General features: G+C 39.3%; 1 protein-coding gene across 1 annotated transcript; it reads left to right on the top strand.

The window, feature by feature from the left end:
• Nucleotides 1–54,516: 54,516 nt before the first annotated feature.
• LOC128643820 (trafficking protein particle complex subunit 3) lies at nucleotides 54,517–122,782 on the top strand. The gene is made up of 5 exons (XM_053696639.1): nucleotides 54,517–54,688; nucleotides 64,421–64,518; nucleotides 89,628–89,727; nucleotides 93,476–93,658; nucleotides 121,349–122,782. Exons 1-5 carry the CDS (start codon nucleotides 54,647–54,649, stop codon nucleotides 121,466–121,468), a joined length of 543 nt encoding a protein of 180 aa, XP_053552614.1. The 5' UTR covers nucleotides 54,517–54,646; the 3' UTR covers nucleotides 121,469–122,782.
• Nucleotides 122,783–144,179: the final 21,397 nt, after the last annotated feature.

The following is a 144,179-nucleotide window of genomic DNA, read 5'->3' as shown; positions in this document are numbered from 1 at the left end:
AGAATACAAAAGACTTGAAGAACAGATTCAAATCCAAAATGAGCAATTAATACAATTTGAGAAATTGCCAGAATTTGAAACCATGTACAAAAAATATCAAAAAGAACTTGACAAGTATGAAAATGAAATTAAAATAACCAAAAATGGCAAGTTGCAGAGAGATATACAGGACGTTAGGCGTTGTTTTCAGGAGGGGGGTGTTAGTTCAGAACTGGGCATCGGGCACACCGTACCAACTGGAAATTAATACATTATTTGGCCTCTGATCACTTTAAGAACAGTATTTGTCCTCTTAGAGCGCTCCACCTTCCTCAGACACTTTGCTTTAATACAGTTCATTTGCAGTAGGGGTGCTTATCCAGTGTTCATGAGGTAGACAAGGCAACCAGTGGATCCCCATAGCAAGCAGACACTCTAGTCAGAAGGAGTCTGAGAAGGAAACAGAAACAGCACAAGATGAGTACGCACCCCAATACAATCACAATTATGTCCAAATAAAACTTCTTTCATCTTTTTTTAAGCATCACAATTCCTTTAGCTTAACTCATCCTATGTCATTTAAATTTAAAACCAAGAAAAAACATTGTTGATATATAATACAAACTAAATACTTGGATACTTTACAGAGAATAATTCATAGCTTCTCTATACAATTTAAATGATACTTCATGAATACTAAGCAAGTGAAAACTGCTAGACTTCATCAAGAGGCTAAATGGCTATGCTAAAACTTATGGTAAGGCCTGCCTTGTAGCAAAAATGAAAAAATAAAGCAGTCAATAAAAATATTTTCTTAAAAAAATGAATCCCTTTACACGGTTACTTGGAACTACTAAAAGTAAAAGAACCTAGTGTTGCTTTATTCTGCACAGCTACTATCTATAATGTTTATAATTCTCCAACTATGATCCTAATAGTCTACAATCTCATCTGATATAAACACTACTAGTTTACTAATTATTTTATGCAACCTAAATTCTCTCACACTCCTGTATGAGGAAAGAATGCAATCATAACATTATTTAAAACTACAAAATCTCTTAAAGGTAAACACATCTTTATGGTAAGATAAATCCTTTCTTTGACAAACATCTGGAATTACCAAATTCAAATTGCAGATACCATACCAATTAATAAAAGAGAAAATACATTTGCTTTCATAAACTATAATTATGCTGCTCCCTAAATAAATATTTCTTTGTATGATTAATATAAACTTCTAGCTGAGACATGTCCTCATTATGTTCCATAGGGTGAAGGGTCTAAAATATTCTGATATATTGCAGCATTTTCTTTAAACTATAAAGGTGCAAACATTTTTTATACTCAGTGGGCCATTCAATAGGTTACAATACTGCAAGGTTTAGAGTGACGCTTATCTAAAGGGTTACTTTGTTTAAGTGCATAAACTACAATGTGCACTAATACCAATAAGGCATGCTTTTCTGTAGACAAAACTATATGACTTCTTATAACTAATATGATCAACAGAAAATAACACCAATACAAGAGCATACAAAACAAGAAATATAAGTAAACGAGTTAAAACAATACTCCCCTAATTTAATTGGTTGACCCTGTAACAGCATAACAGGTCCTCAATATCAACCGGAAAGGCACAGTCCAGAGAAGGATAGTCTTTATGTTCTGACGACACACATCAGAGGAAACAGTCATGGATTAACCAGAGTCCAGTTCTGGGGCTGGTACCAGCATGCAAAGCAAAGAATGGATCCAAAGATAGTTCAGCACCTTTTACTGCAGTATGGTGATTAAAACAAGCTTGACAAAAGTTCTTTTATCTTCATTTTTTTCTCTTTAAAAGGTTTACTTGCATTCAATTTTCAATCTTTTGAAGAGCGCACTTATGGAATTTTATCTGTACAGATTTTACCTAAATATGGAAAACTCAAAAATAATTCAGTTAGTGTCTTTAATCTCTGGATACAGCTGCATGATCTCAGCCTGCAAATACAAATATTGTGTTAAGAACAAAATAGAAAAATAAAAACATTTTAGGTTCACTTTCTTACTTAAAATAATAATCACCCAACTCACATAAAGATACTCATCAATACTCATCAAGATTTCCCCCTTGTTTGCGTGAAACATCCCATGTGGCACGCAAACACAATATAACAATAAACTAAAAGACAAATCATGCACTCCACTCATGCATGCAGAATACTATTCTCAATAGCAAGCAAAATCAAATACACCTTACTACTCAACATGCCATTCATACAGCACGCTTCCACATGCAGTCACAAAAGAGAAAAACATAATCTCTTAGAAAACAGTTAAAACCACTTGTCCATTCCACACAACAAAACATTAACAGCCGACACAAACTTTAAACAACCACAATTAAGCTGAAATTTAACACATATACTGACATTCACTGAAACACAGCACTCGCAAAACACTACAAATAATTAAAATCCTAAAAGAACCATCTATACCCTGGTTTGCAAATTCTACTATGCACAATACTATAAGATCATACTAATGATGTAATCACTGCAGATGCTCAATAAACTTCAGTTGCATATTTACAAATAAAATCCCTAACCATAAATTAACAAAGGAACACTCAAACGCCTAAGTATCCTATTTTGGTAAAGATTAGATAATAATGGTACAGCCACTGTTCTATAAAGCTCCTGCTTGCATGCACCATGCAAATCCACTGTTAAATAAATCAGGTGTGGCACAAATAATTTGTGAAAAGCTCTAGAATCCAGTCTATACTTTTACATAACCAAAATTTTAATAACAACACAATTATTTGATTTAACTTTGTAATTTGATATTCACCATTCTGCAGCTCTCTAGCCAAATGTAACAAATGTATATAACAAAAAAAATAAGCTTTCTACTAAAGAATAATAATAACATTTTCCCTTTAAATTGTTCCCAATGATCCATTGGCCTTACTTATAATAAAAATGTATACTGACGTTCATTAAAGAGCCTAAGCAAACATAAAAACACACTCACAGTGGGATGCAGGCCAGTTAAAGGGACATTTTACCCAAATTAAAAAATTATCTTTAATTGTAACTGCTGACACAGTTAAATATACTAGTGTTAGGCTTACAGTAAACCTCATTGTCTTCTCTGTAAATATTTCCCTAAAATCCCAGATTTTATATCAGTTTGCCTGTATCCCTTTAAATATTTTATCTCCTCTTTTTTTTTTTTTTTTCCGCTAGTCTCACAGATCGCAACACCAAGATTGTAGACAACTTATTTGTTCAGCTTGCATTACAGAGAGAATTAAGTTACACTGCATAAATATCTGCTGTCTTTTTTTTTTTTTTAACATGTTTATTTATTTTTCCATCAGCGTCAAGAGAACTATAACAGACTTCATTTGCTCACATTGTGCACCACGCAGGGTAGAAAGTTTTCCCAATCATGTATATACAGAAAAAAGCAAATATGTAACATTTATGTCTACACAATAACTCTAAATCCATGTCCATTACCTTGTGGGCATCACATACTACATAGAAATTGTGAACGGCCCCAAAGGTGCCCAAGAGAAACAAACAAAGAGAAAAAAAAAACCCTGTTACTGTGTTGCGCGTAGCTATACTTGCTGCATATTCTTCTCATTGGCCTGATCAAAGAAAGAAAAGAAAAAAAAGGGGGACAGAAAAGAGAAAGAAAGGAATAAAGAGAGAAAGAAAAAAAAAAAAAAAAAAAAAAAGGGGGGGGAAATTCAATTCAACCTCCTCCAACCTCCTCCTCCTCCACCACCCTAAAAAAAGGGTATTTTATGATCCGATCTTTTTTCAAAGCCAGGATACTGGAAATACTTCTCTTAATATCAAACCTTCAAAATAGTTTGTTTTATGGAATGCCTTAGTAAGTATAAATTGTACAGGAAGCGGGTATGTCTGTATAATTTTTCCCCATTTATTAAAGAAACGTTGAGTTAATTTATTGTGTAAGCTTGAGGTATTATATTGTTCAAATATAATCTGTTGTCTCACTGCTTCTAGGAATATCTTGAAGGGTAGTGATCTCGTCTGTTTCCAATTCCTTAGGATTAGATTACGACCTATGAGTATAATAGTATTGATCAGATCGTAGTTCTGAGCTGTTATATTTAGGAAAAAGATATTTATAGGTTCTAGGACTAGATATTCAGAGCAAAATTTGTTTAGCCAAAAATTGACCTTCTGCCAAAATTGTCTTATTTTGGGGCACAACCAGAGGCAGTGCATCAGATCCGCCCTGGGCATTGAACATTTATAACATATTCCCGTGTTTTCCACAGACCATACTGCCAGTCTTTTTGGTGAAATATAGGCATTGTTAAGTAGTTTTAAAAACGATTCATGCCAGGAGGAACGGAGGGGGCTTCGATCAGCCATTTAATGCCCTTCTTAATGCGATCCCAGTTAAGTTCTGGAAAATATTTTGCCCAATAACCTATATATTGTTTGCTGTTTAATTGTCCTTGCTTTGCCAGTAAAATTTTGTATAACAATGATATTGAGTGTTTTCCTTGGTTATACATGTTAATATAATCTCCAATTTGTTCAAAACCTGCTGGCCAGTTCCCTAACTTGGCCTTCTTATTAGCAAAGTGACGTGCTTGTAGATATGCGAAAAAACTTTTCTTGGGGAGATCAAATTCTCTGGCAAGACTCTCGAAAGTCCTTAAATTAAACCTGTGGTCAAAAATTTGTATTAACTTATCAAATCCTTTATCCGCCCATTCTTTAAATACCTTATACTCGCATCCTGTTATAAACTCAGGATTCCCTCTAATCGGAAGGTATTGGGAGATATAGAAATTAATTTTCAGATATTTACATGACATTTGCCATGCTTTAACCACGTTGTACATACTAATAAACCTTTTAATGTTGTCTGGGAGTTCTATAAAAGTACAATGTAAAATTGCTTTACATGAAAATGGATATATTAAGCTCTCTTCCAAGCTTAAATTGGTTAGCACCTCAGCTGACAAAAGCCAATCCACCCCATTCCGTGCCAAAATGGCCATGTTATATAACTTAATATCTGGGAAAGCTAGCCCCCCATGGTCCCTTAGTTGTGCCAGTTTTTTAATAGCTATCATATGTCGTGACTTGCTCCAGAGAAATTTAGCACGATTGGTTAAATATTTTAATATCTTTTGCCTTAATAAACAGCGGTAGGTTATTCATAATGTAAATTATCTGTGGTAATAAGATAGATTTGATCATTGCGATTTTAGCTGACAGAGAAATGGGAAGTAGTACCCATCTTTGTAGCTTGTTCTTAAGTCGAGAAAAGAAGGGCGTAAAATTAAGTCTATACCAACACTTGGGATCTTTATGTAATGTAATTCCCAAGTATTTTATACTCGTAACCTCCCTTAAATTATATTGTGTCATACTATCTATATTTTTGTATATCCATAGAATCTCTGATTTAAGCGTATTTACTTTATAACCAGAAATACTACTAAATAACTCTAGTGCCTTAAACGCAATTGGGATATTTCTATGTGTTTGTTGGAAATAAAGGAGTAAGTCATCGGCATATAAGGCAAGCACAAACTTCTGAGATCCAATCTTTATTCCCTCTAATTCTTGTCTCAGATAAATTGCTAATGGTTCAATAGCCACGTTGAATAGAAGGGGCGATAGAGGGCACCCCTGACGCGTTCCCTTCTCTAATTTAAAAAACGAAGATTGGGTATTGTTAACCAGTATCGAGGAGATGGGGTAGTTATATATAGTTTTAATAAATTTGATCAGATTACCTGAGAAGCCGAACTTTTCAAGGGAAGTATACAAATGTTCCCATATTATAGAGTCGAATGCCTTCTCCGCGTCGACCACAACCATAGCAAGATCATGCTGCATGGATTTTTCCTTATGTACTTTATTCCAAAAATATTCTATTAACATATACGTTTTACGGATGTTTTTTGTTGGTGACCTATCACACATAAAACCAGCCTGATCTTGATGTATAATTTTATGTAATATTTCCTTCAGGCGCTTTGCAATTATTGCAGTTAATAATTTATAGTCTGTGTTCAACAGAGAAATAGGCCTGTATGACCCAGGGTCTGATAAAATCTTGTCTTTTTTTGGAATAAGGGTTATGGTCGACGCGGAGAAGAATCGAGACATTGTTTTCCCATCCATGAAATATTCATTGAATAAACAAGTTAATATGGGAGCTATATCTGTCTTCAACAATCTGTAAAACTCCGCTGGGATTTGATCAGGCCCGGGCGCTTTCCCAAGTTTAGAGTCTTCAATTGCTTTAATAACTTCGACTAACGATATGGGGGCATTTATTGACTTGACTTGCTCTAGGGTAATCTGTGGACACTTAATCCTATCCCAAAACATCTTATTCGCCTCTATATCTATGGCTTTAGCAGCATATATGTTCTTGTAGTAGTCTAGGAAGACCTTACTGATATCATTCGTTTGAGTGTAATTCTGACCTTCCCAGCTAATACTCCCTATTACATTCTTCTGATTCCTAGTTTTATCTAACCTAGCCAAGTATTTAACAGATCTCCCATATCGTCCGCCATATATGGCGTTCATTCTAGCTTCTTGTTGTATCATTTTGGAAGACACAAATAGGTCTCTTTCTTGACGTGCGCTGTGGTACTTGTCCCAGTATTTTTTTAATGGGCTGTTTATAAAGTTTTGATATGCCTTCAAAACTGTTTTTATCAATTGGTTTTCCCGAGCTCTGATCTTTTTTTTTTTATTAACCATATATAATTTGATCTCCCCCCTTAAGAAGGCCTTTGCTGTCTCCCAAAACACCTCATATTTATTCGCGTATTCTTGATTATTTATACAATATTCACGCCACTTGCTCTTTATCCACATTTGGAATGCTCTATCATTTATCATATATTTCGGAAAATAAAAATTATTTCCATTAATTCCCTAACGTCCTCTGGCTCCTACTGATAACGTTAATATAGCATGATCCGATAGAATGATTTCACCTATTTCTGCACTCACAATATCTGCTGTCTAAACGGCAGATTTAAAAAGAATCATACAAGGAACGGTCTCAAAAAAAAATATATTTTGCAAACTGCTAATACAGTGCTATTGCTGCTCATGAGCTCCTTTCACATGAGTGAACTGATCCTTTAAATAATAAAATGACAATTTCCCATTGTTCTGTCTAAGCCCTAAGCTTCGGTTTTACAGACAAATATAACACAAAAAAATATACTTATTACCTGAAATTCAACCCATTGCAATAACTGTGTCTTGAAAGCACAAAACTAGCTACTTAATCTACACAAACAAACTCATAAATACTATTCAGCTTGTATAACAAGACATTGACTATACCTTAATATCAAAACTATGTTACAGTGTATTGTTCCTTTAAGGACTAACCATTTATCACGTAACACCCATGTATATTAAAACTTCTACTGAATTAATTTACTTGCAACAGAAACAGGCCCACATACTTTTAGATAAATTTAATGATATACAGCCTATAACCATATTTTATCTTTTCCACTACCGCCGTGCGCAGATCTTACAAATACAAAGTTAATCTTTTTCATTTACCCGAACATGACCAAAGGTCACTCAATCATCCGCACATTCACAAATCCCTTAATTAGTTCCCTTGCAAGAAACAATATATTTATATACCGCAACAGGTGGACAGTTTTTTTTTTTTTTCTTTGCATACAATTATCACTTAAAACTAAAACTGCTATTAATAACACAAATACTTAAAACATGCTGTTGACTTTAAAATACAGTAATAAAGCTATAACAATCAAACTTCAAATACCTCATTACAACGTCTGATTTCTTAGCTAATAAACTAGCTTAAATAATTATCATGCAGAAAGCAATACACATTCCTGACAACATCAATGCTAATAAAGTATATAAGTGGAAACATAGATCTAACATTACGAATACTAGATCCCAAAGAAGGATTAACCTTGTAGAAACTGATGTCTCAGACACTGATAATGATGACATAGAGAACAATGATACAGAAACAACTACTGAACCTTCTACCTCCTATAATTCAAGTATAGTGGAAAACAGAAAGAGAAAGTCTTTTTTAGAGGAGGATACAAGTACAGATTCCGAACCACCAGGAGAGGTGGGTGGAAAAAACAAAAGACAAACCAGAAACAAAAAGAACCAAAAAGACAAATCGCAAGTGACCAAACCTTACAAAAGAAATCCAAGCCCATTCTCCCAAATAAGGATGAAAAAATCATTAATTTTTCTGATAGAACTCTAACAAAACAACATAATAGTGTTCTGTCCAAAGGTCTGTCGTTTTGTCCCAACACCTCATTAGACAAATTTGAAATAATAAAGGACGTACAACTGTTCCTCCGAAAATTACTCCTAAAAAAACATTTCTCAAATAAAGAATTAGAGAACCCATTAGGAAATTGGTCAGAAGACGAACTAGAATCACTACAAACATTGGAAGATCTTGCCTTAGAACAAGAAAATTGGGACGGGTTAAATTAGCGTAAGACGCTAAAAACAAAATCTAAATATATCCCTCCCAACAACAGCTGTTCCAATATAGATGTTTTCAACCAAGTTGTATGCAACAGCTTCAATAAACTTGATTCAAACTTTAAATCTCAAAATCTATCAAAAGAAGAAAGAAAGGCATTATCTGACATGGAATCATGGGACAATGTCATCATTCGAAACGCCGACAAAGGCGTTAATATCGTAATATGGCCTCAAGAGATGTATCTTAGAGAAGCTAATATACAACTAAAGAATAAAGTTTGCTACAAGGAACATTGGAGAAATCCAACTGTAGAATTCCACTCTCAATATAACAAACTGATTGATTCAGCAAGCAAAAATGGTATTATCCACACCAAAGAAAAGAAATTTCTGAATGTAACACATCCTAAAACTGCAACATTTTATCTAATCCCTAAGGTGCACAAAAACAGTAAACAACCTCCTGGCAGACCAATTGTGTCCGGCATCAAAAATCTAACCAAAAGAGCCAGTCAATATGTGGACCAACGGTTAAGACCATTCTTAACCCAATTATCTTCATATGTCAAGGACACAATGGAAGTGTTGCAGATTATTAAAGATATCAACATCTCAGATAATACTTGGTTAGTTACATCCGATGTGGAATCTCTATACACCAGCACTGACCATAACCTGGGATTACAAGCAGTTAAATACTTTCTAAATATGTCATCAGATGAAAGCCCAGAACACAATCAATTCATACTGGATTTACTTAAGTTTGTTTTGACCAAAAACTATTTCTTATTTAACAACAAGTTCTATTTACAAACCCAAGGCACTGCCATGGGCATGGCATGTGCACCAACATACGCCAATTTATTCTTAGGGTGGTGGGAGCAAACTGTTGTGTTTACTGATATAAATAACCAATATACCAACAAGATCCCCTTGTGGATCAGATATATAGATGGCATCCTGTTTTTATGGGAGGGCACAGAAAAAGATCTGGATGATTTTCTATTAAAACTAAGTCTCAATAATCTGAACATCAGATTGATTTATCTCAAGAGCCAAACAAATATCTCTTTCCTTGATTTACTAATTTGCAAAGAAAGTGATGGCTCTTTAAGTACTGATTTGTTCATAAAAGAAACAGCCACAAATAATGTTCTCTTTGCCAACAGTGCCCATGCACCAAACACTGCCAAATCTCTACCTATTGGAGAATTTCTAAGATTGAGGAGGAATTGCTCGCATGACAAAGTATTTAAAGAGAGAGCTCGTGAATTGGAGAATCGGTTACTCCAAAGAGGCTAAAGTAAGAGATCTGTCCTTAAAGCGAAAACGAGAGCATTAAAAACCAAAAGGTCAGAACTGTTAAAGGTCAAAAGCCAAAAGCATGACAATAAAACTAGATTGGTGTTAACATAAAACTAATACACACCACAAATTGTCGACATAATTCAAAAGAACTAGCATATACTCCAAGCTGACCCCCACCTAAAAGATCTAATTGGAGAAAGAGTACAGCTAAGCTATAGAAGGAGAAGAAATGTAAAAGATATCCTTAGCCCGAGTCATTATGTTCATAAAACAACCAAAACCAGATCCGTGGAACAAGGATTTTTCTCCTGTGGCAACTGCTCCTCATGTAGCAATATGATTAAGAAAAAATCTATCACAGATAGATTTGGCAAACACCAACAAATCAAAAGCTACATCAGCTGTAATACAACTGGTGTAATATATGCTCTCCAATGCAAATGTCCTTGTACCTACATTGGTATGACTACAAGAAAACTACATACCAGACTAATGGAGCATATGCGCAATATCCAAAATGCCCCTAAAGATCTGTCTGAAGATAAGAAAATTACGTCTGTAGCTTCACATTTTCTTAGACATCACAAATCCAAGCCCTCTGAATTAAAATGCTATGGAATTCAAAAAATATATCTGGGTTTAAGAGAAGGTGATCTTGAAAAAGCGCTACTGAAAGCTGAGACCAGATGGATATACCTAATGGACTGTCATCCCCCACTTAGATGGCTTGGAGGCTGTTAGCTCCATGGCCACGGGAAACCCAGACTATAGGGGTCCTCCATTAGAGTTCCTTTTGGAACTTATGGAACATTGCTTAACTAAAAATTATTTCTCTTTTGAAAGTAATTTTTATTTGCAGATAGCAGGGACAGCCATGGGCTCGAACATGGCCCCTGTCTATGCCAATATCTTTATGCTCTGGTATGAGCATCATATTATGCAACCCTACACACATCCCAACATCTTGATGTACACTAGATACATAGATGACTTGTTTTTGATTTGGCGTGGCAGTGAACAGGACTTGATACTATGGGTAGAACATCTGAATCAGATCAAAGGCCCTATTAGGTTCAAAATGGAATGTGATCATGAACAAATACACTTTTTGGATTTAAATATTTTTAAAGTCAGAACTGAACAACACATTAGATTTGGTACATCTTTATACACTAAGAGCACTGACAGAAACTCGCTGCTGCTGGCTTCTAGCTATCACCCACGACACCAAAAGTTAGGCATTATCTCCTCTCAACTCACGCGAGTAATCAGGAATAATTCTGAACCAGAAATCTGCAGTGAACAATTGGATGCTATGTGTAAGAAATTGGAGGAAAGGCTATATGACATTAAGGATATTAATATGGCGAGACAGAAACTCCACATGTGTAACCAAGATTCGCTCCTAAAACATAAAGAAAGAAAAAACACGACTGAAGAAAAGTTAAACTTCATTACCACATTCTCTCCATCACATGAGACCATAAGGGATTCCATTCACAATAGATGGGACTTACTTGAGACCGACAGGAGCCTGGCATCCTGGAAAACTAACACTCCAAGAGTGGTTTACAGACGGGCGAGGAGTATCAGGGACCTACTGGTAAAAAATGATCCCAAAAGTTCCCATCAAGGTGATACATGGTTAAAATCTCGAAAAAGTGGTTGCTACAAATGCGGTGATTGTGTTAACTGTAATTCCATGCAAGTTTGAGACCCCTCACCAACCTGTGTGAAACATACGGCATTGTTGTGCCAGAAGCAGTTCATAAGTCACTGGCCAATATCCCTTTGTTTGGGGAAGTTTCACTCACAGCAGAGACAAGTGGGCGTGTATGATGACGCCTGAAAACATCGCAAGATCATTGGACACTACTCTGGTGCAGATCACTCCCACATATGCCAATTAGCCATGCAGTTGCTCAACTAACAGCGCAATGAAGTATAAAGCTTGTGGGTGGGAACGGAACCAGCTGATCAGATTTGTAAGTGATTATCCACAGCAGAACACAGCCTTGATGTCAGCTATGACTTGTATAAATGTAACACATTCAGCCAGTAGTTTTATGCTCTCATGGGGAACACCACATAGCTGGTGTGACCACTTTGGATTTACCTTTTGAGACATTTGAAAAAGATGCCAGTTAGGCATTGAAACGTCATGTTTTTCCCAAGATTTTAACTTCTTGTATTATTAAAAGCTACATTTTTCTTACAAATGACCAGTGAGTGCTGCCTTTTTTGCATAGTACCTAATGGACTGTGTATATCCAAAAGACCTCAATGAACAGAATACTTATTCAATGTTTTTATAAAAAGTAAATCAGATAATATTTAAATATGAACTCCACTAGAAATAAAACACAAGAGTATTATACAGTGAATCTTTATACACAATGCCAACCTTTTGGTTGAAATTTATCTATAATCCTTAACATTATTTGTCAGCCATTTTTAGCTATACTAGCCAATTGAACCCCTACTATTCACATCACAGGAGTAACCTATCCCTAAATTGTGTTGTCATTTTTTTCACCAGGATATTACCCTCCCTTTAACACGATTCACTATTATTATTATTTTTATCACACACAATTTAAGGCTAATTTTATTTTATTATATTATTGCCCAAATTCACTTGTATTTTCACCAATACCATTCCCCCTCTTTTTAATCACGTTGTTTTATTTATTTATTTTTTTCTTCCCCTATTTTCACCTTTGTTACACTAGAAATCTCATTTAAATAATAATTATTATTAAATATGGCTTACCCTTTCACCTTCAGCAACACACCACCACTACTAGTTGAAACTTCATTTAATATTTTTTCTCTATCACCATCGATTTTAATTATTGTTTTTATCCATTTCTTCATAGGCACAAAGTAATAACACACAGTAGTAACATCATTCCATTTACACATCTATCACGCAGACACTGCACAACTCCTATAGAGAGCTGTTCACTATACTATACTATATGAAAAATTCACTTAAATACTTAAATTATGCCTTCTTGATAGGTGTATCTCCAAAAAATTATGTGAATAATAATTTTTATATCTCTTGTCATGATAAGTTTGAACCACCAATTATTTATTACAAACTCTGAATTAATATCAATAAACACAATTATGTTCATTATTTGTTATATAGATGGATATCTCTTTAAACAAAAAATACACGCTTATACACTTTCATCTTATTTTATTCATGGACAAACGGTCCGTACTAGCTAACAATTCAGTTGTGATTCATATTATTATACAAATATAGTTTTGAGGTATAACATGATGTTACATTTATTTGTATTATAAAATAATGCAGTAGTATCTACTACAAATTTCTAATGTAACCGCTAGACCCGCCTCACCTTGCTATGTCACTTGCAAATGTGACACACCTCAATCCAGAGGGTTTCCGATTGGCTGAAACAATCCAATGGGCGGTGTCATTTACATAAATACCCACCGGCGCGCCTCACCTTTGAGAAAGCCAAAACTCTATCGGCGAAACATGTCAGGGCAGGGTATTGTCTAAATACCCAGTTTGTTGTTTTTTTAAAAGCATACTAACTTGTTTAGCATACAAATAAAAGTAATCTCAAGAGCTTTGCTAACATGGGGGTTATTTAATATATACAATACCAAATGCTACAATTGCAAATCTTACAACTTACTTAACTTAATACATATGTGGGTTACGGTATCGCAGTAGGTTGGAATAATGATTATACCTATGCCAAAATAAGGCTCCTTTGTATTGTACTAACCGCAGCACGCAGTGCAATTATAATGATCGCATTTATGCCAAAATAACGCTCCCTCGTTGTATACCAACCGCAATATACACTATAATTACTTAGTATCCAAAACAAGATTCAGTAACCAGGTGGTGGAGTGTTACAATCTAGTATTATATACTTGAGGATAGAGTTATTTGAGCACTTTATATGAAATTTAACTCAGTAATGCCAATACTAAGGCTTTTAGTGCTTTAACAACACGTTTATTAAACAAATATGCAAGTTACATGTGAACGAGTACTAAACTCTACTAGAGGGGGATGGAACAGTGTTCTATTATTTATATTGCAGCACAATTTGCAGCGACTTGGTACTCAACAAAAGATTAATTATCTTATTGGTGAAAAGTTATATTCCATCCAAACAATATAAACACGTGTGAATGCAATGACCTAAGCACATTAAAAGATGCATATTTACGCAAAACAGTGTTCCTTAAGCTCCTAACAAACATAGCACAAGTTGTGAAATCAAGCACAAAAATACCTATGCTTGATTCGAATAATCACAAACTTTATGAGTGAATAAAGCAACTGTGCTGTACTTTTCGATACAATATATTTATTTTTATGTTTATACTGTAACTGAAGAGCTAAAATCCAGTCAGTTATTTATAAACTAGTTTGCAAAGGGTGTGCAATATCTGAGAAACTCATGATAATAATTCTAACAAAGAGCTCATAATGCTCAAATAGTAACAGCACACGCTATTGTGCGTACCATACAAATACTGTATAAAATCTAAGATGAATAAATTATCCTATTATTATAGATTGCTGTGCAACAGTACACTACTAGATTTAAAGGGGCAGTACTTTCAGCATTACATCACACAGTAGCAAATGGCGCCCGATTTGTAAAAACATAATATAGCTACTATAAAATAGAGATCACCCTTATACTGACATATCCTGTGTTATAATAACACATATACTTCAGTACACAAATATTCACGTGAAATTCAAATATTTTCAAGTCTCATCAGGGAATGAAGTAATCATACGTCCTCATCCTATACAGCAAATTTATGTGTATATTACTTGCTGTGGATTTATAATTTATTCAGTGACCTATATATATATATATATATATATATATATATATATGGGAAAAGTGAGCATAGTATCCCCGAAAAGACTTAATATAATAACGTTGATTACAGGATTACAGTGCTTTTATAATGACAGCACACGTTATGTGTTTCATATCAATATTTATGTCAAACCTGAGCTGATTGAAAGCTCCAATAGAATAGTGAAGGAACACTGTCTTATTTTTAGACATAGTTGTGAATTGAATTACACTCCCTTTAGCAATGTCAACGCTACTTGTTAATAATACTAATGCAAATTCGGGTTTCTATGTGTTTTTAAACCACACACACTTACACTGTGATTTTATACAATTTTTTTGTATTAATAAAAGTTATGTTTTAATTCAAGAACCCAACCTATTGGTTCGTTTTCGTTTAGTTTGATGTCTAATATTTCAGGGGTATTAGAAGTGCTATATAAGTGCAATCTTTGAGTCCTAATCCTCTTCGTGATTTTGACAACTCTTGCAACGTGATCTGTCATTATATCAACAATAAATAAATACACCAGACACTGATTATGGGAAAACTAATAGCCACAGCTTTATTGACAAGTAAAATAACATATAAAAAATTATGCTCTCTGCGGTCCGGAAGTAACATAAACGCAAAGACAATACTTTAAATGAGTCTCTGTATCTGGAAGCAATACCGTTTGCAACTGCTCTAGCAGTATAAACGATCAATCAATAACGTAGCCTTCTTCTACTATGTAGTCCTGCTCACTGTCAAGTCCTCAGTATTAAGTTGCAACAAAAGACATAAAAACAAGAAAACATCAAAAACATATAACAATTAATAAAAATGAGCTTAAACAATAGTGGGACTTGTGGATGCTGGAATTTTTTTCTATATATAATTTTTCCTATTACAGTATAGTTGTTAACAAGTAAATATGTTTTTTCTCACCCATATGCCCAGTACTTGCCTTGGCATGCAATCTTCTACCTCTGTTTAAAACATGTTTGACTCTCTCCAGATTCTGTACCAGTTTGGCAGTGTAGTGATTGCAAAAGTGTCATGGCAATGCACAGCAAAAGAAAGTGCTATTTAAATTATCTGCTCCAAAGAGTTTCCTTTCCTGAAAAGTGCTGGAAAGGGATCTTCTGTTTTATGCACAATATGTCATTCTGTGTTTACGATTTCAAGTGGAGGAAGGGCATCAATCAAAGAACCTGAAGATGCAAGCAAACGCAAAGTCGCTCTAACTGCCCGTGCAGGTTCAACTTCTGTGACATAATTTTTTCGCAAAGTTGAACCCTCACAGAGTGAATATGACCTTGCTTTACAAGACAGAGTTTTTTCATATCACACCATTGCCAATAACCATAGTTTAAGATCACTGGAATGCACTTCAGGATTAAATAGGATGTTCTACAATCTTACATTTTGATGTACACGGACAAAGTGTGATGCAATTGTCACAAATATATTTGCTCCTTAGTCAACAGATGAGCTCAAACATAACCTTGAGAATGTTGATTTTGTAGCACTTTCGGTAGATACTTCAAATCATGGTCCTGTGAAGTTGATGCCTATTGTGGTTCGCTACTTCAAGGTACAAGAGGAGAGCACTTCTGTGGAGACAAAACTGCTTGATTTTGTTGCACTGAAAGCTGAATTTATTCCAGGTGACCTTAAAGAAATGATAAAAACATAAACTTTGGTGGACTACAGAGGCAAGGGAGAGAAAATGTGCACACAAAAGCTAGAGAAGCCTTCCAACAAGAAGTTATAGGTCTTGGATGTACAGCTCATATTGTCCATAATTGAGCATAAACGGACTTAGATACAAACCCAGTGGATGTTGAATATATTCTTAACAAGCTTTCTGGATATTTTCATATACTTACTGTTCGTGTTGAAAGACTGAAAAGTTTGTGGGGCAAGAATATAAAAATATCCTTGGGCACAGCAATGTCAGGTGCCTCTCAATGTTACCAGCTTTAGAAAGAATACTTATGCTCTATGAGCCACTGAAGTTATTTTTTCTGTCTGAAGAAAAGTGTCCAGTTGAAGACCCTACAACTGAACTGTGGCTCACTTTCATCCACAGTACTGTGACACTTTTCCAATAACATTACTGGAGGGGCAAGATCGCTGCGCCGTGGAATCAGCTGGGATCCTCAACACCCTTGAAAAGAAGCTGTCTGCTAGACATGAGGGAGACTTTGTGCCAGTAATGGTAAGAAAACAAATCAAGGTGCTAGAAAGAGCTGGGGTTTTAACACAAGCTTCCTACTTTAAAGTTGCTTACTCTTTTTTTTAAGCTTTAGTCCAATATTTACATGCTAGGGGAAAATATATAGATGACCTTGAAGACCTTCAATGCTTGCTGCTGAAAAGAGTGCCTGCAAGGTATGATATTGAGAAGGCAGTTGAACTTCTGAACACAAAATGCCCAAAAGTAATCGTAGATCAAGATGCTTTGTTTGATGAACTGACTTTTCTTAATGCATTTCTAAAAGAGAAAATATCTGAATGGAATGCACCAGCAGTGTCTATAGCCAGCAATTGGAATGCAGTTATGACCCATTTTACGAGAGTGGAGGTACCCCACGCTAACCATAAAAAATTAGCTGAAGTAGTCCTCTGTTTGCCAGGCAGCAATGCTCCAGTGGAAAGAGTTTTCTCACTCGTGAAAGATATATGGACTGCTGATAAATCAAGATTTGTGTGGAAACTATAAAAGCGATTCTCATTGTGAAAAATAACATCAAATTGTCCTGTTTAGAATTTGTGGAGAAAATGAACAAAAATATTCTCAGACAGATTCATTCCTCTGAGAAATATGCAAGTTAATCCAAATGTCTGAACAAAGGCTGGGATACGCATGAGATATGTATTGTTAAAAGAAAACTGTTTTTTGGTGGGGGGGACCACAATATTGTTTTTCAAGACCATTTTGCTTTAAAAAAATTTTTAACCTGGTTACAGGTACAGTTGCTTTTTGAGATGTGCAAATCAACACCTGAGAAATCCTTAGAGTATTTTTTTTATATTGCATGCAAAATGCTGTAAAACTCCACCAGTATTTTATGTTGTATCAACATTTTGTGGCCAGCCATACTAATTTGTTTAATTTGTTTATCATTTTACAAGGATTCAACGTGTTTTTTTAAGTGTTGATTATGACATGAGTGTCTAAACACTAAGCAGTATATTTACCATAGCAAAACTAAAGCAGTTCTGTGGCAAAGTGCTGAGTTTGGAGCAATTAGAAGAAACATTACTATGGCTTCTATAACAATAGCTCTAAATTTAGTACTTTGCCTCCATATTGCTCCAGTTTTAGTTTGATAAATGTGGCCAATTGAGGATATGTATTAAGAGAACTTCTGATGCAAAACACTTTGCCCCTGAACTGCTCTTTATGAATATGGCCCATTGTGTATAACGACACTGCTCCACTCTAAGTTCTCTATGTATAAATCCTAAGCTCTAATCACAAATAGATTTCAGCTTTTAGCTCTATTAACATTCATAGTCTTATAACAGTTAGAGATTCATAATTCATTATATATGTTCGAAGGTATCCTTTGTGTTGTTACCATGCAATATTTTACTGTTCTGAAATGTTAATTTATATTGTTATTGTTGAACCAGCATTCTTTGGTAAGAATGAAATACAAAATATGCATTGAAACTTTTTTTTTCTATCATAACATTAACATCTTGGTAGTGATATCCCAAAAAAATCGAAGAAGTATTTTTTTTTATCTCATGGACGAAATGTGAGAAATAACGTATATATTATACAGTCACTCCATAAACACATACCAAATACACTGCATATATAATTTGATGAAAATATGCTAATAAAATTGTTTTTTACCATTTGCCAATAAAAAAAATATCACCGTATTTCATTTTAAAAATCTAGTCACCTTACTTTAACTGTTTTGCAAAACAAAAAAGTGTGACAAAACACATAAAAATACATTACAAAGTAGTTACACTCATAATAACACCTATTTTTTAAAAAAAACTGAACAAAAAAGGGCTCAAAGATATGAGGTCTCAGCTGTTGAAAAAAAGAGGCAGGCAAAGAGCTTTAAACAACTTACTGTTCATACCCAGAATTCTTTTAAACCTCTTGAAAATGAATTTGATGAAGAGGTTTTTTTAGAGGGAAGAAAAGGAAAACGAGATCAGATTAAGCCACTCCAAGAAAAAGGTTGAACAGTGAAAAACAAAATAAGGAAGGGGGAATTCAAAGAAGGAAATAAAGACAGGTGTTTTTAATTTTGGTTCCTTAAAATAAACTGATGAGCAAAATGCAGTTTGGCTTGAATAAATTTATTAGAGATTTAACGTTAAAAAAGTATATTTTAAACAACCCTATCACTAAAAAAAAGTAGTGGAATAAGTAGTCTAGATGTGGATTTTAAACATATTAATGTTAGTAATAAATCTAAATTTTATCCAACCAACCTTAGGTTTAGTCTAATTGACTTATTTTTAGAATTAGTAGATAGACATATTAAACAAATTTAAAAAGATTGTAGAACAAATTTAAATAACAATGAAAAGAAAGCTTAGAAAGAACTCCAAGACAACACCTTCCTAGTGATAAACTCTGTGGATAAGGGCAGAGGGGCAGAGGTTTAGTAATTCTGGATAGGTCAGATTTTGACAGAGAGTGTTTAAGACAATTGAAAAATAAAAACACATACCAGAAACTAAAAAGCATTCCACTAGTAATGTTTAAATATAGACTTAAAGAGTTCACATCTAATGGTTTTAAGAAAGGTATATTAAATAAAAAAGAACATGATTTTATAAATATACAATATACAATTTTTGTTCTACCAAAAATTCATATAAAAGATTAGAATAACCTCCAGGGAGGATTCAGAAGTGGGATCTTTAACCATTAACTTGTCTATGTGCATAGACAAGTTCTTACAACCATATGTGACTAACACGAAGCCTATCTTAAGTATACATTAAATATTATATAAATCTGGAATAGAAAGATTCATATTGGCAGATGTTACATAACTGTACACCAACATTTAAAAAAGATAAAGGCTTAAAAGCAATTGAATATATGCTTAATAATGATGAAGAATTTAGGATTGAGCAAAATGATTTTATTTTAGAAAGTATTAAATAGATTTTAGACACCAACTTTTCTGGTATCATAATGATTTTTATCTACTAACTAGGGGAACTGCGCCCAGTTTTGTGAATTTGTATATGGTCGCATGGGAGGACAATTTTGTCTTTAATTGGCATGACTGGTGTACAAGCCTGGTGACCCATCACTGATTTATAGATGTTTTATCTGGTCTTGTTCCAAGGAAGCGTTGAATAATTATATGGAGTGTTAAATTAGCAGATTAAATTAACATGGGAATGTAGCAATAGAGAAATCTCCTTCTTGGATTTATGTATTTACATTGAAAATGCAAATAGTAAAACAAAAAAATCTTTAAATCAGTGGATGCAAATACATTTAGAGAAACTAACAGTTGCAACTTAGATAAATTGTTAAAGAATATACTGTACCTAAGGGACCATTTAATAGGTTACACAGTATTTGTACAGCTAGAGATCTATGTAGAGCATTCTAATATTTTGAAAAGAAGATTCAAGGAGAAAAACTATGATAAGAACTTTATAGAAGGAATAATACAAGAAATTGAAGAGAACGATACAAAAAAACAGAAAAGACTCTAAATTACAGGTATTCTTAAGAGATAGTAGATTGATAGACTTGATCCAAGAACTTTGTTTTTAAGAAAGCTCGAAATATAAAGGACAGAATAACTAAAAGTTTTTAAAAAGTAAGTAGTTTTACTGGTTGGATGAGGATAAAAAAATTTTTTATAGATGTGGTCTATGTACGGGGTGTCAATCATTTCATAAACATAAAAGGAGATTGGATACTTCTTATTCATGTACAAATAATAAAATGTTTGAAATTAATCAAGTCTTGACATGTAGTAGCAGGAACATAATATATTTGAAAGAATGTTCCTGCAACCTACAATATACCGGGCGCACCTCTAGACCTCCTAGTGATAGATTAGGGGAACATGTTAATAACATTAAAAAAGGTTTTATGAAACCATCTTTATCCTATCATTTTAATTATGTCACACTCAAGACCCTAAACACAATATCAAATGAATGGCCATAAGGAAGAGTTCTAATCATTGGAGAAGAGGTAACCTCCCTAATGCTTTAAGGAGAGAGGAAATTAAATGGATCTACCTCATTGATAGTTTAATCATTGGTGGCCATAATAAGGATTTTGAAATGTGTCATTTGTTATTAGTTTTAAAAGGGATATTTATTTAATATTAAATGAATAATTATGTCAGTTTTTATGAAATATACTGTACAACCATCTATCTAGTTTTATGAGATAGGAAAGATGCATTTTTAATAAAATTCTTAGGATTTATATGTTGTACGACAAATATATTACAATTTAATGTACAGAGTAGGGGAAAAATAGGTAAGTGGTTAAGCAAATGATCTTAGAACTAGGAGAACCATTTAGGAAAGAAATAATATTTTAAAAATAATTTAAGGATTTTATTAATAATTTGTTTTAATCTTTTATTTTTTTTAATGTTTTTAATCAATTTTTCAAATGTTTTATATAATTGATAAACAGAATTAATTTATTGTTTTTGTAATGATATAAAAAAAAATTCTTGGAAAACATTTACCAATCCTAAGAGAATTTTCTGCTTCTCTAAAAAAAATGATGTAAGATTTCATGTGTATTTGTAATGTCGTTATACTTAGCCACCTTGTTTCTATACAATTGCTTATTCCCCTCTCTCAAATTTAGATAAAAAAGACTATTATATTTTTTTTTACTTTATGTGGACCAATAGAAGGACACAGTGAACTTTATAAACACTTTGTCAAACAGGACTCTACATCCTTCAAAAAGCCAAGTGACATGGTGAAACGTACGTAGGAGGAAAGACACAACTCACCAGGAAGGGCAGAGAGTCGGCCACAGATAGAGCAGTGTTTAGGAGCAGGTTCGAACAAATCAAAGAAGTGAAAACAAACTGGTTAACATTTTCACTAACCAGACATAACTGTTCTATATTGCAAGCTGCCAGACTTTAGCCCAGAGTGACTTGTGGTGCATATAAATGTTTTTAATTGCATTCTATTGATGTCATTAAATTTTGAATAAATGTTTATGAAGAGTTCCTGTTTGTACCAGTGGCATTGTATTGAGCGCTAATCTTGTAGCTAGTGTAGCACCATGTTTGTGAGCACCACTTACCAGTTTTGGAATAAATTTAGTATTTTAATATTAAACTACTTTTCTTTTTTCTTGTTTCCTTTTGAGGAATTAACTATCAAGAGCATTCCCTGGGGCTTTATGAACTTCTTGTTGAAATTAAGTATCCATATTGGAGTGCTACACTTTTGATAATTGAAATATCACTTTTAAACACATTTTTTTTATATACTTTTATTTTTCACTTTGTCGTGCCGTCCTATTCATCACTTCCTGATCTTCACGGCTTGCTCAGCCTCCCCTATTGGATGCGCACCAGTTTCGTTTGTGACAGAGCACGTTTGCGCCACGCTGTATTCTGTTTGGAAGGTGTTGGGCTGGTGGAAGTTTACCTAGCTTTTTGATTATCCTGGAGCTTGAAGCGGCGTCCTACCCCTTCTGACACCGACAACATCCTTTTACAATATATGATGCAACTTAAGACTTGTGAATAACAATAGTGTGAAACGTGGAGTGATACTTTCAACACTTGCAGTAAACGCCTAAATCAAAACCCACAAATTGTATTACAGTTTAAAATCTATGACCTGTGACTTTGATCATAAATGAGCGATGGATAATACCACAACAATAGAGAAGATACATTCCTCTAATTGTGTGAAGTGTGAATTGTATATACCAAGCAGGTGTTGAAATACACAGGAAAGTCTGTATAAGCTACAACATTGCCTGCTGCATTGGAAATGACATATGATTAGCATCAACCTTTTTAACATTTTGGGATCGCTTAAGTTCAGTATATGGATAGTGACAATTTGGTAATTGATTTTGAATTGTGCTTTTGTAAATCACATATATGAAGGGTTGGAATAATATTTATTTTTTGTATGATCTGACATAAAGTCTGTTGCATGAGAAATACTGTGTGACTTGACATCAATACTTTGAATTACCTATTGACAAGGTCCAATTTAGCATATGGACTGTAAACAAGTCACCAATTGATGTTGAGATGGTGTTTAAATCTTCTTTGGTATCGATTAAATATGTAACACCAGGTCCATTATCACATCTAATAAAAAAATAAGTTGCGGTATACTAAAAGGATTCTGCTCCTGGGGTCAAAGAACTCTGCTTAAAAAGACAGAACTCATATGTCCATGAACTTTTGCTATTGTAACAGAGGCATGGTCTCAGCCTAACACTCATTATATAGACAAAAACCAAACTTGTGGGATTATTAACACACTCAGAAAAAAAGCACGGAGGAGGAGGTGATTAGCCTTAACAAATCAAACAGAAAATTAATTTATAGACAAAGATGTCAAGAGTTTGTTTAACCATCTTGAGAGGATGTTACTTACTGATTTGCGCCTCATGTTGGATGTGGTGGCATTGAAGCATTATATTGTTTTTAAGAGAGTCCCAAGGGGACTAAGGATCAAAAAATTCCCCTCGTATGATCTAGAAAATGAACAACTTATACAAGAATGGAAGGATGCTTTAACCGTATGCTCATTGACCATAATGGACATTCTGGTCAGGAGCAAAAATATGAAAAGAGAATCCCTTAAGGGACAGATAAGTTCTATAAAATCTGATCTCAAGAATTACAAAACAGATGAAAACTATGTTGGCTTAAAGTCAGCCATGAAAGCAAAGATCAGAAGAATTGATGAGGAAATAGCATTTCTGAAGGCGCGCAAGTTCTCTAGGGATCAAGATGATTATACAAAGAATAAGATACAGATAGCCCTCAGTTTACACCGGGGTTAGGCTCCAGATGGAATGGTTGTAAATCGAAACCATTGTAAATTGAAACCCCGTTTATAACGTAATGCCAATGGGAAGTGAGGGAGTTAGGTTCCAGGCCCCTCTCAAAATTGACATAAGTAACACCTAATACATTATTTTTAAAGCTTTGAAATGAAGACTTTAAATGCTAAACAGCGTTATAAACCTAATTAAATAATCACACAACAGACTGTACCATCAAACTAAGTTTAATGAACAAAAACATTTGCTAATAATTACACAACAGTCTGTATCATCAAACTAAGTTTAATGAACAAAAACGTTTTTTTACTTGCATTTTTCTGCAAACTGTTCTCTGCATTGTTAGCATATTAGATAATATTGGGTCTGCACCTATTCTATGCATTTCAATCCGGAGTGATTAATAGGCAGTTAGGCACCCTCACCTCAAGCAGCTGGACAGGAAAATAATAGGGAAGTGGCTGCTAGATCTTGTTGCTCGATAGCTAATGTCTGTTCTGTGTGCACAGATTAATTTCAGACCTGTTAAAAAAAAGGTTGTTATTCTGAAACAGTGCAAATTGAATCGGTGTAAACCGAGGGCCACCTGTATATGATTGGTCAAGGTTTGCAAGGAAACCAAGAAGATTCCAAAGCCATTATCAACAAAGGAGGGACACCAATGACAGCATTGATGGCAATGAGAATATAAGTAATGGGCAAAGACAAGACAAGCACTATAAAAATAAGAACAACCAACATAAGCACAAAGGAAATGGAGTAAAAACAACTCCCAAGTCTGAGCCCAAGTCCATCTTAAAAAAGAAAGACATGAGAGTAACCTTCTCGTCAACGGAGCTGGACACATCAGATCAAGATTCTGATGATAGTGATACCGGCACAGCATCATCTTCCTCCTCACTCTCCCCCCACCCTTCTTTTTCATTGCAGGGTCCCCCAAGTGGCCATTCAGATGAGGGTGAGCATGTTGCACGCCCAAAAGAAAAGAATAAGGATATCCCTTTAGGCAAAGGAAAAGGAGGGCGGAAGAAGAAAAAGAGGAAAGAAGGGTATCAAAGCGAAGATACAAGAAGAATTAGGACTGACTGTCATAATTGTATCAGATTTTAATCTTACTTCTGATCACATTTCTGTCCTTTCCAAGGGTTTAGGATTTGCACCCACATATTCTTTTTCAACTTTCAAAACCCTATTGGATTTTAATTAATTTGTCTGCAAATTGGCTCTGAAAAGGCACTTCAGTGGCCCTCAGGCCAACAAAGAATGTGGCAATGCCATCAGGTTACATACTGAGAGAGTCTGTGCCTTACCCCATGATCATGGTGCTAGTTTTTTAGATCCAAGTCTGAATTTTTCGGACATTTGTACTTTAGAACAATTGAAAGACCTTGACCAGGGGGAAGGCAAAACAACTGACCTAGATATACCAAAACCAAAGAGATTACTATCCCATCCAATCTAGGGGCACACATTTGAACCTTGGGAGATTCCATTAATCGAAAAGATTTAAATAGTAACTTGTCCCATAAACAGAGATCAGCCATTGAAGAACTAAAAAAAGAATAATGACATCGTTATTAGGGCAAAACAGAAAGAGAAGCAGTCTGCCAAGAACGAACAGCAGCATTAATAGCTTGTTCTATGGCCCGGTTACCATCTGGAAGTAGCTACTTTCTGCCCAATTGTGCTTTTCACAGAGGAAAACTTTCCTGTAGTATATCAGTCTGATCCCGCCAACAAGGGCAGTCCAGCCCCGAAATACCAGGCAATTCTCCTCTAAACAAGGAAAAGGCAACCCCAGATGATCGTTTCGACCTTCTGTGGGCCTCGTCAGTGAGGTGAAGCCATATTCCTCTAAGCACATTGGGCAAGGAGTCCCCGTCTGGTTTCCCCCATCACCCATAGGGAAACTATCCCGAGGGTCATATTTACATATGCAAAACAGAAAGAGAAGCAGTCTGCCAGGAACGAACAGCAGCATCAATAGCTTGTTCTATGGCCCGGTTACCACCTGGAAGTAGCTTCTTTCTGTCCAATTGTGCTTTTCACAGAGGAAAACGTTCCTGTAGTATATCAGTCTGATCCCGCCAACAAGGTCAGTCCAGCCCTGAAATACTAGGCAATTCTCCTCTGAACAAGGAAAAGGCAACCCCAGACGATCGTTTCGGCCTTCTGTGGGCCTCGTCAGTGAGGTGCAGCCATATTCCTCTAAGCACATTGGGCAAGGAGTCCACATCTGGTTTCCCCCATCACCCATAGGGAGACTATCCGCAGGGTCATATTTACATATGCAAAACAGAAAGAGAAGCAGTCTGCCAGGAATGAACAGCAACATCAATAGTTTGTTCTATGGCCCGGTTACCACCTGGAAGTAGCTTCTTTCTGTCCAATTGTGCTTTTCACAAAGGAAAACTTTCCTGTAGTATATCAGTCTGATCCCGCCAACAAGGTCAGTCCAGCCCTGAAATACCAGGCAATTCTCCTCTGAACAAGGAAAAGGCAACCCCAGACGATCGACCGGCCGAAACGATCGTCTGGGGTTGTTGTTTCTCTTGTTCAGAGAAGAATTGCCTGGTATTTCGGTGCTGGACTGTCATTGGGCAGGGTCAGACTGATATGCTACAAGATACTTTTTCTCTGTGAAGGGGCATAGTGTGCTAAAAGAGTATGCACCCTGAGTGGCACCCTAAAATGAACAGGCACAGAAGTTTTTCTAGCTTTTGTTCTGTCTCAGCTGAGTGCATCTCTCTCTCTTTTTCTATATTTATGCAAATTGCTCTTGGGTCTCCCTAAGAGTGAAAGGGGAAACCAGACGTGGACACCTTGCACACATGCCCTTAGAGAGATGCGACTGCACCTCACTGACGAGGCCCACAGAAGGCCGAAACGATCGTCTGGGGTTGTTGTTTCTCTTGTTCAGAGAAGAATTGCCTGGTATTTTGGTGCTGGACTGTCATTGGGCAGGGTCAGACTGATATGCTACAGGATATTATTTCTCTGTGAAGGAGCATAGTGTGCTAAAAGAGTATGCACCCTGAGTGGCACCCTAAAATGAACAGGCACAGAAGTTTTTCTAGCTTTTGTTCTGTCTCAGCTGAGTGCATCTCTCTCTCTCTTTTTATATTTATGCAAATTGCTCTTGGGTCTCCCTAAGAGTAAAAGGGGAAACCAGACGTGGACTCCTTGCACACATGCCCTTAGAGAGATGCGACTGTACCTCACTGACGAGGCCCACAGAAGGCAAAAACGATCGTCTGGGGTTGTTGTTTCTCTTGTTCAGAGAAGAATTGCCTGGTATTTCGGTGCTGGACTGTCATTGGGCAGGGTCAGACTGATATGCTACAGGATATTTTTTCTCTGTGAAGGGGCATAGTGTGCTAAAAGAGTATGCACCCTGAGTGGCACCCTAAAATGAACAGGTACGGAAGTTTTTCTAGCTTTTGTTCTGTCTCAGCTGAGTGCATCTCTCTTTTTATATTTATGCAAATTGCTCTTGGGTCTCCCTAAGAGTAAAAGGGGAAACCAGACGTGGACTCCTTGCACACATGCCCTTAGAGAGATGCGACTGCACCTCACTGACGAGGCCCACAGAAGGCCGAAACGATCGTCTGGGGTTGTTGTCTCTCTTGTTCAGAGAAGAATTGCCTGGTATTTTGGTGCTGGACTGTCATTGGGCAGGGTCAGATTGATATGCTACAGGATATTTTTTCTCTGTGAAGGGGCATAGTGTGCTAAAAGAGTATGCACCCTGAGTGGCACCCTAAAATGAACAGGCACGGAAGTTTTTCTAGCTTTTGTTCTGTCTCAGCTGAGTGCATCTCTCTCTCTTTTTATCGTTATTAGGGCCTCAGATAAAGAGGGCAATGTTGTAGTCCTCAATAAGACCAATTATTTATTAGAAGCCACCAGACAGTTGAACGATGGTAAAACTTATAGAAAACAGACCCAAAATCCAGAGAGATTTTAAGAAGAAATTAAACAACCTTATAGATGAAGCCATAACACTTGGCATTTTGACCATGGATGAAGCCTTGGCACTTGTACCTCCTCAGCCGCTCACACCGGTCTTCCACCACCTACCCAAGACCCATAAGGATACGGTCAACCCACCAGGACGACCCATTATTTCTGGGATTGGTTCCTTGTTTGAGCCCTTATCGGAGTGGGTTGACTCTATCCTTCAACCATTAGTACAGAGTCTGAGTAGTTATCTAAGAGACTCAGGACATTTAATTTCTGTTCTTCAGAATATGACCTGGCACACGGACTCTAGGTGGGTGGTGATAGACGCGGTGTCCTTGTATTCAAGTATTCCCCATCACTTGGGAATTAGGGCCCTGTCTTTTTTCCTCTACCAATATACAAATTGTTCCAGAGAAGTCAAGCTTTTCTGGTGTGAGGTTGTTGGGTTCCTGCTATCCCACAATTATTTTATGTTTGATGGTGACTACTATTTACAGATTTGTGGAACAGCAATGGGGGCAAAATTTGCCCCCTCATTCGCAAATCTATTTGTGGGATGGTGGGAGCTCAACACCCAGTACTCTCAGGCAAACCCCTTTCTTGACAACATTTGCCTATACATGAGATTCATAGATGATTTAATCTTTGTTGTCAGGGGTCCCTTTAACTTTGGTGAATTTTTAGGTTATGTTAACAATAATGACATTGGCCTGAGATTTGCAGGGGAAATCCAGGACACTAAAACTCAGTTTCTTGACTTAACACTACTGAGTTCAATTGAAACAAATAAAATCACTACTGACATATATACATATATATATATATATATATATATATATATATATATATATATATATATATATATATATATATATACTAACATATATATGTAAATAGGACAGGGGAATGTGTTTATGTATGAAGCCATATTTTTATCAGATATTATTAAAATAGGGTTGCAATTCTGATGTCAGGAATTGACTCAAACCCCACATGATTTGAATACACATCTCAAGACTCAAAATACAGACAGGATGTCCCAAGAAACTTCAAGAGACAGCATTTGCTCCCTAGCTGGAGGTGAAAACTTCAAGGAAAGGCAATTTGTTTTAAAAGAAATGGCCATGCTTATTTTGTATCTCATAAATCTCGGATACAACAGTTCTTTTCCACTGTAAAACAACCCCCTATGCCAAATGGTTTTGGCTGGGTGAAGACACATTTATCATAATTAAAAGATAACATTTAAGTAACTGCAAAGAAAAGAAACAAATGCTAACAAACAGATGTGATAACATCACAATGGCCACTAAATCGTTTGAAGCCTAATGATATGTAAAGTGATCCCTGCTGTGAAATTGAAGCAGTAAAAATTTGACCAGCAAAGACACGTTATAGTGTAACTACTTGAATTTAAAAAAAAATGTATACAGCCTGAAAGTTTAAACACAGCTCTGAAAATATAACAGATGTATAAATGCTATTAATTTTTAAATAATTAACAGTGTAATTACTTTGATATAATATAATGTTGAAAACATAAGGTGCTTGGTATTGGGGTAATCAGGAAAATGATATGATACTACCCAATCTATAATTAATATTGTGATTGATGCAAGAAGTTATGGTCTGATGAATAATCACTTTATAGAATGTATTGAATTGTTAAAAATGTTGGATGGTGAGATGTGTTTGTTGGTTGTCTGCTGCCCCCTAGGGGATTGGAATGGTGTGACAGCCAAATAAATTTCCTATTAGGACACACATACAGAGCCAATAAGGGAGCGTTCCCCAAAGTATCCAATGAGGAGGGACAAGCACCGTGGGCGTGAACTAAAAAGATCATCAATGATTACATAAGGAATAGCTAAAATGCAAGACAGGACAGTTTTTTTGTGACTTGCTGAGACTGGTGATTGATAACTGACGGCCATACTTGGGAACACATTCACTTAAGCAAGAAACTGAAAACTTACCTTGATCTATGCGATAACTTTCCTTCAAATGAGATGATCTAAAGATATTTGGAAAAGACAGCTACGGATTGGTTCAGATTGGTGATGTATAATTGTCCTAATTTTTAATATTTGAAACAAAGATTATTGGTAAGACCATATTCAAATTATAGTTAAGAGATTTAAAGGAGCACTCAGTATTTTTAAATTGTGTTCATAGTCCTGTATAGTGTTGTTTGTCTCTTGTATGCTAAGTTGTTTATCTTTGCAAAATATATGTAGATATATATATATGTCTTAGAATTTGTTTTAACTGTAGGTAACTAAGAACTTAATTCAGCTTAGATAAATTGACATAGAGTTTGATTGTTGGCACAAATAATATATACAATTTCTGATGTTTTAAATTGAAATTATATTAGAATAAATTATGTTAAATAGTTGAGTGTATTGCTTGAATGTTAGCAGCTAAATATCTTGGATTCTCATTGTGTAAATTAAGTGAAATTCTATTGTGAATAAGGCTAGTTTTTTTTTTACTTTTTTATTGAGGTAGTGCGAAAACCAATACAACATATGCAAGGTAATATAACACAGAACAAACATAGATGGTACTTTTCAAATATACTACTTCCATCTTAATAGATACGATTTACAACATAGACAATACTATGGAAGAATTTGGAACCTCTTTTCTATTATTATATGAACAACACACAAAACTCAAGATACAAGATGTTTCCTCATTGATCGCTGGGGTCAATTCCTGCACCCCTTGGTACTTGTTATAAACTCTAAAGGAGGAAATTGAGTAATTAAAGGAAATCTAGAATAGATTGGCATGTAGTGTGCCATGAGATATTAATACTGTAAGCACCAGTCAACTACTGGGATATAATGCTAAAATATGTAGACACTGTGCAGTAATTAGAGTGCGATAAAAAGCATAGAGGATAAGAAATTCAAATGGTATAAAAAATAAAGGCGCCATTTGTAAATTTGAATAATATAGGCCTAGATTTAGAGTTCGGCGGTAGCCGTCAAAACCAGCGTTAGAGGCTCCTAACGCTGGTTTTGGCCGCCCGCTGGTATTTGGAGTCAGTGATTAAAGGGTCTAACGCTCACTTTACAGCCGCGACTTTTCCATACCGCAGATCCCCCTACGCCATTTGCGTAGCCTATCTTTTCAATGGGATCTTTCTAACGCTGGTATTTAGAGTCGTTTCTGCAGTGAGCGTTAGAGCTCTAACGACAAGATTCCAGCCGCCTGAAAAAAGCAGGAGTTAAGAGCTTTCTGGCTAACGCCGGTTCATAAAGCTCTTAACTACTGTACCCTAAACTACACTAACACCCATAAACTACCTATGTACCCCTAAACCGAGGTCCCCCCACATCGCCGCCACTCGATTAAAATTTTTAACCCCTAATCTGCCGACCGCCACCTACGTTATACTTATGTACCCCTAATCTGCTGCCCCTAACCCCGCCGACCCCTATATTATATTTATTAACCCCTAACTTGCCCCACACAACGTCGCCGCAAGCTACTTAAAATAATTAACCCCTAATCTTCCGACCGCAAATCGCCGCCACCTACGTTATCCCTATGTACCCCTAATCTTCTGCCCCTAACATCGCCGACCCCTATGTTATATTTATTAACCCCTAATCTGCCCCCCACAACGTCGCCGACACCTACCTACACTTATTAACCCCTAATCTGCCGAGCGGACCTGAGCGCTACTATAATAAAGTTATTAACCCCTAATCCGCCTCACTAACCCTATCATAAATAGTATTAACCCCTAATCTGCCCTCCCTAACATCGCCGACACCTACCTTCAATTATTAACCCCTAATCTGCCGACCGGAGCTCACCGCTATTCTAATAAATGTATTAACCCCTAAAGCTAAGTCTAACCCTAACACTAACACCCCCCTAAGTTAAATATAATTTTTATCTAACGAAATAAATTAACTCTTATTAAATAAATGATTCCCATTTAAAGCTAAATACTTACCTGTAAAATAAATCCTAATATAGCTACAATATAAATTACATTTATATTATAGCTATTTTAGGATTAATATTTATTTTACAGGTAACTTTGTATTTATTTTAACCAGGTACAATAGCTATTAAATAGTTAAGAACTATTTAATAGTTACCTAGTTAAAATAATTACAAATTTACCTGTAAAATAAATCCTAACCTAAGATATAATTAAACCTAACACTACCCTATCAATAAAATAATTAAATAAACTACCTACAATTACCTACAATTAACCTAACACTACACTATCAATAAATTAATTAAACACAATTGCTACAAATAAATACAATTAAATAAACTATCTAAAGTACAAAAAATAAAAAAGAACTAAGTTACAGAAAATAAAAAAATATTTACAAACATAAGAAAAATATTACAACAATTTTAAACTAATTACACCTACTCTAAGCCCCCTAATAAAATAACAAAGACCCCCAAAATAAAAAATTCCCTACCCTATTCTAAATTTAAAAAGTTACAAGCTCTTTTACCTTACCAGCCCTGAACAGGGCCCTTTGCGGGGCATGCCCCAAGAAGTTCAGCTCTTTTGCCTGTAAAAGAAAACATACAATACCCCCCCCCCAACATTACAACCCACCACCCACATACCCCTAATCTAACCCAAACCCCCCTTAAATAAACCTAACACTAAGCCCCTGATGATCTTCCTACCTTGTCTTCACCATGCCAGGTTCACCGATCCGTCCTGGCTCCAAGATCTTCATCCAACCCAAGCGGGGGTTGGCGATCCATAATCCGGTGCTCCAAAGTCTTCCTCCTATCCGGCAAGAAGAGGACATCCGGACCGGCAAACATCTTCTCCAAGCGGCATCTTCTATGTTCTTCCATCCGATGACGACCGGCTCCATCTTGAAGACCTCCAGCGCGGATCCATCCTCTTCTTCCGACGACTAGACGACGAATGATGGTTCCTTTAAGGGACGTCATCCAAGATGGCGTCCCTCGAATTCCGATTGGCTGATAGGATTCTATCAGCCAATCGGAATTAAGGTAGGAATTTTCTGATTGGCTGATGGAATCAGCCAATCAGAATCAAGTTCAATCCGATTGGCTGATCCAATCAGCCAATCAGATTGAGCTCGCATTCTATTGGCTGTTCCGATCAGCCAATACAATGCGAGCTCAATCTGATTGTGCAGCCATATTCCTCTAGGCATACTGAGCAACGGGTCCACGTCTGGATTCCCGCATCACACTTAGGGAGACTTCCCAAAATGTCATAATTTGCATAAATAAAAAGAGAGAAGCGCTCAACCTGGGAACGAACAATAGCATAATAGCTTGTTCTATGGCTAGTTACCACCCAAGAAGCAGCCTCTTTTTGCTCAACATGTGCCTTTCACAGAGAAAAACTTTCCTGAAGCATATCAGTCTGATCCTGACTTCACAGTACAGTCCAGCCCCGAAATACCAGGCAATCCTTCTCTGAACGAGAGAAACAGCAAAACCCCAGACGTACGTTTCGGCCTATTGTGGGCCTCGTCAGTGAGGTGCAGCCATATTCCTCTAGGCATACTGAGCAACGGGTCCACGTCTGGATTCCCGCATCACACTTAGGGAGACTTCCCAAAATGTCATAATTTGCATAAATAAAAAGAGAGAAGCGCTCAACCTGGGAACGAACAATAGCATAATAGCTTGTTCTATGGCTAGTTACCACCCAAGAAGCAGCCTCTTTTTGCTCAACATGTGCCTTTCACAGAGAAAAACTTTCCTGAAGCATATCAGTCTGATCCTGACTTCACAGTACAGTCCAGCCCCGAAATACCAGGCAATCCTTCTCTGAACGAGAGAAACAGCAAAACCCCAGACGTACGTTTCGGCCTATTGTGGGCCTCGTCAGTGAGGTGCAGCCATATTCCTCTAGGCATACTGAGCAACGGGTCCACGTCTGGATTCCCGCATCACACTTAGGGAGACTTCCCAAAATGTCATAATTTGCATAAATAAAAAGAGAGAAGCGCTCAACCTGGGAACGAACAATAGCATAATAGCTTGTTCTATGGCTAGTTACCACCCAAGAAGCAGCCTCTTTTTGCTCAACATGTGCCTTTCACAGAGAAAAACTTTCCTGAAGCATATCAGTCTGATCCTGACTTCACAGTACAGTCCAGCCCCGAAATACCAGGCAATCCTTCTCTGAACGAGAGAAACAGCAAAACCCCAGACGTACGTTTCGGCCTATTGTGGGCCTCGTCAGTGAGGTGCAGCCATATTCCTCTAGGCATACTGAGCAACGGGTCCACGTCTGGATTCCCGCATCACACTTAGGGAGACTTCCCAAAATGTCATAATTTGCATAAATAAAAAGAGAGAAGCGCTCAACCTGGGAACGAACAATAGCATAATAGCTTGTTCTATGGCTAGTTACCACCCAAGAAGCAGCCTCTTTTTGCTCAACATGTGCCTTTCACAGAGAAAAACTTTCCTGAAGCATATCAGTCTGATCCTGACTTCACAGTACAGTCCAGCCCCGAAATACCAGGCAATCCTTCTCTGAACGAGAGAAACAGCAAAACCCCAGACGTACGTTTCGGCCTATTGTGGGCCTCGTCAGTGAGGTGCAGCCATATTCCTCTAGGCATACTGAGCAACGGGTCCACGTCTGGATTCCCGCATCACACTTAGGGAGACTTCCCAAAATGTCATAATTTGCATAAATAAAAAGAGAGAAGCGCTCAACCTGGGAACGAACAATAGCATAATAGCTTGTTCTATGGCTAGTTACCACCCAAGAAGCAGCCTCTTTTTGCTCAACATGTGCCTTTCACAGAGAAAAACTTTCCTGAAGCATATCAGTCTGATCCTGACTTCACAGTACAGTCCAGCCCCGAAATACCAGGCAATCCTTCTCTGAACGAGAGAAACAGCAAAACCCCAGACGTACGTTTCGGCCTATTGTGGGCCTCGTCAGTGAGGTGCAGCCATATTCCTCTAGGCATACTGAGCAACGGGTCCACGTCTGGATTCCCGCATCACACTTAGGGAGACTTCCCAAAATGTCATAATTTGCATAAATAAAAAGAGAGAAGCGCTCAACCTGGGAACGAACAATAGCATAATAGCTTGTTCTATGGCTAGTTACCACCCAAGAAGCAGCCTCTTTTTGCTCAACATGTGCCTTTCACAGAGAAAAACTTTCCTGAAGCATATCAGTCTGATCCTGACTTCACAGTACAGTCCAGCCCCGAAATACCAGGCAATCCTTCTCTGAACGAGAGAAACAGCAAAACCCCAGACGTACGTTTCGGCCTATTGTGGGCCTCGTCAGTGAGGTGCAGCCATATTCCTCTAGGCATACTGAGCAACGGGTCCACGTCTGGATTCCCGCATCACACTTAGGGAGACTTCCCAAAATGTCATAATTTGCATAAATAAAAAGAGAGAAGCGCTCAACCTGGGAACGAACAATAGCATAATAGCTTGTTCTATGGCTAGTTACCACCCAAGAAGCAGCCTCTTTTTGCTCAACATGTGCCTTTCACAGAGAAAAACTTTCCTGAAGCATATCAGTCTGATCCTGACTTCACAGTACAGTCCAGCCCCGAAATACCAGGCAATCCTTCTCTGAACGAGAGAAACAGCAAAACCCCAGACGTACGTTTCGGCCTATTGTGGGCCTCGTCAGTGAGGTGCAGCCATATTCCTCTAGGCATACTGAGCAACGGGTCCACGTCTGGATTCCCGCATCACACTTAGGGAGACTTCCCAAAATGTCATAATTTGCATAAATAAAAAGAGAGAAGCGCTCAACCTGGGAACGAACAATAGCATAATAGCTTGTTCTATGGCTAGTTACCACCCAAGAAGCAGCCTCTTTTTGCTCAACATGTGCCTTTCACAGAGAAAAACTTTCCTGAAGCATATCAGTCTGATCCTGACTTCACAGTACAGTCCAGCCCCGAAATACCAGGCAATCCTTCTCTGAACGAGAGAAACAGCAAAACCCCAGACGTACGTTTCGGCCTATTGTGGGCCTCGTCAGTGAGGTGCAGCCATATTCCTCTAGGCATACTGAGCAACGGGTCCACGTCTGGATTCCCGCATCACACTTAGGGAGACTTCCCAAAATGTCATAATTTGCATAAATAAAAAGAGAGAAGCGCTCAACCTGGGAACGAACAATAGCATAATAGCTTGTTCTATGGCTAGTTACCACCCAAGAAGCAGCCTCTTTTTGCTCAACATGTGCCTTTCACAGAGAAAAACTTTCCTGAAGCATATCAGTCTGATCCTGACTTCACAGTACAGTCCAGCCCCGAAATACCAGGCAATCCTTCTCTGAACGAGAGAAACAGCAAAACCCCAGACGTACGTTTCGGCCTATTGTGGGCCTCGTCAGTGAGGTGCAGCCATATTCCTCTAGGCATACTGAGCAACGGGTCCACGTCTGGATTCCCGCATCACACTTAGGGAGACTTCCCAAAATGTCATAATTTGCATAAATAAAAAGAGAGAAGCGCTCAACCTGGGAACGAACAATAGCATAATAGCTTGTTCTATGGCTAGTTACCACCCAAGAAGCAGCCTCTTTTTGCTCAACATGTGCCTTTCACAGAGAAAAACTTTCCTGAAGCATATCAGTCTGATCCTGACTTCACAGTACAGTCCAGCCCCGAAATACCAGGCAATCCTTCTCTGAACGAGAGAAACAGCAAAACCCCAGACGTACGTTTCGGCCTATTGTGGGCCTCGTCAGTGAGGTGCAGCCATATTCCTCTAGGCATACTGAGCAACGGGTCCACGTCTGGATTCCCGCATCACACTTAGGGAGACTTCCCAAAATGTCATAATTTGCATAAATAAAAAGAGAGAAGCGCTCAACCTGGGAACGAACAATAGCATAATAGCTTGTTCTATGGCTAGTTACCACCCAAGAAGCAGCCTCTTTTTGCTCAACATGTGCCTTTCACAGAGAAAAACTTTCCTGAAGCATATCAGTCTGATCCTGACTTCACAGTACAGTCCAGCCCCGAAATACCAGGCAATCCTTCTCTGAACGAGAGAAACAGCAAAACCCCAGACGTACGTTTCGGCCTATTGTGGGCCTCGTCAGTGAGGTGCAGCCATATTCCTCTAGGCATACTGAGCAACGGGTCCACGTCTGGATTCCCGCATCACACTTAGGGAGACTTCCCAAAATGTCATAATTTGCATAAATAAAAAGAGAGAAGCGCTCAACCTGGGAACGAACAATAGCATAATAGCTTGTTCTATGGCTAGTTACCACCCAAGAAGCAGCCTCTTTTTGCTCAACATGTGCCTTTCACAGAGAAAAACTTTCCTGAAGCATATCAGTCTGATCCTGACTTCACAGTACAGTCCAGCCCCGAAATACCAGGCAATCCTTCTCTGAACGAGAGAAACAGCAAAACCCCAGACGTACGTTTCGGCCTATTGTGGGCCTCGTCAGTGAGGTGCAGCCATATTCCTCTAGGCATACTGAGCAACGGGTCCACGTCTGGATTCCCGCATCACACTTAGGGAGACTTCCCAAAATGTCATAATTTGCATAAATAAAAAGAGAGAAGCGCTCAACCTGGGAACGAACAATAGCATAATAGCTTGTTCTATGGCTAGTTACCACCCAAGAAGCAGCCTCTTTTTGCTCAACATGTGCCTTTCACAGAGAAAAACTTTCCTGAAGCATATCAGTCTGATCCTGACTTCACAGTACAGTCCAGCCCCGAAATACCAGGCAATCCTTCTCTGAACGAGAGAAACAGCAAAACCCCAGACGTACGTTTCGGCCTATTGTGGGCCTCGTCAGTGAGGTGCAGCCATATTCCTCTAGGCATACTGAGCAACGGGTCCACGTCTGGATTCCCGCATCACACTTAGGGAGACTTCCCAAAATGTCATAATTTGCATAAATAAAAAGAGAGAAGCGCTCAACCTGGGAACGAACAATAGCATAATAGCTTGTTCTATGGCTAGTTACCACCCAAGAAGCAGCCTCTTTTTGCTCAACATGTGCCTTTCACAGAGAAAAACTTTCCTGAAGCATATCAGTCTGATCCTGACTTCACAGTACAGTCCAGCCCCGAAATACCAGGCAATCCTTCTCTGAACGAGAGAAACAGCAAAACCCCAGACGTACGTTTCGGCCTATTGTGGGCCTCGTCAGTGAGGTGCAGCCATATTCCTCTAGGCATACTGAGCAACGGGTCCACGTCTGGATTCCCGCATCACACTTAGGGAGACTTCCCAAAATGTCATAATTTGCATAAATAAAAAGAGAGAAGCGCTCAACCTGGGAACGAACAATAGCATAATAGCTTGTTCTATGGCTAGTTACCACCCAAGAAGCAGCCTCTTTTTGCTCAACATGTGCCTTTCACAGAGAAAAACTTTCCTGAAGCATATCAGTCTGATCCTGACTTCACAGTACAGTCCAGCCCCGAAATACCAGGCAATCCTTCTCTGAACGAGAGAAACAGCAAAACCCCAGACGTACGTTTCGGCCTATTGTGGGCCTCGTCAGTGAGGTGCAGCCATATTCCTCTAGGCATACTGAGCAACGGGTCCACGTCTGGATTCCCGCATCACACTTAGGGAGACTTCCCAAAATGTCATAATTTGCATAAATAAAAAGAGAGAAGCGCTCAACCTGGGAACGAACAATAGCATAATAGCTTGTTCTATGGCTAGTTACCACCCAAGAAGCAGCCTCTTTTTGCTCAACATGTGCCTTTCACAGAGAAAAACTTTCCTGAAGCATATCAGTCTGATCCTGACTTCACAGTACAGTCCAGCCCCGAAATACCAGGCAATCCTTCTCTGAACGAGAGAAACAGCAAAACCCCAGACGTACGTTTCGGCCTATTGTGGGCCTCGTCAGTGAGGTGCAGCCATATTCCTCTAGGCATACTGAGCAACGGGTCCACGTCTGGATTCCCGCATCACACTTAGGGAGACTTCCCAAAATGTCATAATTTGCATAAATAAAAAGAGAGAAGCGCTCAACCTGGGAACGAACAATAGCATAATAGCTTGTTCTATGGCTAGTTACCACCCAAGAAGCAGCCTCTTTTTGCTCAACATGTGCCTTTCACAGAGAAAAACTTTCCTGAAGCATATCAGTCTGATCCTGACTTCACAGTACAGTCCAGCCCCGAAATACCAGGCAATCCTTCTCTGAACGAGAGAAACAGCAAAACCCCAGACGTACGTTTCGGCCTATTGTGGGCCTCGTCAGTGAGGTGCAGCCATATTCCTCTAGGCATACTGAGCAACGGGTCCACGTCTGGATTCCCGCATCACACTTAGGGAGACTTCCCAAAATGTCATAATTTGCATAAATAAAAAGAGAGAAGCGCTCAACCTGGGAACGAACAATAGCATAATAGCTTGTTCTATGGCTAGTTACCACCCAAGAAGCAGCCTCTTTTTGCTCAACATGTGCCTTTCACAGAGAAAAACTTTCCTGAAGCATATCAGTCTGATCCTGACTTCACAGTACAGTCCAGCCCCGAAATACCAGGCAATCCTTCTCTGAACGAGAGAAACAGCAAAACCCCAGACGTACGTTTCGGCCTATTGTGGGCCTCGTCAGTGAGGTGCAGCCATATTCCTCTAGGCATACTGAGCAACGGGTCCACGTCTGGATTCCCGCATCACACTTGTTGAGCAAAAAGAGGCTGCTTCTTGGGTGGTAACTAGCCATAGAACAAGCTATTATGCTATTGTTCGTTTCCAGGTTGAGCGCTTCTCTCTTTTTGTTTATGCAAATTATGACATTTTGGGAAGTCTCCCTAAGTGTGATGCGGGAATCCAGACGTGGACCCGTTGCTCAGTGTGCCTAGAGGGATATGGCTGCACCTCACTGACGAGGCCCACAATAGGCCGAAACGTACGTCTGGGGTTTTGCTGTTTCTCTTGTTCAGAGAAGAATTGCCTGGTATTTCGGGGCTGGACTGCACTGTGAAGTCAGGATCAGACTGATATGCTTCAGGAAAGTTTTTCTCTGTGAAAGGCACATGTTGAGCAAAAAGAGGCTGCTTCTTGGGTGGTAACTAGCCATAGAACAAGCTATTATGCTATTGTTCGTTTCCAGGTTGAGCGCTTCTCTCTTTTTGTTTATGCAAATTATGACATTTTGGGAAGTCTCCCTAAGTGTGATGCGGGAATCCAGACGTGGACCCGTTGCTCAGTGTGCCTAGAGGGATATGGCTGCACCTCACTGACGAGGCCCACAATAGGCCGAAACGTACGTCTGGGGTTTTGCTGTTTCTCTTGTTCAGAGAAGAATTGCCTGGTATTTCGGGGCTGGACTGCACTGTGAAGTCAGGATCAGACTGATATGCTTCAGGAAAGTTTTTCTCTGTGAAAGGCACATGTTGAGCAAAAAGAGGCTGCTTCTTGGGTGGTAACTAGCCATAGAACAAGCTATTATGCTATTGTTCGTTTCCAGGTTGAGCGCTTCTCTCTTTTTGTTTATGCAAATTATGACATTTTGGGAAGTCTCCCTAAGTGTGATGCGGGAATCCAGACGTGGACCCGTTGCTCAGTGTGCCTAGAGGGATATGGCTGCACCTCACTGACGAGGCCCACAATAGGCCGAAACGTACGTCTGGGGTTTTGCTGTTTCTCTTGTTCAGAGAAGAATTGCCTGGTATTTCGGGGCTGGACTGCACTGTGAAGTCAGGATCAGACTGATATGCTTCAGGAAAGTTTTTCTCTGTGAAAGGCACATGTTGAGCAAAAAGAGGCTGCTTCTTGGGTGGTAACTAGCCATAGAACAAGCTATTATGCTATTGTTCGTTTCCAGGTTGAGCGCTTCTCTCTTTTTGTTTATGCAAATTATGACATTTTGGGAAGTCTCCCTAAGTGTGATGCGGGAATCCAGACGTGGACCCGTTGCTCAGTGTGCCTAGAGGGATATGGCTGCACCTCACTGACGAGGCCCACAATAGGCCGAAACGTACGTCTGGGGTTTTGCTGTTTCTCTTGTTCAGAGAAGAATTGCCTGGTATTTCGGGGCTGGACTGCACTGTGAAGTCAGGATCAGACTGATATGCTTCAGGAAAGTTTTTCTCTGTGAAAGGCACATGTTGAGCAAAAAGAGGCTGCTTCTTGGGTGGTAACTAGCCATAGAACAAGCTATTATGCTATTGTTCGTTTCCAGGTTGAGCGCTTCTCTCTTTTTGTTTATGCAAATTATGACATTTTGGGAAGTCTCCCTAAGTGTGATGCGGGAATCCAGACGTGGACCCGTTGCTCAGTGTGCCTAGAGGGATATGGCTGCACCTCACTGACGAGGCCCACAATAGGCCGAAACGTACGTCTGGGGTTTTGCTGTTTCTCTTGTTCAGAGAAGAATTGCCTGGTATTTCGGGGCTGGACTGCACTGTGAAGTCAGGATCAGACTGATATGCTTCAGGAAAGTTTTTCTCTGTGAAAGGCACATGTTGAGCAAAAAGAGGCTGCTTCTTGGGTGGTAACTAGCCATAGAACAAGCTATTATGCTATTGTTCGTTTCCAGGTTGAGCGCTTCTCTCTTTTTGTTTATGCAAATTATGACATTTTGGGAAGTCTCCCTAAGTGTGATGCGGGAATCCAGACGTGGACCCGTTGCTCAGTGTGCCTAGAGGGATATGGCTGCACCTCACTGACGAGGCCCACAATAGGCCGAAACGTACGTCTGGGGTTTTGCTGTTTCTCTTGTTCAGAGAAGAATTGCCTGGTATTTCGGGGCTGGACTGCACTGTGAAGTCAGGATCAGACTGATATGCTTCAGGAAAGTTTTTCTCTGTGAAAGGCACATGTTGAGCAAAAAGAGGCTGCTTCTTGGGTGGTAACTAGCCATAGAACAAGCTATTATGCTATTGTTCGTTTCCAGGTTGAGCGCTTCTCTCTTTTTGTTTATGCAAATTATGACATTTTGGGAAGTCTCCCTAAGTGTGATGCGGGAATCCAGACGTGGACCCGTTGCTCAGTGTGCCTAGAGGGATATGGCTGCACCTCACTGACGAGGCCCACAATAGGCCGAAACGTACGTCTGGGGTTTTGCTGTTTCTCTTGTTCAGAGAAGAATTGCCTGGTATTTCGGGGCTGGACTGCACTGTGAAGTCAGGATCAGACTGATATGCTTCAGGAAAGTTTTTCTCTGTGAAAGGCACATGTTGAGCAAAAAGAGGCTGCTTCTTGGGTGGTAACTAGCCATAGAACAAGCTATTATGCTATTGTTCGTTTCCAGGTTGAGCGCTTCTCTCTTTTTGTTTATGTTAATTATAACTTAGGTTAGGATATATTTTACAGGTAAATTTGTAATTATTTTAACTAGGTAACTATTAAATAGTTCTTAACTATTTAATAGCTATTGTACCTGGTTAAAATAAATACAAAGTTACCTGTAAAATAAATATTAATCCTAAAATAGCTATAATATAAATGTAATTTATATTGTAGCTATATTAGGATTTATTTTACAGGTAAGTATTTAGCTTTAAATAGGAATCATTTATTTAATAAGAGTTAATTTATTTCGTTAGATAAAAATTATATTTAACTTAGGGGGGTGTTAGTGTTAGGGTTAGACTTAGCTTTAGGGGTTAATACATTTATTAGAATAGCGGTGAGCTCCGGTCGGCAGATTAGGGGTTAATAATTGAAGGTAGGTGTCGGCGATGTTAGGGAGGGCAGATTAGGGGTTAATACTATTTATGATAGGGTTAGTGAGGCGGATTAGGGGTTAATAACTTTATTATAGTAGCGCTCAGGTCCGGTCGGCAGATTAGGGGTTAATAAGTGTAGGTAGGTGTCGGCGACGTTGTGGGGGGCAGATTAGGGGTTAATAAATATAACATAGGGGTCGGCGATGTTAGGGCAGCAGATTAGGGGTACATAGGGATAACGTAGGTGGCGGCGGTTTACGGAGCGGCAGATTAGGGGTTAAAAGTGTAATGCAGGGGTCAGCGATAGCGGGGGCGGCAGATTAGGGGTTAATAAGTGTAAGGCTAGGGGTGTTTAGACTCGGGGTACATGTTAGAGTGTTAGGTGCAGACGTAGGAAGTGTTTCCCCATAGGAAACAATGGGGCTGCGTTAGGAGCTGAACGCTGCTTTTTTGCAGGTGTTAGGTTTTTTTTCAGCTCAAACAGCCCCATTGTTTCCTATGGGAGAATCGTGCACGAGCACGTTTTTGAGGCCGGCCGCGTCCGTAAGCAACTCTGGTATCGAGAGTTGTATTTGCGGTAAAAATGCTCTACGCTCCTTTTTTGGAGCCTAACGCAGCATTTGTTTGAACTCTCGATACCAGAGTTAAATTTATGGTGCGGCCAGAAAAAAACCCGCGGAGCGTTAACAGCCCTTTTACCGCCAAACTCCAAATCTAGCCGATAGTATGGTGAGTAAGTATGGTATAATATCTAAGATGTGGTATAGGTAAGAGAAACCGCATAGTTATCCCTCCCAGAGAAGGGGGGGTATATTATAGTGGGAGGGGGAGGTGAGAATTTGGGTGAGACAAATGGGATGTGACCAATATACACTATACGCTGGCAGTTATATACTTAATGGCTGTTATAGGAGCCCTGATAGAGCCTATATGGTGTGTACGCATAAACCTAATACAAAGGTCTCAATTAAAGGTGAGAGCTTACACTCCATTGGAATCGTGCGAGAGGGGGACTTACCGCCCCGGCCGCTGGCAGCCCGCCCCCCATACAGAAAGATTATTAATATTAGTGTACAGACATTCCAATGGAATAAAAAAGAGACATGTAACTTAGACCTCTGAACCAGACTCTTTGCAGTGGTAGAAAGGTGTGTGGAGAATTTCAACAAGGTAAGGTAATACAGGCAGGGTATTCACAAATGCGTGCTCTTTAAAAGATATCCAACAAGATATATATGAGAGTACATAGGGGTTAATACTAAATAGCCTCAGGGTAACTCCTGCAGAAAAAATATAATAAACATACCAACTGTCTGTAAGAGCTGTCTGTGATAAGAAGGGTCATCACCAAATTATTTATAAATATATTTGTATACCGGCTCCTAAGTTGAACTGTGCTGACATTAACAGTTTAGTCACTAACTGGAGCAATCAAATCCGCATTGATGCAGAGTACAGCTTATGTATGGATAATAAGGCTAGTTTTAAAGGTAAACTTTTATGAACTTTGCATAGCATATTTTAATAGTTTTTAAACGTGTATAATATTGATTCATATTCTGGTTCCTACAAATATATTCCAATGTGTTCATAGATATTAACTAATAATAAAGAATTTAGGAATTTATATTTATTTTATGGTTTCTAGTATATGCATATTTTATTGGGGTTCAGTTTAAAGGATAATTATTAAATTTATTGTGTTATAACCCTGCCATATACTGACAAAACACAATCCTCCATGCCAAGTCAGGCCATCCAAGCCATTTGATCAAATCCATACCAAAGTGCCAGTTCCTCAGGTTAAGAAGGAATACTAACTCTGAGGAGCTCTTTGATCTTCAGGCCAGGAAATTAATGGATAGATTAATAGCCCGAGGGTATGACTTTGATTCCTTAAATAAAACACTTAAATTAGTGAAAGAACGACCTCTAAAAGTATTGGGTAATCACGATCATACGTTGACAAGGGACCGTGGTTTCACAGATGACACTGTGGTATTTTCAACTGAATATTCTGAGCAGTATAGGAAGATCTGTTCGATAGTAAGAAGGAATCTATTATTCCTTAAAGGAGATGAGCACTTATCAGGTACAAGTGACAACATAAAGTTTACATCTAGGAAGGCACCAACTTTGGCGAATAAGTTGTCTCCTAGCATGGTCACAGGTAATAACAAAACTAAACAGATGCATTGGTTATCCAAAAAGGGAACGTTTAAAAGTCTGCCAGAAATTGTGGTACATGTGAAGTGGTTTCTTATGGATCTAGATTTAATAGCACTACCACCAATGAAAGTTTTTAAATCAAACATTACGCAAATTGTAGCACTAGCTTTGTTGTGTATCTTTTGGTATGCGATTTTTGTAAGGAGCAATATGTAGGTCAGACCACCTGTTGCCTCAGATCTAGGATTGGTGAACACAAGAGAGATGTAAAAAAACTACAACAAAGACTCTAGTGTTGCAAGACATTATAATGGTATCCATTTCACCAATGAATCCAAATTTTCAGTAAAAGTGATTGATATTGCTAAACTCCCATTGCTGGGTGGAAACAGAAATAAAATCTTGTTAAAGAAGGAGCTTTACTGGATTTGGAAGTTGAGGACAAGGGTACCATTGGGTCTTAATAAGGAATGGGATATCAGTTATTTTGTAGGCTGATGTCCTACATATATTGAGCATATTACCTATACATTTATAGTTAGGTACTCTTTCATCATTCTTGAATTGCAGCATATTAAGCAGTAACAGGAATATTTATCTGTAGTAAATGTAATATAGTTATAATGTTGTTCACCAATTTATGTAACGTAAAGTTTGGTTGTTGATGCATACATGTACATATACAATTATTTGTGTATATTAATGTGTAACACATGATCAATATGATTTATTTGTACTGGTACATGAGTGCATATGTACAGATTGTCAAACTCTTTAGAGTACATACATATTTATTTATCTTGTCATCTTATAGAAATTACTAGATTTATAGTTTTATAAATGGATAAGCTGATATATGAAATGTACCTTTCAGTAACACCTGGATAACTCATGGCAACTCTAAATAGTGTTGTGAATATTGTAAGTATTTGAGACTAATGTTTTTCCAGGCTAAGATTAATAATTGTTATTAGGCTATCAAATCATATTATGCCATTATGAGTATATATACATATATTTTCCTCTACTGTAGATATGTTTGATGTGTGACATACTCATTTATTTGGCATTTTATTTTTATTTTTGTCTCTTTTAAGCTTAAGAGCCTATGTCTTTAAGTGGACGTTTCCATGGTAACTGTCATAGTGACTGCCCATTGGTTGGGTCTGCTTTAAATAACATAGGCAATGAGCATGGAGTCCTCCTATGACTAAGTGCCACAGGGCAAGAAACGCATCAGGAGCCTCTCCTCCAACCATGCTTGTTTATTTTTTGTGAGTGTATATTTTAAAGAATTTCAATAAAATAGTTTTTAAGCTACAAAACCCAGAGTGCCATCTTATTCATCACTTCCTGATCTTCAGGGCTTGCTCAGCCTCCCCTATTGGATGCGCACTGGTTTGGTTAGTGACAGCGCACGTTTGCGCCACGCTGTATTCTGTTTGGAAGGTGTTGGGCTAGTGGAAGTTTACTTAGCTTTTTGATTATCCTGGAGCTTGAAGCGGCATCCTACCCCTTCTGATGTGAACTGCTAAATGTAGATTAGATCGATCAATATAGTGCTCCAAATAGAACTACTGTTAATGTATACAACTGCACACCTCCGGTGTATATCCAATCAAAACACATGATTTAAGTGACAAACATTAACACACCCAGAAAAATGTAACTAATTGTATTGCCCAATCAGCGCAACGTCAGTGCTGGTCTAACCTATAAAAGATGGACAAGAAAGCGGCGGCCCCGCCTTTGATAAAGTTTTTTTAGCAAAACATGTTAGGGGAGTGAGAATCTAGCGATTCTCTGTTTTTCAATTTGCAATTCTCCATGTACTCTTAAGAAATCTTTCATTCGATATAGGGTCCAATACAGATCTTTTTGGTGGTATAGCCACATTGTGCATATATATACTATAGCTATAATGGTCTAGAGACTAAAGACTAACAGTGCAGTGTCTAAGTAATATATTAACTGGTATAGCGCTTCAACTTATAACGTAGGTGGCATAGCCACATTGCACACAACTATATACAATAACGTTAATATAGTTGCCAGATTATATCAGATAGTATTGGTCATATTACGTAACCGCTTGTAATTAATCAGCAGCACACGGCAGTATTAACTTTGTATTAACTTTATACTGTTTGCCATATACCGAGTAGTAACGAGGCTCTTTTAGTTCTCTGCCAATTATTTTACTACTGATACTTGTAAGCAACATAGCTGCAACTTATGTATTAACATTGCATTATTATCAGAAAATAGTGCCTCACAGTAGACCTATATTTGTATACTATTTACATGTACTGTTCAATGCAGCAGCGGGCATTGTTCTAGACACTAGCGAAACCACTTAACATTCAAGTACTTGTATACTTATTACACGCCCCATCTAACTTAGCAGTGGGCAGTATCGTACACCCCAGTAATACCGCACTATATCTCCAAACCTATATATATACTATATGTACTATCTAATTAAACAGTGAGCAGTGATCTAGACAGTAGTGAGACTGCCTAATATTTCAGTACACTGTAGTACATCTTTGCCGTCAAATTCAGCAGCCGGCAGAGTTCCTAGCACTAGCATAACAGCTTAATCAATCTAATACCTGTATATTTATTACACGCCCCTTCCAACTCAGCAGTGGGCTGTGTTATACATTCCAGCGATAACGCTCTTTATCCTAGTATACATACTACAAGCACTATCAGCGGGCAGTGTCTCAGACACTAGCGAAACCGCTTATCATTTTAGTAAGCTGCAGTAACCCTTTCTCAGTATATAGGTTACTAGTGCAATCCCCTTTATATTAGTAAGATCCCTAATTGGGCCTAAATAGTATTGCTGTCATTATCCTCATACTGCAATTGCATTACAGGCTAGAGGCAATACTGTGCCAATTTTAAGCATTGATACTTAACATGCATTTTGGCTAATAAATTAGCATTGCAGTTCCAGTATGATACCAGTGTCTCCCAGTAGACATATTTACCCTCACTTTTAGACACGCATGGTTCCCCAGAGGGCAGTGTTCTGTCCTCAGCATACTTGCTAAATAATTTTGTACCTTATAGCGAACGTTGGATAATTGTACAATTGCAAAGCACCTCCACAGATAGCATATATACCCTGCTCATTTGATTAATTGGTGGATATTCACTTGATATATAGGGTTGCCAGGTGTCTGTTATTAGACCGGACTGTCCGGTATTTCAGGCTACTGCCCGGTAATTTTATTTTAAAAAAAACGGACATAGCCTTTGCAGTTTTCTGTTTTCTTTACAATTTTTTTAACCCCTTAATGACCACAATGTACCCTATATGTCACTGGTCGTTAAGGGTTTTTTCAGGACATAATAGCACAAGTCTAGCAAGAACACGCTATTAATGCCCTCCCTCCAGCAGGCTTTGTGGAATAGAGCAGTCTCAACGCTGGTGGCAAGACCGCGCTATAAAACAATCACGTCCTAAAAAAAAGGCCAGCGACATACAGGGTACGTCACTGGTCCTTAAGGGGTTAAGTCCAACCAGCCCTGCCCTGTTAGTTTAGCCCGTGTATGTCCTCCACTCTGTCAATCAACTCAGGCTATGCTCAGCTGATCGGATCATCATCTTTCTGATCCTGACAGTGTGCGGAGCCGGAGTTGATTCGGTGCCTCTCTGCACTGCCTGCTGTAATGTAAGTTACTGTGTTACGTAACTGCAGAGTGAGTCTTGTTGCTGCCTGTGGGGGCCGGACCGACGTCGTCATGTGATCACGCGGGTCACGTGAGCGTGACGTCACGCCAGAGAAGACCCGCTCTCAGCTCAGTCTGTCATATGCCTGCAGGCACCGTCCGCATCAGAGATATACGAGTCTGAGTGAGAGTGACACTAATACAGCCTGAGCCAGCCCAGCTTAAATACTGTGTGCTGCCCCACTGCTTCCCATCCCAGCCAAGGGAAATTGGGAAGAATAGAAAAAATACATAGACTTTCTAAGTAATCTTTGTGAATTTGACATTTGTGTGACTCTGCTCATTTTAATTTAACAGTTTGTGCCTGATTCCCTGAAAGTCATCATAATAAATATAATCTACTCTACACTACAAAGAAGCAGCAGCCAGCCAGGGAGGGGCTGAGAGAGACTCAGACAGTCAGTTAGCTGTGTCAGTGTGTCACATTATTCATTAATAAAATGAGGTATGTGTCTTTTTTTAATAATTGTTATATCACCACACCACCATCCAAGAGACCAAGACACATAAATATATATATATATATATATATATATATATATAAATAATAATATATACAGTAAATTTATATGTATAGTATATATTGGGTTGGGTACATATATATATATATATATATATATATATATATATATATATATATATTATATATATATATAATTACATACATGCAAACATACGTACATAATATATTATACATATATTATTAAATACTTATATATTAATATATATATATATATATATATATATATACACATAAACACACATATATATATATATGTGTTATATATACACACACATATATATATATATATATATATATATATATACACACACATATACCTTTTAATATATATATATATATATATATATATATATATATATATATAAAATGAGCCAATGAAATACAGATGTAGGTGTGTCACTGTAACCAATCACACGCTGTACAATAGCTGATCAAATAAAAAACAGATGTAGGTGTGTCACACTCACTAACCAATCACACACTGCACAACAAGCCAATCAAATAAAATACAGATGTAGGTGCTCACTGTAACCAATTACACTCTATATACACACACATTTATACTGTATTTATATGTATGTATGTATATATATATATATATATATATATATATACGTCACACATACATATACACACAAACACACAACTGTGTATTGTAACATGAGTCATTTTTTGTATGTGATGTGAAATGACAATGGAGTAAAAACTGTGCTGTGTTTCAAAATAGATTACAATAAAGAACAGCATGCTTCTGAACTGAAAACAAATATATTTTTATTTAAATAGTAATGCATTTTCCCAATGAATTAACAAACAACAAATGTTCAGTGAAGTGTTTCTTTAATAGGATAACAATATACTTCTGCAAGTAAAATCAGATCTCTTTATTTTATCACTTTGTGTACACACAAATGCTTCCTTATCAAATATCTGTCTGTAAAACAATGTCCAATACCTAGGGCCTGATATTCAAAAGCTTGCCCGGCATGGAGAAAAATCATGCACAATATTTGGCATTTTTTTATACCTTATATTGTAATGTAGGGGTTTCTCCTTCACACCAAGAAATCTGGATAGTGAGATAAGTATCTTTCAAATTAAAATTTGTGTTTCTAACATATTTTTTATTGACCTCTCCAATCTGACGAGCTGTCTTAGATTATCTCACCTGAGTGGAGATCTTTTAAATACTATACCCTTAGAGAGAACAATGGAAAATTAGCATTTTATTATTTATTTCTCCTTCACTCCGCTGGGAGTGTAATTTCTTCTGCTGGCTGTGTTTACATAGCTTGTCAATAGCCGATACTTAGGTATAGAAACTTTCAGTATTGGCAAGGATATACACATGCTAAATCATCTATTTCAAATGCCAAAATAAGGGTATGGGAGCTACTTGTAAAAAATGTAATACACTCCAGCAGGTAAAATAGATCAAATTAAAGGGAGAATTGTTTGGGGGTAAACTGTCTATTTAACCCTTGGTTGCAAAATTACAATCAGAATCACTATCATCCTTAGCAAATAAAGGGAAACTAGCTGGTTGTATGAATGAGAGGTATACAATAAATAACATAATAATCTGCACTCACTAAATTTAAATAATTTTACTACAATATGATTCTTTCCTAATACATCAACAACATATATAAGTAAAACCTTGTAAATAAAGGATTACTGACAAATATATCTATCTATATCTAATCTATATATACCTGATCACAAAAAATAACCATTGCTGTGGGGACATGCACCATCTGATCTGTTTGTTTGGCATCTACTGGCAACACGCATTGGATATACAAAAAGAAGAAAATACACAATGTCCTTATGAAAAATATATTTTTTCCAGTGACCCAAGGAGAACAAACAATTTTACAGAATTGAGTGACGAGGATGCTCCTTCAACATCTAGCGCAAGTGCATCTCCCAAAAAGAAAAAGAGAAGAATGTGCCAGTATAATTCCAATTGGGAAAACACATACTCTTGGGTAGTTATAGACCATAATGACAAAAATAAAACCACTGCCAGATGTAAAATATGCAATACATCTTTTACAGTACTATATGATGGTGTAAAATCATTATCTCAACATGCTACGTCACAGAAGAATTTAAAAATGAAAAAGGCTGCTGCTGCTTCCCAAAGAATGAAATCTTTTTGTCTCATTAAAGACAGTTCTCAGAGCGAAAAGGTAACTGTTGCTGAACTTACTCATATTTACCATGGAGTAAAGCACCATATTTCTTTTCGTGCTCAAGACTGTGGTATTAAAGTGCTGAAACAAGTCATATAAGATTCAGAAATTGTAAAGAAAATGACAGCGGGACGCACAAAAACGTCTTCTATAGTAAATAATGTCCTATATCCTTTCTCAGTTGAACTTGTTTTAAATGATCTAAAGAATGGTATCCCTTTTTCTATTGCCACCGATGCCTCCAATAAGGGAAACCGAAAATGTTTTCCTGTTGCTATACAATACTTTACCCCTCAGGAAGGACAATGTTTCAAGATTTTAGATTTCTATGAAGATGTATTTGAAGATTCACAATCTATTAAAGATCATCTTTGTTGTGTGATCAATGAGAAAGGATTATTACTGAATAATGTTACAGCATACGGAGCAGATAATGCTTCAGTAAACTATGGTGTTAACAATTCTGTTCACCAAAAATTAATAAATGATAATGAAAATATTATTGCAGCTCACTGCAATAACCATATTATGCATAACTGTGCAAAGAATGCTTTAAAAGTTTTGTCCTTTGACATTGAAAATGTAGTTTTAAAGGTTTTTGCAGAATTTTCTAACTCAGCTAAGAAACGAGAAGAGTTGAGAGGTTTTTTTTTAATTTTGTGAAGCAGAGTTCCATGAAGTTGTCAGACATGTTCCAACTCGCTGGCTTAGCTTGTTTAATTCAGTTGAGAGGTTGTTACAGAACTGGCGCCCACTGAAAGCTTATTTCCTTTCCCTTGGATGTGATGACTGCCATAAGGCAATATGGAAAATTATTTCAGATCAGCAAGATGAAATGGCAAGTGATGAACAACCAACCATATCAGAGCTCTATCTTTATTTTACTCACTTTTTTATGTCTTTATTTCAAAATATACTACTCAAATTAGAAAACAGATCAACACTTTCCAGTGATCTTCATTTTATTATGGAAAGATTTCGAAATTCCTTAAAAAAAAAAAATCATGATAAATTTTTTGGAATGAAGGTTACATTTGCTTTACGTAAAAAATATTTACCAGTACATTCAGTTGAAACCTTTCAAGAAGAAGCAATAGCTGTTTACATAAGAGCGCTAAATGTTTTGAATCTTGAAAATCAGAAGAAGTCTCCATCTTTGGAAGAAATAACAGAAATTTGGCTCTTGTCACCTTGGAAAAAAGAACTTCCTCCTAATTCACTGTTTGAAGAAGTGAGTTCTTTGGCTGAAGTGTTTACTTCTCTGCAGGGTACAACATCCCTAGACAAATGGAAACATTTCTTTAGTCAAGAATCTGCCCCAAGTTTACTAAAGTTATTTCAGTATTATGCATCAATTCCTGTCTTAAATTCTGGTGTCGAAAGAATTTTCAGTGTCATGAACAATGTGTGGTCGGATGAACTTTTCTAAAGTAAAAGAACTGTTTCTAAAAAATAAAAATATTATAAAAGCTGCACAATCCAACAGTAAATACAAATTCTCTGTTGGAAAATGATGAAATGGCTACATATCTGTAACAACATAAATGTTGTTGGTATAATTATTAAAGGATTCTTGTTGATACTGATACTCATTCACATAGGTCTCTTCTCACTATGAATGTTAATGTAATGGTATTTCTCTCTTTAAGAACATCTTCAAGTGTAGCAAAGTTCAGTAATAACCAAATGCGGTTGATATATTTATAATAGGATTTTGGTTGATGTTAGTACCTATTTACATAGGCCTCTTCTCATTATTGTTGTTACTATAACTTTAAGTTAATAGGATGTTTGCCACTTTAAATAAATATATAAGGGTAGCAATGATCTTCCCCATAGTAACAAGTAAAGCTGTTAGTATGTTTGTTTTTTTACTTGCAGGAAGGATTTTGGACTGTGTAAATGTACTAAATATATCAGCTAGTTTAACTTATCATCACAGCCTGCCTTCAAGAATTATCTTTGACACTAAGTTGTTAATACACCACTATGACAGTGTTCCTCCTGTTTATCAAACTGTTTTTTGTTGTTAAATGTTAATGACCATAATATGTGTTAATATATATGTATATTTATAATAAATATAAATCTAAAAAATGTGTGTGCATTTTTCTCTACAAGACCCTACCACACTTCGACCCCCTCCCCTTATCATTTGGCTGTCCAGTATTTTTTTGAAGGACAGCTGGCAACCCTATATATAGCACACTATCCCTATGAGTGTTATATAATACGCTTTATTGAAATTGAGTACATGGCAGATTTGTGTTTTTAATTTAGTCCTTAATCCTTTTTATCTTTTGAAATAATAAAAGTTCATTTTTAACAAGCGGCCGAGTGCTATTATGTACACACTTTTTGTAATGTTAATCTTACATTACTTATACCTAGCATAATACTGACAGTGTACATCACCCCTTCTTTCCCCTCATTTACTATTTAATATCAAGTGTTTATTATAACACACACTCCCCAATAACAAAAATAGGGGTCTACTCTTGGTAGTGCCACTATCATCCTTTGCTGTAAAAAATTAACCTAATCAGTACCTCAGCTTTATAGGGTTTTAGCTAAATGCACACCTAGGGGCATGTAAAAGTAGACCGAAGGAAATAATACATGTAAAAGCAACTATTTTAACACATGTATTTTACAAAGTGTATATATTATACAGCCTAAGCAAATTATGTTCACTTTTTTGCACTTTTAGGAGTTCATGTATATTTCTTACTCTTTTTACCAGTCATATGCTGATCTGACTTAACTAGATCATTGATAAAAAAAACAAAATGAAATTAAGTTTATGCGTCTTAACATTTTTTTTTATCTTATATTCAGTTAATGTACAAAAAAGTACACATGTAAATATCAACTCATGTAATAAAGACGTCTGTTAAAATAAATTTGGGACGTTGGCTAATGCCCATTCATCTGCAGGCTACAGCGTGTTGAAGGATTGCGATCAAATGGAGAATTTAGGCTGATCCTTTATTTTGCGAAGTTGCTGCACTGCAAATGTTTAACGCCAGAAATGCAGGTGCGTTTGCTACATGGCCTATACAGCTCCAAAGACCTTTGCTTGGTGACTAAAATTAGTGATTACTATTACTATTGCCCGCGCATTGTAAGGGTTCTAGACTGTGGTAGAAAAATGCTATAACTTCACGATGTAAACGAAATAAAATATTGCTGTTTTTCGTGAATTATGACCAGTTGTACTTATGCATGGGACTACGACAAATTTTAGCTCGCTGGTCCTCCAGTATGAATCTCGACTCGTAACTACTAACAACTAAACCTACAGCGACCTCTTGTGCCTTTAGAACCTACATACGTCAGGAGCTATTTTTTCACCTTCTGGACGGGCTTTCTCGACTGTTTCTAGCTCTGGTACTTGTAGTTCTTACTTTACTTTCTTTTGAACATCTCAGCAATGAGGAAATTGATTTGAACTACCATTCCCGAAAGCGATTGCTTTCGGAAGAGCTATGCAAGGCGGGTGTTGTAGTTTTTTACTAATAAAGATGTCTGTGTTTTCCAAGTTAGAACTAAAATTCCCACAATGCTAAGCGTTGGTTGTAAGCGTAATGCGAATTGGTAAAGGTTGACAGCGGAAGATCAGCTGCTAGTTGTGCAGAGTTGACAGTGTTGTTTTCGTGTTTGTGAAGTGGCGGGGACCGAGAGGAACTATGTCTCGGCAAACGAACAGAGGCACGGAGAGCAAAAAGATGGTAAGGAATGAAACACGTAATGGCTGAGTTTTTCTCTAACCACTAAGGCCTAGGGAACAATAATCCCTTTTCTGTAAGTAGCAAATAGATAGGCCTTGTTCTGAGTGCACTAAGTGTGATAGAGTAGTTTGTGCTATGTGCTGGAAATAAGTGTTGCAGGGAAGCTGTCTTTTTATTGTAATAAGTGCAACAGGATTGGATCTTATAATTGAATGTAATTGAGAGTTTTTGCTGTGATATAGAGAACTGACCATGTGAGATCCTGAACCCTTGTTAACGAGTAGATTTGAACGTAGTAGACAGTCTGGGCCTTTATTTTAGTAGTTCTGGATTTAATAGGCTTTTCCAATATATTAGGAGAATTGGGTGAAAAGGCCTTTATTATAATGCAAGAATTTAATGTTTACACTGGTTGCAAATTCACGATGTGATAATTGATAGATTGCACATTTATAGTGTCAGAACTGAACCATAACAGAGTTTGCACCTTAGCAGTGGCATAACTAAAAGTAATGGAAGATGCATCTTTGTTGGGTAGAGCAAATACATGCTTGATTTTTTTGTAGATAGCTAACTGAATGTAATAGAGAGCCTGGATTATTATTGTGGAATATTAGAATGTTATAAGGGTGTAGCCATTTATACTGAGATAACTGAGTGTATTAGAGAAACCCTTGTAATGTAAAGACTGGACCCTTGTATTGGGACAATTCAGTGTAATACAGAAGCTGGGCATTTTGTAAGTTGTCCTGTATAGCCAGATAACTGTGATTATATGTTGCTTGTGAGCTTGGCATGTACAAGTGCCTGGGTGCCATTGGACAGCTTCACTACTCTAACATGCTGCTTTCATCTAAACGCTGCATTCATTCTTGTTCTGTTGCTTTTTAGCAGTATCTTAGTCGTATCATTGCATACTGTGTTACCTAACAATTTTTCCTTTCTCTCCACCTGCCTGCTGCTCTCATTCTGTAGTATTGGTATTTGCCATTCATTTCACCTTCTGCATCTCTGCATCTTATGGTATGTGTCTCTATATTTTATGACACTTTTTTTTAATATTCTCCTATCTGACATCTAATGAAATGGGTGCAGTGTTTTTATTTTTTTGGACAAGACAATAACTTTATTTTTATATATATATATATATGCCCCAAACCTTTCATGCTTATCATCAAATAAATAAATATGCTGTAGATATATATATATATATATTTTTTATCATTTGAGTATATTAAATTAGCGTTTATAACCCACAAGTTTGTATTGTATACTGTAGTTAAATATATCTATCTACCAGTAGAAGGGTTTTCCATTATCTAATAATAGCATAATTTATGAACTTCAAAGGACTCCATTCCAATCTTTAAGATTTTGCCTTGCAAAACATCGTATTCAGCTTGGTTGTTTTTTTTTTTTATTTCTTTAATGTTCAGGGTTATTCCAATACATTTGAATTATTTCATTTTTTTTTTTAAATGACATGTATATGATAGTTGTAGGTTACCAACATTTTTTTGCTTACAGTCATACTTTTTTATGTCATCTTTCATAACGTTTTGTTGTAGACGTTCGTAAAACAAAGCTATAATCTGCCAAAGGCAAATGATTGTGTCACAACCCCCCCCCCCCAAAAAAAAATGTTAACAAGGAGAATTGTAGTCGAGTTATTGGCATTCAAGATAAAAATTGTTTATAAAAAGAAAAAAATGCACACTCTACACATATAACACATACATATATAGCATGGCACACTTTTAATGCATACTTTAATTTTTAATTTAAAAACTGAGTGTTGAGAAGATGAATGAGAGGCAGATGGATATAAAGGGCTTGATTTATCATCCCGGGGCATACATATTCACCCCTGTCCGCCCGGCTTCTGCTCTGGCGGGCTGCAATCCACTGCCCGCATTTACCATTGCACACAAGCGCTCCTGTGCTCTTCCATGCAACTCCGCCCCCTTGCCAGCGCAAAGCCAATCACGCATGGACAGGAGGTGGAGAACAGGGCAGGGATGCAGCTCTCTGTGTGTGTGAGAGAGAATAGACAGAGAGAGATTGTAGTAGGTCACTGGAAGAGGGAGGAGAGAAAGCACTAATACGATTTTACTCTAAAAGCGGAAAGATAACTCATCTATTGTTAGGTTTCAACATGACAGATTCAGGGACAGATGAGGATCTAGAAGTAATGCATCTCCAAATTTAGGACACCAGTGCTTTCCTGAAAATGTTTGGCAGATATAGCCCTAGGTTTACCCATTACAAAAAGTATGCCTAATAGTTCATGCAATAAAATACTCAAATATTATGTTTGCTGCGCCTGTAATGTATTTAATGAGTGTGAAGAACTGTAACACATTATCCAAGATGACTGTCGTAGGACCTCCAGAGGGTGTGAATATATATCTAGTATCAGGAAGCCTGGTGAGTAAACCATAGATGGGAAACTAAATACACAGTATTGCTTCCTTTTTAACTTCTTTTTACACATACAGGCTGAATGACACAAGACACTTATGTTTAATGCATTGTTATTGAAGTAATCTGTACCCTATCAAAGCACTCTAAATAGAAGACATCAGAACTGATCACTACCAACCAAGTGCATCTCCAAATAGTCCTATGCCTGATTTGTCACAGATTAAACTTGAAGGCCTATCAGATAAAGATCACCCTCCATCATCAGATATACAAAATCTGAACCTACAGAGCTACAACTTACTAAGTTTGCACAGATGATATTACTTATTTGAGTTGCAAGTCAGGATACTCTTACCATGCTTAAAGTATGATCTTCAAGTAGAATATATATATATATATATATATATATATATATATATATATATATATATATTTTACAGCGGTTTAATTATGTAATAATTAATTGGTGTCAGTGGGGTCCATATAAATATCCCACTGACACCAATGAATTATCATATAATTATATATATATATATATATATATATATATATATATATATATATATATATATATATATATATATATTACAGTGGGTTAATTATAAGATAATTCATTGGTGTCATCGGGATATATATATATAATGTATGTATGTGTGTATATATATATATATATATATATATATATATATATATATATATACACACACACACAGTCGTATTCAAAAGTTTAGGCACCCCTGACAATTTCCATGATTTTCATTTATAAATAATTGGGTGTCTGTATCTGCAATTTCATTTTGATCTATCAAATAACTGAAGGACACAGTAATATTTCAGTAGTGAAATGAGGTTTATTGGATTAACAGAAATGTGCAATATGCATCAAAACAACATTAGACAGGTTCATACATTTGGGCACCCTTGTCATTTTGTTGGTTTGAATACCTGTAAATACCTAGCACTGATTAATTGGAACACATAATTGGTTTGGTGAGCCCATTAAGCCTTGAACTTCATAGACAGGTGCATCCAATCATGAGAAAAGGTATTTAAGGTGGCCAATTGCAAGTTCTTGTTCTCTTTGACTCTCTTCTGAAGAGTGGCAACATGGGGGCCTCAAAACAACTCTCATATTACCTAAAATCAAAGATTGTTCAACATTATGGTTTAGGGGAAGGCTACAAAAAGCTATTGCAGAGATTTAAATTGTCAGTGTCCACTGTGAGGGCATGGAAGACCACAGGCACAGTTCTTGTTAATGCCAGAAGTGGCAGGCCAAGTAAAATATCGGAGAGGCAAAGGCAAAGAATGGTGAGAATGGTCAAAAACATCCCACAGACCACCTCCAAAGACCTACAACATCATCTTGCTGCATATTGTGTCACTGTGCATCGTTCAACAATTCAGCGCACTTTGCACAAGGAGAAGCTGTATGGGAGAGGGATGCAGAAGAAGCCTTTTCTGCACACACGCCACAAACAGAGTCGCTTGAGGTATGCAAACATTTTGGAAGAAGGTAATGTGGACTGATGAAACAAAGATTGAGTTATTTGGTCATAATAAGGGGCGTTATGCATGGCGGCAAAAGAACATAGCGTTCCAAGACAAACACTTGCTACCCACAGTAAAATTTGGTAGATGTTCCATCATGCTCTGGGGCTGTGTGAACAGTGCCGGTACTGGGAATCTTGTTAAAGTTGAGGGTCACATGGATTCCACTCAATATCAGCAGATACTTGAGAATAATGTTGAGGAATCAGTCACAAAATTGAAGTTACGCCGGGGCTGGATATTTCAACAAGACAACGACCCAAAACACTGCTGAAAATCTACTCTGGCATTTATGCAGAGGAACAAGTACAATGTTCTGGAATGGCCATCCTAGTCCCCAGACCTGAATATCATTGAAAATATGTGGGGTGATTTGAAGAGGGCTGTCCATGCTCGGCAACCATCAAACCTAACTGAACTGGAGATGTTTTGCAAGGAGGAATGGTCCAAAATACCTTCATCCAGAATCCAGACACGAATTACAGGCTATAGGAAGCATCTAGAGGCTGTTATTTCTGCTAAAGGAGGCTTTACTAAATATTGATGCAACAATTCTGTTGGGGTGCCCAAATTTATACACCTGTCTAATTTCGTTTTGATGCATATTGCACATTTTCTGTTAATCCACTAAACCTCATTTCACTACTGAAATATTACTGTGTCCTTCAGTTATTTGATGGATCAAAATGAAATTGCTGATCCAAACACCCAATTATTTATAAATGAAAATCATGGAAATTGTCAGGGGTGCCTAAGCTTTTGCATACGACTGTATATATGCAGTTTATACATACACATTGGTGTCCAGTGGCCGCCCTAAATATATACATTGCTGTCAGTGGCCGTAATTTTATGTCATTGGTGTCAGTTGGCTTACTTACCTGTGAGCCGATGCTGCACGCAGCCTGCTCACAGTGCACCACCCACCGCTACCTGCTCACAGTGTGCAAATGGACATGCGCAGTGGCACTCTGACAGGCCCGTCTGAAATATCGGAGATATGTAAAGGCGGGCCTGTCAGAGCAAGTGTCTGGAGGCTATGTCGGGTCACGGCCCACCAGCAGGCTGTTGAGAAACACTGGTCTATCTGACAGCTAATAATTTGTGTTAGGAACCAAGACACAGAAGCAGTGCAGTAACCTATTTCTCTAAAAAAAATACCTGAAAAGGGATCTTCTCACATCTAGCAACATCCTCAGCTTCTTTTCATTCAATTGAAGCTCAGAAGGGGAGCACCTTTTCATGTAATCCAGAAGTTTGTTAGTGGGTGTTGAGGCCTATATTGACCAAACCTGCAGTAGGTGGTACATCGCCCTTTGCTCATTACTCAATGCATATTTATATACATTTGTTATTATTTCTAACAAAATATGTTTTATGTGTTCATGCCATGGTTTAAGTTTTCACTCAAACACACAAAAAAAAAAACAAGGAAACCCCAAGGTTTAAAAAGTAAACCTTGTGCTTCCCCCCCCACACACACACCAGTACAATAGATGAAGGTGCAGCTAGGAAAAAAATTGCACCACATTACCCATGAAATTTTAATTTACTAATAGAAGGTCTGACTCTCTCTCTTTTTTTTTTTTTTTTTTTTTTTTTTTTTTCTTTGAGTGTAGAGTTTAAAGATTTATTTAACAGTCTGTTTCATTATTGTAATAAAATAAAACACTAAGCAGTGGCTTATACTTAAAGGGATACTAAACCCAAAATTTTTATTTCATGATTCAGATAAAGCATGCAATTTTAAGAATCTTTCTAATTTACTCCTATTATAAGTTTTTCTTCCTTCACTTGCTATCTTTATTTGAAAAAGCAAGAATGTAATCTGAGGCGCCGGCCAATTTTTGGTTCCGCACCTGTGATGCGCTTGCTGATTGGTGGCTAAATGTAGCCACCAATCAACAAGTGCTATCCAGAGTCCTGAACCAGAAATGGGCCAGCTCCTTAGATTAGATTCCTGTTTTTTAAATTAAAGATAGAAGAAAAATTGATATTGGGAGTAAAGTAGAATTTAAAAAAAAAAAAAACTGCACAAAGCCCTTATAAGGGGTTAAAGTTAGGGGATGTGGGTGTTATCAATGAATGTATGTGTGTGTGTGTGTGTGTATGTATGTGTGTGTGTGTATATGTGTATATATATATATACATATACATGCAGGTGGCCCTCGGTTTACTCCGGTTCAATTTGCGCCGTTTCAGAATAACAACCTTTTTTTTCCAGTCATGTGACTGCTATTGAAAAGCTTTTGGAAAGCAATGCACTAATTAAAATAGCCAGTAAGTGGAGCTGTCCGCTTGTTTTGCAGCAAAGTTATGCAACTTAACAGCCTTAAATTGATCTGTGTACACAGATCAGACCAGATCTATCAAGCAAAATTTAGCAGGCACTTCCCTATTATCTTCCTGTCCAGCAGCTTGAGGTGAGGGTACCTAACTGCCTATTAATCACTGCAGATTGAAATGCATAGAATTGGTGCAGACCCAATATTATCTAACATGCTAACAATGCAGAGAACTGATTGCAGAAAAATGCAAGTAAAAAACGTTTTTGTTCATTAAACTTAGTTTGATGATGATGCAGTCTGTTGTGTGATTATTTTATTAGGTGATGTTTAGCAAATGTTTTTGTTCATTAAACTTAGTTTGATGATACAATCTATATTTTTAGGCTTATAATGCTGTTTAGCATTTAAAGTCTTCATTTCAAAGCTTTAAAAATAATGTATTAGGTGTTACTGATGACAATTTTGAGAGGTGCCTGGAACCTAACTCCCTCACTTCCCATTGACTTACATTATAAACTGGGTTTCAATTTACAACCATTCCTCCTAGAACCTATCCCTGGTGTAAACTGAGGGCTACCTGTGTGTGTGTGTGTGTGTGTGTGTGTATGTATGTATTTATATGTGTATGTGTGTATATATATATATATATATATATATATATATATATATATATATATGTAATGTGTGTGTGTGTGTGTATATATAGTCATATACATGTGTATTTTTAAATTTGCTGCTCAACTTACCCCCTGCCCTGAGCTAGGTTCTTTGCCGTGTATCACGGCATCAGACGAGGCTCCCATTATCGCCTATGGAAGCGCACGCTTGTGAGCGCAAGGCTTCCAGGCAATGTAAACGTGAGGTTGTATTAACTTGTAAATTGCGAGTGCAATATTTGCTCTCCATTCAGTAAAACCAGCGCACGCAAATGTGCGCTGGTATTACTGAGTGGAGAGCAAATATCGCACTCTGGAAAAGGAAAAACAGAGGCGCCACAATGGCCTAGTACCACCAAATCAAGAGGTTATAATGATGAAACAGATATGTACTTACAAACGTGATTCACCCAATAGTGCTAGTGGGGCAGGCTGGAACTTCACAGTAGTCCAGCTCACTGTGCAAGAATAAGCTCTACACCCAGGCAGGAGGATTCCAAGAAATTAACCACCGGCACCTTGAAAGGGGTATAGAGCAAAACTACCATAGCCTAGTACAGTCTAGTAAGGCAGAGTGGTGAGAAGTGATTACACTTACAAGATAGAAAGCACCTCCAGGTCCAATACAGGTGAACTGGGACTTCTTAGACCCCCAGTAGACTAAATTCCCCTGCAAGCAGGATGCACTCCAAGTTCCAAATAATGAGGTGATGAAACTCCAAAAAGCAGCAAGTGTATACTAAAAACAATTCTTTATTTTAAAAGCAACTCGTTTCTTAGCCTCTATTGCAGCGGTTCCCAACCTTTTTTTCTCTCCCGTACCTCTTGATTAGGCTTTTAATTTATGAGTACCCCCTCTCTTCATTACCCCCACCCATCCCTCAAAAAAGATTATTTTTATTTTTTTTAAATAAACCTAATGACTGCATTGAAGTACCCGCAACTGCCGAATCAGCAGGTTGAATTTCAATGCTTAAAGACAAACAAAGAAAGTGTTAATGCACTTCAGATATACGAGATCTCTCAATACACAATACCATCAAATGCCCCTCGGCTTGTAAACGAACAATAAATAGTTATTTCAGGGAGATAAATGCGGACTTACTGGGAGTCGAATCTTTCATGATGCAGCACCACACTCGCTCCTTCTCCGTTTCTCTGCTCATCCAATCCCTGCTGTTTCCGGGTTCAGAGGTCAGTGTATTCCGTCCGTTGTTAGATAGGAGAGCCCTGTGGGTAAGTCCAAGTAACATCCACAAATAACGCAATTCCCAGACCGGCTCCTCCTAAAACGGCTTTATTTCTTTCAATTAAAAATAAATCAACAGCACATACAATTCACAGCACAACCTGTCACAACCAATAACACCTACAGGTTAAGAAAACAAAGACATATGAAGTCAGCTCCCCTTCACATTTTACGCGTTTCGGGATTACCCTTATTAGGGTAATCCCAAAACGCGTAAGATGTGAAGGTCAGTGCTTGAATTAGTGGTATATTCATGCACAGATTGTCATAAATCGTAGTTTTGGCTTAATCCTAAATGCTTATAATACAGCAGCCTGTGTACTGTCAGTTTGGTGTTCACTAAAAATATACACTAACACACAGATTAATATTTAGCTTTGGCAACACAATGTCATACCTGCAACCCTAGCCTGGCAAAGAGGAATATAGATAGACAAATACTTAAAGGAAATGCTGCATGAACATTCTTCATAAACTTGGGATTGAACCATTTGCACATTAAGAGAGTGAAATAGTTTGTGGTAACTAAGCTGGGTGTCACAAGTACTGTGTGGGTGCATTTTATGTTCCTCCCATGGCATAGAGCCCATTTTCTCCATGCACCATGCCTTGGGGGTTGAGGGAAAGGAAAGTAACCACGAGTAGTGTACAATGTTAGTTTCCATGTAACAGCCAATTAGCTTAGAAAAAAGTGGACTGAGCCTTTCCTCTGGAAAATGATGAAAATTACCTGAAGCCAGGCATTGTATACAATCCTACATCCTTGCTATCCAAGGTACAGCTCTGTTATCCTTGAGCAGTTTATACAGAACACATATACTTTTTTACTATTTCTACATCACTCAATCCCTGAAGCAATTTCACATAATATTCAAGGTGCTCATAGACTTTCATATTTAAACATTGAAAAAATCCATAGGGGAAGCTGTAATATACCAGTAAACAGAGGCCAAATTGTGTTTACAGGAGGTCAAGGGTGTTGAAATAGATAAGCCCAAAATCCTGGAAAAAAAAGTTGTTTATAAAGTATTTTTGATAGTTTTGACTATAGCTGTTGAACTATCCCCATGGGGGGGGGGGGGGGGGGCATTCAAAACACTTGTGAAACCATGTGATAAACACATTTTTGAATGCATTGGAATGGTTTTGAATTTGAAATACAGAATCAATGCCCTGAAAATGAATTTGCATGGCTTTCCTGATAGATTGGAATGGAGGTCACATTTAAATGTTAGGAGACTGTCCTAAGACTAAAATAATTGCTTTTCAAATTAAAATGGTTGACTTGTTTAATATACTGCAATGTACATGGCTATTTATCTGGCACTAATATAATTGTGCTAATGCGGCTGCTCAAGATTTAGTCTTTCTATAGTTAAACCTAATCTGATATCCACTATGGATTAACCCTATGTTTTGTCCTGTCCTATTTTGTTTTTCTTGCATGGCTTTTGCTCTTGGTCAGAGTAATCTAAGAGAATGCAATTTATCGACTGCATGAATATACACCTCCCTAGCATTGAGTGTTATTGAGTGCACTAAACGTTTACTCTGTCTCCTCCAGAGTTCAGAGCTCTTCACTTTGACCTATGGTGCACTGGTTACCCAACTATGCAAGGACTATGAAAATGATGAAGATGTTAACAAGCAGCTGGAGAAAATGTAAGTTTAGAACTTTTGATTTAGGGAAATTTTACTATGTAATGCAAAAATGTCATAATCTTTTTATAACCAGGATGGTCCTAGCTGTAGCCCTTTGCGTTCGATTATGGGGTATCCAGGAAAATGGAGGATTAAGAATGTGTTTCTTAGTTTACGTGACCCTAGGGAAAGCAAAACTAAAAATGTATTCAATCTTACCTAAGACTGGCCCTGTGACATTTTTTAAGAAAGTAATTATTTTTTGTTTAAAAACCATGTGCCCTCCATGTGTTGCCATCACTGATCTGTAATATGCATTGAATTCTTAAGTGGGCACCTATAGAAGAGTCCAATAATAAGTTTAAAGGGACAGTCTACTCCAGAATTGTTGTTATTTAAAAAGATAGATAATCCCTTTATTACCTATTCCCCAGGTTTGCATAACCAACACAGTTATAATAATACACTTTTTACCTCTGTGATTACCTTGTATCTAAGCCTCTGCAGACTGCCCCATTATTGTAGTTCCGTGGGATTGAGCACAATGTTATCTATATGACAAATATGAACTAGCGCTATCTAGCTGTAAAAAACTGTCAAAGTGCAGAGCAATAAGAGGCAGCCTTTAAGGGTTTAGAAAGTAGCATATGAGCCTACCTAGGTTTAGCTTGCAACAAAGAATACCAAGAGAACAAAGCAAATTTGATAAAAGTAAATTGGAAAGTTGTTTAAAATGCCATGCCCTATCTGAATCATGAAAGTTTAATTTTGACTTTAGTGTCCCTTAAATACTTGCTGTGATATAATTGTCTGTGTAGGTCATGCACATTGTTGCTTTGCTTTCTTTATTTTGTATTTATTTTTGCATGCTCCTACAACTCTATTCAGACATCCACCTGCTTATAGAGTTAGCCGCATATCAGTTTGCACACTCTTGTCCTCTCACTCAAAATGTAAAGGTGTCCAGGATATTAAAGTAGTCTGCATGAAAGAGAGAGGGTAAAGTTAAACTTTCATGATTCATATAGGGAATTCAATTTTAACCCTTTCACTACCGGGACTTCCAGACAAAAACTTGCCCAAAATACCAGAGCATTTTTAGCATGTTTTGCTATCACTCCATTTAAACAGAGAGTCTTGTTTTTTTATTTACCTATCAAATCTATATATATATTTTTTTTTTTTACGTAGACAACCCAAGGTATTGATCTAGGTTTTCAACTAGGGTTGCCACCCGTCCCTTAAAATACAGAACACTTATAAGTTACACACACTGCAGGGTGTGCAGGGAGGAATATGAATAGTGCTGTCCAGAAACACAATACATGTTCCTCCCTGCACACCCTGCAGCATGTGTAACTCATAAGTGTCCAGGAAAACACGGCTGAGGTGGCAAACCCTATTTTCAAACCTGTCCTCAGACCTCCCTAACAGGCAGCATTCTGTGGATATCTGAACTGGAGCACAGGTGAAATAATCAGATGATTAGTAAACCTGGTTATTTTACCTGCTCTTATTCAAGGTAATCCTGGACTGTCGGGTAGGCCTGAGGACAGGTTTGAAAACCAGTGATCTAGGCCCATTTTGGTATATTTCATGTCACCATTTCACCTCCAAATGCAATCAAATTAAAATAAAATATAAAAAAGGTACTTTTTTTCACAAACTTTGGGTTTCTCACAGAAATTATTTACATACTGCTTGTGCAATCATAGCATAAATGTTTGTAAAAAATTCTCTGGGATCCCCTTTGTTCAGAAATGGCAGACATATATGGCTTTGCCATTGCTTTTTGGTACTTAGAAGGCCACTAATTGTAGCTGCGCACCACACTTCTATTATTCCCAGCAGTGAAGGGGTTCATTTTATAATATTTTCGTGTAGAGATTAACCTCCCACCTGACACTCTACCCCCTGATCCCTCCCAAACAGCTCTCTTCCCTCCCCCACTCCCATCTTAGGTATTGGCAGACAGTCTGCCAGTATGAAAAAATAAGGCTTATTATATATATTTCTCAAGTGTAGGATCCCCACCCCCACAAACTATCATCTGCTATCTTAGGTACTGGCAGCTGTCTGACAGTACCTAAAAAACTGATTTCTGATTTTTTTTTTACATTTCTCCTTTTGTAGCGTAGTGCCCCCACCCGCTATCTTTTTGTTAGGGGATCCCCACACCCCAGATCCCCTTTTATGTAGTATAGCTGCCCCATCCCTCCCTGTCCCTCTATTTTAATTTTTTCTGTAGGTAAAGTCCTCCCACTCCCTATCTCACTCCCGCCTGCCCTGCTGGACCGCCCACTAGCATACCGCCTTCACTTCCCGCCGGCACCGCAACAATCGTTAATGAGGGTGACAAGTGTCAGCGTCTGTAACGATCAGGCATCTGCCCTCATATGAAGCTGGAGCACTGATTGCACTCCAGCTCCATATGAGGCAGATGCCTGAAGCTTCAGGAGCTCCAGATCTCGGCTGAAGCGACGGGGTGTGTGTGTATATATATATATATATATATATATATATATATATATATATATATATATATATATATATATATATATATATATATATATATATATATATATATATATATATATATATATATATATATATATATATATATATTTGTTTAATTCTCTTTGTATCCTTTGAGAAAAAGTAGGCTCAGGAGCTAATCACATCTGGTGAGCCAATAACAAGGCATATCTGTGCAGCTACCAATCACCAGCTACCTCCCTGCAGTGCATTGCTGATTTGGAGCCTACCTAGGTATATTTTTTAACAAAGGAAATTAATAGATTAAAGCAAATGTGATAGTAGACGTAAATTGGAAAGTTTTTACACACTGTGAACAAAGAACATTTTGACTTTACTTCCCCTGTAGAAATATATATATATATATATATATATAAAATATATATATATATATATATATATATATATATATATATATATATATATATATATATATATATATATATATATATATATATATATATATATATATATATATATATATATATACATTGGAACCCTTTGCCATTAAGTAGATAAGAACATGAAAAAGCATATTTATGCAATGTTCATTTTTAATAAAGGCTTTTAACTATCTAATGACTGTAAATGTTTTACATTCCAATGCTCTACACATAGCAGAATATGTTTCATGTACTTGTAAAAAAATATATATATATAGTACCAAAATTCCATCTGATATATGTAGAAATAGAGCAGTAAACAAACAGTTTACTGTAAACTCATAATACGAGCACAACCCTACAATACAAAAATCTTCTAGCGCAATTACGGCTCAAATGGAGCATTAATTTGCACTCCACTCGTAATCTGACCTTTAGTTTCTAAGGGCCAGATTACAAGTGTAGCTATATTTAACACTACCGCTTGTGCGCTAACCCAACACCCTACTCGCGTGTAAACTCGATCGTATATTCTCAAGTGCGCTAACCAGACATGAAAATATGAATATTTCATATTCCAATGTTCTTCACATAGCAGAATATGTTCTATTTATTCATAAATACATATAAAATGTATCAAAGAAGCACTCACTGAACGGTTCCAACTGTGACAAAAAGTTTTAATTCAAACTAGTGACGTTTCGGGACAGTAACAGTCCCTTCCTCTGACTGTTACTGTCCCGAAACGTCACTATTTTGAATTAAAACCTTTTGTCACAGTTGGAACCGTTCAGTGAGTGCTTCTTTGCTACATTTTATCTTCTATCTCATAGCACCCTGACAAGCTGCAAAAGTTGGTGAGAGAGCACTTACACCATTGCTTGGAATATAAATATATATATATATATATATATATATATATATATATATATATATATAATGTTTTTTTTGTACAATATATATCTATACACATGATTATATATATATATATATATATATGATGTTTTTTTTGTACAATATATATCTATACACATGATTATATATATATATATATATATATATATATATATATATATATGATGTTTTTTTTTGTACAATATATATCTATACACATGATTATATATATATATATATATATATATATATATATATATATGATGGTTTTTTTGTACAATATATATCTATACACATGATCAGGGCCGCCACTAGGAATTTCGGGGCCCCTGACTCATCCATTGATCAGGGCCCCCCCCCCCCTCCTTTGACATGTGCAATTTTTGACCAAGTGACTAAAACGTATATGCACTTTATTCTTAATTGTCTATTTAAACTTGGAAATGTTGTAAAGGTAGTAACATACACACACACAGACACACTCATACACTGAAACACACAAACAAACTCACACATAAGGATTCACATATAGACACTCTAGCAGACACGCAAAGAAACACACTCAGACACAGACACCCAAACAGACACTTAGCACTTGTTTACATTGACCTGACAAGTAATGAGGTAAACTATAGTTTTGTAAATAAAAAAATGGAGATTTAGAAAACAAAATATGGAGTTCTGATTATCTTTTTGTAAAGGAAAATGACAACTAAATTATGACAACAGCATGCAGTGGCTGATAGGAAGGGCCCTGAACTGCCTAAACAATAATTTAAAGGTTAAATGGTGGATTGATTACTTCCGGAAAGGTCTTGTTAGTCTCAAAGTCTGTAGAAAGATGTGAATAATTAGTAGTAAGGTCAAAATGTCCTAAAAAGGAACAGACAATGGACACAGACACACAAACTCTAACTTGCACATACACCCAAGGAAACACCAACAGAGACAGCCTCAGAAAACACACAAAGACATACACCCACACACAGAGACACCCACAGAACACACAGAAAGACATACACACAGAGAGACAACCACATAAAAAACACAGAAAGACATACATACACACACTCTCACTGAGACATCCACAGAAAACACACAAAGACATACACACACCCTCACAGAGACACCCACATAAAACATACACCCTCACAGAGACATCCACAGAAAACACAGACATACATACATACATACCCACACACACCCTCACAGAGACATCCACAGAAAACACAGACATACACACCCACCCTCACAGAGGCATCCAGAGAAAATACACAAAGACAAACATACACACACCCTCACAGAGACACCCACAGAAAAAGCTCAAAGACATACACCCCACCCCCACAGAGAGACCCACAGATAAAAAATACATACACACTCATAGAGACACAAACCAAAGCACAAAGACATAAACACAGACACCCACAGAAACACCCACAGGAGGAAACATTTATGCACCTTGCATCACCTAAATCAACAGTGTGTGACATGCATGATAAAAATATTTTTTAGAAATTAAGAGATCACTTTTTAAAGAATCATATTTGTAAATGTGCAAACAAAAATAATTCTGTGAATTCAAAATTGTACATTTAATGAGCTGGGTAGATGGATAGATGAAGAAAAGTACCTTTAAAAGGTTGACATATGTTTGTTTGTTTTGTCCCCATTTTCCCCAACCAAGAGCACCACTTCAAATATAGTGTACAAATTTTCCCAGCTGTCAGCTGTACTTATGGATTTTGAAATTGCTGTACTCTATATGGTCTTGGTGGGACCATAAGCTGTGGTACTCATACCATTAGATCTGGTTAAATGCAGGATTTAGGCTTGTTGGTATGTATTTCAAAATTAAGTCATCTGTAGTGTAAACTGAACAGTTTTAAGTTAACTTGTCTCATTTCAAACACTGAGCAATCTTAGTCTAAGAGTATAAAATTTTATGCAGATGTAAAAATCTTAGATAAAATGCCTCCTTGCATAAAGGGGCAGTAAACTGGAATGTTATATATATATATATATATATATATATATATATATATATATATATATATATATATATAATGCATATCTGCCAAAAGGGCATCTACCATTTGTGTATTGAGGAGGAAACATTTCTGCATGGTTTTAAATATAGAATTTCTACAGCATTGTCAAATAATCATAAATACACTGCTGCTAAAAAAAAATTTGTTTTTATGGACCCCTAGCCCCACCAAACAACTACTACCACACTGAAGTTACAATCCAAAATTGCACAAAGAAATAAAAAACATTTGCTAAGTAAGTCCTACCTCCTCTGCAAATGAAAGTGATCTGCCGTCTGACTCAGGCACACACTGTACAAAGTGCCAAGTCTGTCTCACACTGCGCATAGTGGTTTAGTGCACACTAAGAAATCCTCTCAAATGCTAATACTTTACTCCTTGTAATAACATTTCCCATGCTCAATTAGCACTCTGCTGTAGTACCCACTGGTGGCTGCCAAAATGGTAAAAAAAAAAAAAAAAAAAACTTTTTTTTTTTTTTTTTTTTTTTTTTTTTTTAGTTCTTGACTCATGGGGCCCCCCTGGCTCATTGGGCCCCTGACAGTAGTCACCCCTGTCACCCCCTGATGGCGGCCCTGCACATGATTATTTATATATATTTATATATATATATATATATATATATATATATATATATATATATATATATATATATATATATATTATGTTTGTATGTTGTATGTGTATATATAGGTATAGATGTATACAGATAGATAGATATATATATATATATATATATATATATATATATATATAATATCTATATGAATATCTATTTCAAAATACTTCTAATACTAATTGCCTATGTGAAGGACACTGGAATGTGAAATATTTACAGTAAATACACAGTGTAACACTTTATTAAATTAAATATGATTATTGCATAAATATGCTCTTTACATGTTTTAATCTACTTAACTGCAAAGGGCTCCAATGCACTTCTATATATGTGTGTACATATGTATGTGTTTAGATGTGTCTTTAAATACATATATACACATGTAAATACATATGTACGTATATATATATATATATATATATATATATATATATATATATATATATATTGTGACAGAAAGCAAGGCCTGGTTATAAATGGAAGATATTTAAGACCAAGCATTGTACATGCTATTTCTCCTTTCAGTTAAAACTCCAGGGAGAAAGAGTGTGTATTTGATTATGCAGTTGATAAACTGTGTTCTGGGTCCCTGGGGTTTGGGATAATTGGAGAGAGGGTGGGCCATTATCCCAGACAGCTGTGAAGCTGTCCAGCAGCTAATCACAGGTGTGGCTAATTAGAAGTTGTGAAGGTTTAAATGGCAGCCTCACTTATGCCTAGAGAGAGAGTTACACAGCTACAGAAGCTGGTGTGTGTGTTTGTTACACTGTGTAAAAGACTTTTGTTCCTGTGAACTGTAAAAGGACATTATTTTTACAAAGCACTTGTGGAATGCTGTGAAGTACTGGGACACATTTAAAAGTACTTAACTTTGCTGCAGAGGAAGGATTTCCCTCTTTTGAAAATGAACTGCCTGTTTGTTATTGCTGTGAAAAATAAAGCTTTTTAAACTACAGTGGACTGTCCTGTGCTGCATTTGTGCCCTAGAAGACTGTGGTTAAAAGTGTTCCTGTTACACTTGGTGGAGAATCCGGGTAACCACGTTGTATGTCTGTGGGCATAATAATCTGCAAGCAACATGGAGGAAGTCATTAAAGCTTTGATCCATTCTAATGCTATACAGCAGGAGACTAACAGAAAAGCTGCTGAAAATAGTGCAGCACTGCAACAGTTGGTCTTGGCCCAGTCAGAGAGTGCTATGCTGCTGGCTAAATCACAGAAGGAGAACACTGAATTGTTGATACAACAGATGGCTGCTGTGAAAGCTGAGACATTCAGGAAGACCCGGGAAGAGCAACAAAGTGCTACACAAACTCTGCAACGAGAGGTTCAAGCCATATCAGAAAAACTGAACTCTGAATATGTTGGTGGCAGCCAAGGTTCCAGAGTAATAAGGGCTAGTCATTATCTTCAAAAAATGACAGCAGCTGATGATGTTGAGGCGTATCTTTTTGGCATTTGAACGCACAGCAGAAAGAGAAAAATGGCCGACAGTTGAGTGGGCGAGTATACTTGCGCCATTTCTTAGTGGTGAACCTCAGAAGGCCTACTTTGATTTAGAGCCAGCACAAGCCAGTGACTATGAGAAATTGAAAGCAGAAATCCTTGCACGCCTGGGGGTGACTTCGGCAATCCGTGCACAAAGATTCCATTCCTGGATGTTTTCATCTCATAATGCTGCAAGATCCCAGATGTTCGACCTTATACACCTTGCCAGGAAGTGGCTGCAACCAGAGGTTAATTCGGCTACCAAAATAGTGGAACTACTGGTGATGGACCGGTTTCAGCGTGGATTACCTGCTTCCCTGCGGCGGTGGGTTAATCAAGGTGATCCTCAAACAGCGGATCAGTTGATTGTATTGGTCAAAAGATTTATAGCTTCAGGAGAAGTTTTGCAACAATCTTCAATGGATCAGCCCCACAATCCCAAGTCCCAGAGCTCTACAAGAACTGGTAAGACTGTTCAGGGGATAAAGGGGATAAGAGAGCAGCAGGTGTATAGGAAAAACACCAGAGACATTTCCCCAGGAATTAAGGAAACATTTAAATATAACCAACTTGTAAGATGTTTTAAATGTAATGAGGTTGGACATATTGCTAGAGACTGTGATAAAGATGAATTTATGGACTGTAATGTTGCACATTCACTATTCTCTAATAGCAACAGCTCTGTTAATGATTCCCATTGGTGTACTGTGACGGTTAATGGTAAAGTGTCTAGGGCTTTGCTTGATTCAGGAAGTATGGTCACACTAGTGGCTAAATCTTTAGTACCAGATGCAGTATTAGATTATGGGGAAAAAATGGGAATTATCTGTGTTCATGGAGATAAACGGGAATATCCTACAGCTGAGGTGGAGATTGAGACTCAGTGTGGTAAATTAAAATATTGTGTGGGTGTAGTACCAAATTTAGCCCATGAGGTGGTGATAGGGAGAGATTTTCCAAAATTTCTGGAGTTGTGGGAATCTCCAGAAATATGTCAAACTTCTGATATTTATGTATTTCCTTTCTCTGAAACTGATTTTGAAGGGGGTTCCATTGAAAAGGAGAAAAATAAGATTTATTGCCCTATGCCTGTATTAGTAGGTGATCAACCTTCTCAGAGTAATGAAGTACCAAGTACTAGCTCGGAAAATATTGATGATTTGGTAGATCTGGTTGGTGGCCCTGGTAATTTTAAAAAAGCCCAATGGGAGGATCCAACATTGGTAGAGGCAAGAAATAATATCAGGGTTATAAATGATGTTGTGACACAGCCAGGAAATGTATTACCCTATCCTTATTTTGAAGCAGTTAATGATTTGGTATATCATGTAGAGAAGAAAGGAACAGACATTGTTAAACAACGTTTGGTGCCCCAGACTTTTAGAAACACTGTATTAAATCTTGCACATAACCACATTCTAGGGGGGCATTTGGGAGTTGAGAAAACCAAAGAGAGAGTTCTTAGAAGGTTTTATTTGCCAGGGATATTTGTAGCCATCAAGGATTATTGTGCTTCATGCCCTAAGTGTCAACTTACAGCTCCTGCTAAAGATTTTCGTAACCCTTTAGTGCCCTTGCCTATAATTGATGTGCCTTTTGAAAGAATTGCTATGGACTTGGTGGGTCCGCTGGTTAAATCTGCTAGAGGACATCAGTATATACTGGTAATCCTTGATTATGCTACACGCTATCCTGAGGCAGTTCCCCTTCGTAACAGCTCTGCAAAGTCCATAGCAAAAGAACTCATGCTAATGTTTAGCAGGGTCGGGATACCTAAGGAAATTTTGACAGACCAAGGAACTCCATTTATGTCCAGGGTTACAAAAGAATTGTGTAAGTTGTTTGGCATAAAACAACTAAGGACTTCAGTATATCACCCTCAGACTGATGGTTTAGTAGAAAGGTTTAACAAAACTCTCAAAAGTATGCTAAGAAAGGTAATTGACACAGATGGGAGAAATTGGGACCTTCTGTTACCCTATTTAATGTTCTCTATCAGGGAGGTTCCCCAGGCTTCTACAGGTTTTTCCCCATTGAACTGTTATATGGGCGGCATCCCAGGGGATTACTAGATATAGTTAAAGAGACTTGGGAGCAAGAGACAACACCTTATCGAAGTATTATTGAACATATTTCCCAAATGCAGGATCGTATGGAAGCTGTCATGCCCATTGTAAGGGAACATATGGGAAAAGCACAGAAAGCACAAAAGTACAGCTACAACCGTAATGCTAGAGCCAGGGTGTTTCAACCTAGGGATAGGGTGTTAGTTCTGGTCCCTACAGTTGAAAATAAATTCTTGGCTACTTGGCAGGGCCCATATGAGATAATTGAGAAAGTGGGTGATGTTAATTACAAAGTAAGTCAGCCAGAGAGAAGGAAACCTGAGCAAATATATCATATAAATCTGTTAAAACCTTGGAAAGATAGGAAAGTTTTAGTTGCCTTAAAACCTACAGAACTCCCTGTCACTGAACCAGAGGTAAATATATCGGAAACCCTATCTGTACATCAGAAGCGAGAGGTCAAGGATTTTATTAGAATAAACAAAGATGTATTTTCTGTGGTACCGGGAAAAACTAATGTTATTAAGCATGACATAATAACAGAACCAGGGAAGAAGGTCTGCCTTAAACCCTATAGGGTTCCTGAGGCTCGTAGAAAGGCTATTAAACTGGAGGTAGAAAAATTGTTAAAGCTTGGGGTAATTGAGGAGTCACAAAGTGAGTGGAACAGTCCAATCGTGCTTGTTCCAAAGCCGGATGGTTCATTAAGGTTCTGTAATGACTTTCGTAAGCTTAATTGTGTTTCCAAATTTGACACCTACCCAATGCCTAGAGTAGATGAGTTGATAGAAAGGCTAGGAAAAGCACGTTATCTCACTACAATTGATTTAACAAAAGGGTATTGGCAGGTGCCTCTCACTAGTCAAGCAAAGGAAAAGACAGCTTTTTCAACCCCAGAGGGCTTATTTCAGTATACGGTGTTGCCATTTGGTTTACATGGGGCCCCGGCAACATTCCAGAGGATGATGGATAGAATTCTGAAACCCCATGTTCGTTATGCGGCAGCATATTTGGATGATGTTATAATTTATAGTACAGATTGGGAATACCATCTTCCAAAAGTTCAAGCAGTACTTGATGCAATACGGTCCGCTGGGTTAACTGCCAATCCTGCAAAATGTACTGTTGGTTTACAGGAAGCTAAGTACTTGGGTTATACTATTGGTAGAGGATTAGTTAAACCTCAGACAACAAAAGTAGAGGCCATACAGAACTGGCCACAGCCTCTAACTAAAAAACAAGTAAGAGCATTTATTGGGATAACTAGTTATTATAGAAGGTTTATCCCGGATTTCGCTACAATTGCGGCACCCTTGACAGATCTCACAAAAGCATGGGCCCCAATTATGATAAAATGGTCCCCAGAAGCAGAACAAGCTTTTAAGCATTTGAAAGATGCCCTTTGTGCCCATCCAGTTTTGGTATCCCCCAATTTCGCTAAAGATTTTATTGTACAGACAGATGCCTCTGATGTTGGTTTAGGAGCAGTTCTCTCGCAGGAGTGTCAGGGAGAAGAGCATCCTGTCCTTTTCCTAAGCAGAAAACTTATTTCACAGGAAAAGAACTATTCTATAGTGGAGAAAGAATGCCTTGCCATTAAGTGGGCTTTAGAGACCCTTAGGTACTATCTGTTGGGAAGAAAATTTAAATTAATAACAGATCATGCTCCTCTCACATGGATGAGTCAGAATAAGGAAACAAATTCAAGGGTTACTAGGTGGTTTCTTAGCTTGCAACCCTTCAATTTTACTGTTGAGCACAGGGCTGGTCTTTTGCAGGGCAATGCTGATGGTTTGTCTCGGGTACATTCATTGATGTCCATGGTCGCTCAACCCACTGGGTGTGAGCTGGGGGGGAGGATATGTGACAGAAAGCAAGGCCTGGTTATAAATGGAAGATATTTAAGACCAAGCATTGTACATGCTATTTCTCCTTTCAGTTAAAACTCCAGGGAGAAAGAGTGTGTATTTGATTATGCAGTTGATAAACTGTGTTCTGGGTCCCTGGGGTTTGGGATAATTGGAGAGAGGGTGGGCCATTATCCCAGACAGCTGTGAAGCTGTCCAGCAGCTAATCACAGGTGTGGCTAATTAGAAGTTGTGAGGGTTTAAATGGCAGCCTCACTTAGGCCTAGAGAGAGAGTTACACAGCTACAGAAGCTGGTGTGTGTGTTTGTTACACTGTGTAAAAGACTTTTGTTCCTGTGAACTGTAAAAGGACATTATTTTTACAAAGCACTTGTGGAATGCTGTGAAGTACTGGGACACATTTAAAAGTACTTAACTTTGCTGCAGAGGAAGGATTTCCCTCTTTTGAAAATGAACTGCCTGTTTGTTATTGCTGTGAAAAATAAAGCTTTTTAAACTACAGTGGACTGTCCTGTGCTGCATTTGTGCCCTAGAAGACTGTGGTTAAAAGTGTTCCTGTTACAATATATATATATATATATATATATATATATATATATATATATATATATATATATATATATATATATATATATATATATATATATATATATATATATATATATATATATATATATATATATATATATATATATATATATATATATATATGTTTGGTCTGAGGAAGGGGTCTGCGTACCCCGAAACGTCACCATTGAATAAATAAGTTATTATTTGAACTGAATCCAGCGAGTGCAGTCCCTACTTGTTGATACTTATTGAAATTTTGACTGAGCACCCTGGTTGCTGACTATCTCTGAATTGTGAGTGCAGATACACAGTGGATATATATATATATATATATATATATAATATAAAAAGTCTACACACCCCTGTTAAAATGTCAGGTTTCTGTGATGTAAAAAAATGAGACAAAGATACATTTCAGAACTTTTACCACCTTTAATGTGACCTATAAACTGTACAACTCAATTGAAAAACAAACTGAAATCGTTTAGGTAAAGGGAAATAAAATTAAAAAAACTAAAATAATATGGTTGCATAAGTGTGAACACCCTTAAACTTATACTTTATTAAAGCACCTTTTGATTTTATTACAGCACTCAGTCTTTTTGGGTATGAGTTTTTCAGCATGGCACATCTTGACATGGCAAGATTTGCCCACTCTTCTTTGCAAAAACACTCTAAATCTGTCAGAATGCGAGGGCATCTCGTGTGCACAGCCCTCTTCAGATCACCCAACAGATTTTGAATTGGATTCAAGTCTGGGCTCTGGCTGGGCCATCCCAAAACTTTAATTTTCTTCTGGTGAAGCCATTCCTTTGTTGATTTGGATGTATGCTTTGGGTCGTTGTCATGCTGAAAGATGAAGTTCCTCTTCATGTTCAGCTTTCTAGCATAAGCCTGAAGGTTTTGTGCCAATGTTGTCTGGTATTTGGAACTGTTCATTATTCCCTCTACCTTGACTAAGGCCCCAGTTCCAGCTGAAGAAAAACAGCCCCAAAGCATGATGCTGCCACCACCATGCTTCACTGTGGGTATGGTGTTCTTTTGGTGATATGCAGTGTTGTTTTTGCGCTTAACATATCTTTTGGAATTATGACCAAAAAGTTCAACTTTGGTTTCATCAGACCAGAACACCTTTTGCAACATGCTTTTGGGAAACTTCAGATGTGTTTTTTTGCCAAATTTAGCCGGGCTTGGATGTTTTGTTTTTTTTTTTGTAAGAAAAGGCTTCCGTCTTGCCACTCTACCCCATAGCCCAGACGTATGAAGAATACGGGCGATTGTTGTCACATTTTCCACACAGCCAGTACTTGCCAGATATTCCTGCAGCTCCTTATGTTGCTGTAGGCCTCTTGGCAGCCTCCCAGACCAGTTTTCTTCTCGTCTTTTCATCAATTTTGGAGGGACGTCCAGTTCTTGGTAATGTCACTGTTGCACCATATATTCTTCACTTGATGATGACTGTCTTCACTGTGTTCCATGGTATATCTAATGCCTTGGAAATTCTTTTGTACCCTTCTCCTGACTGATACCTTTTAACAATGAGATCCCTCTGATGCTTTAGACGCTCTCTGCGGACCATGGCTTTTGCTGTAGGATGCGACTAACAAAATGTCAGGAAAGACCTACTAGAACAGCTGAACTTTATTTGGGGTTAATCAGAGGCACTTTAAATGATGACAGGTGTGTACTGACTCTTATTTAACATCCTTTTATTTTCCAACACTCGAGACCTCATATCTTTGAGCCCTTAAATATTTTTTGTGCAATATTTAAAAAAAAAAAAAAAGTTTTATTAGATAGTGCTAAAACGGTTAACCAGAGCTCTGAGGGCACAGTAATTGTTCTAGCGTAAATAGCGATTTCACTCACACGTTCGCATTTACTTTCAACTTGTAATAAGAGTGCTACACCTGACGCGAGCAAACAGCCTCAATAAACCCCTTTTCTTCTGTTATGTGTGATCAGTCCACGGGTCATCATTACTTCTGGGATATAACTCCTCCCCAACAGGAAATGCAAGAGGATTCACCCAGCAGAGCTGCATATAGCTCCTCCCCTCTACGTCAGTCCCAGTCATTCTCTTGCACCCAACGACTAGATAGGATGTGTGAGAGGACTATGGTGATTATACTTAGTTTTTATGACTTCAATCAAAAGTTTGTTATTTTACAATAGCACCGGAGCGTGTTATTACTTCTCTGGCAGAGTTTGAGGAAGAATCTACCAGAGTTTTTTACTATGATTTTAACCGGAGTAGTTAAGATCATATTGCTGTTCTCGGCCATCTGAGGGAGGTAAAAGCTTCAGATCAGGGGACAGCGGGCAGATGAATCTGCATTGAGGTATGTAGCAGTTTTTATTTTCTGAATGGAATTGATGAGAAAATCCTGCCATACCGTTATAATGACATGTATGTATACACTTCAGTATTCTGGGGATGGTATTTCACCGGAACTACTCTGTTAAAAGTCACTAATCCTTTTAATAAGTATTTATCATGTTAAACGTTTTTGCTGGAATGTAGAATCGTTTACATTTCTGAGGTACTGAGTGAATAAATATTTGGGCATTATTTTCCACTTGGCAGTTGTTTGGTTTTAATTGTGACAGTTTCGTTTCTCTTCACTGCTGTGTGTGAGGGGGAGGGGCCGTTTTTGGCGCTCTTTGCTACGCATCAAAAAATTCCAGTCAGTTACTCTTATATTTCCTGCATGATCCGGTTCATCTCTGACAGATCTCAGGGGTCTTCAAACTTCTTTGGAGGGAGGTAGATTCTCTCAGCAGAGCTGTGAGAATTTTATATTGACTGTGAATAAAAACGTTGCTCTGTAATTTTTATGTCAAATTTAATTATTGTTATTTTACTAATGGGAACAAACCTTTGCTAAAAGTTGTGTTGTTTTAAAGTTTGATGCTATAACTGTTTTTCAGTTCATTATTTCAACTGTCATTTAATCGTTTAGTACCTCTTTGAGGCACAGTACGTTTTTGCTAAAAAAGATTATAACCAAGTTGCAAGTTTATTGCTAGTGTGTTAAACATGTCTGACTCAGGGGAAGATATCTGTGTCATTTGTTCCAATGCCAAGGTGGAGCCCAATAGAAATTTATGTACTAACTGTATTGATGCTACTTTAAATAAAAGTCAATCTGTACAATTTGAACAAATTTCACCAAACAGCGAGGGGAGAGTTATGCCGACTAACTCGCCTCACGCGGCAGTACCTGCATCTCCCGCCCGGGAGGTGCGTGATATTATGGCGCCTAGTACATCTGGGCGGCCATTACAGATAACATTACAAGATATGGCTACTGTTATGACTGAAGTTTTGTCTAAATTACCAGAACTAAGAGGCAAGCGTGATCACTCTGGGGTGAGAACAGAGTGCGCTGACAATACTAGGGCCATGTCTGATACTGCGTCACAGCTTGCAGAGCATGAGGACGGAGAGCTTCATTCTGTGGGTGACGGTTCTGATCCAAACAGATTGGATTCAGATATTTCAAATTTTAAATTTAAATTGGAGAACCTCCGTGTATTACTAGGGGAGGTCTTAGCAGCTCTCAATGATTGTAACACCGTTGCAATACCAGAGAAACTGTGTAAGTTGGATAAATACTTTGCGGTACCGGCGAGTACTGACGTTTTTCCTATACCTAAGAGACTAACTGAAATTGTTACTAAGGAGTGGGATAGACCCGGTGTGCCGTTCTCACCCCCTCCAATATTTAGAAAGATGTTTCCAATAGACGCCACCACTCGGGACTTATGGCAAACGGTCCCTAAGGTGGAGGGAGCAGTTTCTACTTTAGCTAAGCGTACCACTATCCCGGTGGAGGATAGCTGTGCTTTTTCAGATCCAATGGATAAAAAATTAGAGGGTTACCTTAAGAAAATGTTTGTTCAACAAGGTTTTATATTGCAACCCCTTGCATGTATCGCGCCGATTACGGCTGCGGCAGCATTTTGGATTGAGTCTCTGGAAGAGAACCTTAGTTCATCTACGCTAGACGACATTACGGACAGGCTTAGAGTCCTTAAACTAGCTAATTCATTCATTTCGGAGGCCGTAGTACATTTAACCAAACTTACGGCTAAGAACTCAGGATTCGCCATACAGGCACGTAGGGCGCTGTGGCTAAAATCCTGGTCAGCTGATGTTACTTCTAAGTCCAAATTACTTAATATACCTTTCAAGGGGCAGTCTTTATTTGGGCCCGGTTTGAAAGAAATTATCGCTGACATTACAGGAGGTAAGGGCCACGCCCTACCTCAAGACAAAGCCAAAGCTAAGGCTAGACAGTCTAATTTTCGTCCCTTTCGGAATTTCAAAACAGGAGCAGCATCAACCTCCACTGCACCAAAACAGGAGGGAGCTGTTGCTCGTTACAGGCAAGGCTGGAAGCCTAACCAGTCCTGGAACAAGAGCAAGCAGGCCAGGAAACCTGCTGCTGCCCCAAAGACAGCATGAACCGAGAGCCCCCGATCCGGGACCGGATCTAGTGGGGGGCAGACTTTCTCTCTTCGCCCAGGCCTGGGCAAGAGATGTTCAGGATTCCTGGGCGCTAGAGATCATATCTCAGGGATACCTTCTAGACTTCAAATTATCTCCCCCAAGAGGGAGATTTCATCTGTCAAGGTTGTCAACAAACCAGATAAAGAAAGAAGCGTTTCTACGCTGTGTACAAGATCTGTTATTAATGGGAGTGATCCATCCGGTTCCGCGGTCGGAACAAGGACAAGGGTTCTACTCAAACCTGTTTGTGGTTCCCAAAAAAGAGGGAACTTTCAGGCCAATCTTAGATTTAAAGATTCTAAACAAATTCCTAAGAGTTCCATCGTTCAAAATGGAAACTATTCGGACAATCTTACCCATGATCCAAAAGGGTCAGTACATGACCACAGTGGATTTAAAAGATGCTTACCTTCACATACCGATTCACAAAGATCATCACCGGTATCTAAGGTTTGCCTTCTTAGACAGGCACTACCAGTTTGTAGCTCTTCCATTCGGATTGGCTACGGCTCCAAGAATCTTCACAAAGGTTCTGGGTGCCCTTCTGGCGGTACTAAGACCGCGAGGGATTTCGGTAGCTCCGTACCTAGACGACATTCTAATACAAGCTTCAAGCTTTCAAACTGCCAAGTCTCATACAGAGTTAGTTCTGGCATTTCTAAGGTCGCATGGATGGAAAGTGAACGAAAAGAAGAGTTCTCTTTTTCCTCTCACAAGAGTTCCATTCTTGGGGACTCTTATAGATTCTGTAGAAATGAAGATTTACCTGACAGAAGACAGGTTAACAAAGCTTCAAAATGCATGCCGTGTCCTTCATTCCATTCAACACCCGTCAGTAGCTCAATGCATGGAGGTGATCGGCTTAATGGTAGCGGCAATGGACATAGTACCTTTTGCACGCCTACACCTCAGACCGCTGCAATTGTGCATGCTAAGTCAGTGGAATGGGGATTACTCAGATTTGTCCCCTACTCTGAATCTGAATCAAGAGACCAGAAATTCTCTTCTATGGTGGCTTTATCGGCCACACCTGTCCAGGGGGATGCCATTCAGCAGGCCAGACTGGACAATTGTAACAACAGACGCCAGCCTACTAGGTTGGGGCGCTGTCTGGAATTCTCTGAAGGCTCAGGGACTATGGAATCAGGAGGAGAGTCTCCTTCCAATAAACATTCTGGAATTGAGAGCAGTTCTCAATGCCCTTCTGGCTTGGCCCCAATTAACAACTCGGGGGTTCATCAGGTTTCAGTCGGACAACATCACGACTGTAGCTTACATCAACCATCAGGGAGGGACAAGAAGCTCCCTAGCAATGATGGAAGTGTCAAAGATAATTCGCTGGGCAGAGTCTCACTCTTGCCACCTGTCAGCAATCCACATCCCGGGAGTGGAGAACTGGGAGGCGGATTTCTTGAGTCGCCAGACTTTTCATCCGGGGGAGTGGGAACTTCATCCGGAGGTCTTTGCCCAAATACTTCGACGTTGGGGCAAACCAGAGATAGATCTCATGGCGTCTCGCCAGAACGCCAAACTTCCTCACTACGGGTCCAGATCCAGGGATCCGGGAGCGGTTCTGATAGATGCTTTGACAGCACCTTGGAACTTCGGGATGGCTTATGTGTTTCCACCCTTCCCGCTGCTTCCTCGATTGATTGCCAAAATCAAACAGGAGAGAGCATCAGTGATTCTAATAGCGCCTGCATGGCCACGCAGGACTTGGTTTACAGATCTAGTGGACATGTCATCCTGTCCGCCTTGGTCTCTACCTCTAAGACAGGACCTTCTGATACAGGGTCCATTCAAACATCAAAATCTAACTTCTCTGAAGCTGACTGCTTGGAAATTGAACGCTTGATTTTATCAAAACGTGGTTTTTCTGAGTCGGTTATTGATACCCTGATACAGGCTAGGAAGCCTGTTACCAGAAGGATTTACCATAAAATATGGCGTAAATACCTATACTGGTGCGAATCCAAAGGTTACTCCTGGAGTAAGGTTAGGATCGCTAGGATATTGTCCTTTCTACAAGAAGGTTTAGAAAAGGGTTTATCTGCTAGTTCATTAAAGGGACAGATTTCAGCTCTGTCCATCTTGTTACACAGGCGTCTGTCAGAAAATCCAGACGTCCAGGCCTTTTGTCAGGCTTTAGCTAGGATCAAGCCTGTGTTTAAAGCTGTTGCTCCGCCATGGAGTTTAAACTTAGTTCTTAACGTTTTACAGGGTGTTCCGTTTGAACCCCTTCATTCCATTGATATAAAATTGTTATCTTGGAAAGTTCTGTTTTTAATGGCTATTTCCTCGGCTCGAAGAGTCTCTGAGTTATCAGCCTTACATTGTGATTCTCCTTATCTGATTTTTCACTCAGACAAGGTAGTTCTGCGTACTAAACCTGGGTTCTTACCTAAGGTAGTCACTAACAGGAATATCAATCAAGAGATTGTTGTTCCATCCTTGTGTCCAAATCCTTCTTCAAAGAAGGAACGTCTTCTACACAATCTGGATGTAGTTCGTGCCCTCAAGTTCTACTTGCAGGCAACTAAAGATTTTCGCCAAACTTCTTCCCTGTTTGTCGTTTATTCTGGACAGAGGAGAGGTCAAAAAGCTTCTGCTACCTCTCTCTCTTTTTGGCTTCGTAGCATAATACGTTTAGCCTATGAGACTGCTGGACAGCAGCCTCCTGAAAGAATTACAGCTCACTCCACTAGAGCTGTGGCTTCCACTTGGGCCTTTAAGAATGAGGCCTCTGTTGAACAGATTTGCAAGGCTGCAACTTGGTCTTCGCTTCATACTTTTTCCAAATTTTACAAATTTGACACTTTTGCTTCTTCGGAGGCTATTTTTGGGAGAAAGGTTCTTCAGGCAGTGGTTCCTTCTGTATAATGAGCCTGCCTATCCCTCCCGTCATCCGTGTACTTTTGCTTTGGTATTGGTATCCCAGAAGTAATGATGACCCGTGGACTGATCACACATAACAGAAGAAAACATAATTTATGCTTACCTGATAAATTCCTTTCTTCTGTTGTGTGATCAGTCCACGGCCCGCCCTGTTTTAAGGCAGGTAAATATCTTTTAAATTATACTCCAGTCACCACTTCACCCTTGGTTACTCCTTTCTCGTTGATTCTTGGTCGAATGACTGGGACTGACGTAGAGGGGAGGAGCTATATGCAGCTCTGCTGGGTGAATCCTCTTGCATTTCCTGTTGGGGAGGAGTTATATCCCAGAAGTAATGATGACCCGTGGACTGATCACACAACAGAAGAAAGGAATTTATCAGGTAAGCATAAATTATGTTTTTTGCTTGTGCGCCACTCTTAATCTGGTCCTATAAATGTCATACGGAGAGGCAGGAATAACCCTATGATACGCCACACACTCTCAAGGTTGTCAACCTTTAACAAATAACGTTTTACAGAAGATTCTAAAACAAATGTGTAGCTTAGTGGAATGCCACTATAAAAATAAATGATTCTATAGCAGTAATATTCAGACAGCAGTTAAAAAAAAGTTAATGTACATAGAATGATGCTAATAAATAGTATCCATCAAAGTTTTGTTTCCAATGAGGTTTCAAGTGGATAACACCACAAATACTGATCACCTCTATTTTATCTGGTTCTCATATATTTTAACAATGTTATGGAGAGGCTGCTTCGACTGCCATCACTGAGCCTGCTTGTGGCTGATCATTCAGGGGAATTTCTTGTGCGGTTTTGGTCTAAAACATAAGACTGCCACAAAGCTATTTTATTTGTCTGCAGCAGTTGAAAGTATATAAAAACCCAGGAAGCAGAAAACCTATTGGCAGAAGATAAATGCAACCGCAGATGCTTAAATGGAAAACTGGTTCCACAGGAACAATCTATGATCTCTTTTGAATCCCTTAGAAACCATTAGTGTAGATTTTAAAATTAAAAATAATTTATCTGTTTTTAACCTTGCCAAACAGTTAAGCAGCGTGTCTGCAGAAGCTGCACAGTGAGCTCATATTTAACATATTGTAAGTGCATTTTACTGCCCTGAAAACAGCATTCCTCACTGGGTTATAATTTACAGGCCCCAAAAAAATCTCTGTGCTCTAATACCTCCAGTGAAGCCTGCTGTATACACCAGGGCATGATCAACATAGGGAGCTAATGATCTCCTAACATTTTGAATTTCCATACTTCTGTATATGCAAATACCCTTTTCTACGGAGCCCCAGAGTGGCCATATAATATATAAAATATATATATATAATTGTGTGCATAATTTACTAAAACGTTAGCGCTTAAATAAATGTGGGGGTTTTTGTTTTTGTTTTTTCTTTGATCAGTTTTCTGTTTACTAATCTAAAGGGATATGAAACCCCAAAAATGTTTTCTTTCATAATTTAGATAGAGCATGCAATTTTAAGCAACTTTCTAATTTACTCCTATTATCAATTTTTCTTCTTTTGGTATCTTTATTTGAAAAGGCAGGAATGTAAGCTTAGGAACCAGCCCATTTTTGGTTCAGCGCCTGGGTAGCACCTTCTGATTGGTGGCTACATTTAACCACCAATCAGCAAGCGCTACCTAGGTGCTGAACCCAAAATGGTCTGGCTCCTAAGCTTACATTCCTGCTTTTCAAATAAAAATGCCAAGAGAACGGAAAAAATTTGATAATATGAGTTCATTTTCTAATTTACTCATATTATCAATTTTTCTCGGCATATTCTATATATAATCATTCATACATAAAAAGAGAGAAGCGCTCAACCTAGGAAGAACAATAGCTTAATAGCTTGTTCTATGGCTAGTTACCACCCAAGAAGCAGCCTCTTTTTGCTCAACATGTGCCTTTCACAGAGAAGAACTTTCCTGAAGCATATCGGTCTGATCCTGACTTCACAGTACAGTACAGCCCCGAAATACCAGGTAATCCCTCTCTGAATGAGATAAACGGCAAAACCCCAGACGTAAGTTTCGGCCTAATGTGGGCCTTGTCAGTGAGGTGCAGCCATATCCCTCTAGGCACACTGAGCAACAGGTCCACGTCTGGATTCCCACATCACACTTAGGGAGACTTTACTAAGTGTCATAATTTGCATATATAAAAAGAGAGAAGCGCTCAACCTGGGAACGAACAATAGCATAATAGCTTGTTCTATGGCTAGTTACCACCCAAGAAGCAGCCTCTTTTTGCTCAACATGTGCCTTTCGCAGAGAAGAACTTTCCTGAAGCATATCAGTCTGATCCTGACTACACAGTACAGTCCAGCCTCGAAATACCAGGCAATCCCTCTCTAAATGAGAGAAACAGCAAAACTCCAGACGTACGTTTCGGACTAATGTGGGCCTCGTCAGTGAGGTGCAGTCATATCCCTCTAGGCACACTTTTTATTTATGCAAATTATGACACTTAGGGAAGTCTCCCTAAATGTGATGCGGGAATCCAGACGTGGACCCGTTGCTCAGTGTGCCTAGAGGGATATGGCTGCACCTCACTGAAGAGGCCCACAATAGGCTGAAACGTACGTCTGGGGCTTTGCTGTTTCTCTCGTTCAAAGAGGGATTGCCTGGTATTTCGGGGCTGGACTGTACTGTTAAGTCAGGATCAGACTGATATGCTTCAGGAAAGTTCTTCTCTGTGAAAGGCACATGTTGAGCAAAAAGAGGCTGCTTCTTGGGTGGTAACTAGCCATAGAACAAGCTATTATGCTATTGTTCTTTCCCAGGTTGAGCGCTTCTCTCTTTTTATTTATACAATCATTCATGTTTATAGATGTGTTGCTTAAAATTTCATGCTCTATCTGAATCATGAAAGAAAAATGTGGGTTTCATATCCCTTTTTAATGTCAGATAGCTCAGGGCACTGCAAATCTCACACTTTACCTATGAGTGACTTTAATCTTGATGCAGAAAAAGGAGAAGACACAGCGATCCTTCAAAAGCGCTTCCTCTTTATTATTTTCCTCCAGCAAAAGCAAAGTATGGCAACAGCTTTAAAAACAGTTATACAGATATATCATGGCAAAGGTCCAATCTTCCCTACATGTTTTGGTTGTTCCTTATTCATGGACATAAATGGCTGCTATTTTACCTTGCCTTAAATACCTAATGCAATATTCCTATTGGTCTAAACTAGGGTTGCACCGATACCGATACTAGTATCGGTATCGGTACCGATATCAAGTATTTGCATGAGTACTTGTACTCGTGCAAATGCACCGATACTTTAAACCGATACCTCCACTTCCTACCCATATGCTACTTTGTGGCGTTTTTTCAAACTGCATGTTCTCATTTCATTTTAAACTGGAGTGGAGACTAAACTAAAAATTGTTTACTACTGTTCTGCCAATACAAATTGCTGTTATTTGTATTATTGTAGGAGAGATCACTGTACCTTGTTCAGACAAACCCCTGAAGTACTGGGCTGTTAATAAACAGATTTCCAGCTCTGGCTAAAATGGCCCAAAAATATCTTTCTGTCTCATGCAGTAGTGTGGAAAGTGAAAGACTGTTCAACTAGAGTCGGACCTCCATACAAATGTCAGATTGATGCTATATAACAGCCCTGCAACTCAATTGCATCACCCTTTTAAATTTAATATTTTTTTGTAATATTTTTTATTTATAAACATGTTCAGTGAGCTTTGTGACAAAACTTTTATTATTTCATAATGTCTTTTGAATTACAGTCCTTTATAATTATAAAGAAAGAATCTTAAATAATTAGTCTGTATTGTGCTTGGTAAACTGCCACATGACATTAAAAAATAAGTATCGTAATTGGTATCGGCGAGTATTTGAAAACAAGTATCGGTACTTGTACTCGGTCATAAAAAAATGGTATCGGTGCAAGCCTAGTCTAAACCATCCCTGACATTTTAACCTCTTCAGTACCTTGTAAATAATAGCATTATATTAAACCTATGTGATAAAAAAGTTTGCTGTTATTTGTTGTAAGGTCATCACCTTAAATGATAATAACCTCGTATTATACATAAAGCATTTAATTATTTATGTGATAGTTATGTGTACTCTTACTTTGCTTAATTATCACAATTTTGATTTTAAATATTTAATATGCAGACCTCAAATTTTATAACATAGAAGTGCTGACGTTATCCCTGTTTAATCAGTTTCAAAACAGTATGCGCATATACCCCATTGTTAAATTTATGTTATTATGTCAATCTGAAAAATCCTCAAAATATTGTAAGTTCCCTGTATGTTAATACTTAGCCCTCATCTATATAAAGTGAGAGGAGTAATATTTATATTTTACTTATAATCTTACCGTATCTTAGGGAAACATTGGAGGTTAAATAATTCACTACATTAAGTGTATTGATCATTCACATATATACAATGGGTAATATGTGCACTGCTTTGAATGACGCCCACTTATATCTACAATCAACCCCTTGGCCAATGGCACTCCTTTGTGTGCTCAAATGTTGTCCTACAGTTTAGAGTGCAATTAGTGTCTCTTCCAGAAATTTATAACATCCCCCTCTATGTTGAAACCCTGGGGCCTCCTGGTTTTCAATTTGAAAATCCAGAATGCTTCACTTAGCATTAATCGTACCGTTTTGTCACCTCCTATGGGGGGGTTCCGGACACACTCAATCACTTGCAATGACAGTGATGTCACATCACCCCCATGTACAGATGTAAAATGCTGTGAAAGTCCAGAGCATTCATTATTGTGGGAGATATCATTCAAGTTTATAGATGTGTTGCTTAAAATTGCATGCTCTATCTGAATCGTGAAAGAAAAATGTGGGTTTCATATCCCTTTTAATGTCAGATAGCTCAGGGCAAGATCATATCCCTTTTAATGTCAGATAGCTCAGGGCACTGCGTATCTCACACTTTACCTATGAGTGACATTAATCTTGGTACATGAGCCTCTTTACCAGTCCATGCTTTTTTCTATGCTTGTAATATTGGTTATGCATTTTTAGAGAACTGGGACTGCTCCTAAAATTGATAATGTCCAACTCTCTGAAAACAACTGATTATCAGCAAGCAATTTAATTGTAGTTTATTTCCATGTAAATGTTATTTATTCACTTTTGTATCTAGTTTTTATTTGAATTTTATAACTATACATATAAGTAAACAAAAACGTTAATCTAAGCAGCTTTTTTTTGCGTTTCTCTTTTCAGGGGTTACAACATAGGTGTACGACTCATTGAAGATTTCTTAGCTCGGTCCAATGTAGGGAGGTGTCATGATTTCCGGGAAACAGCGGATGTAATTGCCAAGGTAATAAACTCTGCTTAACCATAATGGATTTGTGTCTGTAGAGCAAATACTGTCATAAGTGTACAAAGAATTTATTGCATGATGACAAACATCTGGGATTTGACAACAGTCCAGTGTTATTTCTACTATTCATAATATGATAGTAAAGCTTCCTGTAATGGAAGTCGTCTAATAAGCATATAAGGCTAATGCAAATCTTATTGAGAACACTTTCTAAATGCATATTTTTTACCTTTTAATGTAAATATGCATTTATAAAGCATTCTCAGCATTAAGATTTCTTGATTTTCATTAGCCATGTGTGCTTTTTGGAATCTTTTAACCTGTTCACAATGGCTGTCATAATCTTGTACGTTGGCCATCCATAGTGATTCCAAGGCTGTAGGACTGCAGACCCTGAAATAAGGCATGCAGAAATAGTGGTGCTTCACGGTTGTCAACAAGAATCACGCTTCTACCACCCTGGAAGCACTACGGACGGCCACAATACACAGTGCAGTGGCCATCGTGAAGGGGTTAAAATATATGCATTTTGTTGTTGCTTCCTTGTCTATCTAGTCAACCTCTGCATTATAGAGAGTGAATTAGCGAGTGAAAATTGTTCCAAAAATCCATTCTTTGAGGTTTGGCACTTGCTTGTGGAAATATTAGAATGTTTTAGATAACTAAGTGGCTCTTGAATAAAAAAAAAAAAAACACCAACAAAAAACTTTTTTTTAAATGTATTTAGAATTAAAATAATGGTAAACTGGTGGTGCCCAAGTGATTTTAATATGCAGTCCAGAATGTGAACCGTAAGAGCTTTAAGAAAATATTACTTTGTGGGTTCCTTATCCTGGAGTAGTGAGTAGTTTTAATTATTTGTCCATGCCTTGTTGTAATCCTGATCATTTGGAGTCTTTGTGAAAGTTACTGGCACATTTATTCCGTGAAGCACTTGTCCTCCAAAATCCCCCTTGCATTTCTTCTGACATCATGGCAGATTGCTAAACATGGGCTCTTATTGTCATCCAGATCAGCAGGAGCTCAATCTGCTTCCCATCATGCACTGTGTACATTTCTGCCAGGATGCTTGGAAGCTTATTTGATACTCGGCATATTTATTTACACTCACAAGACTTTTTCACTTAGGAAGGATCTCTCTGCCAAATAATAATGTTCCTTTGTGCCAAAAGTAAAAGCAAGGTTGCAGGTATAGATCAAGAAATTTTCGCTGAAATTTGAACAACAATTTTTATTTGTAATATTTCTATGACTCATGAGAACTATTATAATTCAGATCCCACTAAAATAATAATAATTTATATTGCAAGTAGATTTTGTTTATATACAAAATTGGAATTAAGGTTTTAGAAACTAAAAAAAAACATTTTAAAAAAAAATATATATCTGATAATCATACATTTGTTTTATTAACTGTCTCATATGCTTATTAAATTAAAGCTTTCATAATGATCGCCAAAACAGGCATGCGTTTAAATCCTTTGCTTCTACTACATTATCTCACAGTTCGCTAATTCTGATTCTACATTTTCTATGGAAATTTAATAAGGCACAGCTGCACCTTCTTCATAATAAATTTACAGCTTTTTCTTCAGTATGGATTCCTGCTTTGTCAGATATGTTTTAAACAAGCACGTGGTTCCCAGAACTAATAGAACCCCAAAGTATGGACATATACCACACGCATGGAAAAACATATTAATGCAATTCTGTTATACAAAAATACTTACTTTTTAATGTTGACCCTAAAACACAAAATAAAACATGAAAAACATACATAAAGACACACAAAGATATGCAGGTAAATGCTCAGAAATATGGTGAATAAAGCAACAGTACCTCCAGTGAGTCCCACCTATGCCCCATATCGTAAGGCAATCTTGTGGGCACACTATTTTTATTAATTTAGGGTACTAAAGTAGGGATGCATTTAATATCATATGAGCATTAACCCTTTGAGTGCAAAGCCATTTCCCACCTGGGTGCTAAGCTGGATTTAAAGGGACACTCAGGTCAAATAAAATTTTCATGATTCAAATACAGCATGTAATTTTAAACAACTTTCCAATTTGCTTCCATAAAAATAAATGTGCACAGTCTTTTATATTTACACTTTTGAGTCACCAGCTCCTACTGAGCTTGTGCAAGAACTCACGGACTATACGTATATGCATTTGTGATTGGCTGATTGCTATCGCATGGTACAGGGGGAGTGGAAATATACATAATTTTAAAATTTGTTAGAAAAAAATCTACTACTCATTTGAAATTCAGAGTAAATGCTATTGTTTTGTCTTGTTATCTTGCATTTGTTGATTATGCAAATCTACTATTTTAAATATATCTTTTTTTTTTTTTACTTTTTTTTTTTTAACTTTTTTTTCTTTCCAGATCCCCAAGACTTATACCTTTGGAAAGGTAATAGCCTAACCTGGTGGTTCTCGGGGGTCTGTAGCTGCTTAGATGCCTAAGATACAGGCTTATAAGCAGCATGCCCACTTTCCCTATATTGTGCATTGTAAATTTTAAATAAAGTTGCGCAGTGACGTCACCACCCAAAACGGGAAGCCCCCAGATTGCACTCAAGGTGGGTGACTGCTAGCGACGGCTCTGATCCGTCGTCAGCACCTGACTGGGAAAATTTGCGATGGCTCAGAGCCGTTAGGAACACTAAATACAGTAGATTTGCATAATCAACAAATGTGTGATGAAGACAATACAATAGCACTTAGTCTGAGCTTCAAATGAGTACCATGTGACAGCCATCAGCCAATCACAAATGCATATACGTATATTCTGTTAATTCTTGCACATGCTCAATAGGAGCTGATGACTCAAAAAGTGTAAATATAAAAAGACTGCACACATTTTGTTAATGGAAGTGAATTGGAAAGTTGTTTAACATTGCATGTTCTATCTGAATCAGGAAAGTTTCATTGTGACTTGTGTTCCTTTAACAAGTATAGTAAAGTCAGACTGTCATGATGTAATTTTAAGACTCTTAACTTCCCTTCTATTTTCAAATTTACTTTGTTCTCTTGGTATGCTTTATTGGAAAAAGAATATGTACATATCTTACAATACTGGGAGCTAGCTGGTTATTGTGGATGACAAAAAAATGTTTACCAAGGAATCTTAATGTGGCCTATACTTTGTCATATACAACCCTGTGCTATCCATATAAAGTTCTAGACTTTGGAAGGGCTCAAAGGTGTTTTTGTATGTGTGTTTTTAACATATATTTCAATTCAACACCATAGTTTTATATCTAATTGAAGAACTTCATTATTTGAATGGGTGTTCAGCTCACCTTTAGGCTTAGCGCTCGAGTGATAGCATGATCCCTTAGATTTCTCTTATGTTAGGGATTTAATGCACTGCCACTATCAAACATCCAGGTGTTAGCACTCCCTAGACCAGTGATGGCGAACCTTGGCATTCCAGATGTTTCAGAACTACATTTCCCATGACTCTTAGTTTCTCTGAAGTCCTGTAAAGCATCATGGGAAATGTAGTTTGCCATTACTGCCCTAGACTTATGCTCGAGCAATAAAAAAAAACTTCCTATTTATAATATGAGCACAAAAAAACAAGTGCTATTGATTTAATGTGAGCGATATTAGCACACAACCGGCTTTTTTTTAAACATTCTCAATCATACACCAAATATTGCTCTATTCAGATTATCTTGTTATCAATCACTGACAAACTGATTTTGCATGTAGTTTCCCTCCTTTTATGGCAGGTGGCGTTTAAGATGTACCTTGGGATCACCCCCACCATCACAAACTGGAGTCCTGCAGGTGACGAGTTTTCCCTCATCCTAGAGAACAACCCACTTGTTGACTTTGTAGAGCTGCCAGATAACCATTCCACTCTTGTCTACTCCAACCTACTCTGCGGGGTATTGCGTGGATCACTAGAAATGGTGAGAAACACAGGAGAAACCCAAATCAATGAGATTGAATTATGTTTTTTATTTTTATTTTCAATTTACATACCCAATTTATAATGAAAGATGGTCTGTAAAAGCTCTGTATAATTGAGCAATATAAAAAAAAAAGAATTACGGTAAGATGTATCAGATCAAATTAAGGCAAGCACTTTTTTATAATGAAATGGTTGACATGGAAAAATTAGTGTAAGCTCTTGATAGGTTAACACAAAGAATGCATCTGAAATGTCATAAAGGATATTACGACATAAATAAAGGGTAAGTTGACTGCTTGCATACATCAATTTAGTTTTATTAGTTTGTCGTTAAGGGGTTTACTAGCTCAGCTGTGCTATTACTGCATGCAGATACAACACGGTCCTGCTGGCATCGGGGGTTATTTCAAATTGAATAATGTATTAATTAATGGTACTTAAAGGGATACTAAACTCATTTTTTTTTTCATGATTTGGATAGAGCATGCAATTTTAAGCAACTTTCCAATTCACTCCTATTATCAAATTTTCTTTGTTCTTTTTATTTGAAAAGCAGGAATGAAAGCATAGAGGTCGGCCTATTTTAGGTTCAGCACCTGGGTACCGCTTGCTGTTTGGTGGTTAGATGTAGCTAGAAGACATTTGGTTAGCCAATGACAAGAGACAAATGTGTGTAGCCACCAATCACCAGCTAGTTCCCTATAGAGCATTGGTGCTGCTGAGTGTATCTACATATGCTTTTCAACAAAGGATACCAACAGAATAAGGTACATTTGACAATAGAAGTGACGTTAACAGTAATTATTCAGATAGAGCATGCCATTTTAAGACAGTTTTGTTTTAAAAAAAAAAAAAATACGCGGTTCCAGCCATGGATGTCCCCCAATTAACCACATCGGCCGCTAGTTGCGCTTGATCCCCCAGATAAACGTAAGATGGCGGATACTGTAGGGCAGTGCTGTTTGAGTAGTAGACACAACTACACTTCCCCGTCACTCAGCCAGACCCTGAACATTTGACGCTTAGTGGCTGGGGACTACAAGATCCAGGAGGGTTAGATATTTTGCTAACATCGGTTAAAGGAAGCGAGCAAAAGACGGATCAGACAATGCTCCTGGAGTGTGTTAATGATGATATTACGGCCACATGTAGGGACCGAAGTATTCCAACAACTAGCAAATTAGATTGTGAAAAAGGACTAAAGGAGACGTGTCCAGAAGGATGCTTGAAACGCAAATGTTCAGGGTCTGACTGAGTGACAGGAAAGTGTAGCTACTACCCAAACAGTACTACCCTACAGTATCCGCCATCTTACTGTGCACTGGGGATCAAGCAGAGGAGCATCGGGACCATCACACAGAGTACAGCATACAGCATACACCATTTCAGGCATGGCAGCCAGTAGACTTCTCTTTCTGGATATAGCAGCAGTGGTAGACCGGCCTGTGACTGCAGTAGTGTGTGTGTGTGTATATATATATATAACACATAGAAACACCCAGCACTCACCAGCTAGCTCACAGCTAAGATAAAATCACAACTGGAAAGGTTAGTCACCGCATCTGGCCAAATGGGAAAGCTCAGGCACCACGTCAAGGTCCTTTCCATTGCCTGAGTCCCTAACACAGCCACACCATCATGCGAGCTCACAAAGCCAAACAAACTGAGAACAAAGAAGGGGTGCACAGGTGGCTGTAATCACCCATAGAAAATACAAAACATGGAAGGGAACTGCACTCCAAGACCGGATCAGGTACACATCCTGTGACTCAGTAACATCCAGCCCTGGGTGCTAAATAGCACTCCAAAAAAGCTGTGATGTCACCAGAGCCACAGGCAGTTAACCCCAGTCCGGAATGGGTGCAAGAAACAAGGGAGATTACAAATAAAAAGTAATACAACACATAGAAACACCCAGCACTCACCAGCTAGCTCACAGCTAAGATAAAATCACAACTGGAAAGGTTAGTCACCGCATCTGGCCAAATGGGAAAGCTCAGGCACCACGTCAAGGTCCTTTCCATTGCCTGAGTCCCTAACACAGCCACACCATCATGCAAGCTCACAAAGCCAAACAAACTGAGAACAAAGAAGGGGTGCACAGGTGGCTGTAATCACCCATAGAAAATACAAAACATGGAAGGGAACTGCACTCCAAGACCGGATCAGGTACACATCCTGTGACTCAGTAACATCCAGCCCTGGGTGCTAAATAGCACTCCAAAAAAGCTGTGATGTCACCAGAGCCACAGGCAGTTAACCCCAGTCCGGAATGGGTGCAAGAAACAAGGGAGATTACAAATAAAAAGTAATACAACACATAGAAACACCCAGCACTCACCAGCTAGCTCACAGCTAAGATAAAATCACAACTGGAAAGGTTAGTCACCGCATCTGGCCAAATGGGAAAGCTCAGGCACCACGTCAAGGTCCTTTCCATTGCCTGAGTCCCAAACACAGCCACACCATCATGCGAGCTCACAAAGCCAAACAAACTGAGAACAAAGAAAGGGTGCACAGGTGGCTGTAATCACCCATAGAAAATACAAAACATGGAAGGGAACTGCACTCCAAGACCAGATCAGGTACACATCCTGTGACTCAGTAACATCCAGCCCTGGGTGCTAAATGTGTTGTATTACTTTGGAAAGGACCTTGACGTGGTGCCTGAGCTTTCCCATTTGGCCAGATGCGGTGACTAACCTTTCCAGTTGTGATTTTATCTTAGCTGTGAGCTAGCTGGTGAGTGCTGGGTGTTTCTATGTGTTGTATTACTTTTTATTTGTAATCTCCCTTGTTTCTTGCACCCATTCCGGACTGGGGTTAACTGCCTGTGGCTCTGGTGACATCACAGCTTTTTTGGAGTGCTATTTAGCACCCAGGGCTGGATGTTACTGAGTCACAGGATGTGTACCTGATCCGGTCTTGGAGTGCAGTTCCCTTCCATGTTTTATTTATTTATATATATATATATTCCAATTGTCACACTCTCTCTCGATTTAAACATAGCAACCTTTTATTTTGATATTAATATGAGGAGAGTCCACGGCTTCATTCCTTACTTGTGGGAATACAGAACCTGGCCACCAGGAGGAGGCAAAGACTCCCCAGCCAAAGGTCTTAAATACCTCCCCCATTTCCCTCATCCCCCAGTCATTCTTTGCCTTTCATCACAGGAGGTTGGCAGAGAAGTGTCAGAAGATACAGAGTAGTTCCTTATGGAGGGTAGTACTCTTCAAAATGGGACTGGAGTTTTAAGTAGTCTTGTCAGCCTCTCAGTGAGAGCATTGGCGAATGTTAGAGTCTGGAGATGCATGGAGAGTCTTTTTGCGAACCCATCCAGACTTGTAGTAACAGCTCCTAAGCAATCAGTGTTGACGAGTTTCACTGCCTGCTTCTATCACTCCAGTCCATGTCAGGAGAGGCTGTGTTTCTGTTTCACGGCATAGATTCCAGTAAGATCGTTTCATTTTTTTTTTATACACATTTAATAACGCAAGAAGACAGGGTCACAGTGTGACTACTTTTATCTGAATGAAATTGAGGGTTAATGTCTCCGGAAGGAGATTATTGAACAGGAGGGATTAATCACATATTTTTAATATCGTGTTTATGCTGTGACGTGTGAGTTGTGGGTCAGGCAGATGTTGGAATGTACAGGTTTTTACTTTTACTTTGGAGCGATGCGCAGCCAGTTAGGCTTGGCGCACTTTTAGTGGTGCGGGGGCGGTCCTGCATAGTGCACCATGTGACCGGGTGTGGTCACAGTGATTCTCTTCTTCCTGACTGTGCGTTGTCTGGAGACTAAGCGGTTTCTCAACGTCAGCAGCCCTCTGCAAAGCCGGAGCAGTCCAAGGGAACTTGGAAACCTCCTCAGTCTTGGAATAATTCCAAGCAGAATAAGAAGCCTGCCGAGTCAGTCTGTATGAAGGGGCGTCACCCGATCCAGCTTTGGATCTGGTAGGGGGCAGACTGTCACTCTTTTCAGAAGCTTGGTTTGGGGACGTGCAAGACCCATGGGCACTGGAGGTCATTGCTCAGGGATACAGGATAGGTGTCAAGATGGAAAACATAAACTATGCTTACCAGATAATTTCCTTTCCATCTGTATGAGGAGAGTCCACGGCCCCCACCCATTTTCTCCGTTGGGCGGACCAACATTTTTTTGTTCTTCTGGCACCATTTATACCCTGATATTTCTCCTACTGTTCCTTGTTCCCTTTGCAGAATGACTGGGGGAAGAGGGAAGAGCTCAAAACAAAAACGTCCACTTTATTAAGTAAGTGATCCAAAGAAACCTAAATAAGCGTATCTTAAAAACAGCAAATGAACTATGCAAAGTTGAGGAGTAGCTATGGCCAAGATGTTAGGGCTGGTAGGAGCACTAGTGTGGGCTTGGTCTGACGTGTTTCTGCTCCTATGGAGCCTTACTCATAGACTGCATCATATATATATATATATATATATATATATATATATATATATATATATATATATATATATATATATATATATATATATAGTGAGAGACTGTGTACATAATAACACATTATGCTGTTAAACACCCCGGTTCTCCAACTGAACCCTATAGAGTGAGGCTGTGCACAAAACGGAGTCTTCACACAGACACCTGCGACCATTAGCTTAGGACAAACATGCCCAAAATATAGACTATATTATTACGAAGTTTGTCTGAAACCCAGCTAATACGGTCTGTATACTTTATATTTATCGCCCCTGTCAGCACCCTGGTTGTTTTCATTTTTGGTTAGCCAGAGTGCAGTTCCTAGTGTGTGTGTATATATATATATATATATATATATATATATATATATATATATATATATATATATATATATATATATATATATATATGTATATATATATATATATATATGTATATATATATATATATATACACACACATATATATATATAATTATAAATTGCCGCAATGTAAAAACCGCGAGAGTACGCAATTTAAAAAAAATAAATCTGTTCGTCATGAAAATGGAGGCGGAGAGGGAGGATGAGAGGCAGACCAGTGGGCGGACCTGAGAAGCAACAGGCCTTCTGGAAGTGGTGTGGCGGAGTTCACTTGTTTGTATTATGTACTCTAACTATAACTGTTCTTAGTGTTCTGTTATGTACTATAGAATAGCTGTGTGATGTAATATGACAGGCTGCATGATGTCAGGATTGACCTTGTCAATGCCATATCACTCATGTTTGCCTGAACCATCACTCATCTAAATGAATTACAAATGCAGCAGTCTGTGCATTGTACTACCTTTACTGCACTTATACACAAATCATACTGCTGTAAAGTCAGCACCTTTCAGGTTTCTTCATGCTTACACTGCTTCATATGTTAATCGTACCACAGCTAGACTGACTGCCCAAGAAAACATGTGTTGTGTCAGAAGACTGGCTAATGTCTACTATGTAACCACAGCACAGGCAGCTAATTTTATTTGAACTATTTTATGGTTTGTATTTCTCTTGTAAGGTTGTATCCAGTCCACGGATCATCCATTACTTGTGGGATATTCTCCTTCCCAACAGGAAGTTGCAAGAGGAAACCCACAGTAGAGCTGTTATATAGCTCCTCCCCTAACTGCCATATCCAGTCATTCTCTTGCAACTCTCAACAAAGATGCAGGTAGTAAGAGGAGAGTGGTAAAATATAGTTAGTTTTTTCTTCAATCAAAAGTTTGTTATTTTCAAATAGTACCGGAGTTGTACTATTTTATCTCAGGCAGTATTTAGAAGAAGAATCTGCCTGTGTTTTCTATGATCTTAGCAGCTTGTAACTAAGATCCACTGCTGTTCTCACATATGTCTGAGGAGTGAGGTAACTTCAGAGGGAGAATGGCGTGCAGGTTATCCTGCTATGAGATATGTGCAGTTTTAAGTTTTTCTAGGGACTAGAAAATGCTGCTGGTACCTGATTAATGTAAGTTAAGCCTAAAAACAGATTTAATAGCGACTTGTATCAGGCTTACTACCAGAGATATATACTCTGTTAATATGGCAATATAAAACGTTTGCTGGCATGTTTAATCGTTTTTATATATGCTTTGGTGATAAAACTTATTGGGGCCTAGTTTTTTCCACATGGCTGGCTTGATTTTTGCCTAGAAACAGTTTCCTGAGGCTTTCCACTGTTGTAGTATGAGTGGGAGGGGCCTATTTTAGCGCTTTTTTGCGCAGTTAAAATTACAGACAGAGACATTCAGCTTCCCTCAGTCCCCTGCATGCTATAGGACATCTCTGAAGGGCTCTAAAGGCTTCAAAAGTCGTTTATTGAGGAAGGTAGGGCCACAGTTGAGCTGTGGCAGTTGTTGTGACTGTTTAAAAAACGTTTATTTCGTTTTTTTGATCCGTTTTTTGCATTAAGGGGTTAATCATCCATTTGCAAGTGGGTGCAATGCTCTGCTAACCTATTACATACACTGTAAAAATTTTGTTTGATTTACTGCCTTTTTTCACTGTTTTTCAAATTTTGACAAAATTTGTTTCTCTTAAAGGCACAGTACCGTTTTTTATATTTGCTTGTTAACTTGATTTAAAGTGTTTTCCAAGCTTGCTAGTCTCATTGCTAGTCTGTACAAACATGTCTGACATAGAGGAAACTACTTGTTCATTATGTTTAAAAGCCATGGTGGAACCCCATATGAGAATTTTTACTAAATGTATTGATTTCACTTTAAACAATTAAGATCAGCTTTTGTCTTTAAAAAAATTATCACCAGAGGATTCTGGCGAGGGGGAAGTTATGCCGACTAACTCTCCCCACGTGTCAGACCCTTTGACTCCCGCTCAAGGGACTCCCGCTCAAATGGCGCCAAGTACATCTAGGGCGCCCATAGCGATTACTTTACAAGAGATGGCGGCAGTCATGGATAATACACTGTCAGCGGTATTAGCCAGACTACCTGAATTTAGAGGAAAGCGTGATAGCTCTGGTGTTAGGTGTAATACAGAGCATACAGACGCTTTAAGAGCCATGTCTGATACTGCCTCACAATATGCAGAAGCTGAAGGAGAGCTTCAGTCTGTGGGGGATATCTCTAACTCAGGGAAACCTGATTCTGATATTTCTACTTTTAAATTTAAGCTTGAGAACCTCTGTGTTTTGCTTAGGGAGGTTTTAGCTGCTCTGAATGACTGTGACACAATTGCAGTGCCAGAGAAATTGTGTAGACTGGATAAATACTTTGCAGTGCCGGTGTGTACTGAGGTTTTTCCAATACCTAAAAGGTTTACAGAAATTATTAATAAAGAGTGGGATAGACCCGGTGTGCCGTTTTCCCCCCCTCCTATTTTTGGAAAAATGTTTCCCATAGACGCCACCACACGGGACTTATGGCAGACGGTCCCTAAGGTGGAGGGAGCAGTTTCTACTTTAGCAAAGCGTACTACTATCCCTGTCGAGGACAGTTGTGCTTTTTCAGATCCTATGGATAAAAAATTAGAGGGTTACCTTAAGAAAATGTTTATTCAACAAGGTTTTATCCTGCAGCCCCTTGCCTGCATTGCTCCTGTCACTGCTGCTGCGGCGTTCTGGTTTGAGTCTCTGGAAGAGGCTTTACAGACAACGACTCCATTGGAGGACATACTTAACAAGCTTAGAGCACTTAAGCTAGCTAATTCTTTTGTTTCTGATGCCATTGTTCATTTGACTAAACTAACGGCTAAGAATTCTGGATTTGCCATCCAGGTGCGTAGGGCGCTATGGCTTAAATCTTGGTCAGCTGACGTGACCTCAAAGTCTAAACTACTTAACAATCCCTTCAAGGGGCAGACCATATTCGGGCCTGGTTTGAAGGAAATTATTGCTGACATTACTGGAGGTAAGGGTCATGCCCTTCCTCAGGACAGGTCCAAATCAAGGGCCAAACAGTCTAATTTTAGTGCCTTTCGAAACTTCAAGGCAAATGCAGCATCAACTTCCTCTGCTACAAAACAAGAGGGAACTTTTGCTCAGTCCAAGACGGCCTGGAAACCTAACCAGTCCTGGAACAAAAGCAAGCAGGCCAAAAAGCCTGCTGCTGCCTCTAAGACAGCATGAATGAATGGCCCCCTATCCGGTAACGGATCTAGTAGGGGGCAGACTTTCTCTCTTCACCCAGGCGTGGGCAAGAGATGTTCAGGATCCCTGGGCGTTGGAGATTATATCTCAGGGGTATCTTCTGGACTTCAAGGCTTCTCCTCCACAAGGGAGATTTCACCTTTCACGATTATCTGTCAACCAGATAAAGAAAGAGGCATTCTTACACTGTGTGCAAGACCTCCTAGTTATGGGAGTGATCCATCCAGTTACAAAGGAGGAACAGGGACAGGAATTTTACTCAAATCTGTTTGTGGTTCCCAAAAAAGTGGGAACCTTCAGACCAATCTTGGATCTAAAGATCTTAAACAAATTCCTCAGAGTTCCATCATTCAAAATGGAAACTATTCGGACCATCCTACCTATCCAGGAGGGTCAATATATGACTACGGTGGATCTAAAGGATGCTTACCTTCATATTCCGATACACAAAGATCATCATCGGTTCTTAAGGTTTGCCTTTCTGGACAGGCATTACCAGTTTGTGGCTCTTTCCTTCAGGTTAGCTACAGCCCCAAGAATTTTTACAAAGGTTCTGGGGTCGCTTCTGGCAGGTTCTAAGGCTGCGGGGCATAGCAGTGGCCCCTTATCTAGACAACCTCCTGATACAGGCGTCAAATTTCCAAATTGCCAAGTCCCATACGAACATAGTTCTGGCATTTCTGAGGTCGCACGGGTGGAAAATGAACGAGGAGAAGAGTTCTCTGTCCCCACTCACAAGAGTCTCCTTCCTAGGGACTCTGATAGATTCTGTAAAGATGAAAATTTACCTGACGGAGTCCAGGTTATCAAAACTTCTAAATTCTTGCTGTGTTCTCAATTCTATTCCGCGCACTTCGGTGGCTCAGTGCATGGAAGTAATCGGCTTAATGGTAGCGGCAATGGACATAGTTCCGTTTGCGCGCCTTCATCTTAGACCGCTGCAATTATGCATGCTCAGTCAGTGGAATGGGGATTACACAGATTTGTCCCCTTTACTAAATCTGGATCAAGAGACCAGAGATTCTATTCTCTGGTGGCTATCTCGGGTCCATCTGTCCAAAGGGATGACCTTTCGCAGGCCAGATTGGACAATTGTAACGACAGATGCCAGCCTTCTAGGTTGGGGTGCAGTCTGGAAATCCCTGAAGGCTCAGGGGTTGTGGACTCAGGAGGAGAAACTCCTCCCAATAAATATTCTGGAATTGAGGGCAATATTCAATGCTCTTCAGGCTTGGCCTCAGTTAACAACCCTGAGGTTCATCAGATTTCAGTCGGACAACATCACGACTGTGGCTTACATCAACCATCAAGGGGGAACAAGGAGTTCCTTAGTGATGTTAGAAGTCTCCAAAATAATTCGCTGGGCAGAGAAACACTCTTGCCACCTATCAGCGATCCATATCCCAGGTGTAGAGAACTGGGAGGCGGATTTTCTAAGTCATCAGACTTTTCTTCCGGGGAAGTGGGAACTCCATCCGGAGGTGTTTGCTCAATTGATTCCACAGTTTCCTCTGCTCCCTCGACTGATTGCCAGAATCAAGCAGGAGAGAGCATCAGTAATTTTGATAGCGCCTGCGTGGCCACGCAGGACCTGGTATGCAGACCTAGTGGACATGTCATCCTTTCCACCTTGGACTCTGCCTTTGAGACAAGACCTTCTACTTCAAGGTCCTTTCCATCATCCAAATCTAATTTCTCTGAGACGGACTACATGGAGATTGAACGCTTGATTTTATCAAAGCGTGGCTTCTCCGAGTCTGTCATTGATACCTTAATACAGGCACGAAAGCCTGTTACCAGGAAAATCTACCATAAGATATGGCGTAAATATCTTTATTGGTGTGAATCCAAGAGTTACTAATGGAGTAAGGTTAGGATTCCCAGGATATTATCTTTTCTCCAAGAGGGTTGGAGAAAGGATTATCAGCTAGTTCTTTGAAGGGACAGATCTCTGCACTGTCTATTTCTCCAACATAGGTGTGTCCGGTCCACGGCGTCATCCTTACTTGTGGGATATTCTCTTCCCCAACAGGAAATGGCAAAGAGCCCAGCAAAGCTGGTCACATGATCCCTCCTAGGCTCCGCCTACCCCAGTCATTCTCTTTGCCGTTGTACAGGCAACATCTCCACGGAGATGGCTTAGAGTTTTTTAGTGTTTAACTGTAGTTTTTCATTATTCAATCAAGAGTTTGTTATTTTCAAATAGTGCTGGTACGTACTATTTACTCAGAAACAGAAAAGAGATGAAGAATTCTGTTTGTATGAGGAAAATGATTTTAGCAACCGTAACTAAAATCCATGGCTGTTCCACACAGGACTGTTGAGAGCAATTAACTTCAGTTGGGGGAACAGTTTGCAGTCTCTTGCTGCTTGAGGTATGACACATTCTAACAAGACGATGTAATGCTGGAAGCTGTCATTTTCCCTATGGGATCCGGTAAGCCATGTTTATTACGATTGTAAATAAGGGCTTCACAAGGGCTTATTTAAACTGTAGACTTTTTCTGGGCTAAATCGATTGATTATTAACACATATTTAGCCCTGAGGAATCATTTTATCTGGGTATTTTGATATAATAATATCGGCAGGCACTGTTTTAGACACCTTATTCTTTAGGGGCTTTCCCCAAGCATAGGCAGAGTCTCATTTTCGCGCCGGTGTTGCGCACTTGTTTTTGAGAGGCATGGCATGCAGTCGCATGTGAGAGGAGCTCTGATACTTATAAAAGACTTCTGAAGGCGTCATTTGGTATCGTATTCCCCTTTGGGTTTGGTTGGGTCTCAGCAAAGCAGATACCAGGGACTGTAAAGGGGTTTAAAGCTTAAAACGGCTCCGGTTCCGTTATTTTAAGGGTTAAAGCTTCCAAAATTGGTGTGCAATATTTTCAAGGCTTTAAGACGCTGTGGTGAAAATTTGGTGAATTTTGAACAATTCCTTCATGTTTTTTCGCAATTGCAGTAATAAAGTGTGTTCAGTTTAAAATTTAAAGTGACAGTAACGGTTTTATTTTAAAACGTTTTTTGTACTTTCTGATCAAGTTTATGCCTGTTTAACATGTCTGAACTACCAGATAGACTGTGTTCTGAATGTGGGGAAGCCAGAATTCCTATTCATTTAAATAAATGTGATTTATGTGATAATGACAATGATGCCCAAGATGATTCCTCAAGTGAGGGGAGTAAGCATGGTACTGCATCATTCCCTCCTTCGTCTACACGAGTCTTGCCCACTCAGGAGGCCCCTAGTACATCTAGCGCGCCAATACTCCTTACTATGCAACAATTAACGGCTGTAATGGATAATTCTGTCAAAAACATTTTAGCCAAAATGAACCCTTGTCAGCGTAAGCGTGGCTGCTCTGTTTTAGTTACTGAAGAGCATGACGACGCTGATATTAATATCTCTGAAGGGCCCCTAACCCAATCTGAGGGGGCCAGGGAGGTTTTGTCTGAGGGAGAAATTACTGATTTAGGGAACATTTCTCAGCAGGCTGAATCTGATGTGATTACATTTAAATTTAACATTGGAACATCTCCGCATTTTGCTTAAGGAGGTATTATCCACTCTGGATGATTGTGAAAATTTAGTCATCCCAGAGAAACTATGTAAAATGGACAAGTTCCTAGAGGTGCCGGGGCTCCCAGAAGCTTTTCCTATACCCAAGCGGGTGGCGGACATTGTTAATAAAGAATGGGAAAGGCCCGGTATTCCTTTCGTCCCTCCCCCCATATTTAAAAAATTGTTTCCTATGGTCGACCCCAGAAAGGACTTATGGCAGTCAGTCCCCAAGGTCGAGGGAGCGGTTTCTACTTTAAACAAACGCACCACTATTCCAATAGAGGATAGTTGTGCTTTCAAAGATCCTATGGATAAAAAATTAGAAGGTTTGCTTAAAAAGATGTTTGTTCAGCAGGGTTACCTTCTACAACCCATTTCATGCATTGTCCCTGTCACTACTGCCGCATATTTCTGGTTTGATGAACTGCTTAAGGTGCTCGATAGTGACTCTCCTCCTTATGAGGAGATTATGGACAGAATCAATGCTCTCAAATTGGCTAATTCTTTCACTCTAGACGCCTCTTTGCAATTGGCTAAGTTAGCGGCTAAGAACTCTGGGTTTGCTATTGTGGCGCGCAGAGCGCTTTGGTTGAAATCTTGGTCGGCTGATGCATCTTCCAAGAACAAGCTACTAAACATTCCTTTCAAGGGGAAAACGTTGTTTGGTCCTGACTTGAAAGAGATTATCTCTGATATCACTGGGGGTAAGGGCCACGCCCTTCCTCAGGATCGGCCTTTCAAGGCAAAAAATAGACCTAATTTTCGTCCCTTTCGTAAAAACGGACCAGCCCAAGGTGCTACGTCCTCTAAGCAAGAGGGTAATACTTCTCAGGCCAAGCCAGCTTGGAGACCAATGCAAGGCTGGAACAAGGGAAAGCAGGCCAAGAAACCTGCCACTGCTACCAAGACAGCATGAAATATTGGCCCCCGATCCGGGACCGGATCTGGTGGGGGGCAGACTCTCTCTCTTCGCTCAGGCTTGGGCAAGAGATGTTCTGGATCCTTGGGCGCTAGAAATAGTCTCCCAGGGTTATCTTCTGGAATTCAAGGGACTTCCCCCAAGGGGGAGGTTCCACAGGTCTCAGTTGTCTTCAGACCACATAAAAAGACAGGCGTTCTTACATTGTGTAGAAGACCTGTTAAAAATGGGAGTGATTCATCCTGTTCCATTAAGAGAACAAGGGATGGGGTTCTACTCCAATCTGTTCATAGTTCCCAAAAAAGAGGGAACGTTCAGACCAATCCTAGATCTCAAGATCTTAAACAAATTTCTCAAGGTCCCATCGTTCAAGATGAAAACCATTCGAACTATCCTTCCTTCCATCCAGGAAGGTCAATTCATGACCACGGTGGATTTAAAGGATGCGTATCTACATATTCCTATCCACAAGGAACATCATCGGTTCCTAAGGTTTGCATTCCTGGACAAACATTACCAGTTCGTGGCGCTTCCTTTCGGATTAGCCACTGCTCCAAGGATTTTCACAAAGGTACTAGGGTCCCTTCTAGCGGTGCTAAGACCAAGGGGCATTGCAGTAGTACCTTACCTGGACGACATTCTGATTCAAGCGTCGTCCCTTCCTCAAGCAAAGGCTCACACGGACATTGTACTGGCCTTTCTCAGATCTCACGGCTGGAAAGTGAACGTGGAAAAGAGTTCTCTATCCCCGTCAACAAGGGTTCCCTTCTTGGGAACAATTATAGACTCCTTAGAAATGAGGATCTTTCTAACAGAGGCCAGAAAAACAAAGCTTCTGGACTCTTGTCGGATACTTCATTCCGTTCCTCTTCCTTCCATAGCTCAGTGCATGGAAGTGATCGGTTTGATGGTGGCGGCGATGGACATAGTTCCTTTTGCGCGCATTCATCTAAGACCATTACAACTGTGCATGCTCAGTCAGTGGAATGGGGACTATACAGACTTGTCTCCGAAGATACAAGTAAATCAGAGGACCAGAGACTCACTCCGTTGGTGGCTGTCCCTGGACAATCTGTCTCAAGGGATGATGTTCCACAGACCAGAGTGGGTCATTGTCACGACCGACGCCAGTCTGATAGGCTGGGGCGCGGTCTGGGGATCCCTGAAAGCTCAGGGTCTTTGGTCTCGGGAAGAATCTCTTCTACCGATAAATATTCTGGAACTGAGAGCGATATTCAATGCTCTCCAGGCCTGGCCCCAGCTTGCGAGGACCAGGTTCATACGGTTTCAATCAGACAACATGACGACTGTTGCGTACATCAACCATCAGGGGGGAACAAGAAGTTCCCTAGCGATGGAAGAAGTAACCAAAATTATTCTTTGGGCGGAGTCTCACTCCTGCCACCTGTCTGCTATCCACATCCCAGGAGTGGAAAATTGGGAAGCGGATTTTCTGAGTCGGCAGACATTGCATCCGGGGGAGTGGGAACTCCATCCGGAAATCTTTGCCCAAGTCACTCACCTGTGGGGCATTCCAGACATGGATCTGATGGCCTCTCGTCAGAACTTCAAAGTTCCTTGCTACGGGGCCAGATCCAGGGATCCCAAGGCGGCTCTAGTGGATGCACTAGTAGCACCTTGGACCTTCAAACTAGCTTATGTGTTCCCGCCATTTCCTCTCATCCCCAGGCTGATAGCCAGGATCAAGCAGGAGAGGGCGTCGGTGATCTTGATAGCTCCTGCGTGGCCACGCAGGACTTGGTATGCAGATCTGGTGAATATGTCATCGGCTCCACCTTGGAAGCTACCTTTGAGACGAGACCTTCTTGTTCAGGGTCCGTTCGAACATCCGAATCTGGTTTCACTCCAGCTGACTGCTTGGAGATTGAACGCTTGATTTTATCGAAGCGAGGATTCTCAGATTCTGTTATCGATACTCTTGTTCAGGCCAGAAAGCCTGTGACTAGAAAGATTTACCACAAAATTTGGAAAAAATATATCTGTTGGTGTGAATCTAAAGGATTCCCTTGGGACAAGGTTAAGATTCCTAGGATTCTATCCTTCCTTCAAGAAGGATTGGACAAAGGATTATCTGCTAGTTCCCTGAAGGGACAGATTTCTGCCTTGTCGGTATTACTTCACAAAAAGCTGGCAGCTGTGCCAGATGTTCAAGCCTTTGTTCAGGCTCTGGTTAGAATCAAGCCTGTTTACAAACCTTTGACTCCTCCTTGGAGTCTCAATTTAGTTCTTTCAGTTCTTCAGGGGGTTCCGTTTGAACCCTTACATTCCGTTGATATTAAGTTATTATCTTGGAAAGTTTTGTTTTTAGTTGCGATTTCTTCTGCTAGAAGAGTCTCAGAATTATCTGCTCTGCAGTGTTCTCCTCCTTATCTGGTGTTCCATGCAGATAAGGTGGTTTTACGTACTAAACCTGGTTTTCTTCCAAAAGTTGTTTCTAACAAAAACATTAACCAGGAGATTATCGTACCTTCTCTGTGTCCAAAACCAGTTTCAAAGAAGGAACGTTTGTTGCACAATTTGGATGTTGTTCGCGCTCTAAAATTCTATTTAGATGCTACAAAGGATTTTAGACAAACATCTTCCTTGTTTGTTGTTTATTCAGGTAAAAGGAGAGGTCAAAAAGCAACTTCTACCTCTCTCTCTCTTTGGATTAAAAGCATCATCAGATTGGCTTACGAGACTGCCGGACGGCAGCCTCCCGAAAGAATCACAGCTCATTCCACTAGGGCTGTGGCTTCCACATGGGCCTTCAAGAACGAGGCTTCTGTTGATCAGATATGTAGGGCAGCGACTTGGTCTTCACTGCACACTTTTACCAAATTTTACAAGTTTGATACTTTTGCTTCTTCTGAGGCTATTTTTGGGAGAAAGGTTTTGCAAGCCGTGGTGCCTTCCATTTAGGTGACCTGATTTGCTCCCTCCCTTCATCCGTGTCCTAAAGCTTTGGTATTGGTTCCCACAAGTAAGGATGACGCCGTGGACCGGACACACCTATGTTGGAGAAAACAGAATTTATGTTTACCTGATAAATTTCTTTCTCCAACGGTGTGTCCGGTCCACGGCCCGCCCTGGTTTTTTTAATCAGGTCTGATATTTTATTTTCTTTAACTACAGTCACCACGGTACCATATGGTTTCTCCTATGCAAATATTCCTCCTTAACGTCGGTCGAATGACTGGGGTAGGCGGAGCCTAGGAGGGATCATGTGACCAGCTTTGCTGGGCTCTTTGCCATTTCCTGTTGGGGAAGAGAATATCCCACAAGTAAGGATGACGCCGTGGACCGGACACACCGTTGGAGAAAGAAATTTATCAGGTAAACATAAATTCTGTTTCTTTTGCACAAGCGTCTGGAGGATGTTCCAGACGTTCAGGCGTTTTGTCAGGCGTTGGTTAGAATCAAGCCTGTGTTTAAACCTGTTGCTCCCCCATGGAGCTTAAATTTGGTTCTTAAAGTTCTTCTAGGGGTTCCGTTTGAACCTCTTCATTACATAGATATCAAGCTTTCTCCAACATAGGTGTGTCCGGTCCACGGCGTCATCCTTACTTGTGGGATATTCTCTTCCCCAACAGGAAATGGCAAAGAGCCCAGCAAAGCTGGTCACATGATCCCTCCTAGGCTCCGCCTACCCCAGTCATTCTCTTTGCCGTTGTACAGGCAACATCTCCACGGAGATGGCTTAGAGTTTTTTAGTGTTTAACTGTAGTTTTTATTATTCAATCAAGAGTTTGTTATTTTGAAATAGTGCTGGTATGTACTATTTACTCAGAAACAGAAAAGAGATGAAGATTTCTGTTTGTATGAGGAAAATGATTTTAGCAACCGTCACTAAAATCCATGGCTGTTCCACACAGGACTGTTGAGAGCAATTAACTTCAGTTGGGGGAACAGTGAGCAGTCTCTTGCTGCTTGAGGTATGACACATTCTAACAAGACGATGTAATGCTGGAAGCTGTCATTTTCCCTATGGGATCCGGTAAGCCATGTTTATTAAGATCGTAAATAAGGGCTTCACAAGGGCTTATTAAGACTGTAGACTTTTTCTGGGCTAAATCGATTCATTATTAACACATATTTAGCCTTGAGGAATCATTTAATCTGGGTATTTTGATATAATAATATCGGCAGGCACTGTTTTAGACACCTTATTCTTTAGGGGCTTTCCCAAATCATAGGCAGAGCCTCATTTTCGCGCCGGTGTTGCGCACTTGTTTTTGAGAGGCATGGCATGCAGTCGCATGTGAGAGGAGCTCTGATACTTAGAAAAGACTTTCTGAAGGCGTCATTTGGTATCGTATTCCCCTTTGGGCTTGGTTGGGTCTCAGCAAAGCAGATACCAGGGACTGTAAAGGGGTTAAAGTTCAAAACGGCTCCGGTTCCGTTATTTTAAGGGTTAAAGCTTCCAAATTTGGTGTGCAATACTTTTAAGGCTTTAAGACACTGTGGTGAAAATTTGGTGAATTTTGAACAATTCCTTCATGTTTTTTCGCAATTGCAGTAATAAAGTGTGTTCAGTTTAAAATTTAAAGTGACAGTAACGGTTTTATTTTAAAACGTTTTTTGTACTTTGTTATCAAGTTTATGCCTGTTTAACATGTCTGAACTACCAGATAGACTGTGTTCTGAATGTGGGGAAGCCAGAATTCCTATTCATTTAAATAAATGTGATTTATGTGACAATGACAATGATGCCCAAGATGATTCCTCAAGTGAGGGGAGTAAGCATGGTACTGCATCATTCCCTCCTTCGTCTACACGAGTCTTGCCCACTCAGGAGGCCCCTAGTACATCTAGCGCGCCAATACTCCTTACTATGCAACAATTAACGGCTGTAATGGATAATTCTGTCAAAAACATTTTAGCCAAAATGAACACTTATCAGCGTAAGCGCGACTGCTCTGTTTTAGATACTGAAGAGCATGACGACGCTGATAATAATGTTTCTGAAGGGCCCCTAACCCAGTCTGATGGGGCCAGGGAGGTTTTGTCTGAGGGAGAAATTACTGATTCAGGGAACATTTCTCAACAAGCTGAACCTGATGTGATTACGTTCAAATTTAAGTTGGAACATCTCCGCATTCTGCTTAAGGAGGTATTATCCACTCTGGATGATTGTGACAAGTTGGTCATCCCAGAGAAACTATGTAAAATGGACAAGTTCCTAGAGGTCCCGGGGCTCCCAGAAGCTTTTCCTATACCCAAGCGGGTGGCGGACATTGTTAATAAAGAATGGGAAAGGCCCGGTATTCCTTTCGTCCCTCCCCCCATATTTAAAAAATTGTTTCCTATGGTCGACCCCAGAAAGGACTTATGGCAGACAGTCCCCAAGGTCGAGGGAGCGGTTTCCACTTTAAACAAACGCACCACTATACCCATAGAGGATAGTTGTGCTTTCAAAGATCCTATGGATAAAAAATTAGAAGGTTTGCTTAAAAAGATGTTTGTTCAGCAGGGTTACCTTCTACAACCAATTTCATGCATTGTCCCTGTCGCTACAGCCGCATGTTTCTGGTTCGATGAGCTGATAAAGGCGGTCGATAGTGATTCTCCTCCTTATGAGGAGATTATGGACAGAATCAATGCTCTCAAATTGGCTAATTCTTTCACCCTAGACGCCACTTTGCAAGTGGCTAGGTTAGCGGCTAAGAATTCTGGGTTTGCTATTGTGGCGCGCAGAGCGCTTTGGTTGAAATCTTGGTCGGCTGATGCGTCTTCCAAGAACAAGCTACTTAACATTCCTTTCAAGGGGAAAACGCTGTTTGGCCCTGACTTGAAAGAGATTATCTCTGATATCACTGGGGGTAAGGGCCACGCCCTTCCTCAGGATCGGCCTTTCAAGGCAAAAAATAAACCTAATTTTCGTCCCTTTCGTAGAAACGGACCAGCCCAAAGTGCTACGTCCTCTAAGCAAGAGGGTAATACTTCTCAAGCCAAGCCAGCTTGGAGACCAATGCAAGGCTGGAACAAGGGAAAGCAGGCCAAGAAACCTGCCACTGCTACCAAGACAGCATGAAATGTTGGCCCCCGTTCCGGGACCGGATCTGGTGGGGGGCAGACTCTCTCTCTTCGCTCAGGCTTGGGCAAGAGATGTTCTGGATCCTTGGGCGCTAGAAATAGTCTCCCAAGGTTATCTTCTGGAATTCAAGGGGCTTCCCCCAAGGGGGAGGTTCCACAGGTCTCAGTTGTCTTCAGACCACATAAAAAGACAGGCATTCTTACATTGTGTAGAAGACCTGTTAAAAATGGGAGTGATTCATCCTGTTCCATTAAGAGAACAAGGGATGGGGTTCTACTCCAATCTGTTCATAGTTCCCAAAAAAGAGGGAACGTTCAGACCAATCTTAGATCTCAAGATCTTAAACAAGTTTCTCAAGGTTCCATCGTTCAAGATGGAAACCATTCGAACTATTCTTCCTTCCATCCAGGAAGGTCAATTCATGACCACGGTGGACTTAAAGGATGCGTATCTACATATTCCTATCCACAAGGAACATCATCGGTTCCTAAGGTTCGCATTCCTGGACAAGCATTACCAGTTCGTGGCGCTTCCTTTCGGATTAGCCACTGCTCCAAGGATTTTCACAAAGGTACTAGGGTCCCTTCTAGCTGTGCTAAAACCAAGGGGCATTGCTGTAGTACCTTACTTGGACGACATTCTGATTCAAGCGTCGTCCCTTCCTCAAGCAAAGGCTCACACGGACATTGTCCTGGCCTTTCTCAGATCTCACGGATGGAAAGTGAACGTGGAAAAGAGTTCTCTATCTCCGTCAACAAGGGTTCCCTTCTTGGGAACAATAATAGACTCCTTAGAAATGAGGATTTTTCTGACAGAGGCCAGAAAAACAAAACTTCTAGACTCTTGTCGGATACTTCATTCCGTTCCTCTTCCTTCCATAGCTCAGTGCATGGAAGTGATCGGGTTGATGGTAGCGGCAATGGACATAGTTCCTTTTGCGCGCATTCATCTAAGACCATTACAACTGTGCATGCTCAGTCAGTGGAATGGGGACTATACAGACTTGTCTCCGAAGATACAAGTAAATCAGAGGACCAGAGACTCACTCCGTTGGTGGCTGTCCCTGGACAACCTGTCACAAGGGATGACATTCCGCAGACCAGAGTGGGTCATTGTCACGACCGACGCCAGTCTGATGGGCTGGGGCGCGGTCTGGGGATCCCTGAAAGCTCAGGGTCTTTGGTCTCGGGAAGAATCTCTTCTACCGATAAATATTCTGGAACTGAGAGCGATATTCAATGCTCTCAAAGCTTGGCCTCAGCTAGCGAGGGCCAAGTTCATACGGTTTCAATCAGACAACATGACAACTGTTGCGTACATCAACCATCAGGGGGGAACAAGGAGTTCCCTAGCGATGGAAGAAGTGACCAAAATCATTCTATGGGCGGAGTCTCACTCCTGCCACCTGTCTGCTATCCACATCCCAGGAGTGGAAAATTGGGAAGCGGATTTTCTGAGTCGTCAGACATTGCATCCGGGGGAGTGGGAACTCCATCCGGAAATCTTTGCCCAAGTCACTCAGCTGTGGGGCATTCCAGACATGGATCTGATGGCCTCTCGTCAGAACTTCAAAGTTCCTTGCTACGGGTCCAGATCCAGGGATCCCAAGGCGGCTCTAGTGGATGCACTAGTAGCACCTTGGACCTTCAAACTAGCTTATGTGTTCCCGCCGTTTCCTCTCATCCCCAGGCTGGTAGCCAGGATCAATCAGGAGAGGGCGTCGGTGATCTTGATAGCTCCTGCGTGGCCACGCAGGACTTGGTATGCAGATCTGGTGAATATGTCATCGGCTCCACCTTGGAAGCTACCTTTGAGACAAGACCTTCTTGTTCAGGGTCCGTTCGAACATCCGAATCTGGTTTCACTCCAGCTGACTGCTTGGAGATTGAACGCTTGATCTTATCGAAGCGAGGGTTCTCAGATTCTGTTATCGATACTCTTGTTCAGGCCAGAAAGCCTGTAACTAGAAAGATTTACCACAAAATTTGGAAAAAATATATCTGTTGGTGTGAATCTAAAGGATTCCCTTGGGACAAGGTTAAGATTCCTAAGATTCTATCCTTCCTTCAAGAAGGATTGGAAAAAGGATTATCTGCAAGTTCCCTGAAGGGACAGATTTCTGCCTTGTCTGTGTTACTTCACAAAAAGCTGGCAGCTGTGCCAGATGTTCAAGCCTTTGTTCAGGCTCTGGTTAGAATTAAGCCTGTTTACAAACCTTTGACTCCTCCTTGGAGTCTCAATTTAGTTCTTTCAGTTCTTCAGGGGGTTCCGTTTGAACCCTTACATTCCGTTGATATTAAGTTATTATCTTGGAAAGTTTTGTTTTTAGTTGCAATTTCTTCTGCTAGAAGAGTTTCAGAATTATCTGCTCTGCAGTGTTCTCCTCCTTATCTGGTGTTCCATGCAGATAAGGTGGTTTTACGTACTAAACCTGGTTTTCTTCCAAAAGTTGTTTCTAACAAAAACATTAACCAGGAGATTATCGTACCTTCTCTGTGTCCGAAACCAGTTTCAAAGAAGGAACGTTTGTTGCACAATTTGGATGTTGTTCGCGCTCTAAAATTCTATTTAGATGCTACAAAGGATTTTAGACAAACATCTTCCTTGTTTGTTGTTTATTCCGGTAAAAGGAGAGGTCAAAAAGCAACTTCTACCTCTCTCTCTTTTTGGATTAAAAGCATCATCAGATTGGCTTACGAGACTGCCGGACGGCAGCCTCCCGAAAGAATCACAGCTCATTCCACTAGGGCTGTGGCTTCCACATGGGCCTTCAAGAACGAGGCTTCTGTTGATCAGATATGTAGGGCAGCGACTTGGTCTTCACTGCACACTTTTACCAAATTTTACAAGTTTGATACTTTTGCTTCTTCTGAGGCTATTTTTGGGAGAAAGGTTTTGCAAGCCGTGGTGCCTTCCATTTAGGTGACCTGATTTGCTCCCTCCCTTCATCCGTGTCCTAAAGCTTTGGTATTGGTTCCCACAAGTAAGGATGACGCCGTGGACCGGACACACCTATGTTGGAGAAAACAGAATTTATGTTTACCTGATAAATTACTTTCTCCAACGGTGTGTCCGGTCCACGGCCCGCCCTGGTTTTTTTTAATCAGGTCTGATAATTTATTTTCTTTAACTACAGTCACCACGGTACCATATGGTTTCTCCTATGCAAATATTCCTCCTTAACGTCGGTCGAATGACTGGGGTAGGCGGAGCCTAGGAGGGATCATGTGACCAGCTTTGCTGGGCTCTTTGCCATTTCCTGTTGGGGAAGAGAATATCCCACAAGTAAGGATGACGCCGTGGACCGGACACACCGTTGGAGAAAGTAATTTATCAGGTAAACATAAATTCTGTTTTTATCTTGGAAAGTTCTTTTTTGATGGCTATTTCCTCGGCTCGTAGAGTCTCCGAGTTATCTGCTTTACAATGTGATTCTCATCTGATCTTCCATGCAGATAAGGTAGTTCTGCTTACAAACCTGGGTTTTTGCCTAAGGTGGTATCTACTATGAATATCAATCAAGAGATTGTTGTTCCATCATTGTGTCCTAATCCTTCTTCAAAGAAGGAACGTCTTTTACATAATCTGGACGTGGTTCGTGCTTTAAAGTTTTACTTACAAGCTACTAAAGATTTTCGTCAAACATCTGCTTTGTTTGTTGTTTACTCTGGACAGAGAAGAGGTCAAAAGGCTTCGGCAACCTCTCTTTTTGGCTAAGAAGCATAATCCGCTTAGCCTATGAGACTGCTGGGCAGCAGCCTCCTGAAAGGATTACAGCTCATTCTACTAGAGCTGTGGCTTCCACTTGGGCCTTTAAAAATGAGGCTTCTGTTGAAGAGATTTGCAAGGCGGCGACTTGGTCTTCGCTTCATACTTTTTCAAAATTCTACAAATTTGATACTTTTGCTTCTTCAGAGGCTATTTTTGGGAGAAAGGTTTTACAGGCAGTGGTACCTTCCGTTTAAGTACCTGCCTTGTCCCTCCATTCATCCGTGTACTTTAGCTTTGGTATTGGTATCCCACAAGTAATGGATGATCCATGGACTGGATACACCTTACAAGAGAAAACACAATTTATGCTTACCTGATAAATTTATTTCTCTTGTGGTGTATCCAGTCCACGACCCGATCTGTCATTTTAAGGCAGGTCAAAATTTTAGATTAAACTACAGTCACCACTGCACCCTATGGTTTCTCCTTTCTCGGCTTGTTTCGGTCGAATGACTGGATATGGCAGTTAGGGGAGGAACTATATAACAGCTCTGCTATGGGTTTCCTCTTGCAACTTCCTGTTGGGAAGGAGAATATCCCACAAGTAATGGATGATCCGTGGACTGGATACACCACAAGAGAAATACATTTATCAGGTAAGCATAAATTGTGTTTTTTTATGCTCCGAGAGTGTATTGGACATTGAGATTCTGTAGTGTTAAATACATTTTTATTGAAAAATTAAGGTGGTATAGTCATATATAAGAAAATCGTGATTTTTCTTTTAGGGTCAAACATCCCTATTTTCATTTTTCCCATATTTTGTATATGTGTGTATATGTATGTGTGTATGTATGTATGTGTGTATATATATATATATATATATATATATATATATATATATATATATATATATATATATACATACAGTCATATGCAAAAGTTTAGGCTCCCCTGACAATTTCCATGATTTTCTTTTATAAATAATTGGGTGTTTGGATCAGCAATTTCATTTTGATCTATCAAATCACTGACGGACACAGTAATATTTCAGTAGTGAAATTAGGTTTATTGGATTAACAGAAAATGTGCAATATGCATCAAAACAAAATTAGACAGATGCATACATTTGGGCACCCTTGTCATTTTGTTGATTTGAATACCTGTAACTACCTAGCACTGATTAATTGGAACACACAATTGGTTTGGTGAGCCCATTAAGCCTTGAACTTCATAGACAGGTGCATCCAATCATGAGAAAAAGTATTTAAGGTGGCCAATTGCAAGCTGCTGTTCTCTTTGACTCTCCTCTGAAGAGTGGCAACATGGGGGCCTCAAAACAGCTCTCAAATGACCTGAAAACAAAGATTGTTCAACATTTATGGTTTAGGGGAAGGCTACAAAAGCTATTGCAGAGATTTAAGCTGTCAGTGTACACTCTGAGGAACATAGTGAGGAAATGGAAGACCACAGGCACAGTTCTTGTTAAGGCCAGAAGTAAAATATCGGAAAGGCAAAGGATGCTTAGAACGGTCAAAAACAGCCCACAGACCACCTCCAACATCATCTTGCTGCAGATGCTGTCACTGTGCATCATTCAACAATTCAGCGTATGGGAGAGTGATGCGGAAGAAGCCTTTTCTGCACACACGCCACAAACATAGTCGCTTGAGGTATGTAAACGCACATTTGGACAAGCCAGCTTCATTTTGGAAGAAGGTGCTGTGGACTGATGAAACAAAGATCAAGTTATTTGGTCATAACAAGGGGCGTTATGCATGGCGGCAAAAGAACACAGTGTTCCAAGACAAACACTTGCTAGCCACAGTAAAATTTGGTGGATGTTCCATCATGCTGTGTGGCCAGTGCCAGTACTGGGAATCTTGTTAAAGTTGAGGGTCGCATGGATTCCACTCAATATCAGCAGATACTTGAGAATAATGTTGAGGAATCTGTCACAAAGTTGAAGTTACGCCGGAGCTGGATATTTCAACAAGACAATGACCCAAAACACTGCTCAAAATCTACTCTGGCATTTATGCAGAGGAACAAGTACAATGTTCTGGAATGGCCATCCCAGTCCCCAGACCTGAATATCATTGAAAATCTGTTGGGTGATTTGAAGCGGGCTGTCCATGCTCGGCCACCATCAAACTTAACTGAAATGGAGATGTTTTGCAAGGAGGAATGGTCCAAAATACCTTCATCCATAATCCAGACACTCATTACAGGCTATAGGAAGCGTATAGAGGCTGTTATTTCTGCTAAAGGAGGCTCTACTTAATATTGATGCAATATTTCTGTTGGGGTGCCCAAATTTATTCACATGTCTAATTTTGTTTTGATGCATATTGCACATTTTCTGTTATCCAATAAACCTCACTACTAAAATATTACTGTGTCCCTCAGTTATTTGATAGATCAAAATGAAATTGCTGATCCAAACATCCAATTATTTATAAATGAAAATCATGGAAATTGTCAGGGGTGCCTAAACTTTTGCATACGACTGTGTATATGTGTGTATGTATGTATGTACAGTGGATATAAAAAGTCTTCACACCCCTGTTAAAATGTCAGGTTTCTGTGATGTAAATAAATGAGACAAAGCTAAATCATTTCAGAACCTTTTCTCCCAAAGCATCAGAGGGATCTCATTGTTAAAAGTTATCAGTCAGGAGAAGGGTACAAAAGAATTTCCAAGGCATTAGATATACCATGGAACACAATGAAGACAGTCATCATCAAGTGGAGAAAATATGGCGCAACAGTGACATTACCAAGAACTGGACGTCCCTCCAAAATTGATGAGAAGAAAACTGGTCTGGGAGGCTGCCAAGAGGTCTACAGCAATATTAAAGGAGCTGCAGGAATATCTGGCAAGTACTGGCTGTGTGGTACATGTGACAACAATCTCCCGTCTTCTTCATATGTCTGGGCTATGGGCTAGAGTGGCATGATGGAAGCCTTTTCTTACCAAGAAAAACATCTAAGCCTGGCTAAATTTTGCAAAAACACATCTGAAGTCTCCCAAAAGCATGTGTGAAAAGGTGTTATGATCTGATGAAATCAAGGTTGAACTTTTTGGCTATATTTCCAAAAGATATGTTTGGCGCAAAAACAACACTGCACATCACCAAAAGAACACCATACCCACAGCGAAGCATGGTGGTTGCAGCATCATGCTTTGGGGCTCTTTTTCCTCAGCTGGAACTGGGGCCTTAGTCAAGGTCGATCGAATTATGAACAGTTCCAAATACCAGTCAGTATTGGCACAAAACCTTCAGGCTACTGCTAGAAAGCTAAACATAAAAAGGAACTTCATCTTTCATTATGACAATGACCCAAAGCATACATCCAAATCAACAAAGGAATGGCTTCACCAGAAGAAGATTAAAGTTTTGGAATGGCCCAGCCAGAGGCCAGGCCTGAATCCGATCATAAATCTGTGCAGTGATCTGAAGAGGGCTGTGCACAGGAGATGCCCTCGTAATCTGACAGATTTCGAGTGTTTTTGCAAAGAAGAGTGGGCAAATCTTGCCAAGTCAAGATGTGCCATGCTGATAGACTCATACCCAAAAAGACTGAGTGCTGTAATAAAATCGAAAGATGCTTCAACAAAGTCTTAGTTTACGGGTTTGCACACTTATGCAACCATATTATTTTAGTTTTACTTCCCTCCACCTAAAATATTTCAGTTTGTTTTTCAATTGAGTTGTACAGTTTATAGGTCACATTAAAGGTGGAAAAAGTTCTGAAATTATTTATCTTTGTCTCATTTTTTTACATCACAGAAACCTGCCATTTTAACAGGGATGTGTAGACTTTTTATATCCACTGTATGTGTTTGTGTGTGTGTGTGTGTGTATATATATATATATATATATATATATATATATATATACACAAAACACGTAAGGGGACTGCACTCTCATACCGGACCGGGTTCACATCCCATGACCCTGCAACATGCTCAGCCCTGGGTGCTCACTGGCACTCACAGGAAGCTGTGCTGTCCCCAGAGTCTCAGGCAATTAACCCCAGATAGGTCTGGATGCAAGAACCATAGGGAAATTACAAAACAAATTAATACAACACACAGAGAAAGTCCAGCACTCACAAGCACTCAGCTAAGATTTAAAAGCAAAAATTGAAAGGTTAGTTACTGCATCTGGCCAAATGGAACAAGCCCAGGTACCATGTCAAGGTCCTTTCCAATACCTGGGACCCTAAAACAGCCACACAATGCAAGCTCTCAAATCCAAACAAACTGGGAACAAGGGAAGGGTGCACAGGCTTATGTAATCACCCTAGACATATACAAAACACGGAAGGGGACTGCACTCTCATACAGGATGACTCCTAACAAAGCCCCAAAGTTTTAGATGTATACTGTTGTATAGAGTCTTCAGACTACGTTTTTATAATGGGTATTTTCATATGCAGTGTCCCAGGCTAATCTCATCAACAGTGTTTATAGTAGTGTTTATTGCATGCAGTTAGATAAAAATTGGTGTATACTGTCCCTTTAAGGTGACCATCTGTAGGGAGTGACTGTATACATAAAATCTGTCTCACAAATTTATTTGCCACGGTTTACTCAGCCCAAATGCCTCCATCCTCTCTCTACCTTTCCTCCTTTCTCCCCTCCTTTTTCTTTCCTCCTCACACCTCTTTTACTTTGAAAATGCCATAAAAAAAAAAAGTGATGTTACACCAAAGAATATTATGCCTAAAATAGATTAAAACCTGGGGGGGGGGGGTTGCAGCAGAATTTTGAGTGCCTAGGGCAGCACAACACCTAAATACACCACAGTGTATGAGTATACCAGTTAAACAGGCTGTCAGAAAGAAAGTTGGGTAGTATCTGCTCAAAACCTTTTTAATGTGTGCTTGTTTTCATAGACGTGTACAAAAAAATACAAACCATTTTTATCTAAATGAAATTATTCATTGTATATTGTCTTGTGTGTTGTTAATGTTTTGCCCACTATGATGATGTGTTTCTGTGAGGGCCAAGTATGAGCTAAACCTTGATTATTATACAAATTCTCATCCCTATACTAATCAAATACACTGCTTTCAATTTACTTATAATAGTAAAAAGAGAAAATTGTAAATATCTGAAAAATGGTTAGATATGTTCTTACAATGTACATTCAGCTATTACAGGACCACTAAATACAGTAGTATTGAATAATTGGTAGATACACAATAAAAAGAAAATGCAGTTGCACTTAGTTTTAAGTTCAATTGAGCAGTAGAATATTTTCTGTCACATTTCAAAGTTGTCCATGTAAGATTAACTGTGATCTCTTCTCCTACAAGATGCCTCCCTTTCATTGACATCTGCAAATTCTTACTTAGGTGCAAATGGCGGTGGATGTGAAGTTTGCTCAGGACACACTTAAGGGTGACAGTGTTACAGAAATCAGGATGAAGTTCATCCGGAGGATTGAGGACAATCTACCAGCTGGTGAAGAGTGACGAAGTAGCCAAGACTCCTAAACTTCTAGGAATTCCAACACTCAATGCAACATTTTGAGCCCCTTTCTGGCACCGTGTATTGCAGGCCCTTCTGGCAGTGTGACTATTAAAGCAGCAGTCATAATTCTATTTTTTTTTTTTAAATACCAAACACTATTTATTGTGACATCTTGTAGCACCTTCCTGTGAAATGCTGCTACAAATTCACATTTCTACAAGCCACATCAGACTTTTTTCTGAATATAACATTTCTTTTTTGATGAGAGCATTGCTAATAGCTGCAGCATGTTCTAGTTGCATATTTGTTTTGTCCAAGCTATCAAAAAAACAGCTGCAGGATATTGGGGTAATTTATATAGTTTATCAACAACAAAGCAGCGCTAAATCAGTCATCTTTGATCTGGTGTCTGTCAGTATCTAAGCTGTAAACATATATCTTTATTCTTTAAAAAGAAAGTCATATAAAAATAAATTCTTACTGACTTTACTAGAAAGGTGAAATGTTTTCTCACAATGACACATTTCCTATTACACCATTTTTTTTAATTTCATAAGTAGCACTGGAAAGATTTGACCTACATTTCTATTAATTTGTACCCGTGTCTTATATCCTGAAAAAAAATCTGAAAGAGGACCTAGCTCTGCCTCTAAAAGATGCATAATATCAAGCACCAGAAATTGTTTGTGGTCGAGGTAATGCTTTAAATGTCATTCTTCATTGATAAGACTTCATGAACTTGTAGTAATTCTATGTTCACCAGTCACTAGTGAAGGGCAAACGAGTCACTTCTGGTGCAAGAATGTAACAAACTGGCTGGAGAGACTTATCATTTTGTTTTTTTCAGTTGTAGAGTGTATTATTAAAAAAAGAATATTGACACATTTATATGGTACATATTTTTCTTTGTTTGTACTTAGACTATGATGTAAAACAATGTCCAAACACCAGCAGACTGCTATTTTCTTACTGTGTAGCCTGCGTTTTACACTTCACTAATTCCCCCCATGAAAATAGTCTAATTAGTGACATCTAGTGGTCATTTTTCCATATTGGTTTAAAGCCATATGTAGTCCAGATAGCTGTAACTTGGCAGCTACTAGCAGCCATTCCGCCTCTTGGTTTTCAAGATTTGGGGGGGGGGAAATTTCTGTATTGAAAGGATTTTGCTTTTTAGTATATTATATGCATGCAAGATTATGTACTGGTGTCAATATTTTTTTTTTTTAAATGTTACTGTCTTATTGTTTTTCTTGGTTGAGTTTTACATTCTGAATTGTGTTAGCATATTTGGAATAAATAACTAAATCTCCAAACCAAGTGGTCATATCAATATTACTCCTATATGTGTATAATCAGTTATACCTGTATCAATAATATTAATATTTATATGTGTGTATTTGAACTAGGCACGCTTACATTCAACCGCACACTGTATTAGACATGTCTGTAAAATTAAAGTGAAAACCAATATGGTTTTCCAAAGAAGTAGCACATGCTCTGTCCTCGGTCCCCGGCTCTTCTCAATCTACACGTCACCATTAGGTTTCCTAATAAAGTCCCAGGGGTTCCATTATTTGTATGCCGATGACACCCAAGTCTACTTCTCTGCACCAGACCTATCTCCTTCCTTGTTAACCCGTGTCACTGTCTTTCTCACATCTCTTCCTGGATGTCCTCTCACTACCTCAAGCTAAATCTCTCCAAAACTGAGCTCCTCATTTCTTCCCCCCCCCCCCTTCTTCCAAAATCTCCACCCCCAATCTCTCTAACTGTCAACAACTCCATCATTTCCCCTACCCCGCATGCTCGATGTCTTGCAGTCACATTTGACTTAGATCTTTCTTTCACTCCTCACATTCAGTCCTTGGCTAAATCCTGCCGCTTCCACCTTAAAAACATCTCTAAAATTAGACATTTCTTTACACAAGACACAGCTAAGATTTTAATCCACTCATCCTTTCCCGCCTCGATTACTGCATCTCTGTCCTCTCTGGTCTCCCCAGCTGCCGCCTAGCTCCTTTACAATCCATAATGAATGCCTTTGCCTAGGTTCATCTTCCTTACACTTCGCTCTTTATCTGCTGCAACTATCTGCTAATCCCTTCACTGGCTTCCTCTTGCCTCCAGGATTAAACACAAAATTCCCACTCAGTCAACTGCACTGCTCCCCCCCCCTATATCTTAGGCCTTGTCTCCAGATACTCTCCCTCCCGTCCCCTTCGCTCTGCTCATGACCTCCTACTCTCCTCCTCTTGTTACTCACACTCCCGTTTACAGGACTTCTCCAGACTGGCTCCTATCTTGTGGAACTCTCTGCCTCGCTCCACAAGATTCTCCCCTAGTTTTGAAAGCTTCAAGCACTCCCTAAAGACTCTACTGTTCAGGGATGCATACAACCTACACTAACCTTTCTTTATACCAGTTCCTTTCCTCAATTGCTATATTCTTGAACCCCCTTAGCATGTAAGCCTAAGAGCCCAGCTGTTTGTAGATCACCTTCTTAAGAGCCGACTACAACAGTGTGACTCTTGACAGGGCCCTCTACCCGTTTGATCCCTATAAATGTTTCCTTGTATTCCGCCTATGTTTATAGCGCTGCAGAATCTGTTGGCGCTCTACAAATAACCAATGATAATAATAATAAAAAAGATAGCTTATAAAATTAGACACAGTCAAATGATGATATGCAAATATGGAGACTCCAATAAAAAAAGACTAAGCAGTTAATTAGGAAGGTTAGAGCTCATGCAGAAGAGAAGATAGCACAGTCAGTAAAACATGGGGACAAAACCTTCCTTAGATATATCAGTGGAAGGAAAAAAACTAAGGTTGGAATAGTAAAACTGAAAACAGTTAATGGCAGAATAGTAGAAGGAGATAAGCAAATTGCTGACAGTCTCAATTATTACTTCAGTTCTGTTTTCACAAAAGATTGTGAAGATAGAATGTCTATATTAAGGGATGCTACAAAAAATGGAAATGGGTTTAGCACTAATCTTTTTACAGAGGATGAAGTTTTATTGGCATTATCAAAAATAAATGTAAAAAAGTTAGTGGGTCCTAATAATATTCATCCAAGGGTTTTAAAGGAACTTTGTTCAGTGCCAACTGCCCATTAATTGTCACTATTGACAGGCGTTGTTCCAGATGATTGGAGAATAGCAAATGTAGTACTTCTTCATAAAAAGGGCAGTAGGGAAGAATCTGGTAACCACAGGCCATTTAGTTAAACTTTAGTAGTAGTGAAATTAATGGAAAGTCTCTTACAAGAAAGACTTACATTATGACAAACAATTTAGAGGACTAAAATCAGCCTGGTTTTCTCCAACATAGGTGTGTCCGGTCCACGGCGTCATCCTTACTTGTGGGATATTCTCTTCCCCAACAGGAAATGGCAAAGAGCCCAGCAAAGCTGGTCACATGATCCCTCCTAGGCTCCGCCTACCCCAGTCATTCTCTTTGCCGTTGTACAGGCAACATCTCCACGGAGATGGCTTAGAGTTTTTTAGTGTTTAACCTTTGAGACGAGACCTTCTTGTTCAGGGTCCGTTCGAACATCCGAATCTGGTTTCACTCCAGCTGACTGCTTGGAGATTGAACGCTTGATTTTATCGAAGCGAGGATTCTCAGATTCTGTGATCGATACTCTTGTTCAGGCCAGAAATCCTGTGACTAGAAAGATTTACCACAAAATTTGGAAAAAATATATCTGTTGGTGTGAATCTAAAGGATTCCCTTGGGACAAGGTTAAGATTCCTAGGATTCTATCCTTCCTTCAAGAAGGATTGGAAAAAGGATTATCTGCAAGTTCCCTGAAGGGACAGATTTCTGCCTTGTCGGTATTACTTCACAAAAAGCTGGCAGCTGTGCCAGATGTTCAAGTCTTTGTTCAGGCTCTGGTTAGAATCAAGCCTGTTTACAAACCTTTGACTCCTCCTTGGAGTCTCAATTTAGTTCTTTCAGTTCTTCAGGGGGTTCCGTTTGAACCCTTACATTCCGTTGATATTAAGTTATTATCTTGGAAAGTTTTGTTTTTAGTTGCGATTTCTTCTGCTAGAAGAGTCTCAGAATTATCTGCTCTGCAGTGTTCTCCTCCTTATCTGGTGTTCCATGCAGATAAGGTGGTTTTACGTACTAAACCTGGTTTTCTTCCAAAAGTTGTTTCTAACAAAAACATTAACCAGGAGATTATCGTACCTTCTCTGTGTCCAAAACCAGTTTCAAAGAAGGAACGTTTGTTGCACAATTTGGATGTTGTTCGCGCTCTAAAATTCTATTTAGATGCTACAAAGGACTTTAGACAAACATCTTCCTTGTTTGTTGTTTATTCAGGTAAAAGGAGAGGTCAAAAAGCAACTTCTACCTCTCTCTCTTTTTGGATTAAAAGCATCATCAGATTGGCTTACGAGACTGCCGGACGGCAGCCTCCCGAAAGAATCACAGCTCATTCCACTAGGGCTGTGGCTTCCACATGGGCCTTCAAGAACGAGGCTTCTGTTGATCAGATATGTAGGGCAGCGACTTGGTCTTCACTGCACACTTTTACCAAATTTTACAAGTTTGATACTTTTGCTTCTTCTGAGGCTATTTTTGGGAGAAAGGTTTTGCAAGCCGTGGTGCCTTCCATTTAGGTGACCTGATTTGCTCCCTCCCTTCATCCGTGTCCTAAAGCTTTGGTATTGGTTCCCACAAGTAAGGATGACGCCGTGGACCGGACACACCTATGTTGGAGAAAACAGAATTTATGTTTACCTGATAAATTTCTTTCTCCAACGGTGTGTCCGGTCCACGGCCCGCCCTGGTTTTTTTAATCAGGTCTGATATTTTATTTTCTTTAACTACAGTCACCACGGTACCATATGGTTTCTCCTATGCAAATATTCCTCCTTAACGTCGGTCGAATGACTGGGGTAGGCGGAGCCTAGGAGGGATCATGTGACCAGCTTTGCTGGGCTCTTTGCCATTTCCTGTTGGGGAAGAGAATATCCCACAAGTAAGGATGACGCCGTGGACCGGACACACCGTTGGAGAAAGAAATTTATCAGGTAAACATAAATTCTGTTTTTCTTCAGGGAGGCCATGTCAGACTACTCTAATTGACTTATTTGATTATGTAAGAAAAGTATTAGACCAGGGTGGAGTAGTTGATGTACCATATCTTCTTGGTCCAGACTCAAAAATTGTGAACTGGGTAGAATGCTGGCTTAAGGATAGAAAACAGAGTGTCTTGGTAAATGGAGTACATTCAGCAGAGGGGGCAGTTACTAGTGGTATTCCTCAGGGATCAGTTATGCGGCCTGTTTTGTTTAATCAAATTTGTTTAATATTTATCAGAGATATCCGCAAAAGGGCTACAGGGAAAACTACAGTAAAGTACAAAAAATTGTGATTCAGTAGATGTTCCAGGGGGTAGGCAAAATGAGAAGTGATAAACAACAATTGGAGGACCTAAAGTTTAACACTGCAAAGTGTAAAATTATGCATTTAGGGAAGAAAAATCCAAACGTTAATTACAGACTCAATGACACTTTTACTGACTATTACAAATGAGGAACGGAAATTGGGAATTATTTCAGAGGATCTAAAATGTAGTAAACAATGTAGTATTGCAACAAGTAAGGCCAGTAAAATGTTTGGATGTATTGGTAGAGGTATTTGCAGCAGAAATAGTATGGTTCTTATGCCACTTTACAGATCACTAGTTAGGCCTCATCTTGAGTTTTGTGTGCAGTTCTGGAGGCCATATCTCCAGAAGGATATAAACAAACTGGAAACTGTTTGGAGGGCTACTAAAATGCTACATGGTCTAAAAAAACGTACCAGGAGAGGCTCAATTACCTAAATATGTATAGCTTAGAGGAGAGAAGGGAAATAGGTGATATGATAGCAACTTTCAAGTATATTAACCCCTTCACCCATATGGACGTATATACTGTATACGTTGTGCAGTACTTTGGCTATCGTACCGCACAACGTGTATGTGTGTGTGTGTATATATATATATATATATATATCTGTCTGTCTCGCTCTATATATATATATATATATATATATATATGTCTCTCTCTCTCTCTCATATATATATATATATATATATATATATATATATATATATATATATATAGTTTTGACAGGTAAATTAAAAAAAAGGCTCTATTTCTTAAATGGAGTGAAAAAAAATGCTAAAAATTATTTGGTATTTGGGCAAGTTTTTCTCTTAAAGACGTGAAGGGGTAAAGGGCTTAGTAAAGCTGATGCTGTATCTTTTATAAAAAGAAAAATTCAAGAACAAGGGGTCATGATCTCAAGCTTAAGGGTATTATATTCAGGAGTAATTTGCCAAAGCACTTCTTTACAGAAAGAGTGATTAATTCATGGAATAAACTTCCACAAGAGGTGGTAATGACACACACTGTACAGGATATTAAGAATGCCTGGGACAAGCATAAGGCTATCCTACAAACTAGATAAGTTTATACTTTCAGAAAATATTGGGCAGACTTGCTGGGCTTATGGTTCTTATCTTCTGTCAAAATCTATGTTTCTATGTTACATGATTAGTTTTTTTTGCAAAAAATTCCTGATTTTTCCTAATATGAGATTTCAGTCAAATTTGGAAATTGTTGCACTGCTCATTAGGATTTGGGATTTTTTTAAAAATAAATATTAAAAAAATTCTAATATCAGGATCTATGATTATATGATAAGCCATTGCTACATCCAAGACCACTGGAAGAAGCATGAAGACCATGTTTTAGTTTAATAGATGTTAATGTTTAACCCCTTGTGCCAATTTAACATAGGTAGCCATGAATACCCAATAACGTGGTTTTTTTTGTTTTTGTTTTTTTACTTTAACATATACACTGTTTGTAGCCATTTTGACTACAATGTACAAAGGATATGTGTTTTAGGTCCATGTTTAGTTGACTGCATCACTATTAAGAAGACTAGTCCCCAAGGGTCATTATTTTCATATTTAATATGTTTATATAAATAAACAGAACCCTTGCTATAAGATCACTCCTCTCATTAGTACCTAACAATCACATATCTTACAGAACCATTTAGCAGATCTAGCCAAGTAAAGAAGTACTGAGTGTAGTCCCACTTCTCTACCATCTAACTATTTTAAGAGCTTGTATCATGCATTTATATTTCTGTTCTCATTTCTTTTTTCCTTCTTTTGGCAGTGAGAGTCCAAGAGAACATTCATAACCTATGGTAATTACTCGACCTGGCCACCAGGAGGAGGCAAAGTCGCACCAAACAAAGCCATAAATATTTCTCTCACTTCTCCTACCCTCTCTGTGGTTCTTTGTCTCATATCATGGAGGTAGGCAGAGAGCAGTGCTCTGTAAAGAAGGAAGTTTTAACATGGAATCGCTTTCATTGAGAGCCGGGGATGATATAGCCATATACATCTCAACAGAGTTTTGGTATATCCATACTGGTTGGCGCTGGGACTCCCACGCCTTTCCAGTTTTTATCCTAAATCCCTTGTCTGATAAATTGGTGTGACTCACACTAAATTACAGACTTATCACGGGTAAGTTGTCCCCTCTCTCATGGCAACTTGGCTCATAGAGAGGAGTAAGGTTGTGTCCCTGTGTCTATAATAGGTGTACTGTGAACATTCAGGTCCCCTTTGCATTAGGAGCTGACCTGTTATAAGCAGACTGGTGTACCCGGGATCCAGCTGAGTATAAGTTTGTTTATGTGGCTGAGAGGACACAGAGAAGTATTTTAGTCCTAGTGTATGGACTTCATAACACCTAGACATATGTCTCACAGAATGTTTTGTGATAAAATCACACTAGAAATTGATACAGGTGCTCCGGTCGCTCAATACAGGTTGTGGGCTTTTATCACTACTACAGTTCACATGCCTTTTGTCGATATAGGCCTTGGTGGTGGGCGGAGATGCAGATTACCGTCGTAGACAGTGCTTTCACGCCACAGACCTGTGGGAGAGCGGTAAGCAGCACAGCCAGATCAGAGGGTGGTAAAACACCCTAAGTAATGGCTTATAGGGGACAGTTGATTTGTGCTTTGGGAGCCAGGGATACCCTGCTGTGAGGCTGACGATTGTTCCCACATTTGTCATTACACATCACAATATCATGTATGACTCTATATTAATAGAGAGTCTGGAGGAATCTTCCTCAGTACATTCTATTGATAATAATAAATGTATGTTTTGCAACTTAGCTCCAGTGTGCCCTCCGGCACAATTATGCAATTGTTGCCTAACATACATCCTGACCTCATTCAGGAGACCCAAACAGACAGCCGGCTGAGGATTTCCCACTTTGCCTGTCTCCAACGGGCCCTAGTGCAGCTTCTCAAAATTCAGCTGATGCGGATCTCTCTGTGCAACAGCCCATGAATGCGACCGCATTCGCCCCAAAACAGTGAAAATAGCGGTACGACCCTGGCTGAGGTAGGCTTTTTACCCAACAATCTCACGACCCGTATATAGGCTGATGTCTGCTGCCCTGATCTACACAGGTAGCAGGAAAAAGAAAAGTTAAAGATTGTTCTCCTGTACGTAGCCCAAATACTTTGGCGGAGGCCATAATAGACAGTTATAGGCAGCCTTCTGAAGACGAACTCTTAGCCAGCTCTAAAGGAGAGCTTCCTTCCTCTGACCCTTCTGATGTAGAGGACACTAAGGAGGGTACAATCAGATTTAAAGTGAAGCAGCTCAGGCTCCTGCTTAAGAGAGTTCTATCTACCCTGGGGTTTCCATAAGGCAAAGCCGCCCGAGGAGGATCGGGTTCAGAAACTTGAATCGGTGTTAAGACCCAGGGCCCTGGAGGTATTTCCCGTACCCCCTATCATAGCGGAGATCATCTTCAAGGAATGGAAAAAAACGGGCTTCCTTTACCCCTTCAGCTTCTTATAGGAAATTATTTCCTTTTCCCCCTTCTCACACGGAGGTGTGGAATAGTTTTCCTAAGGTTGATGGCGCCATATCCATGTTGGCTAAGATCACCACTATTCCGCTTGAGGATACACTTCCTTTAAGGATCTTCTAGATAGAAAAATTAAGGGATACCTAAGAAGGGTGTACATGCAGTCGATTCTCTGTTTCAACTGGCGGTCTGAATAGCCGCGGTGGCAGTGTCACGCCGCTCCGATCCACTTCCTTTCCTGTGGCCGTTGCCACGGACTCAGTCGGCTCTTTCCGGTTGCTGGGGTGGTTGCTAGGGACGCAGCGGTGCTCTGGGCACACTTGCTGCAACGTCAACCCTCTGAGCCTCCTGGAACTGTTCCTTGGCGCGAACCTGGGGCTATGTAAGTACCTCTGTTCTCTACTTACATTGCCCAAGTATAGGTGTTGTTTTTCGTCCTCCTGGATGCTGTGTACTTAGTTACTGGACTGTAATTTTGTTGCTGACCTCTGCTTGTTTGACCACTCTGCCTGTTAACCCCTAAACTGTTGGATTGATATACTGCTGCTGAACTCTGCTTCTCTGACCACTCTACCGGTTAACCCCTAAACTGCTGGATTGATATACTGTTGCCGAACTCTCCTTGTCTGACCACTCTGCCTGTCTTACCCCTAAACTGCTGGATTGATATACTGTTGCCGAACTCTCCTTGTCTGACCACTCTGCCTGTCTTACCCCTTTACTGTTGGATTTCCCTTTGTTGCTGACTCCTGCCTGTTCCTGGTCCTTCTATTGGTCTACCCCTGAACTGCTATTCTGCCGGATTTCCTTTCTATTGCTGCTAAGGACTGCCCTGCCTACTGTGAGTACTGCTTATCTCATTTTACAAGCTTTCTCTGCTCTGGGATATTTCCTATCACTCCACTTGACGCCGGGATAAGAAGACTTCTGGACGAGTTTGGTATGATAGAGGAATATCCCACGAGCATTACAGGCAGGGGCCTCTAAGTTCTGGTGGGAATCTTTAGCGCATCTGTTTACTATAGAAACTCCTATAGAGGAGATCCAGGAACATATTCAGTCCCTAAGGTTAGTGAATGCCTTTATCAGGGATGCCATCCCTCAAATTATCCGCATAAGAATAAGAGCAAACAGTCCAAAAGCCTTCCCAGGACAATAAGTCAGCATGATGGGATTGCCCCCTACCTGGGACCAGGTCGTGTGGGGGCAGCCTATCTCTTTCAGAGGAACAGGGCTCAGTCCGTCCAGGACCCTTGAGTTCTGTACATTGTTTGTCAAGGATACAGAATAAGCTTTTAGTCCTGTCCCACAGTAAAGAGATGGGCACTACACTGTGTGGAGGACCTCATAGCCAGTAAAGGGGTTCTACTCCAATATATTTGTGGTCCCCAAGAAAGAGGGCATGTTCGGACCCATTCTAGACCTTAAGGGTCTCAACAGGTTTGTAAGGGTTCCCACCTTCAAGATGGAAACAATAAGATCCATCCTCTCTCTGGTCCAGGAGGGTCAGTTTATGACTACAACAGACCTGATGGATGCGTACTTCCACATTCCGATCCACAGAGATCTCTACCGTTTTCTGTGGTTTGCTTTCCTAGACAAGCACTACCAGTTTGTTGCGCTTCCTTTTGGTCTGGCTATTGCACCCCAAGTGCTGGGAGCTCTGCTGGCTGTGGTTCGTCTGCAGGGTATTGCAGTAGCTCCTTACCTGGATGACATTCTGGCTCAGGCTCCATCCTTGCCAGTGGCTCAGGGCCACACAGAGAGGTTACTCTCGTGTCTTCGGGTGCATGGCTGGAAGGTTAATTTCGAAAAGAGTTCCCTTGTGCCGGCTCCAAGGGTAAATTTTCTGGGAACGATCATAGACTCTGTAAGTATGTGCATGTGCATCTACCTCACAGATCAGCGCACAGAGAAGATTGAGACAGCATGTCGCCTGCTTCATTCCAATGCTTATACTTTGGTAGGTCTTATGGTTGTGGCTTCGGATGCTATACCATTTACTCGCTTTCACCTGAGACCACTACAGTTGTGTATGCTCAGACAATGGAATGGAGATAATTCAGATCTATCACAGGTCATCTGTCTGATAGCTCAGACGAGAGGGAGTCTCACTTGGTGACAGTCCCCAACTCCAGTTCTCCTAGGGACATGTTTATGTCGCCCTACTTGGAAGAATATCACCACAGAAGCAAGCCTTTCCGGCTGGGGTGTGGTGTGGGGTTCTCTGAGAGCCCAAGGAACCTGGTCTCTTCTGATCAACATTCTCTAGTTGAGAGCTATATAAAATGCGTTTCTAGCTTGGCCTCAACTTGGTTCCGTCTGGCCTACATCAATCATCAGGGTGGCACACGGAGCTCTCTGGTGATGCAGTAGGTGTCTCGAATCCTGCTGTGGGCAGAAAGACATTGTCAGATTACAGCTATCCACATTCCATGTGTGGAGAATTGGGAAGCAGATTTCCTGAGCAGGCAGACTCTCCACTCAGGGGAGTGGTCCCTAAATCAGGAGGTGATTCTGGAGATCACTCGCAGATGGGGTGCTCCCAAGATAGATCTGATGGCTTCCCGCTTCAATGCCAAGCTCCCAAGATACGGATCGAGGTCCAGGGAGCTAGTGGACACTATAGCACTCCCATGGAATTTCAACCTGGTGTATCTGTTTTCACAGATTATTCTCCTGCCGCGAATGGTCGCTCAGATCAAGCAGGAGAGAATACCAATTATTCTGATAGCCCCTGTGTGGCCACGCAGGACTTAGTACGCAGACCTTTATGAGCATGTTGTCTGCTCCTCCTTGGTCAGAATATCGTTTTCAAACCTGTTGTTCCTCCATGGAGCCTCAATTTAGTTGTAAAGGTTGTTCAGAGGGCTCTGTTTGAGCCTCTGCATGCTGTTGATATTAAGTTACTCTCTTGGAAAGTGGTTTACTTGTTGGCTATTTCCTCTGCTCGCAGAGTGTCAGAGCTTTCGTCTTTAATGTGTGATCCTCCATACCTAGTGATACATCAGGGTAAAGTTATGTTGAGGACTCAACTAGGTTAATACTCACAACATCAACCAGGAGATTGTGGTTCCCTTGCTTTGTCCTAATCAGTTATCCTTCAAGGAAATATTGTTACATACCTTGGATGTGAGCAGAGCGTTGAAGTTCTATCTTCACGCTACTAAGGAATTCCATAACTCTGTACACTGGTAAGTTTAAGGGGCAGAAGGGCTAAACCATTTCTCTTTCCCTTTGGTTGCAAAGTCTGATTCACATGGCTTACAATGAGGCGGGTCAGGAGGCCCCTTCTCAAATCTCAGTGCATTCTACTCGTGCAGTATCTAATTTTTGGGCCTTCAAGAATGAATCCTAAGTTGAACAGATTTGCAAGGCTGCAACTTGGTCTTCATTGCATTCTTTCATGAAGTTCTATAAATATGATGTTTTTGCTACAGCAGAGGTGTCTTGAGAAAAGGGTACTGCAGTGGTGCCTAGCGACTAGGACAGCCTTTCCTACCTTTCCCCCCCGAACATTTGTGAACTACACAGCTTGGGTATTGGTTTCCCATAGGACATGAATGTTCTCGTGGACTCTCACTACCAATAGAAGGAAAATAAAATGTATGCTTAACTGATAAATTAATTTCCTCAATCAATGGCACCACTGTACCCCTTCTATCACTCTTCACTTTTCCTTATCCTCGGCTTGAACTAGGGTAGGGGAAGTGAGAGGGATATGGCTTTGTTTGGGGTGTCTTTGCCGCCTCCTGGTGGCCAGATTTAGTAATTCCCATAGGTTATGAATGTTCTCATGGACTCACTGCCAAGAAGGAAATTAATTTATCAGGTAAGCATAAATTTATTTTTTTCTGTTTTCCTATTGCTCCCAGTCTTTTACTCTATAAGGCAAAAAGTATGTGGACACCCCTAACTAATTTTTAAGTGCAAGTGTTTCCGTCACATCAATTGCTAAAAGGTGTGTACAATCCAGCACATACCATGAAATTCACATAGACCAATATTATCAGTACAATAGGTCGTACTGAAGAGCTCACTGATTTTAAACATAGCACTAAATCCACCTTTGCCACAAGTTAGTTTGTGAAATTTCTGCCCTACTAGATGATATCTGGTCAACTGAAAGTGCCATTACTAGACATGTGCACCGCTAAAAAATTCGGTTTGTTTTCGGTTCGGATCGATTCGGACTTTTCGAATTTCGTTTCGGATCGAATCTGATTCGGCAAAATTTGAATAAATTCGTTTCGGATTTATTCGGATCCGAATAAATTCGTTTCGGATTTATTCGGATTCGGCTGAATTCGGTTCTATTCCGTTCCGAAATTCAGTATGTTTTTAGTACACTAACACCCATTTAGTACACTAAGTCACTAACACCCATAAACTACCTATGAACCACTAAACCGAGGCCCCCCCCACATCGCAAACCCTATAATAACATTATTTAACCCCTAATCTGCCGATCGGATATCGCCGCCGCCTACATTATAGCTATTAACCCCTAATCTGCTGTCCCTAACACCGCCGACCCCTACATTATAGTTATTAACCCCTAATCTGCCTCCCCCAACGTCGCCGCAATCTAACTACAAGTATTAACCCCTAATCTGCCGACCCGATATCGCCGCCTACATTATAGCTATTAACCCCTAATCTGCTGTCCCTAACACCGCCGACCCCTACATTATAGTTATTAACCCCTAATCTGCCTCCCCCAACGTCGCCGCAATCTAACTACAAGTATTAACCCCTAATCTGCCGACCCGATATCGCTGCCGCCTACATTATAACTATTAACCCCTAATCTGCTGTCCCTAACACCGCCGACCCCTACATTATAGTTATTAACATCTAATCTGCCTCCCCCAACGTCGCCGCAATCTAACTACAAGTATTAACCCCTAATCTGCCGACCGCAAATCGCCGCCACTATAATAAATGTATTAACCCCTAAACCGCCGCACTCCCGCCTCGCAAACACTATAATACATTTTATTAACCCCTAATCTGCCCTCCCTAACATCGCCGCCACCTACCTACAATTATTAACCCCTAATCTCCCGCCCCCATCGTCGCCGCTACTATAATAAAGTTATTAACCCCTAAACTAAATCTAACCCTAACACCCCCTAACTTAAATATAATTTAAATAAAACGAAATAAGTTTACTATAGTTAAATAAATGAATCCTATTTAAAACTAAAGACTTACCTGTAAAATAAACCCTAAGATAGCTGCAATATAACTAATAGTTACATTGTAGCTATTTTAGCATTTATTTTTATTTTACAGGCAACTTTGTATTTATTTTAACTAGGTACAATAGTTATTAAATAGTTAATAACTATTTAATAACTACCTAGCTAAAATAAATACAAATTTACCTGTAAAATAAATCCTAACCTAAGTTACAATTACACCTAACACTACACTATCATTAAATTAACTAAATAAATGAATCCTATATAAAACTAAAGACTTACCTGTAAAATAAACCCTAATATAGCTGCAATATAACTAATAGTTACATTGTAGCTATTTTAGCATTTATATTTATTTTACAGGCAACTTTGTATTTATTTTAACTAGGTACAATAGCTATTAAATAGATATTGACTATTTAATAGCTACCTAGTTAAAATAATTACAAAATTACCTGTAAAATAAATCCTAACCTAAGTTACAATTAAACCTAACACTACACTGTCATTAAATAAATTAACTACAAGTACCTACAATTATCTACAATTAAATAAACTAAAGTACAAAACCCCCCCACTAAATTACAAAAAAAAACAAACACTAAATTACAAAAAATAAAAAAATATTACAAGAATTTTAAACTAATTACACCTAATCTAAGCCCCCTAATAAAATAACAAAGCCCCCCAAAATAAAAAAAATGCCCTACCCTATACTAAATTACAAAAGTTAACAGCTCTATTACCTTACCAGCCCTGAACAGGGCCCTTTGCGGGGCATGCCCCAAAGAAAACAGCTCTTTTGCCTGTAAAAAAAAAAACACAATCCCCCCCCCACATTACAACCCACCACCCACATACCCCTACTCTAACCCAAACCCCCCTTAAATAAACCTAACACTACCCCCCTGAAGATCTCCCTACCTTGAGTCGTGTTCACCCAGCCGGGCCGAAGTCTTCATCCGATGGGGCAGAAGAGGACATCCAGACCGGCAGAAGTCTTCATCCAAGCGGGGCAAGAAGAGGTCTTCCATCCATCATACAAGTACCAAAATACAAACAAACACTAAATTACAAAAAATAATAAAATATTACAATAATTTTAAACTAATTACACATAATCTAAGCCCCCTACTAGCTATTAATATAGCTTCAATATAACTAATAGTTACATTGTAGCTATTTTAGGATTTATATTTATTTTACAGGCAACTTTGTATTTATTTTAACTAGGTACAATAGCTATTAAATAGTTAATAACTATTTAATAACTACCTAGCTAAAATAAATACAAATTTACCTGTAAAATAAATCATAACCTAAGTTACAATTACACCTAACACTACACTATCATTAAATTTACTAAATAAATGAATCCTATATAAAACTAAAGACTTACCTGTAAAATAAACCCTAATATAGCTGCAATATAACTAATAGTTACATTGTAGCTATTTTAGCATATATATTTATTGTACAGGCAACTTTGTATTTATTTTAACTAGGTACAATAGCTATTAAATAGATATTTACTGTTTAATAGCTACCTAGTTAAAATAATTACAAAATTACCTGTAAAATAAATCCTAACCTAAGTTACAATTAAACCTAACACTACACTATCATTAAATAAATTAACTACGGAAGAAGGCGCCTCTTAACCCTGAAGAGAAAAGCGACAGGGAGATCTGCGATCCGACACAGAGAGTGACAGACGAAAGGACTCTCAGCACGCAGGCACCTCGCCAGGTCAGTCAATCCAGCTCTGATCAAGAAGAGACCTGGCTGGTTATAATTGCTTAGGTAACCCACAGCACACTCTGTTCCGGAGGGTCGGGGCTCCTCTCCGGAACAGCACATACACGATACAGCTGATCATGGGACTGGCTTAATGCCAAAAGACACACCAACTTAGCGGGACAATAAAGGGGCTGTTAGATAGCCTATAATTCAAACCTGCCTAACCCTTACAGCCTGAAGAGATTCAACAGCCTTAATAATTGGGATCATTTCTCAATCTCCATTACAATCACTAACTTTTAGTGCTCTGGGCTCAAAGTGTACTGCCTGGACATTGTCATAATATAAGGGCAAGCTTCTCCCATAACTTCTTACTGTGTATGTGAAATTTTGCCCATGTATGTATCACAAGATACCTAATTTGCTATACATGGTGATCTACAATTTACAGCTTAGTTTCTTGCTAAATAGACATCTTATTCATCAGCCCTTGCTGTCCTAGGCTTAAGCTGAATTACCTGGATGTCAATATTGAATCAATAAATGCTCAATTTACCACCAAATTCACCTGTATATGGCACTTTATTTTTATAACAACCCTAATTCTGTTCCAGTTGTGCACCGTACATCTAGACTAACTGTGCTTCACTATCACCTATGCTCTAACTGTGTCGCTGTATCTTCAGTGCAGCAACACTCAATCTGCATATAGGACATATCACTTGATGCCCCTGCATTGACAACTCTACACTCCTATTAAGGAACAAGGGAGGCACTAGCATCAGGCCCAGACACCCTCCCCCCCTTTCCCGCTGCCCTAAGTGACAGCGGGTCATACCCAACTCCCTTTCCCCACTTCGCCCAATAGGGGGCACTCCCCTGGGAGGGGGTCACACATAGGCCTTGAGTCTCCGGTGTTTGATCCAACACTCTGGTTGAACCAAGACCAACATAACGCAAGACTAAAGATATACCACCGCTGCGGTTGCCAAATATACTCGAGTGTCACTCCAGACCTGTCCTCTCCCTGGAGATTTACTTACTCACAACCATATTGCTAACTCTAACATGTCGCAACAAGCTAGGAAAAAGCAGAAGGGATCTCAATCCTCAAAACATACAGTTCGGGACCATTTTCACCCCATAAGAGACCCAAACCTGGAAGTCTCTGATGATGAAAGATCAATATCCCCCCCTCTCTCGGAAGGAAGGGCCAGAGTTAGATGTTCACCGCCCTCGCGGTCCCAAGATAAGCTGATCACTATAGACTCTATGAAGCAGCTCCTGGATCAACAGAGTCAATCCTTCGCAAAGCGATTCGACAAACTAGAAAGGTCTTTTGACGACTTGAGGAAAGACATTGTCTCAGTTAATGAGCGCACTGACATCATTGAACGTAAACAGGAGGACCTGCTAGTTGAACATACAAATTGGGTCAGCTATACCCAGAACCTCGCTGACCAGGTATCCTCGCTCAAAGCGAAATTGGCTGATCTTGAGGACCGTTCCCGACGGAATAACGTCAGAATTAGGGGTATCCCTGAATCGGTTGCCCCCCCAGGAGCTGGAGAGATATGCCCAAGCACTATTCAAAGCTATCTTGGGTCCCTCAGAGGAAACCGATATGAAGATTGATAGGATTCATAGAGCAGCCAGGCCGCAGAATCTTCCTATGGACAAACCAAGAGACACCATAGCTAGATTACACTACTTTACATATAAAGACAAGCTACTAAGAGCTACCTTGCGGCAACCCCAGCTACCAGAGCAATTTAAGGATGTTGCCTTATTCCCAGATCTATCATCCTTTACACTCCAGCAAAGGAGAACTTTCAATGAAGTCACAAGAGCCCTCCGAGTGAACCAAATCCGCTACAGATGGGGGTTCCCCACCAAATTGATCATTACTAAAGATGGCACCCAACACACAGCCCTCACTCCAAGGCAGGCTCACGACCTGCTGAGGCTCTGGAACCTACCCGCTGAGAATGCAAATGCTGAGCCGTCACAGTCGCGGAGGGTGGGCCCTCCGTTGAGGGCGGCGGCTCAGGCCTGGGACCCGGGCAGACAAGATCCAGTCAGATGATCCCCCCCTTTCGTGGCTGGAGGGGATTGCCCCTTCTTTCTTGCAACAAACCAAGGTTCTTGAGATCTGGTCCATCTGTTTACCGACCAGGTCCTTATTCGGACTAAGACTGTTGGAAGCACCTTGTTGCCGCTCGAGGAGTGGTAACGTACTAATGGACAGCTACTTTGTTCTTTGATTACTGTTTCATGTTTACAAGTGCTAATTAATAATTCTGAGGACTGCCAGTTATCTACACCTGTGATTGTTAGTCATTTCTAAATTATCAAAATTGCCTTTGAGTCCTGGTTTATTCTCTCTTCTTTTTGTTTCTCACCCAACTCCGCTTGTCCCTTTGGATCTTTCCTGCCCCCTTCCCTCCTCCCATCCCCTCCCTTTTCCCCTTCCCCCTTCTCTTCCTTTCCTCCTTCCCCCTCCCCTCCCTTGCCCTCCCTCCACCTCCCCCCTACCCTCCTCCCTTCCCCCTTCCTTTCCCCCTCCCCCTCCTTCTTCCCCCCTCCCCATCTTTCTTCCCTTCTCTCCCCCCTCTCTTCCTTTTCCCTTTCTCCCTTCTTTCCCCTATCTCTATCCTTCACTCTCCCTTCCCCGCCTCCTTTTTCCCATTCCCCTATAACCCTTCCCCCCCTTCCTTCCCTCCCACTTCCTTTACTCCCTTCCTTAGCTCCCCCCTCCCCTTTACTACCCTAATTACATCACTGTCCCGACTCCCCCTGTTGGCTTTCCGGTATCTTGGGCCCCCCTGTTCGCCAATTTCCATATCCTTATGCATCTTACCTCTACTATCAACTACTGGGCGTGGAGGGAATAAAAAGGATGCTTATATTCCCACATTTATGGGCTACTGAACGTTTAAGAACTGTTGGTTGTCATTCTAATATTGGTCGTCGGGGGGAGAAGGGTGGAGGTGAAATCAATGTGATTACATGATTATTCAATGCCTTATTCCCATGTGTGACCTTCAAGGTATCGAAAACTGTATTTTTGACTGTATTTAATCCTTGAGTTTGTGACACTCTATGTGACACCTCCCCTCCTTTCCCTTTCCCCCTGCCCTTCCCTTCCCATATCCTCTCTTCCCACTATTCCCCCCACCCTCCCCTTCCCACTACCTTCTCCTCCGTCTCTTTTTCCATCCCTCCCAACCCTCCTCCCTCCCTCCCTCCCTTCCTTTTACTTTCCTACCTACTTCCCAGATCCAGCCTCTGCTGGCTTCCCTACCTCCTGGTCCCCTCCTACCTGTCATTTTTCAGACTCTCAAGTCCCTTCTCTCAATTAATATCCTATGCAATCGGGAATGGACGAATATATCTCCAAATATGACTAGCTTTGAGATTGTGCTAGAAATGTTCGTATACCTCTATATTGTCATTAAGCTCTTAAGTTGGATGGTTATGTTGGGTGTGATCCAGTGTGAAGCTCCTGAGATTCAGGTGGTTTATAGGGATATTCTTTACCAAATTCAGTTAAATACTCCTGGTTACCCATTCCCTCAATGATAGTTTCAGGTCCTCCAAGATATAATGTACAACAGAGAGGGGAGTGGGCACAGTTTATTGAAGAGTATTATATCTGGAAGGCTTCCGAGTGTTGACTTTGTAACCTTGTTATAAACCACCATCTGGCCGTATACATTAGTTTTTGATCTCATGTTTACTATGCAAATCTATATGTAGCACCCCAGGAGCATACTTATTAGTGTATTTGAGTCCCTTCCCCCCATGTGAATTCTTGACAGGTTAAAGTATAAGGTCTATATACTGTATACAAGCTTATTTGGTTGTATGTGTAAATGTAATCAGTCCAACCTTCAAATTCAAAATTTTCCATTTTTTTTATGACAAAAACTTATTCCATAGTATTATAGTGCCCCTTCCCATCCCTGCTTCCCCTCCAGACTTACATTTTCAATGATAGGGTTTGGTATGTTGATAGAGTAGAGGGCCATTTGCTCTGGTTGTCCCCTCCGCCCCCCCCCCCCCCCATCTCTTTTATGCGGCAAGGGATAAATGGCTTATCCTCCGCATCATTTTCCATCTGCAGGCCCAAAAGTGGTCTGTATCTCACTAATCCCCTCAGTTAGTGTACAGTAAAGTCGAGGGTCCAAAAGTGGCCTGAGCATTCATGGAGGGGCAAAAATAGAGGGTGGTGGTGAGGTTGCTCCCCAGTTTGCCTATTATATTGTGTGATACTCATGTTAAATGTTTTATATGCATATGTTTCATTGAGTAACCTGTATGCTGTATACTTTATTACCCTCAATAAAAATATTTAAAAAAAAAAATAAAAAAAAAAAATAAAAAAAATTAACTACAAGTACCTACAATTACATACAATTAAAAAACTAAACTAAAGTACAAAAACCCCCCCACTAAATTACAAAAAATAAAAAAATATTACAAGAATTTTAAACTAATTACACCTAATCTAAGCCCCCTAATAAAATAACAAAGCCCCCCAAAATAAAAAAAAAATGCCCTACCCTATACTAAATTACAAAAGTTAACAGCTCTATTACCTTACCAGCCCTGAACAGGGCCTTTTGCGGGGCATGCCCCAAAGAAAACAGCTCTTTTGCCTGTAAAAAAAAACACAATACCCCCCCCCCCCACATTACAACCCACCACCCACATACCCCTACTCTAACCCAAACCCCCCTTAAATAAACCTAACACTACCCCCCTGAAGATCTCCCTACCTTGAGTCGTGTTCACCCAGCCGGGCCGAAGTCTTCATCCGATGGGGCAGAAGAGGACATCCAGACCGGCAGAAGTCTTCATCCAAGCGGGGCAAGAAGAGGTCTTCCATCCATCAGAAAAGTACAAAAAAACAAACAAACACTAAATTAGCAAAAATAATAAAATATTACAATAATTTTAAACTAATTACACCTAATCTAAGCCCCCTACTAGCTATTAATATAGCTACAATATAACTAATAGTTACATTGTAGCTATTTTAGGATTTATATTTATTTTACAGGCAACTTTGTATTTATTTTAACTAGGTACAATAGCTATTAAATAGTTAATAACTACCTAGCTAAAATAAATACAAATTTACCTGTAAAATAAACCCTAACCTAAGTTACAATTACACCTAACACTACACTGTCATTAAATTAACTAAATAAATTAATCCTATATAAAACTAAATACTTACCTGTAAAATAAACCCTAATATAGCTACAATATAACTAATAGTTACATTGTAGCTATTTTAGCATTTATATTTATTTTACAGGCAACTTTGTATTTATTTTAACTAGGTGCAATAGCTATTAAATAGATATTTACTGTTTAATAGCTACCTAGTTAAAATAATTACAAAATTACCAGTAAAATAAATCCTAACCTAAGTTACTATTAAACCTAACACTACACTATCATTAAATAAATTAACTACAAGTACCTACAATTAAATACAATGAAATAAACTAAACTAAAGTACAAAAAAAACAAACACTAAATTACAAAAAATAAAAAAAATTACAAGAATTTTAAACTAATTACACCTAATCTAAGCCCCCTAATAAAATAACAAAGCCCCCCAAAATAAAAAAATGCCCTACCCTATACTAAATTACAAAAGTAATCAGCTCTATTACCTTACCAGCCCTTAAAAGGGCCTTTTGCGGGGGCATGCCCCAAAGAAAACAGCTCTTTTGCCTGTAAAAAAAAACACAATACCCCCCCCCACATTACAACCCACCACCCACATACCCCTACTCTAACCCAAACCCCCCTTAAATAAACCTAACACTACCCCCCTGAAGATCTCTCTACCGTGTCTTCACCCAGCGGGCCAAAGTCTTCATCCGATCGGGCAGAAGAGGACATCCAGACCGGCAGAAGTCTTCATCCAAGCAGGGCAAGAAGAGGTCTTCCATCCATCAGAAGTCTTGATCCAAGCGGCATCTTCTCTGTTCATCCATCAGGAGCGGAGCGGCAGCATCCTGAAGACATCCCACGCAGAGCATCCTCTTCTTTCTTGATCCGACGACTAGGTGACTGTACCTTTAAGTGACGTCATCCAAGATGGCGTCCCTTGAATTCCGATTGGCTGATAGGATTCTATCAGCCAATCGGAATTAAGGTAGGAAAAATCTGATTGGCTGATTCAATCAGCCAATCAGATTCAAGTTCAATCCGATTGGCTGATCCAATCAGCCAATCAGATTGAGCTCGCATTCTATTGGCTGATCGGAACAGCCAATAGAATGCGAGGTCAATCTGATTGGCTGATTCCATCAGCCAATCGGATTGAACTTGAATCTGATTGGCTGATTGAATCAGCCAATCAGATTTTTCCTACCTTAATTCCGATTGGCTGATAGAATCCTATCAGCCAATCGGAATTCAAGGGACACCATCTTGGATGACGTCACTTAAAGGTACAGTCACCTAGTCGTCGGATCAAGAAAGAAGAGGATGCTCTGCGTGGGATGTCTTCAGGATGCTGCCGCTCCGCTCCGGATGGATGAACAGAGAAGATGCCGCCTGGATCAAGACTTCTGATGGATGGAAGACCTCTTCTTGCCCCGCTTGGATGAAGACTTCTGCCGGTCTGGATGTCCTCTTCTGCCCGATTGGATGAAGACTTCGGCCCGCTGGGTGAAGACACGGTAGAGAGATCTTCAGGGGGGTAGTGTTAGGTTTATTTAAGGGGGTTTGGGTTAGAGTAGGGGTATGTGGGTGGTGGGTTGTAATGTGGGGGGGGGTATTGTGTTTTTTTTTACAGGCAAAAGAGCTGTTTTCTTTGG

This window comes from Bombina bombina, unplaced genomic scaffold (assembly GCF_027579735.1).
Source record: "Bombina bombina isolate aBomBom1 unplaced genomic scaffold, aBomBom1.pri scaffold_585, whole genome shotgun sequence".
In the NCBI taxonomy this organism is placed as follows: domain Eukaryota; kingdom Metazoa; phylum Chordata; class Amphibia; order Anura; family Bombinatoridae; genus Bombina; species Bombina bombina.
Note: the sequence above shows the minus strand (reverse complement) of the source record. Positions and strands in the feature narration are given on the sequence as shown.

What these genes read in the sequence shown, in the direction of transcription:
- LOC128643820 (XM_053696639.1), top strand. Translation starts at nt 54,647, where the DNA reads ATGTCTCGGCAAACGAACAGAGGCACGGAGAGCAAAAAGATG. An exon ending in AACAAGCAGCTGGAGAAAAT is followed by an intron (nt 64,519 to 89,627) that starts GTAAGTTTAGAA and finishes TTCTCTTTTCAG; the next exon opens with GGGTTACAACATAGGTGTAC. An exon ending in CAGCGGATGTAATTGCCAAG is followed by an intron (nt 89,728 to 93,475) that starts GTAATAAACTCT and finishes CTTTTATGGCAG; the next exon opens with GTGGCGTTTAAGATGTACCT.